The 139,589-nt window shown below is 47.3% G+C and overlaps 7 protein-coding genes and 2 pseudogenes across 22 annotated transcripts; 2 read left to right on the top strand and 7 right to left on the bottom strand.

Moving 5' to 3' along the window:
- Window positions 1-29,301: 29,301 nt before the first annotated feature.
- LOC311632946 (large ribosomal subunit protein uL11-like) lies at window positions 29,302-29,867 on the top strand (annotated as a pseudogene). The gene has a single exon. The product of its transcript is annotated as a large ribosomal subunit protein uL11-like (transcript).
- A 9,874-nt stretch (window positions 29,868-39,741) lies between these two features.
- FFAR3 (free fatty acid receptor 3) lies at window positions 39,742-44,216 on the bottom strand. 2 transcript variants are annotated; one of them, XM_084905354.1, is made up of 2 exons: window positions 43,958-44,216; window positions 39,742-41,270 (listed from the first exon to the last, which is right to left on the bottom strand). In XM_084905354.1, exons 1-2 carry the CDS (start codon window positions 44,133-44,135, stop codon window positions 40,303-40,305), a joined length of 1,146 nt encoding a protein of 381 aa, XP_084761480.1. In that variant the 5' UTR covers window positions 44,136-44,216; the 3' UTR covers window positions 39,742-40,302. The 2 variants fall into 2 exon arrangements, with proteins under 2 accessions (XP_084761480.1, XP_084761481.1); XM_084905355.1 differs by lacking the exon at window positions 43,958-44,216 and adding an exon at window positions 41,492-43,928.
- FFAR1 (free fatty acid receptor 1) lies at window positions 44,160-46,068 on the bottom strand (the record flags this gene model as incomplete). The annotated part of the gene is made up of 2 exons (XM_084905356.1): window positions 45,736-46,068; window positions 44,160-45,334 (listed from the first exon to the last, which is right to left on the bottom strand). The coding sequence occupies exon 2, from the start codon at window positions 45,060-45,062 to the stop codon at window positions 44,160-44,162; it is 903 nt and encodes a 300-aa protein (XP_084761482.1). The 5' UTR covers window positions 45,063-45,334; window positions 45,736-46,068.
- A 12,822-nt stretch (window positions 46,069-58,890) lies between these two features.
- On the bottom strand, window positions 58,891-87,937 carry CD22 (CD22 molecule). Of its 3 annotated transcripts, XM_084905133.1 has the most exons (17): window positions 87,924-87,937; window positions 87,550-87,658; window positions 70,266-70,307; window positions 69,868-69,957; window positions 68,279-68,347; window positions 67,693-68,061; window positions 66,444-66,749; window positions 64,836-65,114; window positions 64,448-64,711; window positions 63,167-63,424; window positions 62,698-62,961; window positions 62,353-62,616; window positions 60,983-61,079; window positions 60,744-60,819; window positions 60,450-60,574; window positions 59,972-60,056; window positions 58,891-59,685 (listed from the first exon to the last, which is right to left on the bottom strand). In XM_084905133.1, the coding sequence occupies exons 1-17, from the start codon at window positions 87,930-87,932 to the stop codon at window positions 59,554-59,556; spliced, it is 2,838 nt and encodes a 945-aa protein (XP_084761259.1). In that variant the 5' UTR covers window positions 87,933-87,937; the 3' UTR covers window positions 58,891-59,553. The 3 variants fall into 3 exon arrangements, with proteins under 3 accessions (XP_084761259.1, XP_084761260.1, XP_084761261.1); XM_084905134.1 differs by lacking the exons at window positions 87,550-87,658; window positions 87,924-87,937 and having other exon boundaries at window positions 69,868-69,916; window positions 70,266-70,301; XM_084905135.1 differs by lacking the exons at window positions 68,279-68,347; window positions 87,550-87,658; window positions 87,924-87,937 and adding an exon at window positions 70,015-70,133 and having other exon boundaries at window positions 67,693-67,837; window positions 69,868-69,916; window positions 70,266-70,289.
- Window positions 83,835-85,622, top strand: LOC311633777 (lysosome-associated membrane glycoprotein 1-like; annotated as a pseudogene). The gene is made up of 2 exons: window positions 83,835-83,858; window positions 84,341-85,622. The product of its transcript is annotated as a lysosome-associated membrane glycoprotein 1-like (transcript).
- Window positions 87,938-89,066: 1,129 nt separating the features above from the next.
- On the bottom strand, window positions 89,067-101,874 carry MAG (myelin associated glycoprotein). 4 transcript variants are annotated; one of them, XR_014792939.1, is made up of 13 exons: window positions 101,832-101,874; window positions 100,210-100,269; window positions 99,676-99,743; window positions 99,138-99,506; window positions 97,716-98,012; window positions 97,374-97,631; window positions 95,971-96,231; window positions 91,750-92,037; window positions 91,325-91,421; window positions 90,502-90,595; window positions 90,206-90,243; window positions 89,397-89,581; window positions 89,068-89,350 (listed from the first exon to the last, which is right to left on the bottom strand). XR_014792939.1 is itself a non-coding variant. In XM_084861330.1 (12 exons), exons 3-11 carry the CDS (start codon window positions 99,719-99,721, stop codon window positions 89,417-89,419), a joined length of 1,875 nt encoding a protein of 624 aa, XP_084717456.1. In that variant the 5' UTR covers window positions 99,722-99,743; window positions 100,210-100,269; window positions 101,832-101,871; the 3' UTR covers window positions 89,067-89,350; window positions 89,397-89,416. The 4 variants fall into 4 exon arrangements, 3 of the variants coding, with proteins under 3 accessions (XP_084717456.1, XP_084717458.1, XP_084717457.1); XM_084861330.1 differs by lacking the exon at window positions 90,206-90,243 and having other exon boundaries at window positions 89,067-89,350; window positions 101,832-101,871; XM_084861332.1 differs by having other exon boundaries at window positions 89,068-89,581.
- A 4,510-nt stretch (window positions 101,875-106,384) lies between these two features.
- On the bottom strand, window positions 106,385-109,608 carry HAMP (hepcidin antimicrobial peptide). The gene is made up of 3 exons (XM_084905172.1): window positions 107,450-109,608; window positions 106,671-106,730; window positions 106,385-106,589 (listed from the first exon to the last, which is right to left on the bottom strand). Exons 1-3 carry the CDS (start codon window positions 107,531-107,533, stop codon window positions 106,485-106,487), a joined length of 249 nt encoding a protein of 82 aa, XP_084761298.1. The 5' UTR covers window positions 107,534-109,608; the 3' UTR covers window positions 106,385-106,484.
- A 137-nt stretch (window positions 109,609-109,745) lies between these two features.
- Window positions 109,746-119,929, bottom strand: USF2 (upstream transcription factor 2, c-fos interacting). Of its 3 annotated transcripts, none has more exons than XM_084905165.1 (10): window positions 119,167-119,928; window positions 118,860-118,906; window positions 118,638-118,756; window positions 118,411-118,530; window positions 117,762-117,912; window positions 117,554-117,641; window positions 117,201-117,259; window positions 110,739-110,833; window positions 110,502-110,630; window positions 109,746-110,410 (listed from the first exon to the last, which is right to left on the bottom strand). In XM_084905165.1, exons 1-10 carry the CDS (start codon window positions 119,226-119,228, stop codon window positions 110,321-110,323), a joined length of 960 nt encoding a protein of 319 aa, XP_084761291.1. In that variant the 5' UTR covers window positions 119,229-119,928; the 3' UTR covers window positions 109,746-110,320. The 3 variants fall into 3 exon arrangements, with proteins under 3 accessions (XP_084761291.1, XP_084761290.1, XP_084761292.1); XM_084905164.1 differs by having other exon boundaries at window positions 118,330-118,530; window positions 119,167-119,923; XM_084905166.1 differs by lacking the exon at window positions 118,411-118,530 and having other exon boundaries at window positions 119,167-119,929.
- Window positions 119,930-120,328: 399 nt separating this feature from the next.
- LSR (lipolysis stimulated lipoprotein receptor) lies at window positions 120,329-134,139 on the bottom strand. Of its 6 annotated transcripts, none has more exons than XM_084905137.1 (10): window positions 133,737-134,139; window positions 132,272-132,616; window positions 126,861-126,980; window positions 124,832-124,888; window positions 124,159-124,305; window positions 121,871-122,032; window positions 121,667-121,726; window positions 121,443-121,574; window positions 120,549-121,162; window positions 120,329-120,461 (listed from the first exon to the last, which is right to left on the bottom strand). In XM_084905137.1, exons 1-10 carry the CDS (start codon window positions 133,936-133,938, stop codon window positions 120,426-120,428), a joined length of 1,875 nt encoding a protein of 624 aa, XP_084761263.1. In that variant the 5' UTR covers window positions 133,939-134,139; the 3' UTR covers window positions 120,329-120,425. The 6 variants fall into 6 exon arrangements, with proteins under 6 accessions (XP_084761263.1, XP_084761264.1, XP_084761265.1 ...); XM_084905138.1 differs by having other exon boundaries at window positions 121,667-121,723; XM_084905139.1 differs by lacking the exon at window positions 124,832-124,888 and having other exon boundaries at window positions 133,737-134,138.
- Window positions 134,140-139,589: the final 5,450 nt, after the last annotated feature.

Here is a 139,589-nt window from a genome sequence, read left to right as displayed (position 1 = left end):
GTTCCACTTGGTGCCTACTACCTCAACTTGTTTAATCCCTCTACCAGTTTCTCTCTTGAGTTCCCATTCAGTTTTCTTCATCTTTTACTAGTATGGCTTCACTCGAAATGAACACCTCACCTTGTTTCCCAACAGAGTGACCTCTCATCCCTTTCCTTTTGTGGGTCAGATTTTAGGGTGCCTTCTCCTAGCACTTAGTCACTAACGTAGGCATCTAGCCTCAGCCAATTCCCAAGCAGATAGCTCTCAGAGATCAGCCCTAAATGGACATTTACCAACGTGTGGAATAAGGTGAACTTCTGCCATCTCAGGGTCTCCCACGAGACAAGAACATTTACACTCGAACTTGCTAGTTGTCAGGAAGAGGAAGGTCAAGAATTGAGCTCTTTCCCAGACTACTCAGCCCTTTCTGTTTCCCCCAAAACTCTAATCCCACAAATCTAATTGATTCTAGATCTCAAGCCATGATTATCTTTCAGACTTTGTTCTGCTTTCATAATTCAGGCTTGCTCTTTTATATCATTACCTGGGCTGACTTTTCCAAATGAACTTCCACATTCCTTGCTTGACCCATTTTTTCCTTGTCAAGATCCAGTTGAATTGGTTATTCTTCAGCTCTGCCTCACAAAACCTCTCTAGAATCCCTAGACACATGAGCACCCAAAAAGAAAGTAGGGCCACATGTTCACAGAGGGCCAGGGGTCCTCACTAGCCCATTGCTATCTGCAGACAAGCTCTGATTCTGTCTCCCAGTATCCTGTCTCCTGCCTCAGGATCACCTCTTCCTTCTTCTCACCTCTTCTCTGATTAAACCATATAGCTACCACTTGTGTCCAGTTGCCACAGAAGACTGTGACACAGACACAGGTAAGACAGATAGATTATGCTTTCTCCACATGACCATGTCTCATCTTGGCCCATGGTTAATGGCCCAGAGTCAAACAGAGGACACATTCTCATCACTATGAACCAGGACACTTGATCCCACTGCCTCCTAGATGCCCCCTCCATCATCTTATTTTCCCTTCACTCAATTGTCAATGTGTGCTCTCCTCCAGGACCAAGAATTTCTAGCCTTCCAGTCACTGTTCTCACTAGCCTGAGTGCACTTCTACATGAACTACGGAATCGGGGAGAAACCTCTCTCTGCTGGACTTAATCATATCATTTTATGCTTTCCTTGGATGCTCATGGCAAGGTGAATTTGGTTAAGAAAGGTGAGAAATGGACAGATGCACCACTCCTTTACCCCTAGCATCCAGGAGAGATTTTTCTGTCCCGCCACAGTCCAAGTGTACACCAATCCACTGGGTTACGTTGAAGGTCTCAGGCCTCATTTGAATATTTTTCCTGCTGGCAGGTAGCCTAGCCTGTTCCTTCCCATTAGTCACCTGTGTCGGCTGCTGGGCCAGGGTTGGAAGAAGAACCACTGGAGACACAGGGGCTTCTGTGCTGTGAACCTTTTTTCAGAAAGCTGGATTTTTGCTATCACTTTGGAAAGCAGTTTGGCAGCTGCTGCCGAAAGTGCACATGCCATGTCAGCCAGTATTTCTCTCCTTCAAGGGACTTTCCCGCACATGTACAAAGAGACATGCTCAGGAATTTCAAAGCAGCATTTTTATACTAGTGAAAAATGGGAGATTATCTAAATGCTTATAAGGAGTAGAATAAAAAAGTAAAATGGCTTAGGAATGTTATTTAGCAGATAAAAGAAACGGATGAGGTCTGTAAGCTTCAGTGATAAGTATTAAAAGGATAGATATCAAAGATATGTTGGGTGGAAAATAGCTACTTACAGAATGATTTGTACCATATGATATTTATAAACATTAAAAACACACAAAAGAGTACTAAACATTGTATATGGATTTAAGCACAAAGTATATTTCATGGTCATGACATGGACCTGCCCATGAACAGGAGAGAAACATTTAAATTCCAAAATAATTCTGCCTCTGATGAAGAGGAAATCCAGTGAGGTAGAACATCATAAAAATGTCAAGAAAGATGACTGTTAATAAACACCCTTTCTCCATGATTGGTATATCGTAATTTTTATGTTTCTAAGTTTCTATACTTAAAGGTGTTTTTTTCATACTTAAACTTTTCACCCAAATTTTTTAAATAATCAAGAGCCCTAGCCAATTTGGCTCAGTGAATAGAGTGTGGGCCTGTGGACTGAAGAGTCCCGGGTTTGATTCCAGTCAAGGACATCAATTCCCAGTGGGGGTGTGCAGGAGGCAGCCAATCAATAATTCTCTCTCATCATTGATGTTTCTATCTCCCTTTCCCTTCCTCTCTGAAATCAATAAAAATATATTTTAAAAAATTATGAAGAAAAACTTGCTGCAACTGTGATTGGTCACTTGTGAAATGACATATTCTTTGATTGTAAGATACAGACAACCAAGTCAAACTGGCTTAAGCTAAAAGAGGGAGAATTTTTGGTTTTCAGATCTGAAAAGCCCAGAGCATATATGCTTTGAAGGGACATGCAGTTCCTGGACTTGGTGCCTTGCCATTCTGCCTTCCTTCAAGTCAGCTTCAGCCTCGCTCCTCAAAGTGACCCCATTCAATTCAAGTTCAGCTCAGTAGAAGAGAGGTTCTTTCTCCTAAATGGTTGAAAGAGAATGGCTGGGCTAACTTTCCTTGGCCTAGAATGAGACAAATGCACTTGGGTGAACCATTGCTGTGGTCAGAGGGAAGTAGGCTGATGGCCCAGATTCTGGGTCACACAGCTGCTCCTAGAGCATGAAGTGGGGAATGCGGTCAGCTCCACCAAACCACATCACAGAGGTGGGGTGCTTTCAAGAAGGCCAAAGCAACAAATGCCCACCTCTAATTGCTGGCTCATTTTTGAAAAGGGATTGCAGTGCACGTTATAATAAAACTATTATCTTCAAGTCCACTGATCAGTTCTGTCTTCCCCCTCCCTCTTAACCACAATGCACTCTGCCCCAGTCGTGAGGTTTCCACATGGGAGTGTGTTGTAAAAGCCTGAGTGAGGCCCTCAGTAGATTTCCTGTAAGCCATCATCTCTGCACCCAAGTGGGGATGGGGCAGAGCCTCTGCCAAGTGAGCTGGTTAGAATCTCAGAACAGGATTTTGCAGGTAGGATGGAGTTGCAAGTAGGATGGAGTGATGGATTGAAAATGCATGTTTAATATAATTTTATCTTTGCCAAGTAATACTTGTTAAATGGAACACAGCTGCAGATAATTAGCAACTTGTCAAAAAGGCATGCATTCAATGGCTGTGAAGTGCTGGTTAGGGGCATGCTATCTTAAGAAAAAAGCTCTCACATAACTTTCTGTAAACTAAATTTCTTCACATCAGAGTCCCTGTCCAATGGAAGCTCACCCTCCCCACCATTAACCTGGAAACCAGAGGGAGCTGAGAAAAACCTTCATTTATCAGCAGGTATAACAGTCATTGCACTGAACTAGATTACACGAACTCGATGTTATCGAGTACTCTAGCAACAAAATTGAGGCTTTGTGATACTCCCCTTCCAAAATAAAGCACTCAAAGTATATTTATAACTTTTGGCTTCACAAGCTTTCTTTAACCGTTGTTGATAAGAATCAAATGTACAATTTTCTTCAGGATGATATAGGGCAAATATAATTAGTATTGAGCTTTCCCCTCCTCCAGTTCACACAGTTTCTAAATTCAGAAATCCTACTTATATTTTGGATCAATACACTACCACCTAAATGTAAATGAAGTATTCCTGCCCTGTAAAACAAGAAGAAAAACTCCAGCCCAGCCCGTGTGGTTCAGTGGCTGAACATCAAACTATGAACCAGTATTCTGATTAGGGCACATGCCCAGGTTGTGGGCTCAGTCCCCAGTAGGGGATGTGCAGAAGGCAGCTGGTTGATGATTCTCATCATATATGTTTCCATCTGTCTTCCTCTTCCTTCTTCTCTGAAATCAATAATAATATTTTTTTAAAAGAAGAAAAGCGCCAGTTCAAAGAATCTTTGAACAAGAATCCTGGCTAGCATAAGGTGATGAACACACTGACTGAGCCGAGCATTATACCTTGTCCATCTGAACCAGCTTTGTTACTCTTTATCTCATGACAGAATAGTTCTAGTTTTTGGTCTCAGATTTAATAGATCAAAAACTTTGCATTTGACCAGACAGATTTTAAACCACATCTCTGGAAGTTTAGGCAGCATTAAAATTTAACTCTAGATTTTGAATCATTAAACACTTATACACCAGGAAGCACAGTGTTTTCTACAGCCTATGCAGTTGGGTTCAGCAGAACAAGCAGCCAATATCAACAGTACAACGACTGAAATTTCTTTTGAAAGCCAAAGTTTTTAAACTTAAACTATATAGGTAGGTACATTGTTATTAACTTAATTAGGGTACATGGTATTTTGTGGAAGAGCCACATTCAAGGGGCCAAAGAGCCACATGTGGCTCGTGAGCTGTGATTTGCAGACCACTGGTCTATCCCGTTACTATTATAGATTGGCTACTCACAAGCTTGTTGACCTTAGGGTCCCTTCATACTCTTACAACTTAAAGAGTACCCCAAGGAGGTTTTTTTATGTTTATGTAGGTTATAGCTATTGACATTTATCATATCAGAAATTAAAACAGAAAATTCAAAAAATATATATTATACGTTAATATAAATAACACTTCTTTTTATAAAAATAACTAAAATTTCAAAAATTATTGAGAAGAGTGGTGTTGTTTTACATTTTTGAAAGTCCCTATAATGACTGGTGTAATAGAAGGCAGATTCGTAGTCTCATATCTGCTCTATGTTCAGTCTGTCGTGATATCACATCAGGCAGTCTCTGAAAACTCCACTGTGAACTCAGTTGTAAAAGAATGAAGATGAAAAAAGCAATTAGCATCTTAGTACCATTCTGAAAATAGTTTTTACCTCACCAATCCCTTCAAGTGTCTCTGGACCCTACAGAGGTTTTCAGACCACACTTGGAAAATTGCTGTACATATTTCACATACTTGAATATCTTCTGAGTTGGTTTTCCTCAATGTGTGGTTTTTAAGGGAAGAAGGAAGAAAGGGAGGGAGGAACAAACAAAGGAATTCCTCACATATTAAATTGTCTATAATAACTACTAAAAAAATAAAAACAGAGTATATAATTTCCAGTCAGCTATGTGAAAAATGAATATGAGAATAGGAGAAATGAAAAGAAATAAAACAACTTAACCCCAAAGGAAGGCAAAAGGAGAAAAAAAAAATTAAAGTGAGGAAAGTTGAAAGCACAGAATAAGATGGTAGATGTTTCATTTTTTTTTTTTTACTTAAATGGCTGTGTTCCCTGTGATAATTCATTTGACCAATACAATTGTTATTTGGCCAAGTATAGTATGCGTGTATATTTCAATATATATGTATTGTTTAATGGAAGTGTTTAACAATAAAATGGCAGAAGTAAATTGAATGGAATAAATTGAATAAATAAATTGAAAATTATTAGTATATAAATATAAATGAATAAAATGTTATAATTAAAAGACAAATACAAATTGTCAGACCAGATTACAAAAAATCCAACCACTCTATATACTGCTTATTAAAAGATGCATTTAAAACATAAGGATATAGAAAGTTAGAAAGTAAAAGTATGAACAAAGATATACTAGGCAAATACGACAAAAAAAAGCACAACAAAAAACAAATTAATGTGGCGAGATATATATATATATATATATATATATATATATATATATATATATATATATATGAGGCCCATTGCAATAAGCCCCTGGCTTCACTCCCAGCAGCCTGGGAGTCAGCAAGTCCCTGCTCCCAGGGTCTCCCAGAGTCAGCAAGTCTTCCCTTCTGTCTGGGGCACCATTCCAGTAGCTCCCTCAGCCACCCTCCTTCTCCTCACAGCAGGCTTCACGCCACTCTGCGCCTGCATATGCAAGTTCAACATAACACTGAGTGTCAGATTCACTCTTTCTCTCCCTCTGAAGAAAGCATATGTACATGTGATTCATGTCACTCTAGAGTCACCTTTAATCTCCTCTAAATAAAACTTTGAGAATTTAGCCTGTTACTTGTAACAAATGACCGATGCCCATCTGTGCAGCTCATTCCTGAATTGGAGCTTCTTATAGAGGATCCAGTGAAAAAGGGAGGTTCCCTCCCAGCTGGGACCGAGTTTACCTTTTGTCTTCCTCCTGCTCTCACCAGTGCCCGGCCCTCACCAGCAACATCTCTGTCCTTGTCACTTTCCTTGTCACTTTCCCGTTTTTATAACCTCTTTCCTCAGGGAGAGTAAACCCCGTACTCTGCTCCCTCTTCCTAAGTTTATCTTCATGCATTCCTTCTAGCCCAACTCTTTCTAGGGTTGTAATCCCAATGGCCTCTTCCCTGAGCACAAGCAAAATTAGGTGCCTTGTTTTTTCCTGCAGGCAGATCGATGGCTTTTCAAATACAACAGGTCACAGAAGCAAGTTGAATCTTATCCAACTGGACCACCTTTTCTCTTGCATGAACAACAGGTTTTTATACTTAGAAGAGTCACATGTTTAAAAAGAGGAAGGGCAGTAGTTGAGCTCTTTACAAGGAAGCTTAGCCCTCTGGCTATCCCTCCAAATTTTGCCCCCACTAAACTCACTTTTCCCAGAATCCAGATCTTTTGAGCTTCCTCCTCTTTATGCATTCCAAGTAATCTCTTTCCTCTCCCTGGACACCTATTTCTAATATTTTGCACACACATCTACTTCCTGCTCTCTGCTCTTTCTTCTCCTGTCCCTCCCCCATCTTTTCTCTCAAGTACCCTGACTTCTCACTGGTACCCTCACATCTGCTTGTGTAGAGTCCACATTGTTCCATGCTGGTCTTTCAAGGCAGACACGTGAAGATACGGGCAGAGAGGATGCTTTGTCTCTCCTCGAGAAATGTATGTGTCTTGCTATTGACTGCCTAACTCTGCCAATGGAGACTTTTGTTCTTTTCCCTGGAAAGTGATTTTCAGCCCAATTTCTCCAGACGAAATTATCTCTTCTCACTTATCTCATCACTCTCCACCTTGGGACCCAAGTGGTCACTCTACATTCCTGCAGTGTGGCTCTCCCTAACCTACATAATGCCTGTCCTAAAACGTGCACCCAGGAAGTGGTTTTGATGTTTCATATACAAGGGATGAAAGCAACATAATACTCTTTTGCTCTCTACCAAATTACTTTGTGCCATTTTACTGCATGCATTTGATTGAGGAACATTAACTTAATGGAAAGGCAAAGATTCTAGATAAGATTGCTCTTATTATCTTAAAACGTTAGGGAAGGGGCCCCTTTTATTCATCACCATCCACAATCATTCAGAACTGATTCCCAGAACCCTCTCTTCTAGCAGGCACCAGGACCATGGGCAATTGCTAAGGCTAAGGAGTCTCTCAGTAAGTCTCCTTTCAAACTGGAAAAAGGCAGGGACCCAGCCCTTCTCAAGAGTTGTTAGTGCTGAATCTAGGTAATGTTAGTTCCTCCAGAAGTAAGTATTTTGAAGTTTGTCTTTATAAAAAACCTAGCATAGTCCCTTGATATAATAGACACTTGAATACAAGGGGTGAAAAGATGAAAGTTGAAAGTACTTGCTGATACAAGCAAAGAATATGTCAAAACCTATGCTTATTGCCTTCTCTCTTTTATCTTCATTCTGTCAGCCAAGTTAGTAATGGGGCATCCTTGGTACTGGGGTCCTGGGTCACCTGGGTAGAAAGGGGAATTCAGACTAAGATGTTTTACAGAATCTAAGGCTGCATGGATGTCACAAACAGCTGCATCATGGGAATGGGCAGTGCAACCTCCCAATTCTAACGCATTTAAATCAAAGTTCAGATTTATTTGCACTATTTATACATGTGCGCTTCCTCTCCACAATATCAGACCTTTCACCATCATTCTGCTTTCCATTCATCAAGTGTCCTAAGCCCTTACTCTGGGAACATGAGTGAACAAGACAGATAGTAAACAAGTAAACAAAACAACCAGGTAGTTTCAAGTGAAGAAAAGAAGCAAGAGGGGAAATCTAGGGCCTTTTTTTAGAGAGAGATGGCAAAAAAGGCCAGGGCTGACAAGGGACATTTGAACTGAAGAGAAGAAGCTAGCCACATGAAAACCATCCAAAGTGGAGGGGACGGCAAATCCCAAAGCCCCGTGGCGGGAACAAGCTCACTGTGTTGCTAACAGAAAGGAAACCATGTGGCTGAGTAGAAGGCAGGTCAGGCTGCTCAGCCTGTTGGACTGTGGGGAGAGGACACAGGAGTGAGCTTGAGAGAACTGATTCATCTTCTCATCTGTTGATTTCACCGTCCTCTCCTAGTTTTTGATATGTCCTGATAAGCTGCTGCAGCCAGTCAGAATCCGATAGCCCCTTTCTGGTTCAGAGCTCTCCTGATATGCTGACAACACAGAGCCACTGCTATCCTTTTTAGCATTCTGCAACAACAGATGAGGTGAAGGCCAGACATAGGGATACTCAAAATGGAGTGACTAGGAAACACTTAGGTTGATCGGGAACAGAGGAGTCCAGGAATACATATAGCAGCATGCAATGATGGGAAAGTTAAGAGAAAGGAGGGATGGGGCCCAACCAGGAAACTGCACTCGAGGTGGTCACTATTCTCATTTACCCATTAGCTGGGTCCACTGTAGTTCAGCTGTACCTCTTTGAAACCATGCAAACAATCTAAGATCTGTTAGGAAACTGAGGTTTTCCAAATGCTACCCTCCACCAGCTACTGCCTCTCCAGGCCCTCACTTCCAACATCTCAGGTGTAGAGTTCCAGGTAACATAGGCTTGGCTTTCCCATCCTTTCAGCTGCTCTTCCCCAAGACCTGAGAGATCTCTTTGACTGTTCTCTTCCTCTGTCATTTACTTCATCAGCAAATCTTTAAACTACATCCCCAATCCAACCACCCCTCACTCATCTACTGCTACCACTCATTCAGGCTATCATCACCATCTCTCATTTGCATTCCCTAATAATCTACCTTATCCACCTGCTTATGCTGTTGCCCCCTTGAATGTGTTCTCCACACAGAAACCAGAATGACCCTTTAGAACACAAGTAGGTCACATCCTCCACTACTTAAAATCCCATAGTCTCCCCATATCTATTAAAGCCACAGTCCTCAAGTGGCTTACAGATCCACTGTGTCAGCTTCTTGCCTCCTCCCATCTCCCCTCACCTCCTACTCCTGGACTCATCTCCTACTCCTCTATCTATTTCCCTGTTACTTGGGACTCTTCTCTGGGGGTGCAATTTGATGATACCTTTCAAAATTAAAAATCCAACACTATCTGACCCAGTTGATCTTTATGAGTTTATTGCATAGATAGACTTTCCTGTGTTCATGAAGAACATTTATCACAAAGTTATCTCTTTGTTTGTTTATTCTGTGATAATAAAAGACTGGGAATAACTTATATTCATCAATAAAGGGTTTGGTTAAATAAAAACTATGGGGCATCCAATAGTAGAAATGCTATGCATTTGTTACAAAGAATGATGCAGATCTACATAGGCCAGTAAAGACCAAACTCCAAGATGTATTGCTAAATGAAAAAGCAAAGTGTACAGAAAGTGAATTGTAAGAGAAGGGGACATATACCCGCACTGCACCTAGTGAGTACTTGCAGAGCAGCTGCAGGGGGCAGTGCTCATTGATGCTGGGCAACCAGCATGAGCAGGGCTTACTGCATGAAGCCGATGTTCCATTGAGGCAAAACAGGCAATAGATTGAGAAACAGATACATAACATCAAGCCAGCGGCTAGGCTGGCACGATGAAGGAAGACAGAGACTGGAAAAGCAGAGTATGGGGCAAAGAGTGAGGGCAGTCCAAGAAGGTCCCTCAGAGGAGGTGATGTTGAGCAGAGATCTGTAAGAAATAAAATTTTGAGATGTGAGACTGTTGTGGGCATTCAGTCAAGGAGGTCAGGGAGGCCAGAGTGACTGCAAGGGGACTGAGTGAGGAGACAGTTGTGGGAATGAGGTCAGGGCAGTCAGCAGGGCCCCGATTGTGGGGCCTTTGTGGCCGTGTCAGGATGTTGAGTAACATCCGGAGTGAGATGAGCAGAGGTGTACCGTAATCTGCTTCACATTTCCAAAGATCCCTCTGGCTGCACACATTGAACACTGGGCCCTAGAGCCACATTCTACTAGCACTACTACTGCCACCACCAGAATGAATTCTCTACTGTCCCATTTTGTAGCTTCAGATTTAGAATTTGGAGAGATGCACCTGAATGTGTAAACAGAAGATGGATGCATAGAAAACAAGGTCCAAGCACCGTCAGCTTCTCTAGTGGGAGGCTGGGCTCTGCTTCCCATCAAGGTTCGGAATTCATATGTGGGCAGTTCCCTGAACACGGAAAGGATTCAGATGCTAGGCAATCAAAGGATGACCAATGTCCTTAGAGCAGGGCCTCTCAGAAGTCAGGCCACTTCTATTCTTTGAGGTTCCTAGTATATGAAAAAAAGTGATGAAATGCTAAAATGGGATTATAATAGTAGAGCTGCATTCTTAACATGAAATTGTACTGTTCTCAAAATAATTTTAGGTTTATTTACTTGTTTTTGACAGAATTCATTGGAGTGTAAAGTCAGAAATGAGCCATGGGCCGGGTCCTGTCAAGATATTTCTGCAAGTCTACGTCTAATCTTATCTGATGATCATGTCCAAAGAGTGATTGTGAGGTCTGGGACAAGTGCCCTCCAGGCCTGTACTGTGCCAGACCCTGGAGTGGGCAAATAGCCCAGTGCTGCCAGGCTTTGACCCACTCTCAGGCAGCAGCCCCTCTCTACATCTGGTCATTTGAAAGCCTCGAGCTGCCCTGGATGTCATGCAGATGCTAAAAGCCAAAGAGGCAAATGACTGCATCCTGAGGCCCTCTAGAATCAAATATAATTACGCTGTTGAATGAGCTGGACTTGATAAGATTAAAATACACTCTAACTTTATTCTTCCCTCACACCCTATCAATCTGCAGCTTGGATGCTTGGGTGCCATGGCTTTTCCAGATACTCTTAGACAATAAAAAGACCAGTCCAGCTTAATAGTCACACAGCTCCAGGCCAGTGTTACATCAAAAGTCCCAATTCTATTCCAGTAGCACTTCTCCCTTCCGGCTCTGCAATGCCTTGGGCTCGCAGCCCGCGAAGGAGGGATGGCCACTGGGATTTCTCTTTTTGGCTCCATCTCATCTCATTTTCTCTCCCACTCCTTAGCTTTTATTTTGAACCCACCATGACTATGGGTAGAGAGTTGGCATGAGGGGCAGCAAATGACTGTTACAGTTATGACTTGAAGCCAAAGTCCTCTGGTTGAGGCAGATGCCTAGTTCCAGCTCATTCTCCCGTGAGAACCTTACACAGGTTCTTGGACTTCCCACTGGCGCTGTCTCTGTGCCTCCCTTGGATGTGGAGTGTCTCCTCTGCATGGCCACATCCGACATTCCCAGCCCCGGGACACCCCTCATTGGATTGCATTGCCCCTCTAGGCTGGCCCTTGGGTGGTATCATTTTTAAAATGACTCTAGGCTGGCTCCTCAGCAAAGGGCCCTTATTTGGTCCAAAGGAGCTACTTTGTTGGTGGCCCAGCAGCTCACTCTTATTTTGCTCTGCCAGGCCTAGTGAGACGCATTCTAATTTCTCCCAGCGAGAGCCTGGCACCAGCACTGTGTCCTCTAAGCTGTCAAGCCGTCACCGCTGCTACCTTGGAGTCCCTCTGTTGTGTTCTCCCTGCTTCCCACTTGGATCAGAACATGATGCGCTCCAGAACAGTCCTCACTGTCTGCCTCTTCCACTTCCCAGCTCCTGCATTTTGCCTAGCAGGGGTCTTAAGCGAGTGCTGACAGAATTCATTTTCAGAGTCTGCATGGATGGTCCAACACCTTTCCTTCGTTCGGTTGTGGCGGTGCTTGGTATCTGTCGATGGTTCTTGGCTGAAATTAAAGCAGCAAAGGTTCCTTTTTTACACTCTGTACTCATTTCACAGATGTAGTCCTTAGGGCTGTCATCTGTAAAGACAGCAGGACGATGCCAACCCCTCCAGATTGTTTTACAAGTTGGAGATCATCTGTGGGGGAAATCTTTGCTGAATTGCAAAGCAGCCGACCAGCTCGGCTGAGTGCTTGTCTCACAGGCCAGAGCAATAGTCTCCACCTGTGTTGGCCACACTGCGGGGGAATGGCGCTCCCAGGTAGGACGCCTGCCTTCACAGAAGCCGGTTTTGAGCAATCCCCAGTGCACCAGTTATAATTTCACCGCTTCTTCCTCACCGAGGAAAGCTTGTGAGCCAGACTCCGTGCTATAGGGACAGCCTTGGCTCTGTGCCATTTCCCCCCTAAGTTACCATTTTAAATTTTCTCTGTAGCTGTTATGATAGGAAACTCCTCCCCAAAGGGTTTGACACTGTACCTCAAAGGCTGTTATCATGTGTCTCAAGGGTCCACAGGAGCCCTCTAATTTGGGGGAAATCCCATGCCAGCTTTTGGAGGGTGTCTGGAGACCAGTCTGGGGAGAGACTGATAGAGCAGTGCCGGAAATCTGATCATGTTTTGGATTCACTGCTAATAATTCCATGTGACTACTCACAGGTCAGGCAGGGCTTTGTCTGGATGTGATTATTCTGATAGTCAACCTTGAAGTATATTTTTGTTGTTAATCCTCACCTGAGGATATTTTTCTATTGATTTTTAAAAGAGAGTGGAAGGGAGGGAGGAAAGAGAGAAAGCAAGAGAGAGACACATGAATTGGTTGGCCTTCCTCATGCACCCCCACTGGGACCCAGGATCAAAACTGCAACCCAGGTATGTGCCCTTGACTGGGAATTGAATCTGAGACCCTTTAGTGTTAGGGCAGGTGCTCTAATCACTGAGCCACATCAGCCAGGGGTAGGGTACGTTTTTGATCTTCTATCAGAGAGAGAAATGGCAGTGTCCAAGGGCATGTGCTGGCCCTACCCAGGGGTGGGGGGGGGGGCGATGAGACCCTCTCACATATATTCTGTGCATTTGCCCTGGTGGTCAATTCTTGATGGTGTGTTCTACTCACCTTCCCCCAACTCACAGGAACGCCACCCTCATTTTTCCTAGAGAAGACACTCCCTATGTTTTCAAAGCCTGAGATTAGAGGAATGGGCACTTGGAGGCCTGTGTTAAGTGATATATCCTCATTATCCCAGCTAATCTCACAAGATCCCTCTGATTTTTCCGGCGACTTAAATCTCTGTGCCCTCTATTCTAGCTTGGTCAGAATCAAGGTGGTGAATGTTTGACCATTATTAGTGCTTTAATTTTTTAAAATTGTGTAGTAATGCACAAAGACATCTCTATTATAAAATAATACAACAATGGAAAGTGAACTGTGAAATGCCACCTCACTTCTCCCTTCCTAAGGGAACTTCTTTTCTGTTATACCCATATATGCACATCATAAATATGCATGTTTTAAAAATGCATAAATGGAACAATACTACATATATTATTTTAAAAATCTATTTTTCATCTGGGGGTGATCTTTTCATGTTAGAATATACAGACCTAGTGTACTATTTCTAACAGTTACATGGTATTTTTGTTGCTGTTGTTAATACTCACCTGAGGGTATTTTTTCCATTGATTTTTAAAGAGAGAGTGGAAGAGAGTGAGTAGGAGGGAGAAACGGGGGGGGCAGGGGGGAAAATACTATGTGAGAGAGATACATCAATTGGTTGCCTCCCTAATCAGGCTAGGAATCAAACCTGTGATCCTTCAATGTGTGGGTTGATGCTCCTTAACCACTGAGCACCATCGGCCAGGGGGCTACATGGTATTTTATTTTAAGACCATCTTATACTTTATGTAACCATTTAGGGTTCATTTTCATAATTCTTATGCTGTAATAAACAGTGCTTCAGTTAATATCTATCTATTTATCTATCTAATCATCTATCTATGATCTATCTATCTATGTATCTATCTATGAGTATTTTGGCTAGATAGATTTTTACATATGTAATTGATATAACTGCTGGATCAAAGAGATATACTTCAAAATTTTTTATAGATATTTTAATATTATCTTCCTGAAAATGTTCAGTAATTTACATTCCCACCAATTGTGCATGAGAGTACATGCAACTTCTCCAACACTGGATATTTTGAATCTTTTATGTTTTTGCTAGTAAGATAGGTAAAATGATGATATCTTCTTATAGATTACATTTCAAGAATTCTTTCTAATTAAGTGGTCCAAATCTATTTCAGTCAGTGTGGGAAAAGATGGACTATTCAATAAATAATGTTGGGATAGTTGCCTCTTCATTTGGAAGAGTTGTAATTAAATAATAAAAGCAAAATCCAGGTGTATTAAAGATCAAATATATTAAAAGTGTAGAAGTTATATAGGTATTACATAGGATTACTTTTAAGCCTTATAAATAAGAAGGGTTTTTTTTTCTAGAATTATGTACATGTAGGAGTCATCAAAGAAATGACAATTTTGAGCAAATAAAATATGTTATGGAAAAAATATTATTAACAAAATAAAAGACCACTATGTTTCTACATATACATCTGATAAAAGTTTCATATAAAAGGTTCAAAGAATCCCAGCAAATGAAATTAAAAAAGAGGCATACTATAGGAAAAAACATAACTATATACAATATGTGAATATTTTCTACATGACTTATTGTCTGAGAAATTAAAAAAAAAAAGAAATTAAAGTTAAAATAGACGATTTTTGAAACGAAAAAAAGTCAACCAAAAATCGGGGGCAAAAGACCAAAATTGCACAAAAATTACCTGCAGATCTTGACAGCAAAGTAAGTCTTTTCTTTGAAGTGGGGGGTAGTCTTATACAGCGAATATAGGCCTAAACATGTTTTAACTGTAAAATTAAGGGGTCGTCTTATACGCCAGAAAATACGGTACTAAGTGCATGGTTAATTTTATGTGTCAACTTGGCTGGGCCACATTGCCCATATATTTGGTCAAACATTATTCTAGATGTTTCTGTGAGGATGTTTGGATAAGATTTACTTTTAAATTAGTAGTCTTTGAGTAAAGCAGATTTCTCTCCATAATGTGGGTGGGCCTCTTCAATCAGTTAAAGACCTGAATAGAACAAAAGGCTGACATCCTGAGCAAGAGGGAACTCCCCAGCTGACTGTCTTCAGAACTCCTCTGTCTCCTTTGTGTCTCCAACCTGCCAGCCTCCTCCATCAGATTTCCCACTCTCCAACCACCAGAGTACGTGAGCCAATTCCTTACAAAGTCTCTTTCTTTGTATGTATGCATCCTGTTGCTTCTGTTTCTCTGGGGTACCCTGAATAATACACTGAGATACTAAATTTTAAATATCAACTTAAAAAATTAAAATATTATACTAGTGTTTTCCCTTGTTGGCAGGGTAATGGAGTTTCTTACAGACTGTTAGGGGAGAGATGATTGATTTAGCTGGGTATGGTAATTTGTCAGTATTTATAAAAATTTCAAATGTATATGCCATTTAATGCAGCAGTACCACTTTTAGGAGATGTACATGTGCACAAGCATTTATGTAAAAGGGTGTTCCTGTAGTAGTTTTATAATAGTGAAAAATAAGAGATACTTTTTCCTTTTCATTCTCTTGTTTATCAAATGACTACTCTTTTTTATGTACTGTGTTAGGAACCTGGGTAGGTAGTAATGAATAAAACAGACGTGGTGACGGTTGTCAAGAGCTTCCCAGTTGAGAAGGAGGAATCACATATTAAGCAAAAGAACAAATACATAATTCAGACTGTGGAAGCTCAGTGAGATAATATGCAGGGGGGAGGCTGCTTCAGATTGGATGATCAGAGAAAGCCTAACTAAACAATGATGGGGGTGGAGTGATCACTTCGTAAGTTATATAAAGGTGTAATCACTATGTTGCACATTCGAAACTATAATAACGTTGCATTGAAACTGTAATTGAAAGAAAAGTAATATATATATATATATATATATATATATATATATATATATACATACATACATACACACACACACACACACACACACACACACACACACATATAAAGATTGTTTAAATATATATATTTGTAAAAGAGTGACATTGGAGACAAAAGCTGAAAGAAGGGGGTGAGCCAGCCAGGTAAAGTGTGGAGGAAGCAGTGTCTGCAGAGATTGAGAGTGTGGCCTGCTCGGGGCCAGGCCAGCAGAGTGATGTCAGTGCAGTTGGGATGGCCCCAGCGGACACGGCAGAGAAAGGCCGGGAAAGATGGCACAGAACCCAATAGGCCATGAAGAGGGATTGGAATGGGAAGCCATAAAAGGTTTTATTCAGGGCAATAACATTATCCAACTTATGTTCTTAAAAGCTTTCTCTTACTATGGGGTGAACTGATGAGGATGAAGTTAAGCGGGGGGGGGGGGGGGACGACACAGGTTAGAAGCTTTTGCAATAGTACAGGTGAGATATGATATAATGGTTGCCGTGGAGTTGGAGGGAAATAGATTTATTTTTTCTGGAGATAGAAAAAATAGGACTTGATGGTAAATTGAATGTGGATAGTAAAGACGAAGGCGTTAGTAATGGCTTTCTGACCACTATACACCTATCAAAATTGCTAAAGTAAAAACTCTAAGAACATCAAATGCAGGTGAGGATGTGGAGCAATCGAAGCTCTTGCATATTCCTGAAGGAGTGCAGAATGGTACAACCACTCTGCAAACAGACCAAAGGTATCTTAGAAAGCCAAACATACAATTATCCTATTACTCAGCCATCCCTCTTCTGGATATTTGACCTAAAGAAATGAAAACATATGTTCAGACAAAAACCTGTGCATCAGTGTTTAAAGCTGCTCTATTCATAATTGCCCTAAACTGAAACAACGCAAATGTCTTTCCGTGGCTGTATAAATGAGCAAACTGTGGTCCAGTCAAACAATGAACAAACTACTCAGCAATAAAAGGAAACAAATTATGATACAATAATGAGGATGAATCTCAAAGTCATTGTGAGTCCATTTGTGTAACATTTTGGAGAAGATAAAACTTCCCTGATAGTGGATCTGTGGTTGTGAGCGGCTTATATGACTGTAACGGCTCTTTATCTTGATTGTGGTGGTGGCTACAGAAAACTGTGTTGAAATTCACAGAACTCTATATACGAAAAAGTGTACAATTGAAAAAATTTCTTTTTATTGTGTGATAATTTAATCACCTTTTAAAAAATTGAGGCTTAATTTATATATAATAAATGCACCTACTTAAGCATACTTTGATAAGTTTTGACAAATGCAGACATCTGTGTACCCCTTACCTCAGTCAAGTTGTAGAACACTTTCATTACCGTAAACCAGAGGTCTGCAAACTGTGGCTTGAGAGCCACATACGGCTCTTTGGCTCCTTGAGTGTGGCTCCTCCACAAAATACCACGGCCTGGATGAGTCTATTTTGAAGAAGTGGCATTAGAAGAAGTTTAAGTATAAAATATTTGGCTCTCAAAGACATTTAAATCATTGTACTGTTGATATTTGGCTCTGTTGACTAATGAGTTTGCCGATCACTGGCCTAAACTGTCCCTCTGGATCTTCCCAGAACACCCCCTCCCCTTGGCAACCACTGATCAGCTTTTTGTAGGAAAAGAGGCTCTGGTATCATTCCAATCTAGGGTGGGGTGGTTTCTATCACACCACCAGCAACTCTCTGGACACTAGCTAGATGTCCTTCAATTTAATTCAATTCTGACACTATCTAGCTAGAGATGGCCCCAGTCCCACAGGTTAAGGGTTCAATCCTGTAAAACTGCCCTCCCCCCCGCCCCCCATCCCAACTCCAGCCCAAGCTAAGTTGTTATCTGTGCTTCGGACTGGACTGGCTATAAATCAGAGGTGCCGATGATCCCCTTTTCAGGTTCAATTTGCTAGAGTAGCTCACAGAACTCAGAAGATATTTTACTTTCGAGACCACTGGTTTGTTATAAAAGAATATAACCGAAGAACAGCCAAGAGGAAGAGATGCATAAGGCAAGGTATGGGGAAGGGCACCGAGCTTCATGCCCTGGCCAGGAGCCCCACTCTCCCAGATCGCCAAGTGCTCACCAACCCAGACGCTCTCTGGGGTTTCATGGAGGCTTCATCACATAGGCACAATTGATTAAATCATTGGCCACAGGTGATTGATCTCAATTTCCAACCCCTGCCCAGAGGTCTGAGAGTGCCACAGAAAATTCCAACCCTCTAATCACATGATTGGCTCCGCTGGCAACCAACCCCCAACCATAGGTGGGTCCAAAAGTCACCTCATTAGCACAACAAAAGATACCTTTGTTGCTCTCCTCGCTTAGGAAATTCCAAGGCTTTCAGAAGCTCAGAGTCAGAACCAGAGACAAAGACCAAATACATATTTCTTATTATAAATCACAATATCACAGTTAGAGGCTATACTGTTATCTCTGTCAGCTCTTTGTTATTGTTCCATTGCATGGCTATATCTCAAGTATCCATTCCCTCTTTTTTTAAAAAAATGTATTTTTATTAATTTCTTGGAGGAAGAGAGAAAGAGAGCAATAAAAACACCAATTATGAGAGAGAATTATTGGTCAGCTGTTTTCTGCATGCCCCCCACTGAGGATGGAGTCCATAACATGGGTATGTGCCCCAACTGGGAATTGAACCAGTGACATCTTGATTCATAGCTACTTACTCAACCACTGAATCATGCCAGCCTGGCTATCTATTCTCTTCTGATGGATACTTGGGCCATTTCCAGTTTTGATCTATTATGATTTCAGCTGCTATTGAGACAGGGTAATGAGCCCAGACAAGGGGAACAGGGAAACTGAGACAGACAGCTGAACAAACTGCAGAGCGATTTCCAGCAGGTACAAGTCACCTCCCTAGACATAGCATCTAGGCCTCAGTTGTATTTCAGCTCCAGACCCAGAAAAGCAGCAAAACCAGGGCGTGACATCAGGACCAGCTACAATGACTAACAAACCCCTACCCTGACACTGATGTACCAGTGAAGACCAGGACCCTAAAGAAGCACACCTAGAAAACTGATGAGTATTTTGTTTAAACCTTCCCTGAGATCTCCTCTAAGGTTTCTGCCTGCAAGAGAGAAATAAAAGCTTTAAGACAAAGGACCCAGCACATCCTCTCCTTTGGAGAGCAGCCTTCACCATTTTCTTTCCCCTCTTCTTCCCCCACTTTTTACTCACAGATGTGTGAGAAAATCAATCGGAAGCCGAAAACCAGGATTACAGGCTTTATTAGGGGAAAGAGACCTGCGGGGAGAACAGCAACATGGGCAGAGACGAACACGCCTTTTGAGGGGAGGAATGGGAAGGGATGGGGGCTTAGTGTACTTGGCACATGCTGATTGATGGCTTAATGTGCGGTCCATATAGGAACAAGGGCTTAGGGTACTTGGCAGGTGCTGATTGGTGGTTCAATGTATAGTCCATATAAGGTGCCTGGTTGGGCACTCAGGTATTTTCAGCATGCAGGTTATACCATACCCTGCCCACAAGTTGGGGGAAGGGAGGATCTATCAGTATGCATCTCCTAAACCCTAAAGGACTTCAAGAAGCTTGCAACCAGGGGAGCAATGGACATAGCCTCTCATCCCTAGTTAACACCATAACCTGACCCCAAGACTCCTTTTCTCTGACTTCCTAGAGAGCTAGGGTAGCCCAGCCTAGACTCTCCTGTTGCTTCTTCTTTGTTAAACCCTTTCTTGCTTTACTGTTCCCAGCTTTTAAAACATTTCCTCATAGTTGTCTGGAATCATACTGTGAAATGTTTCCTACACAAAGTCAAGAACCCGCACTCTACCGGCTGGCCTGAGGCAGACCTTTCTACGGGCCAGGTCCCCTTTCCAGTAACACTATGAATCTTTGCTTACAGTCTCTGTGTGTATAGGGATGCCCTCATCCTCCTGAGTAATACCTAGGAAGACATCACTGGATCTTAAGGTCAAAAGTGATGCTTTCCTGGCCCTCTTGTGTTTCTCATCTCAGAGAATTTTGTCTGATTTCTAACCATGTGGCTGGGTATGCGGTCAGCTTGCAGCAGCAGGAGCCCTGCTGATACCCCACCTAGAGCCCAAGCTTGCTGATCTGCTTGTTTAGTTCATTCTGCAGGGAACTTACCTGCTTACATCTTTTTCAATTGACTTTTTTACTCACAGTGAGTACTTTCCAATTTAATTTAATTACTTTCCAAAGGATAAACAAACAGGACATTATTTTAAAGGACACCTCTATGGTATCAGAAAGATGAGAGTCAGTGTTCTAAGCATAGGGAACTAAAGAAAACAATTATTATAAAGGGAGGCAGAAATAGAGGGAATCAATAAGCAGCAAGCTCCTGAATGCATGTGTTAACTTATAAGTAGTAAATTAACATCCAGGAACGCATGTGTTTATTTTCATGTGGGCATTGTGTGCGTTATAGTGACTCCAAGACAAGATGACTAGGTAGATCTCCTGTTTCTAAGAACAAGGGCCAAAAACCCTTCCATTGGACAACATCTCTTGATCTACCATTCAACCCTCTCTTGTTTCCATGCCTGTCAAGGTCCCATAATAAGCATGAACATTTTTAGATGGTACTTAGCTTTAAAAAAGGGTCCCATCCAGTAGGTTTGTTTTTTGTTTCGTAATGCTGTTGTCATGCGGCCATAACCAGTCCTCTGTCAAAAGTCCGCTTCTCAGTCAGAGGAGTCACAACATCTTGGTGCCAGAGCTCCTGACTGGAAGCATAAGAAATGTCTCAAGTGCAGGCATAAGAGATAAGATCAACACTAAGATTTCAAAGCTCCTACAAAGCAAATAGTAGAGTCTTAAAATTCCAGAATAATTTAAAGTAAAAGATGTCATCAGGTAGGTATTAATAGTAAGAGAATATAGAATACTTAAAAATAGACTTATTCATTATAGTTAGGATGCATTTGGTTGCAAGTTAGAGAATAGGCAACAGCAAGTCAAACATGAGGATGTTTATTAACGATGAGTTTGGAAGTGGTAGTCCCAGCTCAATAAGGTCATCGGGGCACAGAGCCACCCTTAACTTCTTAGCTTTCTTCTTCAACTTTATGGCCTTGTGGCCCCAAAATGACTTGTACAGCTCCAAGTATCACATACATAAAAGTTTCCAAACCAGGAAGGAAGAGGGAAGCTCCTCACAAAATCTTTCCCAGGGACTAGTAGACTTCATACTTTTGTTGGCCAGAATTGGGTCATGTTTCTATCCTGAGACCAGTCACCTTAATAAAGGGGAACAAGATAATCATGATTATGAACAACTAGAGGCCTGGTGCATGAAATTTGTTCACTGGGGAGGGAGGTGGGAAGAGAAGGGAATAACCCTTGCCCAGCCTGCACTCTCTCCAATCTGGGACTTCTGGCTCCTAACAGCTCACCTGACTGCCTGCCTGATTGCCCCTAACTGCTCCACTGCCAGCCCAATTGCCCCCAACTGCCCTCCTCTGCTGGCCAATTTGGTTTTGATTGGTCAGTTCCTATGCCAGTCAGCATCAAAAGGTCCACCTCCTAGGCAACCATTGTACTTACACTTCACCCAGATTTGGTTCTGATTGGTTGGTTTCTATGCCAGTCAACATCTCTGGGCCTATCAGTGAGGCCTGATCAGAAAGGTGGGGTTGATCAGCAGCCCTGGTGGAGGCCTGGAGAGAAATGGAGGCTCAGCTGCTGGAGAGAGAGAGGCAAGTGCTGATCAGCAGCTGCCACAGAGGCTATGAATCAGACCCTGCTTCTCTCTTCAGGCCTCTCTCTGGGCCTGATTTGCAGCCCCCTCAGCAATCAGTACTGGGTCACCACACCTGCAGCTGCAGCAATCCGTGCTGGGTCTCCATGGCAACTCAGCGCTGACTGCACTACTGACTTACAGTTGGTCGAGCCTCTGGTGGTGACAGACCCAGAGTTTTTATGTATTAGGATAGGCACCCCATCTTGTTAGAATTGCTGTTTAGAAGTTTTCCACTGAATACATTTGGTCCCTTGTTCTGTTAATTAATTATGCTATCTCTGGCTTCTGTAAGTAATCTTGCTCAGATCTCTGCTAACTTAAGAATCTGGCCTTGGTTCCTCACATGCTAGATGCCTCCTAGTTATCTGAATCATATTGTGCTCAAAGCCACAAGTTTCCTTTAAGATAGCTACTAAGCACACTGCCCCCATCCCAGCACATGAGGCTTAAAAATTTTTTTTAATTTAATAAATCTTTATTGTTCAGATTATTACTATTGTTCCTCTTCTTTCCCTTCATAGCTCCCCTCCACCTGGTTCCCATCTCATCCCCACTGTCCTCATTCGTTGGTGTAGGATTTTTGTCCAGTCTCTTCCCACACACCCACAACCACTTTCCTCTGAGAATTGTCAGTCCACTTCCTTTCTATGCCCCTGATTCTATTATATTCACCAGTTTATTCTGTTCATCAGATTTTTAATTCACTTAACTTTTAGATTTACTTGTTGATAGATATGTATTTGTTGTTTATAATTTTTATCTTTACTGTTTTCTTCTTCTTCCTCTTCTTAAAGAATAACTTTCAGCCAAAACCTGTTTGGCTCAGTGGTAGAGCATCGGTCTGCGGACTGAAAGGTCCCAGGTTCGATTCCGGTCAAGGGCATGTACATTGGTTGCGGGCACATCCCCGATAGGGGGTGTGCAAGAGGCAGCTAGTCGATGTTTCTCTCTCATCGACATTTCTAGCTCTCTATCTCTCTCCCTTCCTCCTCTCTGTAAAATATCAATAAAATATATTAAAAAAAAAGAATAACTTTTAGCATTTGATATCATACTGGTTTGGTGGTGATGAACTCCTTTAGCTTTTTTTTATTTGTGAAGTTCTTTATCTGGCCTTCCATTCTAAATGATAGCTTTGCTGCATAGAGTAATCTTGGTTGTAGGTTCTTGCTATTCATGCAGAATAAAATTGAATATTTCTTGCCACTCACGTCTGGCCTGCATAGTTTCTGTTAAGAAATCAGCTGACAGTCATAAGGGTGCTCCCTTGTAGGTAACTGACTGTTTTTCTCTTGCTAGTTGTAATATTCTCTTGTTGTTTTTTGCTCTTGGCATTTTAATTATGATGTGTCTTGGTGTAGTGATCTTTGTATTCCTTTTGTTTGGGGCTCTCTGTGCTTTCTGGACTTGTAAGTTTATTTCTTTCACCAGGTTGGGGAAGTTTTCAGTCATTATTTCTTCAAATAGGTTTTCAGTGTCTTGTTCTCTCTCTTCTTCTGGCACCTCATAATTCTTTTTTTTTTTTTTTTAATATATTTTATTGATTTTTTTACAGGGAGGAGGAGAGAAGGATAGAGAGCTAGAAACATCAATGAGAGAGAAACATCAACCAGCTGCCTCTTGCACACCCCCAACCAATGTACATGCCCTCAACCGGAATTGAACCTGGGACCTTTCAGTCCGCAGACCAATGCTCTACCACTGAGCCAAACCGGTTTCGGCTGGCACCTCATAATTCTAATGTTGGTCCACTTGAAGTTGTCCAAGAAGCTCCTTACACTATCTTCAGATATTTGGATTTTTTTTTTCTTTTTGTTTTTCTGGTTGAGTGTTTTTTGCTTCTTTGTATTTCAAAAATTTTACTTGATTCTTGTGATCCTCTAGTCTGCTGTTAGATTTCTGTATAATATTTTTTATTTAAGTCAATGTATGCTTAATTTACAGTTGGTCTTTTTTCATATCTTCAAGGGTCTCACTAAATTTATCAGCCTTTTCTAGAAAATTCTTGAAAAAGACCTTATAACTGTGGTTTTGAACTCTATATCCAGTCATTTTCTTTCCTCCATTTCTTTCATTTGTGACCTGTTTCTTTGTCTCCACATTTTGGCTGCTTTCTCGAGTTGATAGAGTTGCTTTGTGTATTAGTGTCCTATAGAACCCAGTGACTCAGCTTCCCCAGTTACCTGAGGTGGACACTCTTGGTGCACCCCTTTCTTGTTTTAGTTAAGCATTGATTGTTGTTAGTATCACTGGGAGAAATTGACCTCCAGGCCAATTGGCTGTGAGGATCAGTTGTGTTTATGCTGGGAGAACTTCTGTGCTAGAGATACCCCTATAAGACAAGACTTGCAAAAGCTTCTGTGCTCAGCTTGGATGGGGCAGAGTCTCAGGGCAGAGCAGAGAGCATTGGTTTCTCATCAGCTCTTCCCTAATAGGCTCCTGTGTCTCAGTGTCCCGTTGTAATCGCTGCAAGCACTTCTGAGAGAAAGCCACCCTCGAATTCCGCCCATAGCCAGACAGTCGAGTTTCTCCCCAAATGAGTCTGAGTCCCCAGAGTCTCACCTGGAACTGGAGTCCAGTGCAGTCAGGAGCTTTTTCTCCCTCCCACTTGAAAAAGGCAGCCGTGCACTCCATTGCCAGCCCTCTCCACACATGCGTCTCAGAACCTCTGCCTCCTGCAGCTCCTTTGAGTCTTAGTGTGCTTTTCTCTTTCCTTCTAGTTGTAGAATTTCCACTCAGCCAATCTTCTTGTGATTTTGGATGATGTCTGTTTTGTCTTTTAGTTGTAGTTTTGAAATTGTTGTGCAAGACAGCAGTTTATGTATTTACCTATGCCGCCATCTTGGTTTCTCTCCAACGAATCTAGGAAAGTATAAAAAGAAAACCTTCTCCATATTGTTTTGGTTTGGACTCTGGAAGCAATATTCCTCTGAGTCCATCAGCATAATAAAGATTCCACATTTGTATTACTAAGATGTTCCCTATATAGTTCCCTATATAGCTCACTGATTTACAATATAACAATTAGTGCCAATTATGATTTAACCTTACAAAGGGGTTGACTGATTTGGTCGTCTCACTGAACCTTCTAGTCTAAATCCAGTAAAATCACCCCCTTCCAAAAACATTTTTGGACCTTATTTTCTTTTCTGTAATATTTTCTCACTCCTAGTTCCATGTGGGGATGGGGGTGAACTCTGTGCACCTTCCCACTTCCACCAATATTTATTATATCTCATTCCCTTCTATCCAATTCTTTTTTTGGAATGTAACCCAGCACCCTTTTTCCAGAACATGGGCCACCAACTTGATGCCTAGATCTCCCTCCATATGGATTGTTTTTTAGAAATGGTTTAAAGTCAGCAGGCTTCTCACAGACCTTGCAAATTTTTAGGGGCCACAACTACCTGTATCACTTGTGGCTATAAAAACAAACAAACAAACAAAACAACAAAAAACAACAAAACAAAACAAAACAAAAAAATCAGAGACAGTCCTGTCAGAAAAAAGAAGGTTTGCCGAAACTGGTTTGGCTCAGTGGTAGAGCGATCTGCTGACTGAAAGGTCCCAGGTTCGATTCCGGTCAAGGGCATGTATATCCGTTGCAGGCACATCCCCGGTATGGGGTATGCAAGAGGCAGCAGGTCGATGTTTCTCTCTCATCGATGTTTCTAGCTCTCTATCTCTCTCTCTTCCTCTCTGTAAGAAATCAATAAAATATATTTTTTAAAAAAGAAAAAGGAAGGTTAAAAAGCTGAATGCTTTATCATATTATATCACTCTATTTGTTTCCCCACTCAGATTCTGTCTCTCCCCCTTTATCCTCTTCCAGATCAATGGCCTGACTTTTCTTCCATGTGCCTTTCTATCTTTATTATTGTTATGCTCCCTCCTTTTGGATGATTCTCAGAATGAACTTTGCTGACTCCTAGGCCTCTTGCTCATTCTCAACTGTTCTTCACTTCCCTTCCTTCTCCCTCAACCTTCACCTACTCTAGTTTTTGCCCCTTCCCAGGATCCAGATTAAGCAGATATACTGCTCTTGCTTTGCACACAGCTTCCTCACAATGCACATATGCAGATGGAGAGGTCACTTGCTAAAGTATCAAAAGGCCCTGTCCATAGGTGATATATTCAGTTTGGGAGAAGGCATCAAGTTGGCTGGCCTCCCATGCTGGGCTTCCTCTCCACTTCCTGCCTCCACCTCCTCCTCTGACTGACCCTGCTTTAGGAGAGGTCCTGAGCTGGTCATAGCACAAGCCTGCAGCAGTCTCGGCACTCACTGTCATCCACCAGGCCATAATGAACCATCTTTGCAAGGTTCCTTAATCACTTCCTGGGTAGCTTTCTATGTTTCCAGTCACACTTGTTGATTTGAAGCTTCTAGCTAACTCCCTCTTCTCCTATAAACTGAGACTTGACCTGTGGCCCAGGGAATCAGGGGAACTGAGACTCCCTACTCCCTGTCCTTCTGGGCTGTGCTGCTCTAGTTTTTAGTGGAGGGAGACCTTTCCTTCTAGGAGGAAAAAGTTCTTCCTACTTCATGGCCAACAAATAAAGGAATATTTTCTATAAATTTGACTTGGGATCCTTTTTCATTTTTTGCCCAAATGATTTTCCACTGGCTTGTTTTGACACCATGTGTGTTTTTCATGGGTGTCTTGCTGTTAGCATTACAAATGAAAGTTAATTTTCTAAAGTAAAAATTTTCTAGATGTAATTTACTTACAGGATATTTTTCCTAACATGATATTCTTTTACTATCCCCCTTTTTTATTTAAATATTAGGAGGCTTTTGAAAAATTTATAATGTATAAATTTATAATGTATAGTCTTGATAGCTTTAAAATTTTAATTTTTTGCACTATAATATGACTGCTTTAGGTTCCTTACTTGTTACACAATTTTACTGTGAGATGAACTATGAATAAAAATTTTTGTTAACACTTTAGAAACAGCTTTTTGTCCAGTACAATTAATTTTTCTAGAATATTCACTTATTTTAATTAGCCAATTTAAATAAGCCTGAAAACGTGACTACTATTTTACTGTCAAATTTAATACTCTAACAACAATCTTATTTTGCCCTGTAAATACTAGTGGAAAGGATTATTTGCCTTCTTGAGTAGGCCCTGAGCATTGCTGGTGGTAGGCTGGATTTAGATACCAAAAACCCACTTTGCCACACCATGGGTTCAAGACAACTCAAACAAATATTGTTGCAGTGAGAGGGCAGCTGCTGTTAGCCAAGTGTCTGTCTGCTACCTGGGTCCTGATTTGAGCTGGGCATGGAAAGTTAAGCAGCCATGGGGGCAGGAGACCACCCTCAGAAGGGGTGAGGATTTAGGCCCCTGCAAAGTTGGGGAGAGTGAGGGTCTGTGCCCCACCTCTGTTGACCGCCAAGTTCTCTCCTGATGGCCCCTCTGCAACTGTGCCTATCTTATGTTGTTCTTTCCCTAAGGAATCTTACCCATCTCTGGCTGACCAGCCATCCTCCGGGGCCAAGCAGGGTGATATGAGGTTCAGTTCTGTCTCCTTGGTAGCCTATGCCCACTTCGCCATACCATGGGTACAAGAGTGTGGCCTCCACGCTCAGCACCTGCCTTGGTGGGACCCCAGCATTGATCACATATCTTGGAGAAACCAGTTTCTTCTCCAGGGAGGGCCCAGCTCGCCCCACTAGTCCAGAAACAGATCCATGGTACCAGTCATCACGAGGCTTCAACCTTGGCATGAACATAAAGCTCAGGCAACAGCTGTGGGCAATTGGATTGTGAGAAGAGAACCTCTTGGCCAAAAGGGCAAGAGGGACCAAAATAGAATGCTCAGTTGCCTTCCCAGGGAGCCCTCTACACATAGAAGGAATTAAATCCTTTCATGTCCTTTGTAAATTGCTGCCAGACATTCAAAGAATTAGTTTGTAAGTTTGCTTAGGATAATTGTATATTCTGCTGTTGTAATTCTAAAATATCAAGAGATGTGTTACCTTAGTCTCCATGCACCAAAAAAGATGATTTTTTATTGATCCCCAAGGGTGCGAGGTACTATTATAGGTGATGGGGATAACACAAATCTGGAAAAAATAATGACCTTGTAGAATAATATCATGTAAGGATATTCTTTGCTCTAGGCCATGGCAATTCCATTTCAAACTGGCTATCAATTTCTTTTTGTATAGACAAGGTCTTAGTTACATTTTTTGCACCTCTCCCAGGGGCAAGGAATGATAGTAGTGACACCCTTTCTTTGGTGTCCACACAATCCAGAAACCTCTCTTTAATTTTATACACAAAGGGACAGAGGTTTGATTTTGTGTCATACAATAGGGAAGCTGGGTGGAGACCCCTGTGTAATTATACTTTCTTGCCCCACGCACGGTCTTCTTGGATGACCAAATTGTTTGGTATTATTGGTGACTACATTAGGTGAGGGATCAGCCCATGTAAGGGGTCTTACCCATGAAGGGTCGGGAGCATAAGTTTAAAATACTTCCCCATTTGCCCCAGGTAATATTACCATACAGCTGTGATTGCTAGCATGGCTAGAAAGACTTTCTCAGGCATTCTTGGGTTTCTGGTTGCCTCACAATTTCTTCCCTGAGGTTTGATGTTTCTCTGTCTCTGGATCTATTTTTTCCCCCATCAGTTTATGTTGTTCATTATATTCCACAAATGAGTAAGATCATGTGATATTTTTTTATCTTTTCTGCCTGGCTTATTTCACTAAGCATAATGTTCTCTATCTCCATCCATGTTGTTGCAAATAGTAAGAGCTCCTTCTTTTTTGCTGCAGTGTAGTATTCCATTGTGTAGATGTACCACAGTTTGTTAATCCACTCATCTGCTGGTGGGCACTTAGGCTGTTTCCAAATCTTAGCTATGGTGAATTGTGCTGCTATGAACATAGGGGTACATATATCCTTTCTGATTGATGTTTCTAGTTTCTTGGGATATATTCCTAGAAGTGGGATCACTGGGTCAAATGGGAGTTCCATTTTTAGTTTTTTGAGGAAATTCCATACTGTTCTCCACAGCAGCTGCACTAGTCTGCATTCCCACCAGCAGTGCATGAGGGTTCCTTTTTGTCCGCATCCTTACCAGCACTTGTCATTTGTTGACTTGTTGATAATAGCCATTCTGACAGATGTGAGATGGTACCTCATTGTTGTTTTGATTTGCATCTCTCAGATGATTAGTGACCTTGAGCAGGTTTTCATATGTTTCTTGGCCATCCTTCTCTCTTCTTTCAAAAAGTGTCTATTTAGATCAGTTTCCCATTTTTTGATTGGGTTATTTATCTCCTTTTTGTTAAGCTGCATGAGTTCCCTGTAAATGTTGGAGATTAAACCCTTATCGTTGATATCATTGGCAAATATGTTCTCCCATGCAGTGGGTTTTCTTGTTGTTTTATTGATGGTTTTCTTTGCTGTACAAAAGCTTTTTATTTTGATGTAGTCCATTTGTTTATTTTCTCTTTAGCTACCATTGCCCTAGGTAGTGAAGAAATTGCTTTGGCTTTTTGGCTTTCGGCTTGGAGGAAGCTCAGGTGCAACTTTCTTCAGTCGTCCTGAATCTGGGTTCATCTGACATCAGCTGCCTCCACCATGCCACCAAAGTTCGACCCCAGCGAGATCAAAGTCGTATACCTGAGGTGCACCCATGGGGAAGTGGGTGCCACGTCTGCCCTGGCCCCCAAGATCGGCCCTCTGGGCCTGTCTCCAAAAAAGGTTGGTGATGACATCGCCAAAGCAACTGGTGATTTGAAGGATCTGAGGATTACAGTGAAACTGACCATTCAGAACAGACAGGCCCAGATCAAAGTAGTGCCTTCTGCCTCCGCCCTGATCATCAAAGCCCTCAAAGAACTTCCAAGAGACAGAAAGAAGCAGAAAACATTAAGCACAGTGGAAATATCACTTTCGATGAGATTGTCAGCATTGCCCAACAGATGCGGCACCGATCTTTAGCTACAGAACTCTCTGGAACCATTAAAGAGATCCTGGGGACTGCCCAGTCTGTGGGGTGCAATGTTGATGGCCGCCACCCTCATGACATCATAGATGATATCAACAGTGGTGCAGTGGAATGTCTGGCTAGTTGAGAACTACAAAAGAAAAGGATTCAATTAAAGATCATTTTGGAAAAAAATCACACAGGGGAGAATCCAAGATGGCTGCTCGGGTAGGCACTTAGCCGCAGCCGCACACAACAATTTCAATAAAATACAACTAAAATATAAAATGGACATTACCCAGAACTACAGGAAAGTCGACTGACTGGAAATTCTACAACAAGAAGCAAGGAGATAACCAGAAGGAAGAGCAGAGGAGCTGTAAGAGCCTAAGGTACGGAAACACACTGCATGCGCGGAGGGGACGGAGCTGGAGAGGAGGAAGGCTGAGTGCCTGGCTGGCATTCCCTAGCAGGAAGGAGATAAAAGCTCCGATTGTGCTGGGCCCCAGTTCCGACTGCTCTGAACCCCAGTTCTAGGCCAGACCCCCGGGGACCCAAGCTCATCCATAGGGAGCTGGGCTGTAAGGCGGAACCCCAGGGGAGCGGCGAAAGGAGGTCCCGGAGGCGCGCCCATTGTGCACAGAGAAGGGACGGCCGGCTGTGCTGCGGGATTGCCCTGGCGGGAAGGAGACAGGGGCTCCAGACTGCTCTGAACGCCACCTCCAACTTCACTTCCAACGGAACTGAACCCCAATACCGGGCTCATTGGGGGAGAGCATAGACTGTTTGGCAGCAGGCGAAAATCGAGGGCACCTTTCTCTCAGAAGCGCTTGCAAGGAGTACTGAAGGACCCTGAGTCTCAGGAGTCGCATAGGGCGGAGCTGACGGAAGCCAAAGCTGTAGGCTCCACCCTGAAACCCCGCCCCATCAGGAAAGCTGCCTGTGAAAATGCCTAAACCAAATAGATCACAAATGAAAGAAATGGAGGACAAAAAGTGACTGGATATAGAGTTCAAAACCACACTTATAAGGTTTTTCAAGAGTTTCCTAGAAAAGGCTGATAAAATAAATGAGACCTATGAGGATATGAAAAGGGATCAACAAGAAATAAAGAATACATTGTCTGAAATAAAAAATATTACACAGAGTCCTAAAAACAGAATAGAAGATCGCAAGAATCAAGTCAAAGATTTGGAACATAAAGAGCCAGAAGACACTCCTCTGCAGAAGCAAGAAGGCAAGAGAATCCAGAAAATTGAAGATGATGTAAGAAACCTCTGGGACAACTTCAAACGATCCAACATCAGAATTATGGGGGTCCCAGAAGATGAGAGAGAGCAAGATATCGAAAATATACTGAAAGAAATAGTGACAGAAAACTTCCCCCACCTGGTGAAAGAATTGGACTTACAAGTCCAGGAAGCACACAGAACTCCAAATAAAAGGAATCCAAAGAGGACCACACCAAGACAAATCATAATTAAGATTCCAAGAGCAAAAGACAAAGAGAGAATATTAAAAGCAGCAAGAGCTAAGCAGGTAGTTACCTATAAAGGAGCACCTATATGATTGTCAGCTGATTTCTCAACAGAAAACATGCAGGCCAGATGGGAATGGCAAGAAATATTCAAGGTGATGAATAGTAAGAACCTACAGCCAAAGATAATCTATCCAGCAAAGCTATCACTCAGATTCGAAGGTCAGATAAAGAGCTTCACTAATAAACAAAAAAGCTAAAGGAGTTCATCACCACCAAACCAGAATTATATGAATTGTTGAAGGGGGTTCTTTCAGAAGAGAAAGTAAATAAAGATAAAAATTATGAACAACAAATACGTAACTATCAACAAGTGAATCTAAAAACTAAGGAAATTAAAAAAAATCTGAGGAACAATATTAACTGTTGAATATAATAGAATCAGAGGTATGGAAGGGGATTGAACTGATGATTCTTGGGGAAAAGGGGAGAGGGGGATGTGGGAAGAGACTGAACATAAACTGTGCACCTATGGATAAGGACAATGGGGGGTGGGGAAAGGGCAGAGGGTGGGGTGGGAAGGGGGGGGAAAGGAACATTTGTAATAATATGAACAATAAAAATTTATTTAAGAAAAAAATCAATAAAATGCATTAAAAAAATTATAATAAAATTAAAAATCACACAGGGAAGAGGGTGCACGAAAAGATTAACCAAATAACTTATAGGCATATATGCACTGCCCATGAACACAGACAATAGATAGGGTGGTGAAGGCCTGGGGCTGGGCAGGAACCAGGTGATGTGGAGCAAGGAGGAAAAGGGGGGGTTATCTATAATACCCTCAAGAATAAAGATTAAAACATAAATAAATGAGTAAATAAATAATAAAGTTGGTATTCAAGAAACATTTGTTGATGAGTGAGGAAAACAATATGTAACAAGCCCTAGCCAGCTTGGCTCAGTGGATAGAGTGTTGGTCTTCAGACTGCAGGGTCCTAGGTTCAATTCTGGTCAAGGGCACATGCCAAGGTTGCGAGCTCGATCCCAGTGGGGGTTGTGTCAGAGATAGCCAATCGATGATTCTCATCATTGATGTTTCTCTCTCTCTCTCTTTTCCTTCTTCTCTAAAAGCAATAAAAATACTTAAAATATTTTTTAAAAAATGTAATAAAATATTCTAAATACTACTAGCTATAATAATCTATAGTAATAAAAGTATAATATGCAGCCCTAACCGGTTTAGCTCAGTGGATAGAGCATTGGCCTGCGAACTGAAGAGTCCCTGATTTGATTTTGGTTAGGGGCATATACCTTGGTTGTGGGCACATAACCAGTAGGGAGTGTGCAGGAGACAGCTGGTTAATGTTTCTCCTCCATCGATGTTTCTAACTCTCTGTCCCTCTCCCTTTCTCTGTGTAAAAAATTAATAAAATATATATATTTTTAAAAAAGATCATTTTGACAAGCAAAAAAAAAAAAAAAAAAGAAAGAAAGAAAGAAAGAAAGAAAGAAAGAAAGAAAGAAAGAAAGAAAAAAGATATGCTTTGGCATATCAGAGATTTTTCTGCCTATAGATTTCTCTAGTATTTTTATGGTTTCCCTTATGTTTAAGTTCTTCATCCGTCTTAAGTTTATTTTTGTATATGGTGTAAGTTGGTGGTCTAGTTTCATTTTTTTGCATGTATCTGTCCAATTTTCCCAACACCATTTATTGAAGATTCTCTTGACTACATTGTATATTCATGCCTCCTTTGTCAAATATTAATTGAGTATAGCTATTTGGATTTATTTCTGGGTTCTCTATTCTATTTCACTGATCTATTTGTCTGTTCTTGTGCCTGCCAATACCAGGCAGTTTTGAGAACAATGGCTTTGTAATATAGCTTGATATCTGGTGTTGAGATCCCTCCTACTTTGTTCTTCTTTCTCAGGATTGCTGTAGCTATTCAGGGTCTTTATTTATTATTTTTTAAAATATATTTTATCGATTTTTTTACAGAGAGGAAGGGAGAGAGATAGAGAGCTAGAAACGTCGATGAGAGAGAAACATCGACCAGCTGCCTCCTGCACACCCCCCACCGGGGATGTGCCTGCAACCAACGTACATGCCCCTGACCGGAATCGAACCCGGGACCCTTCAGTCCACAGACTGACGCTCTACCACTGAGCCAAACTGGCTTTGGCTATTTTTTTATTCCAGATGAATTTTTAGAAAGTTCCTTCTAGGTCTGTAAAATATGTCGTTGGTATTTTAATGGGAAGTGCATTGAATTTATAAATTGCTTGGGGTAGTATGGACATTGATGATGTTGATTCTACCAATCCATGAACATGGTATGTTCTTCCATCTGTTTATCTCTTCCTCTATCTCTTTTTTTCAGTGTCGTGTAGTTTTCTGTGTGTAGGTCTTTTACCTCTTTAGTTAAGTTTATTCCTAGGTATATTAATTTTTTTGGTGTGATGGTAAATGGGATTGAGAGTTCATTAGTGGTGTATAGAAATGCCATAGATTTCTTGGCATTAATTTTGTGTCCTGCTACACTGCAGAATTAATTTATTAAGTCTAATTATTTTTTGATAGTGTCTTTAGGGTTTTCTATGTACAGTATCATATCATCTGCAAATAAGGACAGTTTTACTTCTTCTTTTCCAATTTGGATGCCTTTTATTTCTTCTTGTTGTCTGATAACAATGGCTAGTACTTCCAGCACTATGTTGAACAGGAGTGGGCATCCCTGTCTTGTTCCTGTTCTTGGGGGAAATGGTTTTAGTTTTTGCCCATTGAGTATGATGTTGGTTATGGGTTTGTCATATATGGTTTTTATTATGTTGAGGTATGATTCTTCTTTTTCTATTATGTTGAGGTATATCCTTCTATTTCCACCTTGTTGAGAGTTTTTATCAAGAAAGGGTGTTGATGCCAAAACTGGTTTGGCTCAGTGGTAGAGTGTCGGTTTGCGGACTGAAAGGTCCCAGGTTCGATTCCGGTCAAGGGCATGTATACTGGTTGCGGCACATCCCCGGTAGGGGGTGTGCAAGAGGCAGCTGGTCGATGTTTCTCTCTCATCGACGTTTCTAGCTCTCTATCTCTCTCCCTTCCTCTCTGTAAGAAAATCAATAAAAATATATTAAAAAAGAAAGAAAGAAAGGGTGTTGAATTTTGTAAAATGCTTTTTCTGCATCAATTGATATGACTGTGATTTTTATCTCTCAATTTGTTTATGTGATGTATCACATTTATTGATTTGAATATTGTACCATCCTTGCATCTCCAGGATAAATCCTACTTGGTCATGGTGTATGATCTTTCTGATGTACTGCTGGATCCAATTTGCTAGAATTTTTGTTGAGAATTTTGGTATCTATGTTTATGAGGGACATTGGCTTCTAATTCTCTTTCGTTGTGTTATCTTTATCTGTTTTTGGTATTAGGGTGATGCTGGCTTCATAGAATGAGCTTGGAAGTGTTTTTTCTTCTTGAATGTTTTTTGTAATAGTCTGAGGAGGATAGGTTTTAGCTCTTCCTTGATATCTCCCAGGAGTCTTTTTGTGTATTTGGGCTCTCCTGTATTGGATGCATATATGTTTATCAGGGTTATATCCTCTTGTTGTATTAATCTCTTTATTATTATGAAGTGGCTTCCTTATCTCTCTTTTTTAAAATATATTTTATTGATTTTTTACAGAGAGGAAGGGAGAGAGATAGAGAGCTAGAAACGTCGATGAGAGAGAAACATCGACCAGCTGCCTCTTGCACACCCCCTACTGGGGACGTGCCCGCAACCAATGTACATGCCCTTGACCGGAATCGAACCTGGGACCTTTCAGTCTACAGACCGACGCTCTACCACTGAGCCAAACCGGTTTCGGCCCTTATCTCTTTTTACAGCCTTTATTTTGAGGTCTATTTTGTCAGAAATAAGTACTGCTACACCAGCTTTTTTTTTTTTTTTTTCATTTCCACTTGCCTGAAAGATGTTTTTCCATCACTTCACTTGCAATCTGTATGAGTCCTTTTTTCTGAGGTGGGTCCCTTGTAGACAGCATATATAATGGATGGTGTTTTTTTACCCATTCAGCCACTTGATGTCTTTCGATTGGAGCATTTAGTCCATTTACATTTAAAGTTATTATTGAAAGGTACTTGTTTGTAGCCATTTTTATTTTTTGAGACTGTGTTCCTTCTTGCCTTTTTATTTCTTCTTTTTACACCAGTCCCTTTAGCATTTCTTGCATTGCTGGCTTGGTAGTGATAAACTCCCTTAGTGTTTTTTTTGTTTGTTTGTTTTTGTTTATTTTATCTGTGAAGCTCCTTATTTCCCCTTCAATTTTGAATGATAACCTTGCTGGAGAGATTATTCTTGGATTCAGTCCCTTGGTTTGCATCACTTTGTAGATTTCCTTCCATTCTTTTCTGGCCTGATGTATTTCTGTTGAGAACTCATTTGATAATCTAATGGGAGTTCCCTTGTATGTAACTTCCTGTCTCTTCTTACAGCCTTTAAAATTCTCTCTTTGTCCTGAATATTTGCCATCATAATTATGATGTATCTTGGTGTGGGTCTTTCGGGTTCATCCTGTTTGGGATTCTCTGTGCTTATGTGACTTTTTTCTTTGCCACATCAGGAAAGTTTTCTGACATTATTTCTTCAAATAGTTCTTCTAACCCTTGTTCTTGTTCCTGCTGTCTGGTACCCCTATTATTTGTATGTTGCTTTGTTTCGTGGTATCCCATAGCTTTCTTAGGCTCTCCTCCTAATTTTAATTTTTTAATTTAAAATTAGTTTTTTAATTAAACAATTTTTATTTTTTAAGTTTTTCCTTCAATTGCAATTCAATTTGGCTATGTTTTGCTTCCCTGTCTTCTAGTTCACTAATTCAGTCCTCCGCTTCTCCTAGTCTACTGTTGAAACTTTCCATGATGTTTTTTATTGCAGCTATATCACTCTTCATTTCTTCTTGATTCTTACATAAGTTGCTATTTTTTTTATCCATTTCTTCTTGACTCTTGCATAAGCTGTTAATTTTTTCTTCCATCCAATTTATGAACTCCATCATTCTTTTTTTAAATATATTTTTATTGATTTTTCACAGAAAGGAAGAGAGAGGGATAGAGAGTTAGAAACATCAATGAGAGAGAATCATCAATTAGCTGCCTCTTGCACACCCCCTACTGGGGATGTGCCCACAACCAAGGTACATGCTCTTGACCAGAATCGAACCCGGGACCTTTCAGTCCACAGGCCGACGGCTCTATCCACTGAGCCAAACCGGTTTTGGCTAACTCTATCATTCTTATTCTGAATTTTTTTTTCTGAAACATTGCATACCTCTGTTTCACTTAGATGCTTTTCTGGTATTTCCTCCTTTTCTTTCCTTTGGGGGTATCTTTGTTTACCCATTTTTTATCTCACCAGCTGATTTAGATGTTGAGCTGTGCAGGGGCTACTCCTTGGGTGGCAGTAGCTTCTCTGTCTGGAGTTACTCCTTGGGCAATTACGGTAGCAGTGGTTCCTTTGGTGGGTGCTGTTCACAGCAGTGGTGCCTCCTCTTGCTGGTTGTGGAGGCTGCTCGTATAGCTGCTGTTTCTTGGACAGGATGAGCTGATTATGAGGTTGCTATGGAACTGGCTGCTCACACAACTGCTGCTCCTTGGACAGGGGCAGGCCACTGAAGCTGCTGCTCTTAGGCCGGTGGGGGGTTGCTGTGGGGCTGCTGCTCCTTGGACAGCAGTGCCCTGGGCTAAAGCGTTGGGCCAGTCAGAAGGGCATCTGCTTCCAAACACACAGGTGCCTGTGCCCTGAGCAGCTGGAGCCTCATTGACCATGGAATTACAGCCTAGGTAGTGTGTCCCTGGCAGGGGTGGTTGTAGAGTCCCAGGTGTTATCTGAGGGCACTATGGGTGGAGTTGAGGCTGGGAACCCCATTACAGCAGCTCTTCCCTTCAAAAAGGCTTGGCTCCTAAGGACAAGCTGGCCTCCTGGTACTGTTTGCAATGGTAGCAAAAGCTGCCTAGTTAAGTGAGTCTGATTAGCCTACCCCTGAAGGTCCTGTGGGATCTAAGTGTGATACACACACACACACACACACACACACACACACACACACACACCACCTGACCACACGCTCCTCTTTTACTCCCTCCCTCACCCACACTCTTTCCCTAACTGCCACATTCTTCCTGCCTCTGTAGTTTGGTCTGGAGTGTTGTTGACCCTGTTGTGGATGGAATTTCCTCTTCAGGTGTCTGGTTATGTGGCTTGCTCTCCTGCCCCTTGGCCTAATCAGACAAAATTCACCTCAACAAGACACAACACCGAGGAAACTAAGCACAAATGTACTCATGACATCCATAACTCCAATATAAGGAGGAAAAGAGAGATAAGATAGAGAAAAGAGAGCACAAATGCTATGAAAGAGAGATAAAGAGATATGGGATAAAAGACAAAGGAATAAGAGTATTGGGGCAGAATCTGTAGAGGCCGAGCTTATATAGTGAAAATAATATTGAGAATTGGATGAATATGGGGAGGACTTTAATTTAGTATTGAGGAAATAGGAAGGGAATAAGTGGGTGAGATGAAAAAGAATGAGAGGAAAAAATAATAAATTTACAAAAAAAATAATGTTAAAAACTATATAAAAAATTAAAAATAGCAAATAAAAAATAGTGATGAAAAATAATGTGAACAGAAAAGCAACAAACAAAAACAGGAAGACAAAGAAGAAAAGAAGAAAGGAAAAAAAAGGGATAACAAAAATAAAAGTGAAAAAAAGTGGTGTGTCTTTCTTTGGGTGGCTTATGATTCCATTCGTCTATACTGTACTATTTTTCAGTTTCCAGTTCCTGGGGCTAAAGATTATTATTTAGGCCCATGCCTATGTCCTCAGGGAGTATTCAGATTCCTTTTATTACTCAAAGTGTGATCTGGGTGTGGCTATATTGGTTGCCTGGAGACTGGAGGGAGGGGCTATCTCTCAGGAGAGAATGGCGACTGGGGTCCAGATTCAACTCAGCACTAGACTTGCTACTACCCCACCCGGACTGCCACCTACTCTTCCCAGATTTCACAAGCCCACACCTCCTGCAGCTCAACCACAGGAAAGGTCTTACGAACTAGGTTCAGTGGGGAAAGGCACAGGCCCCAGCACGAGGAGGGACTGCATCCCTGCAAGCTCCTCTCTTGCTAGCGCTGTGCAGTCCGAGCAGCCTTTCAGAGCTGTCTCTGAGCTCAGATCCAAAATCCAGACTCCAAGGTCCAAAATCCCCTACCTCCTGCAGTCTTGTGGTTCCCCCCCCCCCACCTCCCCTGCCCTTTCTTGTTTTCACCAATAGATGTTTTGCCTGTCCTCAGGTACATGGCTTGGCACCCTGTAGATTTTCCCTGACCCTCTGGCCAAAGAGGCCCCGCAGATTCTCCTACCTAGATCCTTGATTGTACCTTTATCCAGGGGACCTCTGCCTTCCCGGGTGCAAACTATCTCACCAGCTGCGTCTCCTCGCCAAATTCAGGCTGAATTCCACTCTTTTCAGCTACTCACTCTACTTGCTCTGGGACAAGGCTCAGAACACATCCGTCTATTTCGCTGCCATTTTTCCTCCCCTGGTTTGAGCCCTTCTGAAGGGCCACACCCATAAACAGATATATAGCATATCTGATACATTGAAATTTCATGGGCAAGGTGCTAAGTAGGAAAAAATATATTAAAAGACTCCTTAGGAGACAATGATACAAAAATGTTTGAGAAATGGTGCTTTAACTAATATTGAGTAGCTTTTGGTGTCCACTGTGAGTCAGGTGCCCATTTGTTGGCTCTCTTTTGCAGTTGGAATTGAGTTCTTTTGTCCTCTGTCATGGTAGATCCAACCTGATTTGATTTCTTCTTGCACCCCCTAAAATTTTCACTCATGCCTACAAACACCTCACCCGTGAGAGACACACCTACTTGCTCTGCCAAATGGCAAGAGTGCATGATGCTCCATCACTTGCACATACACCCCGCACCATCTCTCTACCAGTTTCTTTTGCCTGCTTAGATGGGCACAGATCAGCATCTAGTTCTATGTCTCACTGTGGCCTGTTGGCATTTGTACTGGCCAGACTGCCCCCCTGACTCTGGAAGATGGACTGGCCAGATTACTGTGGCAACACACAGCTGGAGACAGAACAGCATAGTGGGTGAGGGGCATGGACTTCAGAGTCAGCTAATCCCACCTTGAGGTCTTATTTTAATCTCTTACTGGCTGTAGGATCTCAGGTAAGAAAGAGAGTTCACCTCCCTGGGCTTATTTCCTCATCTGTAAAATAGAAACTTCACCTGCCACATGGTTATTGAGAGGATTGAAGAAAATAACATGTCCATGTCAGCTATTATTGTTATTCCTCCAACCCAGATCCTCTGCCAGCATTCAGACATCTTATGGTTTAGTCCTTTCCCTTCTGAATCCTTCTACACATCAATTCCACCTGACACATGTACACCATGAGAAAGCAGAATAAGGAAAAACCATTGTCTTTTGCTTGCTAACAATTTATTTAGGTGATTTTTGTTCTATCATTTTTCATAAATGTTCCTGGAAATCTGAATTTATTGAACAATGGAAACTTTCTGGAAAAGTCCATGTGAGAGCAGGATGTTCCTTCATGCCTGGATCCTGTGTCCTCCACTCCTGATTTGCCAGGTCAGTGGCTCTGAAGGATAGATTCTTCTCTTGTCTCAAGTCACTGGGTAGCTCTCTCGGCCCTGGACACTGCTCTCACCTCCTCTTTTACACTTAGAAAAGCACAGGAGCTCATTTTTTTTTTTACACCGCTGCCACCGAGAGCTCATTTTTCTCCAGAACTCTCTCTCACCTTGACTACTTCCCAGGGCCTAATCCACAGCATGTGGGGAGACAGAAGGGAGGGAAGTATGGTGAAATCAAGAGTTGGGCTGGGATGAGTACATCCTCAGGAAGGCTGGGTGCCTGCTCTGCTCCGACTGCGTCAGTCCCCAGCCTGCCACTCCCAGGTTCTGCCTGACTTGAGCTCAGAACTGCCCTGTGAATGAGATGTCTTTCAATTCAGGCCACTTGGCCATCTGTTCCACAGCACTCCTAGAGTCCACTACTCTACATTGGGCAGCTCCTGAAGTTGCCCCTCTCCATTCTTCTTCAGTTTCAAGCAGCTCACCTGCCTCCAGAGGCCCCAGATTGCCGTCAGCCTTTGCAGCAGCCTTTGAAAGTCAGCTTGGAACCCAGATGATGAGAAGTAGTAAACCAAGGGATCAACACAAGAATTGAAGGTGCTGAGGAGTAGCACATAATTTCTCCACACTGGGCTTTTACCCTGGAGGTAGCCCACAACATGAGAAATATTGTAGGGCCCAAAGCAGATGAGGAAGTTAAGCATTGTGGCTGCCACTAGCCCTGCCACTCTCTTCAGCCGGTGACTGGCTCCCCTCCTGAGTATGCACACCAGGCGGCTATAGCAGTAGCTGGTGATGAGCAAGGGCATTCCAAAAAGGACCACAGCCATCTCCAGCCGGACAGGCAGGAGAAAGGCCAGCTGCTCATTCTGGAATTCCAGGTAGCAGGTGATGTGGGAAGAGTTCTTTGAGAATTCGGCGATGTAGACCACACTGCAGTGCGCAGCAGCCAGGAGCCAGCAGGCCCCACTGACCAGGCCAGCCTGCAGGAGCCTTGGCCGGGCCTTGTACCACAGCGGGTAGGCCACGCTCAGAAAGCGCTCGATGCTCACAGCTGCCAGGAAGAGGGACGTGAGATAGATGGTGGTGAAGAAGAGGAATCTGGAGAAGGGGCAGAAAATGAAGGGCAACTGCCAGCGCATGCCACTGGCCGCCTCCACCAGGCGGAAGGGCAGGAAGAGCAGCAGGAGCAGGTCCGAGATGGTCAGATTCAGCAAGAGCACGTCCACGGCCACTGGGCGGCGCTGCAGTTTGCGGGCAAAGATCAACAGAGCCACCAGGTTGAGTGGGAGCCCCACCAGGAAGGTGAAGAGGTACACGGAGAAGTAGAGCCAGTGATTGCCGGGGAAGATGGAGGGGTCCTGGCTTGCGTCCATGGTGATGGCCACTAGAGAGAGAGAGGTTGTGAGACAGAAGGAGAGAGATGGCAGTGTGGGTGGAGACCTTGCCCCAGCAGCATCTCAACAATCCAGAGAACATCGTCACCACTTCTCTTTCTCTTGCCCCCAATGCTTTCCCCCAGTTGGTCAGCCTGTCTCCTATTGCTTCCCCCAGTAAAGTAAGCACCAAGCTGCTCCTCCACATAGTCACTCAGGACCCCGCACTCACCTGCTTATTTAGGAACCCAAGTGCTCTGCTGCTGGCACCTTGCTGGTTCCTCCAGAACAAGTGCAGTTAGCTATGGTTCTGACAGAACTGATAAAGATCTGGCAGTGCCCATGACGTCGCTCACTGCTGAGCCATAGCACAAAAGAAGCCTTTAGCTCTGTATGCAAAATGAAGAGCAAATTCCACAACTGTAGGCCTGGCTCCGAGGGCAGCCTCCAATGGAATGCCCCACCAGGCCTGGGCAGACTTCATCCCTCCTTCCCCCATTCTCCATTTGCATTTTATATGCTTGCTAAATGGCACTTGTCTAGTTTGCCTTGTAAGGACAAAGAAGTAGGATGCAGTGATGGACAGTATGGCCTGGGTTCAATGCCGGCTCTGTCACTTATTAATTCTGATACGGAACTCTCTGAATCTCTGCTTTCTCATCTAAAACAGAGATGATCACAGTACCAATCTCATACGTTATTATGTAGATTAAAGCATTAATACATATCAAATGCTTAGAAGCGAGCCTGACATGTTAGGATGAACACTTAGCAGGTATTAGTTGTCATCATCCCAGTCACTGGTATGGGCCTGTCCCTGCCTGGGTTGATGGTAATAATAATGATGATGGTGATAATGATGATAATAGCTACCATTTAGGGGGCACATAAGTTATAGCAGATATTCTGCTTTTCAAGGTATCACCATTATGTCTTGCAATCTTGTGCCTCACAGTGCAGAAGTGACTTGCTCTAGGTAATCACCACCAGAATTCAAACTCAAGTTCTGTCCAGCTTCAGAGATTATTTATTTATTCATTCAAATATGTATGGAACACAATGAGATACCATTTTATTCACATGCTACTAGAATGGTTGGCTAATAGTAAAAACAGATCATGTCAAGTGTTGGTGAGGATATGAAGAATCCTCACATGTTGCTGATGAGAATACAAAATAGTGGAGTCACTTTTAAGCAGGGTGAGTTTCTTTAAAATGTAAACATAAACTTACCATGTGACCCAATTCCCTTATAGGTAGGTATCTGCACCCTCTTGCACTCTGGGAGGTCTGTGATTGATTGCCCCACAGAGAGAGGCCCCAGACCTGGCTCTCCCTCTGTGGGGTAATTATGGGGTGATGGTGGGCCACCCCAACCAGTCGCATCACACCCACCTTGGTGGTGGCAGTCAGTGCCCATGACTCAGAAGGGACTGAGAGGTCAACAGTTCAGCCTGCTTGCCAGTCCCCGCTCATCTGATCCTGCTGCATGCACAGACTGGCATTTGGTTGTCTGTTGGGTCATTTTGGACATTACAGACCCTGGCTCTTTATATATTAGAATAATAAAACTTTCTCTGGAGGGCTATTGTGAGTATTCACTTAATTAGCAAATGTTTACTGACAGCCTACTGTGTGCTAAGCTCATTCTAGGTGCTGGGAATATATCAGAAAATAAAACAAAATTCCTTGCCCTTGTAGACATTTAAGCACTAAAATAAATAACTTGTATAAATCAGTTCACACATGCTGGCCATGTAGCTACCACTTTGATGCTCCTATATGTTCACAGCACTGTCAGCATCAGAGAAACAAATGTGGATGGTGGGTTCAGGGTGCCACCATCCACCTTTGTAAAATGGACCCCAAGGATAGGTATTAACCCAATACCCTAAGTTTTCCAAATGTCCCCTGATCCTTGGGGCCCTGCCTTGAAAGATCACATCCCACATCTACCCCTTCCTTGCTGTAGGGCCTTGGGAAAGTTTTTTCTTCCTGCAAAATAGAGAAGATAATGGCTTCAGTTATTCCCTGGGGCCCTTCAGGACTGTCACTAACTTATGCAGCACCTTTTTCTTTATGCCCCCTCCAGGCACAATATGTACTGTTTAAGAAGTGGGTGGTGTTTTTGTTCCAATTATAATAAGATGCTGCTTCCCCTGGATGGAGACACCCCTGTGCCAAGCATATGTCTTGGTGAGCAAACCACTGGCTAGAATTGAGTTAATGAACAACCTGCCCAGCTGCATGGCTGAATCAAAGGACTGTGTGAGGATGAAATGAGACAACACTATACAGCACTTGGCATGGTGACTGGCGTGTATCAGAGGCTCTGTATTTGTCTGCGACCAATTCTGGTGTTGCTAATATTCCCCCCTCCCCTGTGGATGCATCCCTTCCCCCCAACTTCCTGTTCACAGTTCTAATGTCGCCCTCTTGTGAGTTTCTAGTGGTATTACAGTGTTATTATTTTGCCTCCTGTCTTAGTCAGAAATTAAGCTGTTCTTTCCTAGGAAATACATCTCCCAAAATGTATCATCAGATTAGCATTTCCTTTAGATTAGAAGCAAACTTCCTTCCTACTTTCCCTTTAGTAAGAGGCCTCTGCCCATTACACACTAGCAGGCAGGCAGGTGAGGATCAAGGAGAGGAGAGACAGATGGGGAGAGTCTGCTGCTGTGTGCAGAAATCAATTTACCTTTCTCCTGCGACCCAGCTCCTGGCCTCCATTCTTCTTTCCAAATGGGATGCAATCTTGTCAGACTCAGTTCTTCCCATAAGTGGCTCCAGGGGTGCCCCCAGGGCAAGGCCACCCTGCAGTTCCTTTGGAGCAGCCCCCACCAGGTGCCTAGAGAAGCAGCAAGGTGCTGCTGCATGTTCCTGCCCCCCAGCAGTGGCTACTACTTCTGGGATGTACCCCCTTTCATTCTTGCCCCACATGATGTCCCCCGGCCAACCCTCCTTCCCAAGTAGCCTGTCACCAATGGGTTGAGCACCACGCTCCAAGCACCTGTGAGAAGCCCCAGCTTCCTCCAGCGTCCTCCCATGTCGGGGTGCAAGAAGCCAGCCACATTGGAGGCATTGTAAGGTCCCAAGCAGAGCAGCAGTGTGAGCAGCGCCCCACCAGCCACCCACGCTGCTCTTAGTTTCCGTCTGTGACTCAGGCCTGAGCTGGCCAGTGCCCGAAGACAGCCCACGTAGCAGAAGGCTGTGATGGTCAGGGGCAGAAAGAAGAGCAGGAGAGAGAGGCTGAGGCGAGCAGGGCCTGCTGAGGCTGGGTCCCAGGCCTCCAAGCAGACTGGAGAGCCATTGACTGGTGTGTTGATGCCTAAGGAGCTGGTGGTATTGGCCATCCAGCCTCCCGGAGCCTCCAACCCAAAGACCAGCCCTAGGTGACAGAGGACAAGGGCCCATATGGTCACACACACACACCAGGAATAGCAGGGCCTCCTCACAGCTTGGTAGCCCAAGGGGAAGGCAGCTCCTAGGTAACGGCCCACACTCAGGGCAGCCAGGAAGCCACCACCCGCATAGAGCGGAGCAAAGTGGACCAAGGCAAAGGCAGGACAGAGGGAGGCCGGCAGAGGCCAGGCTCCCGCGGCCAGGGCCTCCACTGCTTTCAGGGGAAGGGAAGCCGCCAGCAATAGGTCTGAGCAGCCCAGGTGGAGCGCATAGACAAGGCTGGGAGTGAGGCGGAGCCGGGCATGGGCCACAGCACCCACAATGGCCAGGGCATTGAGTGGGAAGCCCAGTGCAAAGGCAGCCACATAGAGGGCAAAGGAGAGCTGCGGGGGCAGGTCCATGGGGCCCGGTGGCCCAGTTGGTTCCTGTGCTCACTGTTCCCTGCCCTCAAATCTCAGGCCTGAGGAGGGGAGCTCTGGAAGTCACAAACTGCTCAGAGTGTTGGAAGCCATCTGCAGCCCGTCAGCAGGGGAGCCGGATGATAAGCAGCACCGCTAGCCCTCAGACCTCTGCTTTCTTTCCAGTGTATCACCTCTTAAAATAAAGAATGTGCTCGAGGATTGACAGGAGAAGATAGAACAAAAGCATGCAGGTCCCAGGAGAACGAAGGCTGCTTAATTTAATTTCGGAGACTCTGGGGAGAGAAGGGGGAGAGAGAATTCAAAACAGATTTGGGCCCCACAGTATGTGCTTTTGTTAGACATGGAAGTTAGACTTCTGCTTTCACTCCCCTGTCCCCAACTCGCTGGGAAGAGAAGTATCTGCTCCCCCACCATGGACCACCTGTTCAGCATGGAAGGTTGGTGACAACGCCTAACCAAGGGAAGGAGAAGTTGGGGTTTGAGTAGGGTGGATGTTGTGGCAAAGGGCAGCTAAAGGATCCCCCCAGCAGAGAGCCCAAGGGAAGCCAGGTCCCACTGTGTCCATGAGAATGACCCTAGCTGATTTCGGGGGTGCCCTAAGCAGGGGGATTTGGGAGTCTGGGGAATAATTGTTGGTGTAGAGAGGAGCCACAGAAAGAAGGACTCACCTCTTAGTGCTGCCAGATGTCTCTGAGGCTCTGGAGTCCCCTGCTGGGCTGAGGGAGGGTGCTGGGATGGGCAGTGGGCCGGAAGGGAGAGATGGGTGGGGTGGCAGGGCCATTAGCCCAAGGCACCAGCAGCCTGGATGAGCAGCTAATGGGGCATCGCCTGCTGGAGCTGAGGCCAGATGGAAGGAGGTAAGGGTCCAGGATGACGTGAACACAGGAAGGGGACAGGACAGAACTGTAGGCTTTTTCTGAGTAGAGTGAGGAGTGCACAGCCAGCACTTTGGAGGAGCAGGGTTGGTGACACAACCAGAACACAGCTTTACCTCGAGCTCCCCCCACCCTGCCTCTGCCCCCACCCCAGCCTGCTCAAACCTGTTTTCCAGTCCTGGAGGAGCTGCTGGGCAGGCTACAGGCTCCAGCCACCTTAGTCCCCACACTCTCTCCATTTGGTCATTCATGTGTGGGATAATTACATAACTACTTCAAGGTGTGGCCTGTGCCCTCCCCCCACTGTGCACAGGTGTGGGCACATGCTGTGAGGAGCACTCCTCCATTCTCCCTCTCTTTTCATCTGGCAGAATCACACTGGTTTCTGACCTTCCAGTGTTGGCAGGAGGAGGAGAGACAAGGTCTCATTTGGCAGCACTGGAGTAACCGGGCTGTATGGATGTGAAAGGGGACTCCATGGGCACTTGTAAGGACATTGGCCAGCACGGTGTGGGCCCAACCAGCTGCTTAGCTTTCCTTTCTCAGCTTCTGGGAATTTGACTATTTACTGCCTGTCAGCAGGAAGAACTCCTCAATGTGATTTAAAATGACCCCAGGCTGTCTCTGTGGTTCTCTGTCTCTCTATCTCGGAGTATGTACGTGTCTCCGTCTGTCTGTCTCTATCTCTGCTGCCTCAGACTGACAACAAACTCTTGACTTCAGTTTTCTTGGGTGTGTGTGTTGCTCACCAAGCTACTGTGCCCCTCTCACACTCGAAGTCTCCCTAAATAAGTAAATACGCTTCTTTGGATTGTTTTCTGGGCTTGCTTCTCACCAGGCTTCAGGCGAGGGCTGCATATCAACAGCTTTCTCCAAAGAAATGATCTAATTTTCTTTTCTACTTCAGTCACTAAATTGATTCCAGGTTGCCTCCCTTCTAAGTCCCATGGATGATGTTCAGGCCCATCTCTTGGAATGTGGAAGAACCTGCCACCTGTTGTCTAGTATTTCCTCTTTGGAAATCACTGAGAAATTGACAGAACCAAGCGAAAAACCAGGAGTGCCATTGACCTCCGGTAACAAGCCTTTGGGTGAAGAGCAAAGCTGGGCACAAAGGGAGACAACAGGTCTTCAAGATCTCTACTCTGGCCCCGCCCACCTGGCGATTGAGGTCTCAGTGCCACCTCCTTAGAGGGCCTTCCTTGATCCCTCCATCCAAACAGCCCCCTCCCCTGCTCCAGTCTGTCTTCCTCTTGTTTTGCACTTATTCACAGCACTGGCTGCTCTAGGCATCAGATTTGCTAGCTCCTCTGCTAGAATGTTGGTCAGTGAGGGCCAAGATTTCTGTCTGCTTTGTCTATGCTCTTTGCACACATAATAGCATCTCAGGGAGTTGAACAGTCAATTGTCTGGGCTCTGGGAGGGTGGTGAGGTCTGCAGGATAGAGGGCTGCTTGTGGTCCAGAGTCTCCAGAGGGCTGTGGCCCTAGTGCTCCCCAGTCAACTGCTGTACACACCTCAGCGGTGCCTATTGGTAGTCACATCTCTTGGTCAACTGGTCATGAAAAAGATTTATGCCAGTGGCCAGGCGTAGGGACAGTAGGAAAGGAATACACTGGTTGCCAGGAAGCCTGTGCGAGGCCTCATCAGGCTCAGAGCTAACTCGGAACTTCTTCAAAGGGCCCCTGCCCAAAAACGCTTTGGGCATCTCAGAGAGTCCCCCAAATTAGGATTATGTCATAACTGGCTCTTCGCTGGGTGCATTGACATGTGGTCAGTAAATGTTGGTTGAATGGATGGTTGAATGGCTGAACGATAGTGGGCCTCATTTTCAATAAAAAACCCCTAATCCCTTCTCTTCTCATTTAAGCAGTTCTTGGAGTCTCTTCTTCCTCCAGAAAAACTGATGGTTTTTTAAATGAGACAGTTCTTGAGGAATATGGCAGCCAAATAGGCAGACCTTTCTTGCACCCCCTCCCAGGGTCAGGCTGGAAATATAACTAAATTGGGGAACATTCACACAGAATTACCAACTGAGGCCCAGCTGAGGAAGAGACAGAAAACACCTGGAGACTGATCGGAAGGATGAGGTGGTGAGAAGCGCTGACCCAGCTTCCACAGGTGGCAGGCCAAGAATGAAAAGGGATCTTGGCTACAGGAGGGTTGTTTCATTGAGAAAATCGAGGCCTGGAATTCAGGCTGGGCTCCTGAGGATGTGGCAGGCTGTGTCACCTAGGGCCCGCCACACCCTGCATCTTGACCTTTGCAGAGGAGACAGCAGCAGAGGCCAAGCCTAAAGTTTTTAATAGTCTCAGGAAACATCAGTGACTGGACTAGGAATGGGGCCATCCACCTGACTATCCCGGGAACCTGCCTGGAGCCTCCCTCTCACAGGATAGCTGATAGAAACTCCAGGTTTCCAGCTGATCCCTGGACTGCATACGAGGATCTGTGCCCAACTCAGGCAGGAAAACATTGGGTCACTCTCAGAGGAGTAAGTCTGGGGCAGGGAAACACACTCATCACTTTCCCTGACATCTGAATGGCACTTCTCCCTCAGGGGAGACCCAGAGGTCCAGACTCCTGATTCTGCCTAAGGCCTTTTCAGAAACAGACTTTTGAGTGATTAAGCTCGACAGCAGGCTGGCAGGTGAAGGCAGGCAGAGGTAGAGCCGGTAACCTCGGAAAGGTTGCTGACCCATCACTGGGCCCTGCACTGCTAATGGAACTGGCCTTAGAGTGCAGCATGGCCCCTCCTGCGAGCAGCCAAGTCCTGTGAAGAAAGACACAAACTGTGGATCCCTGGAAGTTTCCAACAGGTTGCTGACAGCCAAAGAAGGGCAGTTCCTGACAGTGGTTAGCACGTGAGTACCTCCTTGGAAGCCCAGCATTGGCAGACTGAACAGCCTTGGTCATCAGAAGAGCAGGATGCAAAGGGACCTCCTAGGAGGCACTGAAGTCTGCTGAGATTAACGCCACTTTAATTTTTTTCTCTTTATTGATTATTATTTTAGTCTCTCTTTTTTCTTTTATAGATCTAATTTTCTCTTCCCTTTTCTTACTCTATTTTTCTTCATTCTCCTTTGTATTTGTTTTTCCTTTTCTTGATTTTTTGTCTATCTGCTTTCTCCTCTATTTTTCTCCACATAATTTTTATTTCTCTTTTCTTTTAAACAATTTTCCTTCCCCTATTATTTATCCTTAATTTCTTTCTTTTTTAAAATATATTTTATTGATTTTTTACAGAGAGGAAGGGAGAGGGAGAGAGAGTTAGAAACATTGATGAGAGAGAAACATGGATCAGCTGCCCCTTGCACACCCCCTCTGGGGATGTGCCTGCAATCAAGGTACATGACCTTGGCTGGAATATCCACTGAGCCAAACCAGTTAGGGATATAATTTCTTTCTTTCATCTTTGCCTTTCATATTTATTTTTCTTCCTCTTTTTTCCCCTCCTCTTTTCTTTTCTTCTTTTATTGTACTTTTTCTACTTTCAAATTCTCTCTTGTGGTTGCTTTGGGTGTTGTTGTAGGGGCTTTGTAAGTTTTTATTTTGTTTTGATCTGCCAGCACCTAGACAATAGATTGGATGATGTGTTTGGGAGTGAGCCTCACAGTCAGCCGACTTCAGAGGATATTCCTCCCACAAATGGGACAGCAGCATTCAGGACCCAATTAAAATGGGAGACCCCAAACACACAAGTAACCCAGATCGGGATATTTAGGAAACTGCACCCGTAGGTCCCATAAAATATTTACTACATAAGACCATCCTGTGAAGACTGGGAGGATAGCAATTTATTTTAATACATAGAAAAAAATACAAAGGAACAAAAATGGGGAAACAAAATAAATAACCCCCAAATAAAAGAAAAGGAGGAAACTCCAGAAAGAGAGTTGAACAAAATGAAGGCAAGCAATTTATCAAATATAGAGTTCAAGGTAATGGTAATAAATACATAATAAACTTTGTGTGAGAATTTCAAGACACTTAGTGGGACTTACAAAAATATGAAACAAGAAGTAGAAACTATAAATAAGACCCAGAGACTTATAAGCATGAACAGACTGGGAAGGCAGGGAAGGGTGGGTGGGAAGAGCTCAATCAAGGAACTTGTATGCATATGTGCATAACCCATCGATACAGACAATGGGGTTTGAGGGCCTGGAAGGGGGAGAATGCTGGAAGAGGTTAATGGGGGAAAAAGGAAAATCTATGTAATACTTTCAACAATAAATATTTTTTAAAAAGAATCAGTTGGAAATGAGGAATAATATATCTGGTATCAAGAATACATGAGAAGAAATGCCGAAACCAGTTTGGCTCAGTGGTAGAGCATTGGTCTGAGGACTAGAAGGTCCCAGGTTTGATTCCGGTCAAGGGCATGTACATTGATTGCGGGCACATCCCCGGTACAGGGTGTGCAAGAGGCAGCTGATTGATGATTCTCTCTCATCGATGTTTCTAACTCTCTATCCCTCTCTCTAAAAAAAAAAAAAAATCAACAAAATATATTTTAAAAAATACACGAGAAGGAATAAAAAGTAGGTTAAATGAGGCAGAAGACTGAATCATTGACTTGGAGTACAAGGTAGAAAAAACACATACTCATTTAGAGCAACAAAAAGAAAAAGAAAAAAACTATGCAGGAGGACAGTTTAAGGGAACTTTGGGACATGAGGAGTAACAACATTTGCATCTTAGGGATCCCAGAAGGAGAAGAAAATGAACAAGGATAGAGAACCAGGTTAAATAAATAATAACAGAAAACTTCCATAACTTGGTGAATGAAAAAGTCACACACATTCAGGAAGCACAGAGAGTTTTAATCAAGATGAACCCAAAGAGACTCATTCCAAGGAACATCACAATCAAAATGTCAAACCTTAAAAACAAAGAATCTTAAAGGCAGCAAAAGAGAGAAAAAAGTTACCTACAAGGGAGTACCCATTAGAATGTCAGCTAATTTCTCAATAGAAGATATTGTCATGAAGTATTCAAAGTAATGAAAAACAAGGAACCCAGATAACTCTATCCAGCAATTTAAAATTGAAGGGAAAATAAAAAGCTTCCCAGACCCCCCTCCCTCCCAAAAAGGCTGAAATAGTAGATTACCACCAAACCAGCATTGCAAAAAATGTTAAAGGGAGTGCTTTAAGAAGAAGAAGAAATTGAGAGGGGAACTTAAGTAGAAAGGAAAAAATGGCATATATGATATAATTACCTATCAATAATAACCTTAAATGTAAATGACATAGGGTGACTGAATGGATAAGAAAACGTGATCCATATATATGCTGTCTACAGGAGGCCCACTTCAGAACAAAAGACTGACACAGACCAAAAGTGAAAGATTGGGGGGGGGGGGGGGGGGAAATTTTCCATGCAAATAAAAAGAAAAGAAAAAAAAAAAGCAGGGGGTAAGACTTATATCTGATAAAATAGACTTCAAAGCAAAGGCCATAAAAAGAGACAAAGATGGCCATTACATGATACAAAAGGATATAACTCAGGTAAACATATATGAGCCCAATATAGGAGTACCTACATATATAAAAACCTTAAGGGAGACAAAGACAGGATTACAGTAATAGCAAGGGACTTTCACAGCACACTGACATCACTGCATATATCTTCCAAAAAAAAAAAATTAACAACAAAAACAGAGACCTTATATGACACACTAGAACAGATACCGTATTTTCCGGCGTATAAGACGACTTTTGAAACGAAAAAAAAGTCAACCGAAAATCGGGGGCGAAAGACCAAAACTGCACAAAAATTACCTGCAGATCTTGATGGCAAAGTAAGTCTTTTCTTTGAAGTGGGGGGTAGTTTTATACAGCGAATATAGGCCTAAACCTATGTTTTAACTGTAAAATTAGGGGGTCGTCTTATACGCCGGAAAATAGATTTAATTGACATATACAGAACATTCCACCCCAAAGCTGCAGAATATACATCCTTCTCAAGTGCATATGGGACATTCTGAAAGATTGACCACATGCTAGGACAAAAATAAATCTCTACAAGTTCAAGAGTATTGAAATCATATCAAGCATCTTCTTGGATCACAATGGTATGAAACTAGAAATTAATTATAATAAATAAAAACACTCAAAAACATTCAAACACATGGAGGCCAAGTAGCATGTTATTAAACAATGAATGAGTTATCAATAAAATCAAGGAAGAAATAAAAAAAAAAAAAACTTCATTGAAACAAATGAAAATGAACACACAACAACCAAAAATCTATGAGACACAGCAAAAGCCATCCTTAGAAGGAAGTTCATAGCATTACAGGCCTACCTCAAAAAAAACAAGAAAAAGCTCTAATAAACAATTTAATACATCTACTAAACGAATTAGAAAGAGAACAACAAGAAAAGCTCAGAGTAAGTAGAAGAAAGGAAATCATAACTATCAGAGTGGAAATAAATGACATAGAAATTGAAAAAATAAAAAGATCAATGAATCAAAAAGGTGGTTCTTTGAAAAGATAAACAAAATTGATGAACCGTTAGCTAGACTCATCAAGAAACAAAGAGAGAGGACCCAAATAAATAAAATCAGAAAGAAAAGAGATGAAATAACAACTGTCACCACAGAAATACAAGACTGTAAGAAAATACTATGAACAATTCAAGATGGACAAAATGGACATATTCCTAGAAAAATACAATCTTCCAAAACTGAATCAGAAAGAATAAAAAACCTGAGTAGGCCAATAACAACTAATGACATTGAAGCAGTACTAAAAAGGTCCCAGCAAACAAAAGCCTTGGTCAAGACAGATTTACAGGGGAGTTTTATCAAGCCTTCAAAAAACAACCAACATCTATCCTCCTCAAACTATTCCAAAAAATCAAGAGGCAGGAACACCTCCAAGCTCTTTTATGAGGCCAGCACTATTCTAATTCCAAAACCAGATAAAGACACTACAAAGAAAGAGAATTACTGGCCAATATCCCTGATGAGCATAGATGCTAAAATCCTCAACAAAATATTAGCAAATCAAATATTAGCAATATAATAAAAGATCATACACCATGACCAAGTGGGATTTATTCCAGTTATACAAAGCTGGTATAATATTCACAGGGCATAAAAAAATTGAAAGACAAAAATCACATGATCATATCAATATACACAGAAAAAGCATACAACAAAATTCAGCATCCATTTTTGATAAAAACTATCAGCAAAGTAGGAAAAGGGGGATTATACCTCAACATAATAAAGGCCATATATGACAAACTTACAGCCAACATCATTCTTACTGGGCAAAAACTAAAACTATTTTCCCTAAGATCAGGGATTTCCTCTTTCACCACTCTTATTCAACATAGTACTGAAGTCTTAGCCATAGTATTGGGCAAGAAGAAGAAATAAAAGGTATCCAAATTGGAAAGAAAGAAGAAAAATTGTAATTATCTGCAGATGACATGACATACCCTAATAATGACATGATATACCCTAAAGATGACATAGAAAACCCTAAGGACTATACTAAAACAACTAGATTTAATACACGAATTTGGCAATGTAGCAGGATACAAAATTAACACCCAGAAATCTATGGCTTTTTTATACACCAATAATGATCTCTTAGAAAGAAAAACTTAAAAAAAATCCCATTTACTATTAAAACAAAAAAATTAAGGTGATTAGGAATAAAGTGAACCAAGGATGTAAAAGACCTTTACTCGGAAAACTAAAGGACATGAAAAAAGAGATAGAAAAAGATTAAAAAAAAAAAAAAAAGTGGGAGATTATGCCGTATTTATGGATTAGTAAGAATTAACATCATTAACATGGTCATACTATCCTTAGTATGACCATGAATCTATAGCAATCTATAGATTCAATGCAAATCCTATTCAAATACCAATAGCATATTTCACAGAGCTGGAACAAATACTCCAAAAATTTATATGGAATTAAAAAAGACCCTGAATAGCAGCAGCAATCTTGAGAAAGAACAAAGTTGGGGGGATCGCAATATCAAATATCAAAGCCACTGTAATAAAAACAGCCTCGCCCCTCCGAAGGCGGCCTGCCCGGTGGCCCGCGGAGGTTGCTACGTTATGGCCTGCTGGCGCCTTGGCGGGGGAATTCCTGAGTTACTCTCCCGAAGAGCCAAGGCCCGGGAGACTACCCTTCCCGTCCTTCCCCTTCCCCGCGCCCGGAGACGCAGGATCCCGCCTCCCTCCCGCCGCCGAGGCCGCGGCGCGGGCTCCCTGGTGCTTGTGGTCCCGGCCCGGGCGCAGCGAAGCGGCGCTGCCTGACCCGGTCCACGGTCTCCTTTCCAGGCATCTTTCTGCCTGTTAGCGGCTTAAAGCCCATCTGAAGAAGCCGTTGGTCCACGGGAAGTACAGGTTTCTGCTTCCAAAAAGATCCCGACTGTAGGGCGGCCCTTCCGAGCATTCCTGCCTGTGCTCCGAGACCCGGGGGCCCGCCCGCGGCTGGGGGGCTGCTGGGGGCGCCGCGCCCGCCCGCGCTTTGCTGAGTGAGACGCACTGCCCACTCGCCGCGCGCAGGATTGCAGATGGCCCCTGGCTACCAATGACAAAGGCGACAAATGCTTCCTTTCTTCTGAACCTGCTGGTTTTTTCAGAGCCCCCCCCCCCCCCCCCCACACACACACACCCCACTTCCTGCCTTTGTTTTATGAATGATTAGCTGAGATTAGAATTTCTTGCTTCCCTGAAAATAGACAGGCATTCCTGATCACCTGGCTGAAAGTTCTGATTGCAAAACAATCCCAACTGCAAACCACCCGCCTTCCTCCTGTGGCAGCCTAAGGAAAGCCCCCTGCCTGGATGCTTCTGTCTTCATGCCTGTGTTAACTGGGAAACATACAAACCTGTGAAGAATCTTTGTGTGTTTACTTAAGCCAAACTGTTGATAACGGATTGAGAAAATGCTCCGAGAATGGCAGCTTTGCACCTTGTTTTGAAGATAGTAAACTCCATCTTCTATAAAAACTCCTGTTTGAAATTATCTGCAATTCTTAGATAGTCCCTTGTTCTGTAAACTGTCATTTTTAGCCCTTCTCTTATTTCATAAAATAACTTTTAGTTTAAATAATAGAAAAATCAAAAACAACTGTCTGAACTTGCAAGATAGCCATCTAAAATAATGGACTAAGCAGAAACCGGTTTGGCTCAGCGGTAGAGCGTTGGTCTGCGGACTGAAAGGTCCCAGGTTCGATTCCGGTCAGGGGCATGTACACTGGTTGCGGGGACATCCCCGGTGGGGGGTGTACAGGAGGCGGCTGGTCGATGTTTCTCTCTCATCAACGTTTCTAGCTTTCTATCTCTCTCCCTTCCTCTCTGTAAAAAATCAATAAAATATATTTTAAAAAATAAAAAATAAAATAAAATAATGGACTAATACTGATAATAACTCCCATATTCTTAAGCCAAATGTTTGTTCTCTATGTATCCAAGATTACAAGCTGTAACAATAACTCACACAGAACTCTGTAAAATCAGCAGACAAAGAGCCCAAGAGGTATAAATACGGAAAACTTTCTCTGTGTCTTCACTCAGAGATTTGGAAGAAACACCTCCCTCTGGGCCGAATGCAATAAATGGCTCCTAATTAACAAAAACAAAAACAAGCCGAGACTGGTTTGGCTCAATGGATAGAGCGTCGGCTTGGGGACTGAGGGGTTCCGGGTTCGATTCCGGTCAAGGGCATGTACCTTGGTTGCGGGCATATCCCCGGTGGGGGTGTGCAAGAGGCAGCTGATCGATGACTCTCTCTCATCGATGTTTCTAACTCTCTATCTCTCTCCCTTCCTCTCTGTACAAAATCAATAAAATATATTTTTTTTTAAAAACAGCCTAGTACTTGCACAAGAACAGGCATATACATAAATGAAACAGAACAAAGAACCCAGAAATCAACCTAAGCCACTATGTTCAATTAATATTTGACAATGGAGGCAAGAGAATACAATGGAGTAAAGATAGTCTCTGTAATAAATGGTGTTGGGAAAATTGGATAGGTACATGCAAAAAAAAACAAAAAAACCAAACAAACAAAAAAAAACTAAACCATCAACTCACACCACACATAAGAATAAACTCAAAATAGATAAAATACTTAAGAATAAACTAAAAAATATATATAATACAAAGTCATAAAATCCTAGAAAAAAATATAGGTAACAAAATGTCAGACATCTCATGTAGCAGAATTTTCACAGATATATTGCCTAGGGGAGTGGTCGGCAAACTCATTAGTCAACAGAGCCAAATATCAACAGTACAACTATTGAAATTTCTTTTGAGAGCCGAAAACTGTACTTCTGTGCACAGGCCACGAAGTTTCAATTGGACTGTACGCGCGTGGCATTTTATGGAAGAGCCACACTCAAAGGACCAAAGAGCCGCATGTGGCTCGCGAGCTACGGTTTGCTGACCACTGGCCTAGGGTAAGAGAAACAAAGAAAAAATAAACAAATGAGACTATATCAAACTAAAAAGCTTCTGTACAGCAAAGGAAACCAGCATCAAAATGAAAAAGGAACCCACTGCATAGGAGCACATATTTGCCAATGATACGTAAGGGGTTAATTTCCAAATATATAAAGTACTCACACAACTCAACAAAAGGAAGACAAACAATCCAATCCAAGGAAGACAGAAGACCTGAATTGACACATCTCCAAAGAGAACACACAAATGGCCAAGAGACATATGAAAAAATGCTCAACATCACTAATCATCAGAGATGCAAATTAAAAGGACAATGAGATACCACTTCACACCTGCCAGAATGATTATCATCAATAAGTCAACAAACAACAAATGCTGTCAAGGAGGTGGAGAAAAAGGAACAATCATACACTGGGAATGCAGACTGGTACAACCACTATGGAAAACAGTGTGGAGTTTCCTCAAAATATTAAAAATAGACCAGCCAGTGTTGCTCAGTGTTAGAGCATCAGCCTATGAACCGGGATGTCATTGTTTGATTCCAGGTCAGGGCACATGCTGGGGTTGTGCTCTGTCCCAAGTGGGGGGCATGCAGAAGGCAGCTGATCAATGATTCGCTCTCATCATTGATATTTCTGTTTCTCTCTTCCTCTCCCTTCCTCTCTGAAATCAATAAAATATATTTTAAAAAGATTAAAAATAGAACTGCCATTTGACCCAGTGATCCCACTTCTAGGAATGTATTCTAAGAAGCCTGAAACACCAATCAGAAAGGAATATACAGAACTGAAATATCATTGCTGACATATACACATAACGAACTGTTTGACATTGAAATTGGGTCTCAAAAGAATTGTTGGCCCAGAAAAACACTCACTACATACTGATTCATTTGCCTTTCAGCATAACGATTATTGCTTATCTCATTTTCGGTTCTTATAAGTGTATTTCCAGTAGCACATGATCTCACTCATCTAGGGGAAATGGTGAACAACATAGACTGATGAACAAGAACAGAACCAGAGATAAGGAGCCATGGGTCAGACTGTTGGGCCTCAGAGGGAGGGTGGGGATAAAAGGGAGAGATCAACCAAAGGACTTGTGTTCACACATATGAGCCTAACCAGTGGTCAAGAACAATAGGGGTGTGGGGGCATGAGTGGGGAGGGGTGAGGGATGGGATTGGGGGGATGAGGACAAATATGTGATACCTCAATCAATAAAGAAATTTTAAAAAATAATAAATAAAAAGAAAGGAATATATGAACTTCTATGTTTGTAGCAGCACAGTTTACAGTAGCTAAGATTTGGGAACAGCCCAAGTGCCCATCAGCAGATGAGTGGATAAAAAGGCTGTGGTACATTTATACCATGGAATACTAGGCAGCTATATAAAAAGAAGAGTATCTTACCCTGGAGACAGCATGGAGGGACTTGGAGAGTATTATGCTAAGTGAAATAAGCCAGTCAGAGAAAGACAATTATCACATGATCTAATGAACAAAATAAGCTGACAAACAAAATAGAAATAGAGTCATTAAAGTATTTCATAGGGAAGCCTGTGGGTGGAAGTGGGGAGGGATGGGAGGAGATCAACCAAAGAACTTGTATGCATATATGCATAACCCATGGATACAGACAATGTGTGGTGAAGGCCTGGGGAGGGAATAGTAATACTTTCAACAATAAAGATAAAGTGCAAAAAAACAAAAATAAAATGAGGGCAAAGTAGACTGATAAATCAGTGCCTCATTCTGTAATTCTGAGGATGAGCAGAACCTCCTCTTCTCTTTGCGAGCCTTCGGTGTTGAGCAGAGGAAAGGGGGACAGGGAAGAGAGTGGATTAACCACACCTTCTTGCTCCTACAGAGAATGGGCTTTGCCCATTGGCATAGCAAGAGAATTGGAGGGGAGAGATCAAACCTGACAAATGGAGGGAAGTTGCAAGGACCTCCGGGGAAGTCAGAATTGGTGAATACAAGAGGGAATTGGTGGAGAGACAGAGGAAGGTAGAAAAACTCAGAGGTTTCTCAAGGCAGCTGGCCTTCAAGGAGCTCTTAGGCAGCTTGGATTGTAAAAGGAACTTGGCAGGGTCACTCTTGAGAATAGCTGTAACGGGTTGGCTTCCTCTTTTTGCATTCTTCAAGAGATGCAAATAAGATGGGAATTTGGTGTGGGGACTTTTAGCTATTGCATAAGGCTTCTCATAACGGGACTCAAGCATGTAAGATTATACAGCACTTCCTACACTGAGCCATCTGAGGCTCAAATAAGCAGATGGCCAAGGCCCAAGGTGACTTGGCTAGGAAAGCAGAAGAGGCAGAGCCAGTGGGCTCTTTGAAACAAGCTAACAGACTTTTCAATCTGCTGATTTGATCATGAAATTACCTTGACTCCTGTCCCTTTTCCTTAAGCCCCATCCATGAGGCCGGCCCACATCTCTGTCCGACTCTGATTCCACAGACCAGAATTAGCTCACTGATTCTTTGAAATAATCAAGACATTTTTATTGTGCAACTCTGTGCTTGTTACATGTTTGTTCACACTGGTGTATGTCTCAGACCACCAACCCCTGACACAGAGAGGAGAAGTCAGTGCCAGATAGTTTCTCTTTCTGCCTCATTTCTGTCCCTTCCTTTGGACTTTGCTCCAGATTTATTAGGTATAAGATTAGTGAGTGGGGCTCTCAGAGTGGGGTGGGAGGGTGGGGTGTTAAGGGGATGTGGAGGAGAAAAGGAAAAGCTAGCGACAGCTGACCTCCCCAGGGATACAGACAGCTGGGGTGGGTGTTGGAGGGGGTGGGTGGTGGCAGATGGTTAGGGAGGGGAAGAGGATTTGTACAGTGCAGGCTAGGTGTTCAGATGATTTTCTGGGAGGGAAGGAGAGTGGGAAGGATAGGGCCAGGCCTTTGGGATGGTTGAGGTTACCAATGCTGAGAGGGAAGACTGTCTCTGGGCCATGCCCAAAGTTCTCTGTATGACTGGGGTGCAGTAATTGTGCAAGCATATGTACGTGTGTGTGCGCGCGCATGTGTGTATGTATGTAAGGAGAGGTTGTGTAACTTCTCGATTGAGCAACAGGGACTGCAGGGGCCATGACTATCCCGACGGCCCTTAGGCACCTCCACCTCAGCCAATTTGATGCATTAGTGCTTTAGAGTCACGTACTCCACTCCTTCCTGTCTCAGAGGCCGCTCCCCAACCCCAAGATGAACCAGCTCCGAGTAATGTATCCCATCGTCTTCTGGAGCATCTGGAATCACGTTCTCATAGTCGCCCTGAGAAAGCCACATCATGGTCAGAAAGCCACATACCTGACCCACTGTTTTCTCTTGTTGACTCCATTGTGGGGGGGGGGGGGGGGGGGACAGCCTCTAGCCTAAGCGGGAACACTCTTGTTCAGAAATCAGCTGCTGTTGGCATCTCAGAGTGGGAGGGGCCTGCCCTATGCCTGAGCCACCTCCCCTCACCTAGCCTTGACACCGCTGAGACCAAGCCTCCCCACCTGGGGCTCACAGTGGGGCCAGGCCCTCCAATCCCTCCTTCCACACCCTGCCCTCTTACCACTTGCCGCTTCTGCACCACAGAGTAAGTGACCGTATTGTCCCTGTTTAGGGAAGGTCTGTGCACCTCTGGGGTCCCTGCATCCCTGAGAGGGAAGGCAGATAGATAACCACAAATGAAGCATTTCTCATGAATTCTGCCCTTTCTTTTAACTTCCCTAGACTCCAAGAGCACCCCAGCCTCTCAGTCCTTTCTGTGTACACCTAATGTTCACAGCAGGAGCTGATTTGTCAAATGAGTGAGTACCACAGTCTTAACCTTGGTGACAGAGACTGACTCTGGGCATATGTTCTCCTGGCTTGAAGGAGCAGGTCCAATTCCTGAGACCATTACTTACCAAAGGGGGTGGGTTGTCATGGAGCTAGAATGAGGAAATGGGAGCACAGTGGTGCCTGGCAAAGATGGCAGGTGGGGCATGGGCTTTTCCTCCCACAACCCTCCCAGGATGCAGATGTCACCCTCCCGGTCCCCTCAGTACCCAATCCTGGGTGTGTCAGTCTCGCCAGCAGGAAAGCGCAGCATCGCATAGCTGATAGAATCTTCCATCACCGGATTGTAGCAGCCCAGGGACTGGAGGCCTTCAGGGAGGGGGGCTCTTCTAATCTGCATGAGGGACAGGGTTTCAGCTCTCACCCCTCCTTTCCCCACCGCAGTTCCCTTCCCAGGAGGTTGACAGCCCATGCTTCTCCACAGTCCTCTTCAAAGCCCTCCTTCATTTTGCTTCTTTGCTTGACTTAAGGTCTGCTTGCACTTTGTCTTTCTTCCATCCTACCTTGTTATTCCTCACAAAGAAGCTCTGCCCACTGGAATTTTCCTGAGGCCCTTGCTGGCTCTGAATCCTCTTCCAGCTAATAAATAAAGACACGCTCAGTGAGGAGCAAGGTGGGGAAGGCCCTGTGGAATGGGTGAGCTGGACCTATAGGACTGAGTAAGGAGTTATTCCCTGGAATGGGCTGAGGGAAAGAGGGAAAGCTGAAGGAAGAGAAAGGGAGGGCAGTGAGAGGAGCTCACCTTCGCTGAAACTTGACTCCCAAGAATGCCAGGAAGAGGATGACCAGGCACAGCCCCAGTCCCAGGGCCACTCGCCGGCTGATGGTCTGCAGGCTATCTGATGGGGAAAGGAGGACCCTCCATTGAGGACAGTGTCTCAGTCAGATACCAACCTACTCTGCCCTGGACATCTGCTTGGAGGGCATCCTCATCTTTTCTTGGTAGAGCCCTGTCCTTTGTCCTACGTGACCTCCACCAGTGAGGACACAGTGCAAAGAGAGGGAAGCTAGGCCGCCCCCTCTAGACCTGCCATTGGGAGGACCTGCTTTGTGACAGGCAGGAGCACACACAAAGCACTAACCCTTATAAAGTACAACTTCTTCAGAGAGCACTTGGCCATACTACTAGAACTTCACAGAATTGTCCTTGGACCCAGCAATTCCATGTAGAAGTTTGTCCTGCAACTATCCTTGCAGGGGTGCCCAAGCAAGAGACTGCACACGAGTGAGAAGGGCACTGAGCAGCATTCACACACTGGAATACGGCGTAGCCTTCAGGAAAAGAGACAGGTCTCCAGGGTGCCCGCCAAGTGGAAACCAGGGAACATTATGTTTAGACGGTGTTACATTTCAAAGTAACACACTCAGGCTACTTCCCTTTAGTGTGCAGTTTTGCAGGCAATGGTCCTCTAAATTTAAAAACATAGCTCCAATTATAAATCTGAAAAAAAGCATAATAAATAAATACAACATTTTCCCTATGTTTCCACACACCCTCTGTATGCACTCTCCAGGTGGTGTTATTAGATTAGGGGGGCGGGTAGAGGGGAGATTCAGGGCAAAGTGTGAGCCCTGCTACCCTTTGTGTAAGGAAGGCTGTGTAGACACAGATGGATAGATGCACACTGTGCACATACAGAATCCTCTGAGGAGACGTAAACCGCTGCCAACAGTGAATGAAGGCTTTGAAGGAGAGAGCAGAGTTCTCAGGGAGCAAGAAAGGAGAGGTATTTCTACTCTGTACCCTTTCATGCTATTTTAGTCTTTTACCATCTACTTTATGGTCTTAAAAAAAAACACTAAGGATGAGACAGAGAGAGACAGAGAGAGACAGAGAGAGGGACCCCGTAGGAGCTCAGGATGTCTGGAAGGTGGAAGCAGCCTGCCCGGGGAATGATCCTGGAGAGAGCCAGGAGAGACCAAGCGGGAGGAGGGAAGCCATGGAGCTGTGTGCAGGGGGAGGGCCTTTGAGCACATGGGTGGGGCTGGCCTGGCAGGATAGGGAGGGAGGGAGAGGAGAGGAAAGATGGGGTAGGTAGTCTGGAATGCACAGTCTCAGGGCAAAAACTACAGGAGTGGCTAAGGCCAGAGAAGAAGAGGGAAGGGCCTTACAATAGACAGTGAGGGTACTGGGGGGCGACCGGTCCACACCCAGTTTGTTGAACCCCTGGCACCAATAGGCGCCTGAGTGCTGGACCTTCACAGGATCCAGTCTCAGCATCCGATGATTATGGTGGAGGTTCTGGTTATTCCAGTCAAACCAGGTATATTGGTAGATGGGAGGGTTGGCATCACTCTCACATGTCAGGACTGCCTTCTTCCCCTCCATCACGCTGTCTTTGGGGCTGATGGACACCCATAGCCTCCTAGGTGCATCTGTAAGAAGAAGTTACATCAGGACCCAGGTCGCCAGTTACCTGCCCTTGTCTGCTCTTAGGTCCAGGCCCAGCTACTCACACAGCACTGGGAGCACAAAGGCCTTGGATGTGCTCTGTCCTATGGAGTTACTGGCCACACAGCTGTAACTTCCAGCATCTTCTGGGGAGATGGAGCCAAAGCTCAGTTCTCTTCCCTCCCTCAGAAAGATCCCATTCTTCTCCCAGAAGAAGTGGACATCTGTGGGACGGCTGCTTGAGAAGTTACACCGGAGGAGGACTGCGTGTCCGGAGTGAATCTCAGAATGGGGGCTAATCAGCAGGACCTTGACATCTCTGGGGGCATCTGGAGAGCAAGGGCCTCAGTCTGACTTCTTGGGTCCCATTTTCCCATCCTGTCCCCAGGAGCTCCTCTCCCCTTGGTGCTGAGGTCTGACTCTTATCCCCTCAATTCTCTGTAAAGATTCTGGTTCAGGCTTCAGCCTCCTCGCCCTTAGAACCACATCTCCCACCCAAGCCACCTCCCAGAGGCCCCTGCCCGGGTCACTCACGTTGGACCTGCAGGTTGACAGGGCGAGCCCACGAACACCACTGGTTACAGGCTGCGCAGGTGAATGGCTCGGCATTCCAGGCAACTTTTTGAATCATTAGCACCCCAGGTACTAGCTCTTTCCAGGAGCCACGGGGTATCCATTCATATCTGGTAACACTGGGGTTACTGGAAGTATAGTTACAGGACAGGGTCACATTGTCTCCTTCTCGAATTGGTGTGGGGTTTTGAATCACCATGGTTACCTCCTTGGGGGAATCTGGGAGGAAATGAGAGAAATGGGTGAAGAAAAGTCAGTGGTCATAATACCTGTTCCTTCAGGCATTCACATAGTTCCTAAACTAACCACAGGAAGGCTCGAACTTCCTTCTGGCATCTGTGTGAGGACAGAAACCCTGCCCTTCTTGTCTGGCCTGGCTGCGGTTAGAGGCAGGTTGAAGCAGCGGTTAGGAGCACAGCTCTGACAGAGAACATGTGGTGCTGTTTGTGGGTCTTTGCAAGGGTCTGGCACACACAGCTGGGTGGCTGCAGCATGAGTGTTAGTAACAATGACAGCAATAATCATCATCATCATCATCATCATCATCATCATCATCACGGCTCTGAAGCTGCCGGCTCTACCATTTAGAACTGTGTGACCAGTTACTCATCTGCCCAATGAGGTTCTAAGAATATCTAACCTCATGGGATTGTTGCCAGGACAAAATAAGATGATGTCCTTAAAGCAGTGTGGTGTTTGTAAACACTTAATAAGCCACTGCTGCTATCACATATCAGGCGATATATCTAGATGTTCAAGATTTGGGCATTCCCATCAGTGTATTTGGTCCAGATGATAATGTTCCAGGGTCCAAGAAACTATTAAATTCTCTTTGTCCTGGGCTTGACTCAATGACAAGATTCACTGTGTTAAACAGGGTCTGATGATGGAGAGGTAGTGACACATTTTTCCCAGTTCTCCTCAAACTTCAGAACCCCCTCTGGGATACAGCCACTGCTTAGTGATGCCAAGTCTCTGTGTCCCTCAAGGGGCCCTGGCATCAAGAAGTTTATTCGTTCAACAAACATCTACTGAGCACCTACCACCAGCCAGGCCTTCTTCTGGTGCTGAGAATACAGCTGTGAACAACAGCAGAACACCCAAGGAGCTTACATGTCAGGAGGGCCTGGCTTCTGCTTGCTGTTCATCCTAGGACCCAGGAATGCCCTACACTCATCTGCTTCCTCCTCCACCCCCACATCCATCTTTTCCCTCTAGGACCCAGAGACTCTGACTACTCACATTGGACATCCAATTCAGCATACTGGTCAACTCCTCCAGGACCAAGACTGTTTTCTGCCAAGCAGAAATAATTCCCAGCATGGTTGTGGAGGACCTGTGAGATCTGAAAGGTCTTATCTGTTCCTCTCCATACTTCAATGTTATTGTGATACCAGGTATAATTGGTTGGAGGAGGATTGGCCTGTGATATACAAGTCAGATTTACTGTACTTTCCTCCTTAGCTGGCGAGGAGAAGATCTGAACCCTGGAAGGTTCTGGAGCATCTGGAAAAAGGGGAAGAGGCAAGTGGTGGAGTTGAGCAGAGGTCTCTGCTGCTGGCCTCTTAAGGGCCTTGGTTCCACCCCACTAACTCCCTGCCTGCCCTTCCACAGCTCCCAGGAGGCTCACAGAGCACTTGGAGGACCGCTTCTGATGCTGATGGGCCCCAATCATTGCTGGCCTCACAACGATACTTTCCACTCATCTGTTTGGTCACTTTAGGCAGAGTTAGCTTGAGAGTCTTCTGCTCCCTTTGCAGTGTTTCCTGCTCTCTCATGGGGATTCCATCCTTGAACCAGGAAAGAGTCTGGTACTCTGGGTTGCTGCTGATGACCTGGCACGTCATGGTCACAGGATCACCCTCTGTTACAATGGCTTCTTTGGGAACGACCTCCAACTTTGGTTTGTCTGGAGGAGCAGAGGGACAGTGAGGGAGGAGACAGGGAATTCTTAGAGAGTGTAAAGTAGCGAGAAGTTTCCAGGCCCTTCTTCTGATAAAACAGTGGCCTGCGTATAGCATGTGGGGGATGCAGCCCCTCACCGTTACCCTTGTCAACAATTATGGGCTGGCAACCATCACAGCCTCCTAACTCCTGTCTCTGTTCCCCCAACCCCCAGTCCCTGCAGGTCTGGTTTCCACCAGCAGCCAGCAGCATTCCTAACACTGTCAATCAGGCCTTGTCACTCCCTTGTTTGAAACCATTCTGTGGAGTCCACATGTAGAATAAAATCTAAAACCTGACTGCTGCCTACAAGCTCAAGTGCCCTGGTCCCTCTAAACCATCCTTTCCTACACTGGGCCCCTCAGACACTGTGCTGGGGCTCTGTGGCCCTTGTTTGCCACAGATACACTATGTTCCTTCTTCAAAATTTTCTCCTCATTCTTTCCTCTTCCTGAAATCTTCTAAAAAATATCTGCCTGCTTCAGTCCCTCCCTTCATTCAAGCCTCAGCACAAGTTCACCTGAGTCACAGAAGTCTTCCTCTTTCCGAGCCCTGCTTTAGTTTGTTCTTAATACACTTAGCACTACCTACTGTTTTGGTCTTTATTTCCTTGTTGATCTCTTTTTGCTTGCCTTTCCCATTCTAATGCTAGCTCCACGTGGGCAAGCACTTTGCTCACTGCTATCTCCCCAGCAGCAGTAATAAGGCCTTGCACCTAGTAGGTTTGCAACAAATATCTATTGAACGAATGAATGAATAATGTAAAAAATAAATAAATAAATAAATCCCTCCGTCCTCCCCAAAGAAGAACAATAAAACCTAACCTAATGATCATGTCATGGCTTAAGGATAGATTAAAATATTTTATTCTGACCAGGGATGGGAAACATCCATCTCACAGGCTGTATAAGGCCCATGAAATCCTTTGGTCTGGCCCTGCCAAGGCATTAGGGGTGAGTTAATCAAACGATCAAATATAGCTGCTAATTTTTAAGTTGATAATTTTGTATGGCCCACAAATGATGTTAAAAATATCCAAATGGCTCTGGGCAGATAAATGGTTCCCTACTCCTATAAGCAGATGCTGAAATGAGTCAGTTTCCAGATATACCAGGGCTGACCACAGGGATGGTGGAGGAGGGAATCCAGCTCAGTTGGACTACTCCCAGCTCTGGGGCCCACAGACTGATTATGCTTCCTTCTGTGGAGGCTCTGCTACCCTGGGTGCTCACTGAGAGGTTGGGTGGAGAGAACAAGTCCCTCATCCTCCCATAGGAGCATTGAAGAGACTCACGCTTCACATCTAGCCACACCGTTTCCTGAGAGAGCAGACTGTCTGCTGTGTCATTCAAGACCTGGCAGGTCAGATTCTTGCCATGGTGAGTCCATTGCGGCTGGAAGGTGAGCTTGCTCTGGGTGAAGATAGCCTTGGTGGTCAGGGAAGTCGAGAGGACAGAGGAAAGTTGAAGTGACCCTTGCAGGGACCACTGTAATTTGATCTGGTGTGTAAAGCAGGCAAAATTCAGCAAGCAAGTCAGAGTGACTTCCTGTGACTCCCACATTTCTGGAGGGACCTCAATGCTAGGTGGAGGAGCCGTCTCTGCAAAAGAGAAGAGAGCATGGTGGCAGCCTGGAAAACTGAGGACTGCTGCATACCAGCCCCTCACACCTGGCTTTAGACGCTCTGGCCCAAATAGCCTTTTGGGATCCCCTTACTAGTCCATCCACTTCTCTCCAGGCCTGCCTTTCTCTGCTTTGAATCACTTTTGTTCAGGGAAAGCATCCTCTGAAAGGTCTTGTGAACCTCCTTAGGAATTACATGTCATATTTTGTACTTATTTTATTCTCACTCCCAAATGCTTGCTTTCTAAATGTTTTCAATAAATAAACAAACAAATAAATAAATGTTTTCAAGATCGCTCTCCCACCACTGCTAAGTGAATTTCACCAGTTTAGTTCATGCATTTCTTAGTTTTGACAACAAACTGCACTGTCTAATGACCTCATTATTGGAGGCGCCACTAACAGCACTCCTTTAAGAGGTTCCTCGAATAGATCAGGACTGTGGACAGCCAATCCTGGCTCTCCTGGGGCTGGGGTACCCTCAAACGGCATGGTCTGAAGCTACATCTTACTTCAAACATAGAGCTGCCTAGTCCCCCCACCAAAGACAGGCTATAAAATGGAGTGAGCACATGCCTGAGGGGAAGGCCTCAGATCTGTTTCATCTGTCCCTACATGTGTCATTTAGCTACGAAGGGCCAGTTAAAATTAACCACCAACTTTGCAAGATTTTAACTTAACACATTGCAAGATTTTACTTAAAAATCGAGAGTTTTCTCTTGAAAAATCAGGTCACCTGGCATCCAAATTTTAGAATGGGCAGAAGTGCATGTTCCAGTTTGGCCATAGCCCCATTGTCTTGTGCTGCTGAGTCACTCATTGGCACCCCCTGCCTGGCCTTTGTAGGCCACCTGGTTTTTGGTTTCCCACTTCCCTCCTTCCCTTGCCCAAGGTAAAGGACACCATCCCCAGGGTCTTACTGGAGACGTTGAGGACTATATTCTCCATCCATCTTTCACTCTTCGCTGTCATCAGCAGCCCCAGCTGACCGCTGTCTTGGGCTTTTACAGGGTCGATGTGAAGGGTGCAGTTGGATTTCTCATCTCCCAGGAATTTCACTCTTTCCTGAGAGACACGCACCTGTGACTTTGTCTTCTCATAGAGGATTATCCCATTATAGTTCTTGGTCTTATTGTCATATACATAATTCTGGTACACAGTTAGGTTTTCTAGGACCATTCCTGGGATTATGCAGTGGCAGGGAATCCAGACACAGGCTCCCTCCCAGGCATAGAGGATGGCCGGGTGCTCAACATTCCATCGGTGTGAGTTAGAAGAAGCTAAGTATTCTGAAACCCCCCACAAGATCAGAAAGCATTATTGAGGGGCATGGAGAGCTTTCAAAGGAGTAAAGAATCCCCTCTGAAGAGAGAGGGAGACACACACACACACAGCAAGACACAAACCCTACCCCACAATTACTCTTTTCTGTGCCACATCTTTCCTCCTCCTCCAGCTCCACGGTCATCCCAGAACCCAAGCACCAGCCCAGACCACAGTCCTTACCGAGGAGCAGAAACAAGGGGCCTAGGAGATGCATGGTGTTGTGTCTAGGCAGGAGCCTAGAACGGGAGCCTGGGGCAGAAAGAGAGTGTCTTTGAGCCACCTTGTCACTTACTTCTTCTAAATGACTTTTCTTGCTCTTCTACTGAGTTCCGATCCCTTGTCCCTGATCCCGGAATCCCATGTCTGACTGCATAGAGGGATGTGGGGTTCTAGATGCAGATTGGGCTTCTTTGGTATGCCATGCTTCTCTCAATCTCTCTTCCCAGCACTCCTTCCTTTCTTTCATCCATCCATGCTTCCATCTACCATCCATGATTGTATAAACTTCCTGCCCAGCTCTCAGGCTTTGAGTAACACCAGATGACTGAGCACTGCAAGTGCCAGGCTATAGGGAACTTGGAGCTCACTTTGGGGCAACTAGTGAAGGGTTTACATAGGGAAGAGACATGACCTAATAATTAGTATGATGTTATTAGGAGAGCATTTAAAGGGGTCGGAGAAGACTTAGAAGTCCAGGGGTTCCTCTCCGATGCTCCAGGGGCTGTAGGAAACATAAATCAACCAGGTGATCCTGGGTCTAGCCAATTATGGCCAAGTGGGAATGTGGACTCAGCACCGCCTGATCTTCACTGTTTCAAGAGAAGCCAAATTGCCATGTGAAATATCCTGCTTTAAAAAAACACACAACATAAACAAGCAGCCTGTCTGTGCACCACAGACAGCCCAAAGACTGCCAGTGTTCAACTGCTCTCTTTCTCTCTCTCCCTCTTTCTATCTCTCTCCTTCTCTCCAGTGAGCTGGCCACCACATCACTATATTTTTACAAAGTTACATTTACATAAAGTTAAATTTAAGTCTCAATTTGCATGGTGGTGTCATCCCTGGGGAGCCAGGCAGGATGTGTCCACAGAGTGTGTCTCCTTTCTCAGGACAGATCTGTGCCCCTCCCACCCACTGAGACAACATTTCCCACACATCAGTGTCCGCCCCACCCCCCAACACCCAGCTGTGTGGCTTCTGCCAAAGGCTGTTGGGTATCCAGTACCTGGTGTGGGAAAAGCTAAGCTGCTTAAACATGAAGAGGTCTGTCCCTAGGTGTAGTGACTGTGCTGGCTTGGCCCAGGCAGGGATAGGGGAAGGCACTAATAGTGTTACACACACACACACACACACACACACACACACACACACACACAAGTCTTCAAGGTCACATCCATTTGAGAGAAGCTGGGTTTAAAAAGTTAAATAAGACTCTTTACTGCAGGATTTTCAAACTCTTCAATTTATGGGAGTGGGGGTGAGAAGGGGAGGGGAGAGTGACATACATCTCTCACATGGAGTTAGGGTACATACTTCTTTAGCCATAGGGACTACTTTACATTTTTCACGAAAAACTTGGCAGGGTCAGTATTTTTAGAAATGTACTTTGGATCCCCTTTGAGTTTCCACAAGGTCTATGGCAAGGCCAGATTCCATGCAAAGACTAGCCTTCAGCAGCTGGGCCACTGTGCCAGCAGCCAGCATCCACCCTCTCACTGAGAACTGGCTTAATAATTCCAAGATGAATGGGAGAGGGGCTGTGTGCTTACCTGAAGGAGCTCCAGAAAGTCTCCTGGACACAAGAAGTGGGCTCCAGGCCTGGAATTGAAAGGCTGCTAAAGCATGGTGGAGCGTGGAGGCTACAGACAGTAGGCAATAGGCACAAAGACTCAGGACAAGGCTACACTGTTCAGGACCTCAGAGTCAGCCTCCCTGAGTTCATTCTTCCCTCTTGGACATCCAGTGACCATCCTATTCTCAGAAGGCTCACCAAGCCCAGCAGGGGAGATGCTCAAAGATAGGCCTCTACAACCTGCTATAACACACAAGAGAGGGAGGGGGGGTACCCATTGTAACCCCAAGAACTGTGCCTGCAATACAGTAGCTGCTCCATCTTGGTTGATGAAAGCAAAAAAACACAAGCCACCAAAACAAAAATAGTTTTTACCTATTTCCTGGTGTCTTCTCTCTTCAGAGACCCTGGCAGCATCTGAGAGTGAAAGGAGAAGCACAACTGGAAGTCTTCAGTAACTAATTTTCACCCTCTTTGGCCACACCTCCTGCCTCTCCCTGGCTCTGAAGGTGACCAAGGGGAGTGGGGAGAAGAGGCAATGAGGGGGATATGGGTTTGGCGTCAGTTCGGAAGGAACACTCTGTGGTCAGTTTTTTTTTCTCAGTGTATGGAGTTTCTACATCAGATGAGTTTCAGAGTGAGCTCCTTCACAAGTGCCCCTCTATCCAGCTCTTAGGAAATGTCAATGACTCAATCCAAGCAGATTAGAACTGTCAACCTGCTGCAAAAGGCACAGGTCAGCTTGAAAGTATTTATTGTTTAGTTTCACTGTCAGTGAAAAGTACAGGATCCGACCAGAGACATTTGATGTCTCAGGAGCCTCCAAGGGTTGAGAAAGAGCTCACAGATATCAGAAAGAAGATAACTTATGTGAACTATTATTGCATGGGCAAGTCTTGGAACTAAAACCTCACCACTTTTATCAGGTGTCTAGGCCGTGAGTATTGAGACCACAACTGGACAATAAGCAAAGCCATGCAAGTTCTACAGATGATAAGGGAAGCTTCTGAGAAATCTTCACTCTGGCACCACTATACTCTAATGATTGCTGGGCATTAGGAATAGAAAGAGGGAAGAACAAGGTCTTCAAAAAGCAGTGATGTTCTGGGAGGTTCTAGGTGCCTTGATTGTATCATCTTTGCTGCAAGAATTTTTGCCACAAATGTTTTTGCCATATAACTAACCATAAGGCAATTTTTCCATAAAAAAGGTAAAATAATGAAAAATAAAATAGAGTGCTCTCCCTCCCAGGAGCATGCCTATGCTTTTCCCTCCCCCACCCCACCCCCATCAGGGCCGCCACATTACTATTAGCTTCCTCACTCCCAAGCTCCAACAGCCCTTCCTTTACCTCTAGAACTTGTTTGCTATGCCCATTTTTTCTAGGATTACTTTTTCTACCTCTGTAATTTACCCAATAAATGTCTCTTACAGTTAAAAAGAAAAGAGATACATTAAAAATAAAATCCTATATAATAAAAGTGCAGTATGCAAATTGTCCCCTCAACCAGGAGTTCAATCAGGGTGTGGGGCCATCCGGGGGAAGGCAGGGAGGCCCTGACTGGCGGTGGTGACAGGAGGCCCCAGCCGTTGGTGGTGGCAGGTAGCCGGGGGCAGGGAGGGAGTACCCAGCCAGCAGCCAGCAGCCATGAGGGAGCCTACCAGTACACGAATTTCATGCACTAGGCTTTTAGTTAAACATAAGAAGACTTTATTGAGAAATACAAAATATTTGAATATATTTAAAACGTGTGTAGATTCATAGCAATATTGTACAAATAACTGACGTTATTTTGTACCTAAGCACTTGTCTTTGTTCATAAGAAATGTGGGTTCAACTCTGTGCCCTCAAAGAGGGTCCTCTACCTCTTTTTCCCTCCTAATGTAGTGTGTTTCAAAACAAGAAACCAACTATTGTGGCAAATCATTACCTAGAATAAATGCTAACATTTTTTTAATATAGTTTATTGACTTTTTACAGAGAGGAGGAGAGAGGGACAGAGAGCAGAAACGTCGATGAGAAAGAAACATCGACCAGCCGCCTTCTGCACCGGGGATGTGCCCACAACCAATGTACATGCCCTTGACCAAAATCGAACCTGGGACCTCTCAGTCCGCAGACCGATGCTCTACCACTGAGCCAAACTAATTTTGGCAAAATGCTAACTATTTTAAGACCAACACCATGTCTTCTCATCACTGTACAGACCACTGTGAGGACTAGCTAAGACTTATTTATAATACAAAAATGTGAGTAACTGAAAACTTTGTCAATGGAGAAATGAAACCAAACAAAAATAAAGACACCAAACTGTCAATTTTTTTTTTTTTACAGTGGTTGATAAAGAAATGAAACACCACCAACTTACACTACACACAAAAATAAACTCAAAATGGATACAGGACTTGAACATAATACAGGAAACCATAAAAATACTAGAGGAACCCACAAGCAGCAAAATCTCAGACATATGCCGAAAGAACTTCTTCACTGATACTGCTCCTAGGGCAATGGAAGCTAAAGAGGAAATAAACAAATGGGACTACATCAAAATAAAAAGCTTTTTCACAGCAAAAGAAACCATCAACAAAACAACAAGAAAGTCCACTGTATGGGAGAACATATTTGCAAATGTTATCACTGATAAAGGTTTAATCTCCAACATCTACAGGGAACTTATACAGCTTAATAAAAGAAAGATAAATGGCTGGGACCGGTTTGGCTTAGTGGATAGAACGTTGGCCTGTGGACTGAAGGGTCCCAGGTTCAATTCCAGTCAAGGGCATGTACCTTGGTATAAGAGGCAACTGACCAATGTTTCTCCCTCATTGATGTTTCTAACTCTCTATCCCTCTCTGTAAAAAATCAATAAAATATATTTTTTTTAAAAAGGAAAAAAATTAAAAATAAATAAATAAATAAATAAAGGAAGATAAATGATCCAATAATAATAATAATAAAAAAAAAAAGAGCATTGAAGAACTTCATCAGGGAAGAAATCAAGATGGCAGCATAGGTAAACACCTAAACTGCTGCCTTGCACAACAATTTCAAAACTACAACTAAAAGACAGAAAGGACAGCATCCAGAACCACAGGAAAGCTGGCTGAATGGAAATTCTACAACTAGTAGGAAAGAGGAAAGCACATGGAGAGTCAGAGTAACTGCAAAGGACTGAGGTACGGAGACATGCACGCAGAGAGGAAGGGCGGCTGAGTGCCTAGATGTCGTTCTCTGGTAGGAGAGGGAAGGAAATCCCTGACTGCACTTATCCCCAGTTCCAACTGCACTGAACCCTAGTTTTGGGCGAAACACTGTGGACCCAGGCTCATACAGGAAGAGTCTGAACTGTCAGGTAGTGAGAAAGACACACAGAGACTGGGAGGCTTGGGTAAGCCATGGTGGGCAGGGGTCTGGAGATGCACGAGTGCACACAGAGGGCTAACTGCTGAGGTTGCAGCTAGCTCTCCCTAATGCTCCCTGCACTGAACCCCAGTTCTGGGTGAGCCTGGGGGAATCTGGACTGCCAGGTGGAAACTCAGGGGAGCTATGGAAGGCAGAGGTCTGGAGGCGCATGTGCAAGGGCAGGGCTGATGGGAAGCCAAGACTGTCTGCTCAGCCCTGAGACTCTGCCCCATCCAAGCTGAGCACAGATCCACTGGGGACTTAAAATCTACTTATTACCAAGAAGGTGTGTTGGAAGCCTCTGCCACACAGCTCCAGGCATTGCTCATGGTCCTGTAACAGGAGGAATTTTGGCAACTGGCCCATGGGTATGCCTTGATTTCTGGAGCCAGGACTGCATGAAAAAGGCAAGGCGGAGAGTATAACTCCTGAAAACAGTAGCTTTGGTGCCTTCACTCTTCCTTCCAAAGAGGTAGATGGGCTCCTATTTGGGTGGCTTGAGTCTCACCACTTCACCCACACCAGGGAAGCAATGGAGACAGGCAACTACCGTAGATGCCACTGAGATAGATGCCTGGGCTATCACTCCTTTCTTGCTGTGTGGCCCCTACCCAAGTCTGAAAGATGGTATTGGCACAAGAAAAGGCATATAAATCAACAAAACAGAACAGAAAATCCAGAAATCAAACCAAGACATTACACTCAATAAATATTTGAGAAAAGTGGCAAGAAAATACAATGGAGCCGAAACCGGTTTGGTTCAGTGGATAAAGCGTTGGCCTGTGGACTGAAGGGTCCCAGGTTCAATTCTGGTCAAGGGCATGTACCTGGTTGGCACATCCCCAGTAGAGGGTGTGGGGGAGGCAGCTGATGGATGATTCTCTCTAATTGATGTTTCTAACTATCTATCCCTCTCTCTTCCTCTCTGTAAAAAATCAATAAAATATATATTTAAAAGAAAAAAAAAAGAAAATACAATGGAGTTAAGACAGTCTCTTCAATAAGTAGTTTGGGAAAATTGCACAGATACCTACAAAAACAAACAAACAAACAAACAAACAAACAAAAAAACAAACTAGACCAGCAACTTATACCATACACAAGAATAAACTCAAAATGGATAAAAGATTTAAATGTAAATTGTGAAACCATAAAAATCCTAGAAGAAACCATAGGCAGCATTCCACTCATATGTGGAATCTTAAGAACAATACAAACAAAACAGAAACAGATTCATAGATACAGAGAACAAACTTATGGTTGACAGAGAGGAGGGGGGCAATGACAGAGGGGGTGAAAAATGTGAAGGGATTAAGAAATATAAATTGGTAGATACAAAATAGTCATGAGATATAAAAAACAGTACAGTATAGGGAATATAGTCTATAATTTGTAATAACTGAGTCAAGATGGAAGTGTAGGTAAATGAGGTCCTTGTCTCCTCCCACAATCACATCAAAATTACAACTAAACTACAGAACAACCATAATTTAGAGCCACCTGAAATTAAGCTGAATGCAAGTCCTACCACTATGAAATTAAAGAAGAAGCCACATCAGGGCTGGTAGGAGGGGCAGAGGCTCAGAAGGTTGGTGCCACACTCATGTGAGGTGGTTAAAAATCAGGAGGGATGTCTCAGCTGTGAAGGTACCCTCTGAGGAGTATCACACTAGGCTCACCAACTCAGGGTTCCAGTGCCAGGAAGAGAATTTACCATAAGTTCTGGTTGTAAAAACCAGCCAAATTAGAGTCTGATGGAGACAGAAGCTGTTGGAGTCCCAGGAAGTTCCTTTTAAAAGGCCCATGCACAAACTTACTCAGACTCACTCCCTCTGAGCTCCAGCATGGGGGCAGTAGCTTGGAAGCCACCAGAAACATACAGAGAGGAACTGAATTATTTGGCATCAGGGGGAGGGCTGGAGGAGCAACATTCTCCCACGCAGAAGTTCTGGCAGAAGCCATTGTTCTTTTGATGAGCCCTTCCCCCATTGAGTCTGTAGATGGGTGCCATATCTGAGACTCCCTCAACCTGGCTCACACTGTTTGCCCCACCTTGGTGATTCCCTGAGACCCTGTCCCACCAACTTCCAAGTCCATTCAAACTGTTTCCACTAGGTTTACCTCAGGAATGGCCTATTTTGGCTCATGCTTCAGATTTTCTTAAAATCTTTTAAACAAGCAGCATCTGGCCTCAGCAAGTCTCATACCTCTCACTAAGTTGTCCTAGGCCCAGCACTAGCAGCATCTAGCCTTGGTTCACAGGTTGGCCTTGCCTGGGCCCCTTAAGCCCACAATAGCAAGCTTAGGAGACATAGTGGTTCTACCTAATACATAGAAACAAATACCAGGAGGGGACCAAAATGATAAGACAAAGAAATATAGCTCAAATAAAAAAATTAAAAAAACAGAACAAAACTCCAGAAAAAGAACTAAACAAAATGGATACAAGTAATCTACTACATGCAGAGTTCAAAACACTGGTTATAAGGATGCTCAAGGAACTTAGTGAGGACCTCAATAGCATAAAAAAGAACCAGTCATATATGAAGGATACACTAACTGAAATTAAGAATAATTTATAGGGATTCAACAATAGAGTAGATGAAGCTGAGAATCAAATAATCAGTTTGGAATATAAGGAAGCAAAAAACACCAAATCAAAACAACAAGAAAAAAGATTCTCCCCCAAATGAGGATAGTATAATGAGCCTCTTGAGTAACTTAAGGCATACCAACATTTTCATCATGGGGGTACTGGAAGGAGAAGAGAGTGATAAAGACATTGAAAACCTATTTGAAGAAATAATGACATAAAACTTTCTCTACCTGGTAAAGGAAACAGACATACAAGTCCAGGAAGTACAGAGAGTCTCAAACAAGATGAACCCAAAGAGGCCCACACCAAAACACATCATAATCAAAAGGCAAAAGGATAAAAACAAAGAGAGAATCTTAACAGCAGCAAGAAAAAAGCAGTTAGTCACATACAAGGGAGCTCCCATAAGACTGTCAGCTGATTTCTCAAAAGGAACTTTGTAGGCTAGAAGGGATTTGCAAGAAATATTCAAAGTGATGAAAATTAAGGACCTACAACCAAGATTACTCTATCCAGCAAAGCTATCATTTAGACCTGATGGACATATAAAGAGCTTCACAGACAAGAAAAAGCGAAAGGACTTCATCACCACCAAACCAGTATTATATGAAATGCTGAAGAGTCTTCTTTAAGAAGATCAAAAATATGAACAATGACATGGCAGTAAATACATATCTATCAACAACTGAATCTACAAACAAAATGAACAAGCAGAACAGAAACAGACTCATAGAGAACTTTTTGTTGGTTGCCAGATTAGGGGGTTGGGGAGTTAGGTGAAAAAGGTGAAGGTATGTGTGCAGGATTTATTGTCGTGGTCACTTATTAAGTTATGTAATCTCCAGTCACTTGGGTATACAGCTGCAACTAATATAATGATGTATGTCAACTATAATTGAAAATAAAAAATTATTAAAAAATATTTTAATAACTATGTATGGTGCCAGGTGGGTTCCGGAAATATTGGCAGAAACACTTTGTAATATATATGATTGTCTAACCACTATGCTGGACACCTGAGACTAATACAGAATAATATTGAATGCAAACTGTGATTGAAAAATATAAAGTTCTCTTAAAATAAATAAATGAATAAATAAATAAGAAAAAATAAAGAAGGCCAGATCCTCTGGTATAAGTGGTATTAATAACTAACCGTTGTTAGCCCTTACTTCCTGCCAAATGATTCTACCTGATTTACATTAACTCATCTCCATGAACCTTCTATATCAACTATGACAATGGTTTGCAAAGTGGGGTCCCTGCACCAGCAGCAACAGCATCACCTGGGCACTTGTTTGGAAGGAAAATTCTCAGGCCCCATTCCAGGCTGCAAAAATGAAAAACTCTGGTATGGACCCCGCACTCTGTGTTTTGATGGGGCCACCAGGTGTTTGGAGGAGTCTATGCAAGGAGAAATTAAATCACTTCTCTGGGTAACTGTGCAGCCCTGGTTTGAACACAGAGTCCCGGCTCCTCAGTCAATGCATTTCCCACTGTGCTCCACTGCCATTTTGGTGAGAAGGCACAGGAGCCCCAAAGCCCCAAGGTGCTAAGGGAGCAGTAAAAAGAGAGCTTCAGGGCTGCCCAAAATTCAGATGGCTCTTGAGGAAGGCAGATTTCCTCTGGTTTTCCAAGAAGGCAGAGGATTCAGCAGAGGTCAAAGTCTAGAGGCAGGAATAACCAAAACCAAGTTGGGAGGGAAAGTGATGGAAGCTGCTTTGCCCCTATCCTGGAGAAAGGAAGAGATGCAGTGGTAGCTGGTTGAGACTGCCCTGCAGTATGCCCAAACCCTTTCCTCACAGGACTGGCGGTCTCCCAGGGAGAAGAACATTAGACAAATAACCTTATGCATAATGCCTGACTGCCACTTGTGGACCGGCGCGCGCGCGCGCGCGCGCGCACACACACACACACACACACACACACACACACACACACACACACACACCGTGCCCAAGGTAAATGCAAAGTGTACTTTTAGAGCAGAGAACGGAAGCATGCCTTAGGGCTCCAGTGGTCAGAGGTCCCTGTGAAAGGAAAGTTACCCAGGAGTACCCTGCATGAAGGCCTCAAGTGGGAACGAGTTTGGGGAAATTCCAGGAGTGGAAGTGAGGCCAGGTGGTGCGAGATGAGGCAGAGAATAGTAGGGGCTTCACAGCAGCCTCGGTGGAACTTTCTACCAGATCTCTTGCACACACAGAGGCCCTGCCCTGACACGCCTGTCCCCTGACAGCAGAGCCTGGCTCCAGCAGGTCTAGCCTGGTCGGAATGCCCCTAAGGACTTTGCCCTAAGGAGCAGAGCAACGTCAATAATGAGGGATTCTGGGTAACCCTGAGCTGCCTGAAGTCCCATCCCAGCCCCGTGCCAGACAGCCAGGTGATTCAAGGAAGGATTGGGAGTTACTGTTCCACTAATATTTATGCTTTATTTAGTATGTATCAGAACAAAAGAAAACCAGCATACCAAACTGATGGTTTGTGTGTGTGTGTGTGTTTTCTATAAAAGCTTAGGAAAGGCTAATTTTTTTTAATCAATCAATTGAATTGACCTGAAGAAATATAACAAATAAAAATGACCCTGTCCTGGGAACCTTGGCTGGGGCAGCAGCCCCATCATTCATTCTCAGTGAGGAAAGGGCTTCAGGTCTGCACTAGCTGCTCAATCTCCTCCCCTGGGTTGGGGTTGAGTCCTCACAGCACTGCTGCAGCAGAGCTCTGTGCCTCCTTCTCTCCCACCCACCTCTCTCTCAGCTCCAGTCTGCTCCCTGACCGGGTGACATCCGCAGCCTGCACGCTGGGCAGCAGCCAAGCAGAAGACCTCTCCTCAACCCCAGAGTTTGGTCTGCCTGGTATTTGAACCCAGGTCTGTTTGCCTTCTCAGCCCCAGCAGCAGTTCGGCCCCGTCTCTCACCCGTACCTGCCTTGGCCTGGCGCTGCTGCCCGCTGCCACACACCCCCTTCCCCAGTTCCGCGGAGCTCCGCCCCCCTCATCTATCACCCCGCAGAGGGTAGCCTGGGCCTCCCTCTTTGGACTATCGGAGCCCCCCTCACCCCCATCCATAGACCGCCAGCTGATGGCCTGGGTTTCCTCTGCAGGTCATCCATGGTGGAGCACCCCTTTTCCTCCCCCTTCTCCCCATCCATCGCCCTGCAGAGGGTGGCCTGGGCCTCCTTTGTGGCATGGCGCCTCCCCTCCCCCCACCAAATCGCAGGGCACCCGCCTTGGCTGGCCTGGCGCCAGTGTATGTCATAGCACAGTCGTCTTGATGGTCCTTCTGCTTTTCAGCCCTTTGGTTGATTTGCATATTATGCTTTTATTATTATAGATTTTCCATACAAACAACTGTAAACCTACTTTTATCCCACCCCACATAATATACATACATGCACACCCCTCCCCAACCATTTAAGAGTAAGTTGTAAACTTCATGCTCCTTTATCCCTAAAGACTTCAGTCTGCATTTCTTAATACCAAGGATATTCTCTTAAGTATCGATGATAGGATTAAAATCAAGACATCTAATGCCATTAGCTAAACCACAGTTGGTACTCAAATTTTATCAATTAACCCAACAATATCCCTTTTAGTTTTCCCCTTTCTCGCTCTCCTCCTCCTCTCCACCCAGAATCCAATTCCAGATTATGCATTGCATTAGCTTTCGTGTTCAAAAATCTCTTCAGTCCACAAGAGTTCTTCAGCTTTTCTCTGTTTTTCACAACACTGCCATGTTTAAAGAGTCCAAGCCCATAGTTTTGTCACTTGTCCCTCAGTTGGGTCTGTCTGATGTTTGTTAAAGATCGGGTACAGATTATGTGCTTTGGAAGGATGACCACAGCAGTGTCGTTATGTCTTCCTTAGTGTACCATGTAGGGAGACACATGTTGGTTTTGTTCCATTTTAAGGGGTGGTAAGAATCACTTGTGCAGAAACCGGTTTGGCTCAGTGGCTCACCTTGTCTGCGGAATGAAGGGTCCCCGGTGGGATTCCGGTTGGGAGCATGTACATTCTGGTGGGGGGTGTGCAGGAGGCAGCTGGTTGATGTTTCTCTCTCATCGATAATTCTAACTCTCTATTTATTCCCTCTCCCTTCCACTCTGTAAAAAAATCAATAAAATATATATTTTTTATTTTATTTTATTTTTTGTTTAAGTATATTTTATTGATTTTGTACAGAGAAGAAGGGAGAGAGATAGAGAGTTAGAAACTTCGATGAGAGTCATCGATCAGCTGCCTCTTGCACACCTTCTACTGGGGATCTGCCCGCAACCAAGGTACAGGCCCTTTACCGGAATCGAACCCGGGACCCTTCAGTCCCCAAGCCGACGCTCTATCCATTGAGCCAAACCGGTCCCGGTAAAATATATTTTTTTAAAAAATCACTTGTGAAAGAAGGTATTTGTCAGGTTTTTCCATTGTAAAGTTTGTCTGTGTAAGCAAATCTGTAATTTACAGGGGAATATTGTGAACTGTGCAGAAAGCCTACTCTTCAAATCTTCACACCTTAGTTTTTAGAATCTATTGAAGAGTTTGGCTTGAACCAACTGTTACCATGATGATTGCAAAATAGTGATTCTCTTATTCCATTAATCATGCACTGATGGGGTCCCTCAGCCCGGCCTGTGGGGATCTGACCTACACCAGCAGTCTGACATCTTCCAAGGCGGTGGTCTGCAAACTGTAGCTCGAGAGCCACATGCGGCTCTTTGGCCCCTTCAGGGTGGCTCTTCCACAAAATACCAGGGCCTGGGCAAGTCTATTTTGAAGAAGTGCCATTAGAAGAAGTTTAAGTTTAAAAAATTTGCTCTCAAAAGAAATTTCAATAGTTGTCCTGTTGATATTTGGCTCTGTTGACTAATGAGTTTGCCGACCACTGCCCCAAGGGATGTAGTAGTTTGTGAAGCAGCAGGCCTCTGGGGAGGATCCCAAGCCCAGGCGGCTGCCCCGCCACTCCTGCTCATCCCAGCCTGCTGTGCCTGCTGCTGCCACCTCTTGGTAGGCTCACTGCTATGGTCTCTGCACACCGTCCTAGGGTGATACTGGTGCACCAGTGACAGAGAAACGGCTGTAGGTTTGCACCCAGTCAGTCCCAATGCTGGTCCTAATCCTGGTCCCGTCTAATGGGGGAGGGGCACACAGGTGGAATGTCCATGGGAGAGGCTGTAGCTATTCCCCAAACTGATAATGCTTCTGTACTCTACCCTTTGATACCATGCCCTTTGAAGTGTATATTTCCACCTTGCCTTAGGATAAATCGTGTTGAATAAAAGCATGGGTCCTTGGTGAAGGGAGAGGCTTTAGCTCCCTTTAGCTGAAGATTCTCTGACCCCCTGTGCCTTTCAAAATTATCTTTCGTCTCCAGATTCCTTTAATCATCTACTCGCAGCCCCTTTCTCCAAAATGCTGAACTCTTTGTAAGGCTGGGAAAAGAACCCCACCACTTTCTGGGTTTATAAGTCTATTTCTTTCACCAGGTAGGGGAAGTTTTCTGTCATTATTTCTTCAAATAGATTTTCAATATCTTTCTCTCTCTTCTCTTTCTAACATCCCCATAATACAAATATTGGTACACTTGAAGTTATCCCAGAGGCTCCTTACACTACCTTCATATTTTTGGATTATTTTTTTCCTTTTGCTCTTCTGATTGCATGCTTTTTGCTTCTTAGTATTTCAAATCATTGATTTGATTCTCAGAATCCTCTACTCTACTGTTGAATCCCTGTAAATTATTGTTTATTTATGTTAGTGTATGCTTAATTTCTGACTAGTTCTTTTCCATGTCTTTGTCATTCTCACTAAGATCCTTGAAAGTTTCGCTAAGCCCCTTGAAGGTCTCATATCCTTCCACAGTTACCTTCTATGACGGTGGTGACTGCCCCACCCTGCCCGTCTCAACCGTCCCACCCATCCTGCCCGCCTCACCAGCCGCAGTGGGAGAGGGGGTGAGGGAAAGGTGACAGTGGCAGGAGGGAAGCCCGCCTGAAGTCTTGCAGGAATATTCCTGGAACAGATCACTAGTATATATTTAAAAGCTTAAGTGACCGGCTGACCCGACAACTATTTGACCATCCAACTGGTAGCTATGACGTGCACTGACCACCAGGAGGGAAACACTCAACACAGGAGTTGCTGAACTGCAGTAACTTGGCAGCTGCAGTTCTTGGTTCTGGGTGATGTACCAGGAACCAGAGAGAAGGGAGTGCATCACTGGAGAACCACCCTCTTGAAATCAGGACCCTTTGGGGGATGTTGCAGAGCTGATTTTAGCCCAATCTCCACAGACCAGGCCAAAGGATCCCCACACACACACATCCCATGCTTGAATTCGTGCACCCGGGCCTCTGGTTTTCTTATAATTTTTATTTTTGTGGTACCAGTTACTTCTCCTTTTCACATCTGATTTTATTTGTTTGAGTTCTCTCTTTTTGTTTATTGATGAGTCTGCTTAAAGATTTATTTATCTTGTTTATCTTTTTAAAGGACCAGCTCTTGGTTTTTCTGATCTTTTATAATATATTGTTTTTGTTAGACTATTTTTTATTTATTTCCACTCTGATCTTTATCATTTCCTTCCTTCTACTCACTTTGAACTTTGCTTGTTGTTCTTTTTCTAGTTCCTATAGGTATAAATTTAGATTGTTTATTTGAATTTTTCTTGCTTCTTAGGGAGACCTATAATGTTATGACTTTCCCTCTAAGGACTGCTTTCGTTGTGTTCCACAAATTTGAGGTTATTGTGCTTTCATTTGTCTCAGGTATATTTTGATTTTGTCCTTGATCTAATTGTTAGTTCATTCATTGTTTAGTAACATGTGCTTTAGCCTCTGCATGTTTTGTGTTTTTTAGGTTTTTTGCTTGTAAATTATTTCTAGTTTCATACCATTATGATTGGAGAAGTTGCTTGATATGAATTCAATCTTCTTTAATTTATTGAGACTTGTTTTGTGTTCTAACATGTGGTCTATTCCTGAAAGCGTTCCATATGCATTTGAAAAGAATGGATATTCTGTCGCTTTGGGGAGAAATATTCTGAAAATATCAATTAAATCCATGTGGTCTAGTGTGTCATTTAAGGCTGCTATTTCCTTGTTAATTTTTTGTGTGGATGATCTATCCATTGATATCAGTGAGGTGTTAAAATCCCCTACTATGATTTTAGTACTGTTGATCTCTCCCTTTTGCTTTGTATATGGAGGTGCTCCTTGGTTAGGTGCATATAAATGTTTACAAGGGTTCTATATTCTTAATGTATTGATCCTTTTATCATTATGTAATGTCTTTCTTTGTCTCTTATTATAGCCTTTGTTTTAAAGTCTACATTGTCTGTTGTAAATATTGATACCCTGGCTTCTTTTTTGCTCCCATTCGCATAAAATATATTTTTCTATCCCTTTACTTTCAGTCTGTGTGTATCTTTCATTTTGAGGTGAGTCTCTTGTAGACATCATATATATGGGTCTTGTTTTCTTATCCATGTAGCTACCCTATGTCTTTTGATTGGAGCATTTAATCCATTTACAATTAAAGTGGCTACTGATGCCAAAGCCGGATAGAGCGTTGGCTTGGGGATTGAAGGGACCCGGGTTTGATTCCGGTCAAGGGCATGTACCTTGGTTGCGGGCATATCCCCAGTGGGGGTGTGCAAGAAGCACCTGATCGATGATTCTCTCTCATCGATGTTTCTAACTCTCTATCTCCCTCCCTTCCTCTCTGTACAAAATCAATAAAATATATTTTTTAAAAATTAAAAAAAATAAAGTGGCTACTGATAGGTGTGTATTTATTGTAATTTTGTTGTTGTTTTTTTTTTTATAACTATGTTTCTCTATTTTTTCCTCTTTTCTTCTTCCTAAATAAGTCCCTTTAGGAACTTGTATCTATAATAAAAGCATAATATGCTAATTAGATTAGATACCTGGACATCCTCCAGATGAAGTCGCCATGACGGGGTCCGAGGCAGAGGTGGTTTGGGACAATCAGACAGGCAGGTGAGCAGTTAGAGGTGATGAGGCAGGAAAGCAGAGCAGCTAGGGACAATCAGGCAGGCAGGGGAGTGGTTAGGGGCTATCAGGCAGGCAGGCAGAGTGGTTAGGGGCAATCAGGCAAGCAGGCAGGCAAGCAGTTATGAGACAGCAATCCCGGATTGTGAGAGGGATGTCCAACTGCCAGCAGTCAGACGTCCCCCAAGGGGTCCCGGATTGCGAGAGGGTGCAGCCCAGGCTGAGGGATCTCTCCTTTCCCCACCCTACTCCCATGCATTAATTTTGTGCACTAGGCCTCTAGTTTCTAATAAAACTGGTTTGGTGGTGCTCTTGACCACAGGACCTGCTGCTCTCACGGTGGTCCCCAGCCCTTTCCCAGCACCTACTCTCCAGTGGCCCAACCACCTGACTCCTCCAGGTTCCCATTCTGGTGGCCCTGGTGCCCATGGCGACCCCTGGTGGCAGCCACTGTTCCTGCTCTTACTCACAGGCCTTGTGTGGTGCATCAGCAGTGTTGTTTGTGGTGAAAGATGGCAATGGGACAGCTTATATAATGGCCAACTTCTCTGCTGACTTCTTCACCAACTCTAATACCAAGAGTGGCTTTAAGAATGTGACCTTCGACCTGTCACCTAATGCAGAAGCATTAAACAGCAACTCCTGTGGTAAAGAGAATGCTTCTAACCCCAGTCTCATGATTGCTTTTGGAAGAGGACATACACTGACCCTCAACTTTGCAAGAAATGCTACATGTTACAGTGTCCAGATAATGTGTTTTGTTTTATAACTTGTAAGACACACAGATTTTCCCCAATGCAAGCTTCCAGAGAGACAAAACTGTAAAATCCATAACTGACATCATGTCAGACATAAATAAAAAATACATATGTATGAGCAGTAACCATGTCCACATAAATAGTATCACTGTCACCATCCAGGCATACCTTTCGAATGATAGCTTCAGCAAGAAATAGACATGCTGTGTGCAAGATGGACCTTCCCCAGCAATATCGCCAACATCTCATCATCCCCTCCCCCCCTTCACCACCCCCTCCCCACTCTTCTCCGTCCCCAGTGCCTGAGAGCCCCTCGGTGCACAAGTACAACGTGAGTGGCACCAACGGAACCTGTCTGCTTGCCAGCATGGGCTGCAGCTGAATGTCACCTACAAGAAGGACGACAGGACTGTGACCAGAGTATTCAACATTAACCCGGGTAACACCAGCGTCAGTGGGAGCTGCACTACCCAGCTGGTGACACTTGAGCTCCAGAGTGAGACCATCACTTTCCTAGTCTTCCAGTTTGGAATGAGTGTGAGTTCTAGCTGTTTGTTTGTTTGTTTGTTTGTGGTTTTTTGGTTTTTTTTCCCTGCAAGAAATCCAGTTGAACATGACTTTCTAATGCCAAAGACCCCACCTTCAAGGCCATGTTAGGGAATTCCTACAAATTAAATTCCTATAAAATGTAACAACACCGAGGAGCACAATTGGGTCACAAAGGCCTTTCCTGTCAACATTTTCAAAGTGTGGGTCCAGGCTTCCCAGGTAGAAGGTGGCAAGTTTGGGTCTGTGGAAGAATGTCAGCTGGATGAGAATAGCATGCCCATCCCCATCACCGAGGGCAGGGCCCTGGCAGGGCTGGTCCTCATCGTCCTCATCGCCTACCTCATTGGCAGAAGAGGAGCCAGGCCGGCTACCAGAGGATTTAGCCCGGCTGCAGACCAGCAGAAGCTGCAGGGCTCTGTTCATTTCCCATTCGCATAGGCTGACGTTGAGGGAGGCACACTTTATTGCAAACTGATTTCAGATCTGCTTTATCCAACGTGAAGTTCATCTTGCAACATTTACTAAGCACAAGAGTAACTCTTGCAGTGACAGTGTTACTTTTGCTAACGGGGTTAAATATGTTGCTAACTGGTTAAATGTTAATATTTACCAAAGTAGAACTTTAAGGGGGAGAGAGGGATAGTGCTTTTCTAAATGGGTGCTGCTCCACTGTCTGACTTTGTAAGGTTCTGGTGTTTAGTTTCTCTTCATTCTTGATCAGATATGAGTTTACAAAGGGAGGTTCTGTGGCCTTAACTCTTAACAACTGATGAAGACTGGCTAACTGTTAGACTGACACAGTTCATAAATTAGAACAGAAAAAAAAGTTTAAAACAGAAGCACTTCAAAAGAGGAAACTCTGGAGTGCTTAAATTAAGCTTTAGAAGCCAAGTCAGGTCTGGCTGAGTATTAAAGTTCTGCCACTCAGCCACCGCTCAAGAACTGGCATTTTTTTTAAATAGAAAAATGGGTGTTATTTTTATTTACTTTTTTTTTTTTTTTTTTTGTAAAGTGACTTTAAATCTTCTGTTTGAGGTTCAGGGTGATCCTGTGTCTGCACTTGTGTACAATAATTAGTTTCACTCTCTGATTTATCTGCTTGCAGTTCGAGTGGGCTGTGTACTGAGGATTTCTTCATTTAATGCATTGCCTTAACAATGCTAACAAAATGTCTCTTTCTTTAAAAACAAAACAAAACAAAAAAAAACTGGTTTGGTGGTAACGAACTCCTTTAGCTTTTTCTCGTGTAGGAAGCTCTTTAGTCCTTCAAATCTAAATGATAGCTTTGCTGGGTAAAGTAATTTTGGTTGTAGGTCCTTGCTTTCATCACTTTGTGCCAATCATTTCTGGCATGAAATGCTTCTGAGAAATGAGCTGATGTTCTTATGGGAGCTCCCTTGCAGGTAGCTGTCCCCCTCCTTCTGCTTTTAAGATTCTCTCTTTGTCTTTAATCTTTGTTATTTTAATTATGATGTGTTTTGGTGTGGACCTTTTTGGGTTCAGGTTGTTTGGGGTTTTCTGTGATTCCTGGACTTGTGTTTTCCTTTACCAGGTTAGGAAAGTTTTCAGTCATTTATTTATTCAAACTAGGTTCTCAGCCCCTTGCTCACTCTCTCTTCTCCTTCTGGTACTTTATGATATGATGTTGTTATGCTTGGTATTGTCCTAGAAGTCCCTTAAACTGCCCCCTCCTGCCAGCCTGGTTGCCCCCAACTGCCCCCCCTACCGGCCTGGTAGCCCCACGCAGCCTGCTGTTCGGTCATTACTATTACTCTGGTGGTGTCTTGGACAATTTGCATATTCCTCTATTATTAGTGAAGATGTCCTCTTTTATGGTTACTATCTCTTTGTTTAAGTTGTCACTGAGTTTATCTATTCTTACCCTAAGTTTCTTGAGCATCATTATAATTATTGTTTTGAAAGCTGTATCAGTTAAATTGCTTGCTTCCATTTCATTTAGATCTTTTTCTGGGGATTTCTCTTGTTTTTACATTTGGAGTATATTTCTTTGTCTCCCAATTTGGCTGCCTCTCAGTATTTGTTTCTGTACATTAGATAGATCTGCTATGTTCCCAGTCTTGGCATGGTGGCCTTATGGAGTAGGTGTTTTCTGGGCTTGGTGGTGGAATCTCACTGATCACCTGCACTACGTGCTCTAGGAAACTTGAGAGGATTATGTGAGCCTCTGGTTGTAGTTGAGCCCAGCTGACTATGAGGATTGACCCTGACCACAGTGTACAAGCAGCTGTGAAAGGGCTGACCACACATAACAGAATTCATCCCAGCAGCCCTGGTGCCTGTCAACATCTCTCTTTTGATGTGCTGGTTGTAGAGGTAATTGGGTCATACTCTGATGTGGTCTGAAATCTGCCACCAGGTGTGTTGCTTCTGAGGCCTCTTGGGAGGAATTTGGGTGTAGTTCAATGTCAGATCCTTTTTGTGACCGTCCCTGGGCTACCTGTTTGGAGATACAATGCAATCCACAGTTTGTGGCTGCCTCTACTTGGCCTGGGTGCACATGGGTGGGGCCAACCTACATAACAAGACCAGCTTCCATTAGCATCAAGCTGGTCAGCAAAGCACCCTAGACACCTGAAATCCTAGATTCATCTCCTCCTGCTGGCTGGCTGTTAAGCTCGGTCATGAAAAAGCCTCTGGGAAATACCCAAGTTGCATGAAGTAGGTTCTCAGTGAGTGACCAGGTAGGGGCGAGGGGTGTTTACCAGGTCCATACAGATTCAAATTTGGCACCAGTGCTGGGTCTGAGGCCACTCAGCAAAAGTCTCAGGATACACCAAGGCCACCTGCCACCTTCCAGGGACCTGTGGACGTTTGTGGTTAGGCAGGGTGAGATCAGCAGCGTTCATCAGGCCAAAACAGAGCCATGTAAAAAGAGAGGGCTCTGCACAGGGTCAGTAGTGCTATTTGGGGGAAATGGTCCCGCCCTAGAGCCACCCAATGCAGTCTCTCCATGTGTCTACCCAAACCGTCTCTAGAGTCTTCCAAGAGAGTCTGGACCACAGGCCCGGGTTGTCCACAGCCAGCTGACAAATTTGCAACCTCAACAGGGCATGGCCCCTGGGAAGTCAGAAGGTGTGGCTAGTAAATCTCCTGTAAGGATGCCACTCAGGGACTGGCCTTATTTAAATTCTTGACAGGTTTTATAGAAAAAGAATCAGGTCAAGAACCTGGCCACACCATTTACTGGCTCCAGGACCCTGGAAAAATCACCTAGCTTCTCCTAGCCCCAGTGTTTTCATCTTTACAGGGTTGTCCTGCGAGTCCCTTCCCAGGATAGCCTGAGCCTCCTGAATGGGTTCAACGCACAGCTGGGACCTAAACAATGTTTCTTGAAGCAAATGGAGTAAAGTTTGAAGTCTGAAGTGGCTGAGGGAAGCATGAATGTGAAGGATGGCAGTCAAACCAACACAGGCTCATGAAAAGTCCTGGGGTCACCCCTGACCTTCAGGGCACAAGAGGCATGTCAGTGAGTGAGGGAAGCCAGCCAGGTGTGGACCAACAGGAAAAGGTGGGAGCTGTGGCAAACAGGGAGCCCCTAACCCTTCTCTTTCAGTGAGTCACAGCTGTGGGGGTCAAGTACAAGCGTAACACTGTCAGTTGCTCTGACCGTGGAGGAGGCTGGAATGAGGGTTGTTATGTGAAATTAACCAGAAGTCAAATAAAGCATGTTGTGAGCCAGATCCAGCCCACAGCTCAGAGTGGGAGCAACTTAATGGTGGTTGGCCTGGGCTCAGGGCTAGAATCCCTGGGCCTTGCCCACACTCAGGGCCCAGCAGAGGGAAAGGAGGGGGATGGAAGTCTCCTGCAGGGACAGGTCAGAAATCATCAGGATCTAGACAGGCATTTGGCTTTGGGGCATTTATTCCATGTCCCTTCAGTATAGACCCTGGGGCCAGGTGTAGGGGAGGAGACCAGGCAGGGGATAGCAATAAATAACACAGACAGACAAAACTCCCCTCCAGACAGATGAGGATAAAGGAGGTTAGAGGAGAGCCACACTGTGAGGATGTGGTGCTGGCAGGGTAGGGGCAGCTGGGAAGGATGGGGGGCCAGACCCCTGGGGCCTTGCTGTCGCCTGTTCCCTCCCTTTCCTGCCTCAACCCCCAGTACTTTGGGGCAGAAGGGAGCCCTCAGCCAGTGTGGGCCAGGGAGGGCGCTGAGAGGGTGGTAGCCACATGGGCTGCCCCCAGCTCCCTCACTTGACGCGGATCTCAGCATACTCGGCCAGCTCCTCTGTCAGGGTGTAGCTGTCCTTGGTGGGTCGTTTCCCCAGGTCCGAGTGAGAAAAGCTCAGGTCCAGCTCTGGGTGCTGCCCCCGAAGGCCCAGAAGCCTCCTCTCAGATCCCAGGCGCCTCTCACTCTATGAAGGGAACCAACGCATTAGAAGGGTCCCGTTCCACCTTTTCCAGATGCAAAGGCTGGAGTCGCTAGCACCCCATACTTCCAGGTGAGTTACAGAGCCCCATATGAACCTCTTTTCTCAGTCCAGCCAGCCCCACAGTCCCACGTCCCACTCCAGAACCTTCCTCATCACTTAGCCTGAAAGTTGCCTACAAATTCAATGTCTTCAGGAAAACTTCAACATAGGCATTTGGGGGGACACACAATTCAATCCATAACATCTTCCCAGAGTAAAGCTACCTGGTCAGATTTCACCTTTCCAAATGTTTGTACATGTCCCCCCTCAATCTTGGTGATCCTGTAGGTGTGGCTTTGGCTTCCCCTTCATGCTTTCTACCTCCCATCCACCCCCCACCCCATACGCACACATAAGCCTTTGTACAGACACATAGAACAACAGCCAAAGACAGACAGACAGGCAGGGAGTAGCAGTGGGACAGGATAGACAAGGCTAGGAGTGCTGGGCAGGGCAGACTTAACCAGGGACCATCTTGGACTCCTGACAGGGATGCACACATATGCATGACAGCCCCAAGGCCACCGAGGGCTCAGAGCAGGCACACAGAGGCCCCCCGGAACCTACCTCCTGGGCGCTCATTCCAGGGTAGAGACCACTCTGGACTATTGGAGAAGGAAATGCGGTCATAGACCTACCTCAGGGCTTCCCTTGGGCCTGAGTCCCATAGTCCCCTTCATAGTCTCGGCCTTAGCTCCCCTCCCAGCCTAAGTCCAAGCCAGCCCTCCACACTTCCTCTTTGTCCCTCCTAAGGAGCATGACCTCCCCTCCACCCCTTGGCCTCCCAGGCCTCTCCCAGGACCCCAGTGTCCCGACATTTAGGGTCTCCAACTAGCCTGGAGCAGCAGGGTTCCGGCCCTCACCTTCTCCGGTGCCCCAGAGATGCGGAAGTCGCTGCTGAACAGGACTGGGGGATTGTCCCCTGCGGAGAAGCTGGGGCTCTCTGTCACGTTCTTTCTGTTGGGCAGGAAATGCGAGCCCCAGTGGGACTCCCAGGTCTCCCTCCCCCTCCCTTTCTAGACCCTCATCTACCTTAGGAATTTGGCCCAAGGGACCCGAGTTGATCCCACCCATCTCTCTAAGGTGGGGCAGAGGGCTCTTCAATGGCCAGCCCTTCCTGTCCACCACCGTCTCCCCCTCCCCTGCCTGTGGCCCCTGGTCTCCACCGCTGTTCAGGACCCCGCCTGGCTTCTCCGGGTTCTCTTCATTTGCTCTGGGTCTGTCTGTCTCTCTTGCTGCCAAGATATGGAGCAGGGAGATTAACTCATTTTCAGTAGAGCCATGAGGAAGAAAGCAGCAGCACAGCCGTGACAGGGGTGTGTGGTTTGGGCTGGGGAGCATTTGTGTTGCCACAGATGTGTGTGGTCACTGGTACTTCTGGAACCACCTGTGACCTAGCTGCAAGCCAGGGGAAGCTGGCTTCCCCATCACACCTCTGGGAGGGCACGAGGGCGGGAGCAGCAACAGGAGATGACTGGTGGAAAGTCTTGGCTCAGGCACTGGCACATGCTGACCTGTAGTGGCTCACGGAAGCAGGACTCCTTTCTCCTCCATCCAGCGGAGCATCCTCAGAGCAGAACACACCCTCCCACCTACACAGGGCTGCCCTCCCCTGCCTATCCCACAGACACCCTCCCCACCGGCAGTCTCTCCCCTCCCCCAGGTCGGCCCCGGTGGGGCACTCACTTTCTGCGCGTCTGGGTAATGTAGCAGACAATGGCAATCAGGATGGCAAAGGCAACCACAGCTCCCACGGGCCCAATCTTAGCCCACATCAGGCGGTCTGAGGACAGAGAAAACCCAGGGGCCCTCAGACTGCTGGTGGGAGTGAGCACGCCTGGGTTCTTGGGAGACAGACTGGGACATTAACGATAGTGAAAAATATCCTTCCCTGACTGATTAGCCTGGAGGGCCTGGCACGGCCGAGGACAGCCTAGGCAAACTCGGGGCGGCCTCTCCTTCCTGTCCAGAGGGACCGCTGTACCAGATGACCCACCTGCGTGGCCTGGCCCAGGCTGTGGCTGATGGTCAGTCAGCCTTGGGAGAGGAGCCCGGATCCAGGAGGAGCCCCTCTGTCCCTGTGGCTCCCAGCCCCAGACCCCGCCACTCACGGGCTCCCTGGAAGGGCAGCTCCAGGCTCTTGGTGCCGTAGAGGTTGCGGGAGGTGCAGATGACCCGGGGCGGGGCCTGGGCCTGTCCCCGCAGCGTGAGAATGCTGGTGAGCAGGAGGCCCCTGCGCTCCGAGTACACGAACTCCCGCTCCGTCTCGTTCACGGTCACGTTGCGCGAGGGCAGCTCGAAGGCCACCGAGGGCTCCGGGTTGGACTTCACCACGCACAGGCACTGCACCGTGTCGCGGGCCGCTGCACAGTGGGACTCCAAGAGGATCACAGGAGCAACTGCAGGGGCAAAGTCGGACTGAGAAGGCTGCAGCCAGGACTCCCTGGCTGAGGGCCCAGAGCCCGCACAGCTGTCATCGAGGCGAGCTGCGTTTTCCCCTCCACACCGTCCCTTTACACGCCTAACTTTGCCCGCCTCGCAAAGCTTAAATCACATCACGGTGCTCCCTGCTCAAGCCTATCCTCCGACTGCTCTGTGTCACTTAGAATACAATCCAACTTATTCGCCTTGGTCTGCGAGCCCCTCGGGACCGAGCCGCACTCTGACCTCTGTGTGTTACCCTGCAAGGCTCGTTCCTTCCCGTCACACCAGCCTCCTGCGTTTCTCACGCTGGGGGAGCTGTTTCCCACCCTCAGCCTGGAACACTCCCTGAGGCACCTTCCCAACTCACTTCTTCGCTCCACGAAGGTTCTACTCAGACCACTAGGATCCTCTCCTTCTTCTACCACCTCGCTTCACTGCATCACTCGGTCCCGCTCAGTCTCCTGCCCAGCACTCATTCCTACCCGGGTTACCTATTGATACGGCTTGTCTCTCTTTTCCACCAAGACGGGCTCTTATTCTGTCTCGCTCGGTGGCCCACACTTAAATCGTGTCTCTCCTGTGGCAGAGCTCCGGGAAGGCGTATGGGGTGGCCTATTGCACTCTGCCGCTCCCCTTTCAGGCCGTCCTGCAGATGGCCCTGCTGACGCTGCGGAGCCCTCTTGCATTCTGGCCATCCCTCACGAGAGTCTCAGTGCCACTCGAACCCAGCACCACCCTCCACCCAAATTTCTGTTGAGCTTTGCTGTACTGCCATTTGTATTTTTAAATGGTACAGGTATGATGATTTTCTTTCATTTTCCAAAATATGAAATTATCATTGGAATTTGAATGCTGCTTTTTAAAACTATATGCTCGTTTCCTCATGGAGAGTTGAGCGCTCCCTTCTGCTCACCATAGCTGTGTTCTGGTTCTCAGTTCTGACCAAAACCCATGTACACAGGGGCCAAGGACATGCAGGTGACAGTGACGGGCCAGGGAGTCATGTGACCAGATGTATACATAATAGAGATGATTCTAATCAAAACCTCAATGCATACACATATCGAAGTCTAGTAAATCAAAAGTTGAATACCCTCAATTCTGCTTAGGCAGCATACACCATACTTGCTGTAGTGTTAACAAATTAATGCACTACAAAACAAACCAATATTGACAAACAGAAACAATTAAATTAAGAAAACCTTTCATTCAAGACTGCACCATGACCACGTCTGCCTGAGATGCTACGGGAATGCTGGCACCCAGCCTGCATGTGCTTAGCATTTTCAAAACTTTGCAGGCAGCTGGGACACCCCAATTGACCCTAGACAAATCCCAAGTGGCCATCTACTGGCTGGTGGCCTCAATCAGGCCCTCAGCATCCTTGGGCCTCCAAGATGGAGTTCTCATTTATGCAAACAGGGGTAATGGTCCTTAACTCACAGGGCCTACAGGAACTCTGAAGATAGACACATGGCTGGGCCGTAAAGACAATTAACATCGATTAGAAAAATAGAACCGTTCCAGCAGAGGGAGCATGTGAGCAAAGCCTTGGCTTCAGATTGCAGAGAGGACATCCAGCCTGGAGTCCAAAGGGAAGATGAGTGGGAGCCGACGAGGCTGATTTATGGAACATACAGGAAGTGTCAGATGCTGTGGAAGATCACCATCATTTCTGTAGCTTCATACCCAACTTTGGAGTAAGATACTCTTATCACACTCATTTTTTCAGAGGAAATGATTTAGGCTCAGTAAAGGTGAAGTCTCTTGTCTGAGATGGTGCAGTAAGACAGAGAGCTGGCATATAGACCCAGGTGGTTCAGCTCTCGGGTACTTGGTACCAGTAACATTTCAGTTTTCTCCTCTTAAACTGGTTTGGGGTAAAGAACAACAGTCCCCTCTCCCAATCACATTGTTGTGAGAATAAAATTGCCAATACAGGCAAAAAGCTCAGACTTGTTGCTTGCATATTGCAAACAGTCTGCAAGGGTGAGAGCCTCCTGCAATCCCCAAGCCATGCTGGGCTCTGGGGTGGGCAGGTAAGGCTGGGGGCCCTGCCCAGACTGGGTGCCCACCATTGTCAGTGAGCACTAAGCCAGGTGCTGGGGGACATAGACCTTAGGACTGAAGCTGCACTCCCAGAGGGAAAGCACTGTGACACAGGCCTTGGAGATGCCCGAGGAGCTTAGCGGGGGGTGGGAGGTGGGGAGGTGTTTGTTTGTTGCTTCTCTACATGTCTTTCTTTTGATGTATTTGTTTTTAATCCAGGTTAAGTGAGTCCTTGGGTGCTAAGACCTGCACCCAAGGGAGGTGAAGCAGCCGAGGTTTAACAGCTGGGGCAGACAGGAGTCCAGGAGAATCTTGGCTCTGACCATCCTTCCTAGCTGCCTGAGCATAGGGGAATTCTGACCTTCATTGTACTTAGTTAAGGACTAATGATAACATACACCTGCTTCACAGGCCACCAGGAGGACCCAGCAAAGCCACACCTTGGATGGAATCGTGACCCAGAATATGCCCTTGATGGCCATTTGCTGCAATTACTCTTACTATGCAGGGGGGTGGAGGTTGACTGACAATGTACATGAGATGGTGTCGTGTGTATGTTGAGTAGGTTCTGACTCTTAAACTTAAGGACCACTGGCCTGAGGTGTGACAGAAAAGAGGGTACATCAGAAGAGGGAATCTGGGCCCAAAGGGCACACATGGAGAAGACAGTGCCACAAAGCCCATCCATGGTGACCACATTGGGTGCTGTGAGTCACCAGAGACTGAAGGGAATGTGGCCAGAGATGAAAGGTCAGCAAAGGAGTGGATGGCTGTGGCATTGCCCTGGAAGATGGCACTCCGGGAATGAGCTATAGCTACAACGTACTGATTATCACCATACATGCAGAATATCACATATGGACTGTGCTCAGCATCTTCTGGCAGACTTGTGTGGTGGGAACCATTGTAACTGAAGTAATTGAGGTTGAAAGTAGGGAAGGTTGGAGACTAGCACCAGAGGTCAGGTCAGAGCTGAGGAGGAGGCAGGAGAAATGGAAGTATGGAGGTGACATTCCAGAGAGAGTTGCTGAAGGAGAGGGGGTCAAAACTCTGACTTGGGAGCACCAACCCAGAATGGTGGCCATGGGTGTCAGTGTGTTAGTGGTGCTATCCATAGAGAGGCTGCTGGAGAGGCCCAGCTGGCCGTGGAACACTGAGTTTCATTTCCAAGGCAGTTAGCTTTGTCTGTGCGTCCAGCTCATCTCTCTGGCTTACGTCTGTTATAAGCTTGGTGTCTTCTTGGTGCCGATCCCCGCCTCTCACAGAGCCTCACAGCCCTTTGCACATAACCACTGCTAGACCCCTGAGTGTATTCTGATGTGATAATGCAGGATGATGTAAGCTTTGGGAGCTACAGAAGAGTGGAACCAAACTGCCTGGATTCGAATCCCAAAATTCTGCCATTTCCTAGTTGTGTGACCTTGGGCAAGTGGCATAACGTCTCTGGGCCTCGACTCCTTTCTCTAGAAGCCAGGGGCAGTGATGGAACCCCCTCATAGGGATGTCATAAGGATGAAGTGAGTGGGTCCCTACACACAGCTTCCAACAATGCTGGTACGTAGGGATGCTCCACAAGGGTTAGATGTCATGGTTACTATTTTAAAGGGGCATGGCCACGGGACCCAGGTCTCCCTGGTTAAACTCCAGGATGTGGAGACAAGTGTTCTCATGTTGGACTGGCACTTTCTTGCTGTGGGTTCCACTTTCCTGCCTTCCCCATCCTTACCTGCTGATGCAACACTAACTCTCGGTTGGGATATGTGGGTACCCCCAGTTACCCAGATGTCCCTACAGAACCGAGGAGGGGAGACACAAGTCAAGCCACCTCTCAGTGGGATGGGGGGAGGGGGCATACTCACACTCCACAGAGAGGTTGAAGGCGGTGGCCCTCTGGCCATACTGGTTCTCGGCCACACACCAGTACTCTCCATCGTCCTCAGGCGTGACAGCCGGCAGCTCCACCTGCAGCTCGCTCTCGTAGATGACTGTAGCCAGGATCTGCTTCTCTTTGAAGATGGTGAGAATAGGATCTGGGTTGCTCTCTGTGGAGCACAAGATGGAGACCGTCTCCCCCTCCACAGCCACCACTGTCACGTTCACTGTTGGCTTCCTGGGTGCATCTGGGGGGCAGAGCAGGGGGTGATGGTCAGATGCAGGAGGTAACTCTTCAGTCAGCCAACTTCACCCCCAAATGTGACCCATACACCCCAACCCAAGCACAGCAGCTCAGGATGGCTTGGGAGCCCAGGCCTGGCTGTCCTGTTTACAAAGCAGGGCTCTGCAGCCAGAATGCCTGTGTCTCAATCCGGCCTGCTCCTTCCAGCTGTGTGTGGACCTATGTCTTACTTAACCTCTGTGGCCTCATTTTTTCTTATCTGAAAAATGGGCTTAATGACAGTTCTAACTCCACAGCAGTAACTGAGAACTCAAGTCACAGGCACTGCTCCAGCCTGAAAGAGGTGGAGGAAGATCCCTGCCCCTGTGGGTAGTGGCCATGTCAGTAAATAAAATAATCACTGGCAAATTTGGGATAAGTGCTTTGGAGAAAAATAAAGGGAGGGATGGGCAGTCAGGGTGGTTACTATTTTAACTGGGATGGTGAGGGCAGGCTTCAGTGAGAGGAGGAGGAGTGGGAGGAGCCAGCCTCTGGGATGCCTGGGGGAAGAGCATTTGTGTAAAGTAGTCAGAAACTGCTGAGTAAACGTTGGCTGTAGCTGTCATTATTATTATCCACAGCCCTGGCATTTTGCCTCAATCAGTATTTGTGAATGAAAAATGAGTGAATGACCTCTCCTGGGTTCCTAGCTAAGTATCCTGTCTGATTAGCCCCCTGCTCTGGGGCTCCATAAGTACAGGTGCACACAGTGGGCTGGGTCAGGCCTGGGGTCCCCACTACCCTCCCATTAGAACTGCAATGGGACTCATCTAAAATTTAGATTCCTAGGTCCAGGCCCCGATCTATTCCCAGATCATCCAGGCTGTCCCAGAAATGGAATAGAACCAGCTTTCCTGGGTGACAGGGACCACATCTGTCTTCTGATCCTGTCCTAGGCATGAGAGTGGTGCAGAGTAGCTGTTCACTAGATGTTTGTGCAAAAAATGAAGGAGTGAATGAATGCCTAGACCCACAACCCTCCTCTCCATCTTCCCTCAACCACAGTTCTGTTCCTAATGCCCCCCCCCCCCCCCCGGGCAGGACCCCTTTGCCCCAGTCCCCACTCTGCAGGCCAGTGCCAGGCGAGTCCTCAGGGCGGCCACTCACACATGACGCTGAGCTCCACGGTGCGGTTGTCCTGGCCATAGGCGTTCTCTGCCAGGCAGGCGTAGACGCCGTCCTCCCCGGGGGTCACTTCGTCCAGCTCAAGGAACAGGCTCTCGGCCACGGCCTCCCGGAGCACCGTGCCGTCCCGCATCCAGGTCAGCAGCGGCAGCGGGTTGCTGTCTGCCCCGCAGAGCAGGCCGACGTGGGACCCTTCGATGGCCTCCAGGGAGGAGTTCATCTCCACAATCACAGGGGGGTCTGAGGCCAAGGACACAGTGGGATCAGCAGGCAGGTGCCACGGGCCCCACCCCCACCCCCACCCCCGATGGCACCCGGGCTCACACTTGACGTCCAGACTGGCGTAGCCCTCGAACTGCAGGGTGGTGTTGGGGAAAGAGGCCTGGCAGCCCAGCCGAAGGCCATTGGCCTCCCTGGTGGGCACGAAGTGCAGCAGTGACACCTGCACCCACGTGCCCTCGTCCTCGCGCAGCCGGCCCAGCACAGCCGGCTCCCCCAGGCCATCGTGGCCCAGCCAGCTCAGCTCCGGGCGCAGCTCCGGGCAGTTGTCAGGCACCAGGCAGCTGACCTCCACTTCCGTGCCTGCCACCACTTCCAGGGGGACCACAATGTTGGGGGTGTCTGCATGGGCAGGGAGAAGGAGGATGGAGGAAGCAGACATCCCCACCTTGACCAGCTCCAATCCTGGTACCTGGTTCCCTCCCCTTGGATACAGAATTCCCTGAAACATCTGTCTGCCCGATTCCCTTCACCCAGAGCCCTCACAGAGCCAACCACGTGTGATAGTAATGGAACAACAATGTGCTGGTCTGAGTCCGTCACAGCGTTGCATTTGCCTTCCAGGCACTAGCAGGCAGGTAATACTACTTCACTCCTTCTGCATTGTGGAGACTGAGGCCACAGCGGTAACACTGAGCTTCAAGCCCTGTCACCCTGGCTTGATCACCTGTGCCAGGACACTACAACATATTCCTAAAGAAGCCTGTCTCCTCCCCGTGTTTGACTTGGTTTACTTCCATGTGTGTGTGGGGGTGGGGGGTGCAGTCTCTCTCTGCATCAGGCCTGTCATCCAGCTCTTCTTACAGACTCACTGCTGGGGAGCCTGAGCCTAAGAGCTTCAGGCAGGCGGGCTTCTCAGGCACTTGGCAGTAGGAATGTCTGAGGTCCAGCAGTGGGTCCTGCTCTGATGGTCCAATCTGGCCCAGAGCTGCATTTTATGGGGCCTACATTTAGGAATTTAAACCTGTATCTATCTGAACCAGCAGCTAATGTTTAGGAATTAGGAGGTCACAGGAAATACACAATTCTGGTTTCTTTTTCAAATTCAAACTGCCAAGCAGCAAAGGCTCTGCAGTCTCCCCAGAGCGGCGAGCAGAGCTGGTGCCACGTGCCAGCACGTCTCTGAGCACTTGACAATCATCACTCACTGAGCTCACGTGCTGCCCCCGCCCCCACTGCAGAAGAGGAAGCCAAGGCTCAGAGAAGTTAAGTAACTTTCGCACAGTTGCCCAGCGAATGCAGCAATCAAGAGACCTTAGCCCTATCCTCCCCCCATCTTCCCTTTGAGGGCCATGGGACTGCTTGAGGCCCGCTTCGCCCGTTTCTGTCCTCTGCCTGGTCCGTGTGGGCACCGGCTTTGCACCTCCCAGCTTAACAAGCCCCTGGCTCTGTGCTGGGGGGACTTCCTGCTACCCCTGCCTGCCCCAGGGAGGCCGCTGCCTGCTGCTGTGCACCCCGGGGACTCACTGATGATGTCCAGGACGCTGTGCTCCGAGAAGGTGTACTGGTTGTAGCCCCCGAGGTCCCCGCGGAAGTAGTACTTGCCGCCAAGCTCGGGGCTGAGGTTGCTGAGCAGGAGGGTGCAGTTGCGCAGGCCCAGGTCCCCCAGGAGGCGGCTGCGGCCCTGGAAGCTCTCGTGGACGACTTGGGTGCGTGACTTGAAGACCACGGGGGGGTAGTTCTTCGGGTAGGGGCTGTTGAAGTACCAGACGCCATGCACAACGGCAGGCCGCAGCTCGTCAGGGAAGTCAAAGCGGCAGGGGATGGAGACGCATGTGCCCTCGAAGGCCGAGATGGACGAGGGCATCCAGGCACCCCAGTGACCCCCTCGAGAGGCTGTGGGTGAGTAGGGCTGCTGAGGCCAAGGGACATGTCCTGACCGAATCACCTGCTCCCATTCTCATCACCTGCCCCCGGCCTGAGGGATCTGGGGACCCACAGACACAAGCCCAGCCTGCTTGGGGCCAAGCCCCCAGAATCCCAGCAACCCCCTTCCCGGCATTACCTGCAATCATGATCCAAAACAGGGGCAGTGCTGTGAGGAATATCATTTTGTGCAGCGTGTGATGACAGCTGGAGAAGGCACGGCAGGGGTGAAGGTCAGGGGAAGGGGCTCTCTAATAAGGCATCAGGAGGGGGCTTGTTCAGACGTAGGCGCTGCTGCTATTAATATTTATATTACAAACATTTCTATGGCGTTGACCAGGTACCGGTCCTCAGCGCTTGATCTGCTGTACTGACTCATTCGCTCTCTTTGAGGCAGGGGCAATTGATACCCTCATTTTACAACTGAGTTCCAGAGAGTTTGAGCAACCTGTCCATGCCACACAGCTGGCAAGCACCAACTAGGACAGCCCTATCTGCCCGGCTCCAGGGGTGCAGACTTAGCCCCCAACTGTCCCGTCTCTACGTGGTGTAAGATGCTGACAGTGATCTCCAGCACCTGGGGCCCCTGGGACCCACAGGAAGTAATGACAGAGCCAAGCTGGACCAGCGGCAGGAAGAAGGGGGAGCCCGGAGAAGGAACCCTGCCCCTCACCTCAGTCTCCCTGAGTTGGGGATGTCTTCTGGACCCACTTAAAGATGTCAGCCTGCCAACCTGGAATAGGAGACAGATAGGTGCGAGGGGGCAGGAGCTGAGCACCCCTGTCCCGCTCAGCATGTGCTATGAGCTGCTGCCTGTTGTAAGGCTGCCTGCCCGTGGGTGCTCGGGCCCCTCCCACGCAGCCTCGCAGCTACTCTACACAGGGTCACCCCCCACCCCACCAAACTGCCATGGAGAACTGTGGGGAAGGAAAGAGAGCGACAGAGCCTTGTGGGGGGAAGGGGATGAGGTGAGTGGGGGGAGCCCTGGGGGTGGTAGGCAGAGACTCAGTGCCATCAATGACTGGGTTTCAAGCATCAGCATTCCCAACATGCCGTGTGAATTCCTGCCGCCTGCTCCCACCCCACAGACAGCCCCTGCTTTCCCCACCCTCAGCAGAGGCCAGTGCCCAGCACAAAAGAGCCCTGTTCCCGCACGGGGAGGGTGCTGCATCTCGGGGGACTCCTGGGGTAGGTGGGGTGAGAGAAGACAGGGACAGGGGTGCTCAGCTCTATGTGGGGCCAGGAAGGACCAGGGGTTGGGAGGTCAGGAGACCCTTCTCGCTGCTCTGTAGGTCCCCTCTGGGTTGGAGACAGGGTCTCCAAATGGCTGCCATTCCAGGCCTTCACAACCCTCTTCCCACAGACACAGAAGCATACACAGCCAGACACATGCAAATGCTGCTGTGAAATACGATAGATCTAGACCCAGCCAGAGGAGCAGGCTTGTACCACAGACACTCATGTGGACACCTGCTCAGGACCTAAATGTGAACAGGCACTGAGACCCCTGTGCCCGCAGACTGTGCTGGCACACACGGTCACAGAAGCACATCTGCACTGACATTGGCACCACGTTCAGGCATGCATGTGGACCTGCCTGCATGCCGTGCTCACAAAGACACACAGCTGACGTGTAGCTAGGACAGACCTGCCCAGACACATACTGGTGGACCCAGGCAGACGATGGCAGTGATTGTGACTCTCCAGGGCCACAGTGCATAAGCATGCCCGGCACAGCTGTAGTAGTGAAATTCACAGAGACAGTGGGCTTTAGGAAGAGCAGGTCTAAACATTTTTTGGTGGGGGTATAATGAAAAAAAGGTTGACAAACATTTATGTAAATTCAAACCCACCCAGGATGGTACACTCACACACCTTGTTGTGCCCCAGGAGCTGGAACTTGCTCACTCAAAGCCCACTGCCTCACCCCCTCCCAGAGGGCAGAATGCAGGTACCTAATCACCTGGGCATCGGGCAGCTCTTCCCTCCCACACCAGGCCATTCCCACCACATCTGCCCCAAACTTGGAAGCCCCAGGGCAGCTGATCCTGCAGAACCTCCCGGGCTGGGGGTGCTGAGGAGGGCCCTTCTTGCTCTCCCTGTAGTTTCTTCCCAAAGCCCCGTCACTGTCCTGCCATGGTCCCCGCTCATTCCAAACTCCCCAGGAACACCCTCCCGTCCTAAATTAGTGGCAGTTCGCAGCGACCATCCTCACCTTGTCCCCACTTCACCCTCTCAGTCATGGCCCTCTGCTCCCACCCTGCCCCCGGCCCCTCTTGGCTGCTGTGTACTCACCAGGATGCTCCTGTGTCTGTACCCTGTGCTCCTCACGCCTGCTTACAGTCCCCTGGCCTCCCAGGGTCTAGGCCCCCACTTGCCGGCTCCTCCTTCCTGCTCCCCCACCCCCGTGGGTGCCAGGGACTGCCTGCCTCCAGGGCCCAGCTCCTCCCTGTCCCCGGGGGAGGGGGGCACAAAGGGCCCTTGTCACCACTGCTCCACTGGGCAGCCTGATGCCTGGGTTCTACGAGCTCCTTCCTGGAGGGGATGGGGGGCTGCCTCACTTGCTCCCCTCTCCTGCATTGCTGTGCACCCTGGTTTGGAGACCTGGGGGGGTGGGGGGGGGGTTCTAATATCTCTGAACATCTCAGACAGAAACGGAAGGCATTGTCCTCAGCATCCGGGGAATCTTGGTGACAATGACAGGTACAGCCCTGGTCAGGAGAGGCAAGAAGCCCTTGTGGGCGGGAGAGGAGACAGGACCTTGCCATTCTGGGCTTGTGTCACCTCCCCCTCCCTACAGTCACTTCCCTGGTCACAGTGGTGCCTGCATCCTGGTCTATTTTCTTCTAGGCTCTTCTTGTCATCGGAAATGACCTTAGGTATTGACTGTCTCCTCTCAGAGCACATGACCTCCAGGAGGACGAGGGCTTTGCCTGCTTGTTCCCAATCTTTCCTGGTTGTAGCGAGGCTCCTGGCGCAGCTGAGCTTCGTAAATGCAGGGTGGATGCATGCGTCCGACACCCTGTGGCACCTTCTGACTGGAGGCCTCTCTACTATCCCTTCCTCCTGGAAAGCTCCTCTGCCTCGCCCCGTGCCCACTCTGCCCTGGCCAAAGCCCCGAGTGGATGCCACTGCCTCTGGAAGCCACCTGCCTTCCCACCAAGCCGAAGTCCCTCCACAGCCCTCAGCACATTACTCATCTGCACTATCATGAGCTCCTTCCCCACCAGCCAGGGACTTCCAGAGGGCAGTGTTTCTCTCTGTCTGTCTGTCTGTCTGTCTGTCTTATGCCTCTAGAATAGAGCCCCAACGGTGTTTGCTGAGGGCTGTGCTGACTCTGAGCAGGGTGGGGACCCTCTGTGGGCAGATTCCACGTGTTCCTCCTGCCCTCAAGACCCTTCCATTGGCATGATCTTTGCAAAGTGGTGGTGGGAGCTGCAGTGGTTTGATAAGTGCAGCAGTGTTTTGACTGTGAGCTGCTCAGTCACACTGGGGCATCTTCGGTGGAGAGGGAGGGAGGGAGTGTCCTTCCTCCCAAGGGAGAAACTGGGAGGATGGGGGCTGAGGGGCGGGGAATCCCTCAGACAGGGAATTGAGAAGTGAGAGAAGGCTGGATGGAGGGGGAAGGAGAGTCCTATCCCCACATCAGGCTTTATGATGTCAGACTCTGCCCGTGCCTTTCCCAGTCAGGGACAAAGGCCTATTGAGAGCGGGGTGGGGCTTGACCTCCTGGGTCCTGGAGAAGAGAGGGGCCTGGTGCCTGGGCTTTGGGGAGGACACCGTGACCTGGGATACTCATGTCACAGCCTTCGGTGTCAGCGCCAACCCCCTTGGTTCATGTGCCTGTGCTGTTTGGGGGTACATCCTTCTGGGTGTGAACTGAAGGCTGTCCCTGAGAGAAGAATGCACAGGCAAATGAGTCCCATAGACAACCAAAATCTGAAAACCCAGGTGTCCAGAACACAGGACCGGGATACCGGAGAGCATGGGCCCGTCTGAAGGGGAGCAGCGCACTCACATCCAGCCCCCAGCTCTGCCAGGTCACAGTCCTTCCCCTCAAGGCAGGTGATGGTTTGCTAGGGACCCTGTGACAAAATGCCACAAAACGAATGGCTTAGGAAGTTGACTATCTCACTGTGGGAGGCTAGAAATGGGAGGTCAGCATTTTGGCATCGTACCTTCTGAGGACTAGGAGGCAGGAGCTGCTCCTTCCGTCAGGCCTCCCCCTGGGCTTGCAGATGGCCACCTTCATGCTCGCCAAGCATTCTTCCTGGACGAGAGCTTCTGTGTCCAAATACCCCTTTTATAGGACACCAGTCCTCCTGGGTTGGAACCTACCCTAATGACCTCATTTTAACTTAACCTCTACAGACCAAATAAGGTCACATCTGAGGTACTAGGATTTAAAACTTCAACTTATACACTTGGAGAGGGACACACTTTAGCCCATAATGTCAGTTCAGATTTTTATGTGCCATAGCTTGCTTTTTAGGTATTAGCCCAATTGTATCTAAAAATACTGTGCAGTGCAAGCAAAACTCAACTCAGGGCAGATCAAGCCCTCAGGCCCACTTGTTTAAAGCTCTCTTGAGTGAAAGCTGGTGCTTGGTCCAGCCAAGGGGCACTTGCTGTCCTCAGCCAGAGTTGTCAGCATCGTACCAGCAGCCTTCCGAGTATGCCCCGCCCCCCCCACCAGTAGCATCAGTATGGCCTAGAAGCTTATTACAAAGTTCCATGGCCTCAACCCAGCCCTGTGGAGTCAGCAACTCTGGCAATCTGCCCCCTAGCAGATTCTGCTGCACGCTGACCTGAGCACCTCTGCCTCTCTCTAGGACCACCCAGAGAACTTGCTAAGATGAACAGAGTACTCAGTGTCATTAAATGTATTTAGTCATTTCAGATTTCCCACTTCCCAGGCATTTATTGAGGGGGTCCGAGAGTCCTCTTCCTTCCCCTCTGTACTGATCCTTTACTGATGAGGCATTTGAGTTTCCAAACCATTTCACTCATTCCTGCTGAGCCGCTCAACAGCCCAATCAGCTGAGCACTGTAGGGACACTTCTGACCTTTCACACATGAGGAGGTGGGTTGGGGTATGGGGAGAGGGGTGGTGGAGGAGAGATGCCTGCTCCATCCTGCAGCAAATAGGAGGCCAGGCTCTCCAGCTTGCCTTCCTCTCCCACCCCTTAGTCTTGGTTCAGGAAATCCTCTTGGAGGAGCCTCTCATGGCTTCAAAGGCAGAAAGCAGAAGTTTGTGGGTTACCAGACTGATCCAGCTCCAATTGGGTTTAGTTTAGTTTAGCTCCCAGAGTGTTGATTTAAAAGAAATCAAATTTCTTTAATCAGTTGCCAAATTTTTTAAAATCAGAAAGGACTGCCACCTTCTCTTGGAAAGAAGCTCTAGCCATGTTTGGCCTGCCTTTGAGCATTGCAGCCACCACGGGGAGCCACTTCAGATGGGATCTAGGCCTCCCCGCTTCCTGTCCATATACAACACCCAAATAGCCACCCTTTAGCATCACACCACTGCTGATGTTTTTATAGGCTAAGAAGATAGTGAAATGCATCTTTGTTTCTATCAAAAGTGGGAAAATCTGATAAATTGAGAGGGATATGGTTTTTAAAAAGAATGGGAGGGCCAAAACCAGTTTGGCTCAGTGGATAGAGCGTCGGCCTGTGGATTTAAATGTCCCAGGTTCGATTCCAGTCAAGGGCATGTACCTTGGTTGCGGGCACATCCCCAGTAGGGGGTGTGCAAGAGGCAGCTGATCGATGATTCTCTCAGTGTTTCTAACACTCTATCCCTCTCTGTTAAAAATCAATAAAATATATTTTTTAAAAATGGGAGGGAGCTTAATTCTTTGTGAATGGTGTTCTCTTCTGTGTGTCATGTACAAAGTGTGTCTTTATTGAGAGATAACCTAAATAGAGGCCCGTTGCACGATATTCGTGCAAGAATAGGTCTTCCTTCCCCTGGCTTCACTCCCAGCCACCTAGGAGCCGGCACGTACCCACTCCCTGGCCGCCCGGAGCCTGCAAGTCTTTGCTTCTGTCCCGAGCACCACTCCAGTAGCTCCCTCAGCCACCCCTCTTCCCCTCATAGCAGGCTTCACACCACTCCCTTCCTGCATATGCAAATTAACCTCCATCTTTGTTAGGTTAATTTGCATACTCACTCTGATTGGCTGTGGGTATAGCGGAGTGATAGTTAATTTGCATGTTTCTCTTTTATTAGGTAAGATTTCTCTTTTATTAGGTAAGATATGCTCCTGCAAAACAAATCCACACATCCCTCATTTACTGTATCTATCTGCAAGGCCAGTGGTTCTCATTTTGGTCTCAGGAACCCTTTCTGCAAAATTATTGAGGACTCCAAAAACTTTCATTTAAGTGGGTTATATGTATAGTTGCTTAACATATTAAAAATTGAAACTCGGAAATTTTTAAAGCACAGCTACAATCCATTAGCCATCAGAGGGATGATGTCACAGAGCTTTTGGGAAACCCCATTGCACACTCAAGTGAGAATGAGAGTGAAAGAAACTAGTAACATCTTAATAGTGTCCTCCTGTGGGTCCTTGGATGGAGCCCCAAACTTGACTTTAAGAACCCTGGCTAGGTATTTGAGTTTATCACCCATTTCAAGAAGAAACTTTGTTTAGTTTTTATTCCCTGCTGTGGCAACAAAAATTCTAGGTCTTATGGAGTGGGGCTTCAAGAAGGGGAAGAACAGAAAACAAATGTCTTTCACCAAACTTCCTTGAAACCTCAACACACAACAACCGGCACATCCCACTGAGTACCCCTGTACAAGACAGCTTTGGCGGGGAGAAAGGACAACACTCTGGTTTGGAAAATAAAGCTAGAACAGTCATTTTATTCTGAGACCATTTACCAAGTGTTAGAGGGCGACAGGAATAAATAGAGGGAGGGGAGGGCAGGGAGACTCTACGTCTTGCAGCAGATCCCACACCTTGATGGATAACAGCAGCCACAACAGAAGATGCAGATGGGGAAGTGAGTGTCTCGCCTCCTCAGCCTCTGCAGCCCAGGCTGTAGGAAGGAAGGAAGAGTGAGCAGGTGTGGGCTCAGGGAAGGCTGTGAGGCTCTGGAAAGAGGTCAAGGTGTTCTCACCTTCAAGCCAGCTGTGGCTCCAGCTGTATCCTGGGTCTGGAGGTCTGCAAGCTGTGTTGTCTGTGAAAGCAGAAGATAATGCTGAGGATGGCATCTGCCTCCAACTTGCCCCTACAATCCGTTCCTCACATATCAGTCGTGTGTGGCTGTATCCATTAGAAAAGCCTGCAGGGCTCTTCCTGCACTTGGAGGAACATCAATCTCAGCTCCAAGACCCCCACCCACGCCCTGCAGCCCCTGATTACCAAGTACACCACGCTTGCCCCACTTCGGGTCTTAGCTTGCCCGTCTCACCCTCCAAGTCATAGGTCAAATACCATTTTCTCTCAAAACACTCCTCCGTGACTGCCAGCTCTTGATCTCACCTATCCGCCCCCTCCGTGCCCCCCACCACCATGGTCACTCTATAATTTTTTTTGTTAAATGTGAGTAGCATTTACTAAACACCATGATCTTTTGTTTTTTAACTAATTCCCTGACCAGATTGTAAGCACCATAAGAGCAAAAAATCTTCTCTCATCTACCTTGTTCACTGCCTGATCCCGTTTAAAATGAGACTTTACACAGAATAGGCACTCAGTAAATGTGGAATTAGTTTGGGAACCCCCAGTCCCTGCCACTCGGACCCTATCTCTGTACTTTAGGCAGCTGCCCCTCCTCCCTTTGCCTGCCTTGCCATCTGCCCAGTCCTGTGGTGTCCATCTGCCCTCAACAGTCCCCTCCGAGGGCCTGGCTCTCCCATGTGGCTGCCTGTGGGCCCAGACCCCAGGGGCTCTCACCTGGTGCAGAGCTGAGGCACTGGCCAGGCTGGCCAGGAGGAGGAGCAGAAGACAGGCAGCCTGGATCCGCACATTCAGTGCCATTGTGCCGTCTGGCTGGTGTCCTGCTGTTAGGTCTCAGACAGCTCTGGTGTCTGGGCACAGTTACAGTCGCTTTTATGGGGCCAGAGGCGGGGGTGCTAAGCCCCCTCCCCTTTGCCCTAACTCATTTCCAAGAAGGTAGTGGCGCCGAAAAGGCGGGAGATAAGCGGGAACAGAGTGACAGGGAACAGGGTTGTGTCAACCTCAGCCAGCAGAGGTGTGTACAGGGGGTGGGGCAGATGGGGCCACAGACACAGGCCTCTAGCCAGCCACCTGGGAAACACTTTCCCTAGCATGACATCATCTTGTTGATCTCAGAAAAACTTCCCCCTTTTGCCACAGAGGTTGAACAGGTCAATGAGCAGGAGCAAGGTGTCCTCGTTCCCCACCCTTCCCTGACCTCCTCCTTCACATGGGGGGTGGCTGTCACTTACCAGGGTCCTTTGGGGTGCCACATACCATTCCCCCAGCTTCGGATTCTGTTCTGTAGAGAACACTGCAACAGCCAGATGCAGGAGGAGGAGCCTGCACGAGCATGATCTTTTACAAGTGTCAGCACCTTAAGAAGGGGCCTGGTATCTGGAAAATGTTCCTGTGACGCCAGACCATGGAAGAGCAGGAACAGTAGTGGCTGCACCTCATGCCCCAGCAGGTGTACTGTCTCACTTTGGTGCTAATAGCCAGGACCGCCTGTCCTCAAAGCAGTGCCTGCTGCCCCATTCTGGGCTCTGCACTGTATTCAGGGCCCAAGCTGCCCGCTCAGCCCATTTCCAAGGACCTGCTCCCCCTTAGGGGCCCACTAGGCTTGCTTCCCTCACTTGATTGGAGGGACTGAAGGCCAAGATGGGGCTCTGCCAAGATCAGAGGCAGAGCTGGCACTCCAGAGTAGGCAGCCTGACTCTGAGGCCTGTGCTCTTTCCTGCCTCCCCCAAACACAGGTCAGTAGACCTGGCTCATACTGGCTCAACAGAGCCACTGTGCACGTCTCATCCCACCTCCACATTCAGTGGCATCATGTTGGTATCTGGACACCAGCAATGGGGTATGTACACCACATCGGCCAACACTACAAACCAGGGTTCTTTTGGGGGGAGAGCTGGTCCCTTAGAACAGCAGTCATCAACCTTTCGGACTCACATCCCACCAGTTGTCTGGTTAGTGACCACTGCCTTAGAACACCACTGGGCAGGGAGAACCAAGGCTCCTGACTGTTCTGGCCACTACCTGAACATAGTGGGTACACACAGCCCAGAGGACCCACTAACTTAAATCCAGAGATGGGACTTTGGCCATTTGGGCTGACTCATTCATAGATCATCCAGTGTCGACTTCACTGGAGCCTGGAGATGCGGCTGCCACGGAATGAAGACTTCTCCCCTGCCCTGAACTATAGCCGAGCTCATTCAAAACAGTAAGAATGGGGGCCCCTGGGAAATCAAGGCCGCTCCTTGCCATTTGCCTCCCCATTCACATCACATTAGGCTCTTCCTGCTGCACACATCCTTTCTCAAAGAGGGCCTCAAACTGTGTAATGGCCAGGAAAAGGAGACAGGGCTCTCGGCAGGAAGAAGCCAGTTGGGGACATTTGGGGTGCATGCATGGTGAACTCAGCATGGTGGCGACTGGCAGGTCTGTATCCTGGGAGGGGATGGAGTTGCATGGGGGCTGCACGTTCGACCACAGGGAGACCCAGAAGCATCCCCCAACACTGCCTGGTGTCACTCCATCTCCGCTCAGGCCAGGTTTCATCATCAGCCAGGGGCAGGGGTCATAGCACAGGCGCCAGAGCCACAGTGCAAGGCGACAGGCTGACGGGCCAAGCCTGGCTTCCTGGCCTTCTGCCTTCCTTGGGGGTGGGGGGCTCAAGGCCAGGCCCCACCATTGGCTGGTGCAGAGGGAAGGGCTTCAGCCCAGAAGGGCAGAGCCAGGAGCCAGCCCTGTTTTTAGGAACTGATGACACAGGAGACCCCAGCCTCTCCTCCAAAGACGTAGGTCCTTGACTCAACCTCTCCCCAGCCCCCGCACACATATACACACACCTGGGGTCTCAGGGTATTCACTCCTTAATTCTTCCAGCCAGCCATGGGTGCCGTGCAGTACAGAACGGCAGGAACTGGCACAGAGCCACCAACAGCACCTGAGGCCCTGCCCTGATGGAGCTCTGCACAGACCCCATGGCCCCTGCCCATACCTGAGAAAGACAAATACGCAGACAGACAAGGCGGGGCCACATGGGGCCAGTTTATTGCAGTTAAATACCTCTCTCTCTCTCTCTATTTTTTGTCCATTTTTCCATAAAGAAAATGAAAACACACACACACACACACACACACACACACACCCAAAGGGGAGCAGGAATCCAGAAACAAGAGGTGGGGTGGGACATGGCCTCCCTTCTTAGGTCCAGGTCCCAGGGATGGCCCCCAAAAGCTCCCCTCCTGCCCGTAAGCACCATGTCAGTACCTCTAGAGGCCAAAACAGGCAGCGGGATATGGCAGGGCCTCTGTCCTCCCTTTTGCCTCCAGGCAAGACCACTAGAAGTGCTGGGGCTTAGTGGGGGCCAGGAGAGGGGCAGACAGATGGGGGAGGGAGATCATTTCCACATCCAGGAGAGCAGTGGGTGTTTATCCAAAGAAATGCATTACTTCTCCCCATTTTTTTTTTTTTTTGTTAAAAATCTACTATAAAAAAACGCAGCTGGGGGAGGGGCATCTGTCCCTCTCTGTGCTAAGGGCTGGGGAAGGGGCAGCAGAGGCCCGGAGAAGGGCCTGCCGTGCGACGGGAAGGGCGTCACTGCCGGTTGCTCTCGCCCACCATCTCCAGGTTGTGCTGCTGCAGCTGGGCGCGAAGCAGGGCATTCTCGTTCTTCAGCTCCTCAATCTGGCAGACAGGAGAGGGCACAAGGGGCCAGGGTGGTCCCCTGCACCGTGGGTCCTGGGTCCTCCACCCAGCTCCCAGCCCTGGCGCTCACCTGTTGCCTCAGGAGCTCATTGTCCATCTGCAGCCGTTCGGCCTCCTTGAAGGTCTCCTGCATGCGCTGGTTGGTCTGGCGCAGCTCCCGGATGTAGTCGCAGGCCTTTGACAGGATCCCTCCTTTACTCTGGGGGGCGGGCAAGAGCATCAGAGTGAGCACTGCTCACTGGCCTCTGCCTACTGGCTCACCCCAGTGGTCCAGGCAGACTTTCTGGGTGGCGCCAGGGGCACTCACCGCTCCTGTCTTGCTGTTGTCTGTGTTACAATCTGGAATGATTTTTGAAAGTTGGACAATCCAGTTGTTGATCTTGTCCCTCCGCCTCCGCTCCACTGTAAGCACAATAGCAGTATCAACAGCTAGGTTTACAGCACTTTCTGTGCGCCTAGGTGATCTGCCTCCCAAGGCAGGTGCCGGCAGACCCCGGGATGCTGAGGGTGGACGCGGGCACTGGGCAGGGTCACACTGCTAGCAAATCTAGAGTCAAGATCTGAAGGCAGACTGCCAGCTTCCCCGCCTGCTTCACATTGCTTCTCAAGGGAAACAAAGTAAGTCTCGCTCTCAAGTACCATATATACCTTTTAAAGCAGAACCATGGGGGACAGTGGGTTCATTTTGCTTGCCTACTTTTAAATTGAGTCAACATTTTAAAATGAGGAAATTGCACATAATAGTTAACATCTTTGGGGAAAAAAGGAGTTGTGGCTACAGTGGGCATGTACTCTTGAGAGGCAAGAATAGGCCAGAGTCCCTTTACATGGGAACCAAGAGCCCCCGCTGGTGCCCACAGCCCCTGCATTTGATTGTCCAGTCCTAAGGTGTCTGCAGAGTGCTGCGTCTCATGAGTCTTTTTCTTCATCTGTGCGTCACAGTCTGGCACATCTCATCCGTTTAAAACCCTTCTCCAGGGCCCCGACCGCATGTCCCACATCTCCAGACTGGCACTTGTGGCTCCCAGGGGCCTGGCCTATCAGGGCATGGGCAACCCAGGAACAACATGAATCCCATATGAAGACAAGGGATGGCAATTAATGGAAGGTTTCACTTGAAAAATGCCCAGATTTATGGTTTTGTTTTATAAAATGCCACTCTCACCCTGCCAGCTGAGTTGGGCAGGAGCTGCCCCCTGTGGACAGGGCATGTCTCCACTCTGGCTTCTCACCTGGCCTGCACATCCTGACGTAAGGACAGCGGCCGGGGGTCTACCTCGTTGGAGCCCGACACTCCTGGTTTGGGGCCCACAGAAGCAAACCTGTCTTAGCCCTTCTTCACCTCCCAAGCCCTAGGCATGTGGGGGCAGGGAAGCCCAGCCACCCCCCAACTCTGTCCCCGCGGACAAACGCGGGCGGTCTGTAGAGAGGGAACTGGGCTAATAAATAGGATTTGGAAAGGAGGGTGAGAAGATGTTTGCTCAGGGTTGGGTAGTGCTGATGGGAGATTGTGGAGGGGGCCAGAGGAAGGGTGAGAAAGGAGGGGTTGGCCAGTACCTCCTCTGAGGCCGGCACTGCCCCTGACCCTGGTATTCCCTCAAAGAACACACTTGGCCACTAACACACAAATCTTCTCCTGGCACTTGGTTTTATCCACTCACTGCTGACCAGTCCTTCCTACCTCTCAGTGCTCTTCCCCTTTTGCCTGAGTGACAACACCCTCCTCTGTGGAGGACTCTTCTCCTCCCTCGCTCTCCTCTTTCCTCAGAAACCTCCCTAATGTCATAACAAGAATGTGCCCAGTACAAAGCTTCATCTGACTCTGGCCCTGGGACCCATGGCTGTGGTGTGAGAACCTTCCCTTCGAGGACAGCCTTGTCTGTCTTATAGTCTCTGGAACTCAGTGGCCAAAATCTGCAGCAGAGCCAAGAGTGCAGCCCAGGCGCCCACATCCCTCAGCTGTGTGCCTGCTGCATCCCCGAGGTTTCAGCTGAGGAGCTCATAGCAGTGGCTGCTTGGTTTCTTTCCCTGCCCTCATGCAGTTCCACTCCCCAGCCTGGGCACTCGCTATGGCAGTAACTCCCATGTACTCCTCATTTCAAGCCACCAGGGGGCAGACAGTGGGTGTGGCACATCTCTAGTTTGCATTTACTTCTTAAAAACGTATTGCCACCCAGCAGGAGTGGCTGTTAGTTGAGCATTGTCTTGTGCACCAAAGATTGCTGATTTGATTCCCAGTCAGGGCACATAACTGGGTTGCAGTTTGATGCCCGGTCAGGTGTGAGGAAGGCAGCTGAATTGATGTTTTGTTTTTTTTTCTCTCTCTCCCTCTCTCTCTAAGCATGTCCTCAGGGGAGGATTAAAATTTTTAAAAAAGTACTGCCTGCAGTGGCACTCTGAGAGGCTGGAATCCACAGTAAACTCAGTCTCTGTCCTGCTAGCACCGCTGTGAAGTGCATGTGAACAGGTGATAGGGTACAAACACTCAAGGATATGTGTGATGACTGGAGACTGTGCCAAGTGCTTGGGAAACTCCAAGGTAGAGCAATGGTTTCTGCGTGAGAGTGCAGTAGGATGTAGCCTCAAAGTCTTAGAGAGAAACTATTTGGGCTAGTTTCTGAGGGGAGAAGGCATCAGGCAGACAGGTGTCAAGATCCCAGAAATGGTGACATGGTACTTGGGCGCATGGAACAGGGGACAGGAAAAGGTTGTAAAAATAGGTTTGCGAAGACCGTGAATGCCTGCTAAGGAGTCTGGACCTTATCTCTTACTAGGAGTCCAGGCCCTTGAGTCTGGGGCCTTTCATTAAGCAGGTGGTGATGTGGTCAGACCTGTGGCTTGGGAAGGCCATTTTGGTACATCTAAAATGGAGGAATACTAGGTAAGACCAAGGCCACATGTATTCCACAGAAGTGCTTCAGTTATATCCACACAAGACTTAAAACACAATTTACAAGTAAAATCTGCCAGGACAAAAGGGAGAAGTCAACAAACTCACAAATATACTCGGAGACATCAACACTCCCTTCTCAGTAATCAATAGAACAAGTAGACAAAAAAATCAAGATAGAAAACCTGAACACTGTCACCCAGCTTGACCTAGCTGACACTGAGGGAACACTCCGCAACAACAGCAAATCCACACAGAAACTGTCACCAAGATAGACCATCTTCAGGGCCACATAACTAATCTTAATAAATTTCAAAGAACTAAAGTTACAGAGTATAATAAAACTAAATTAAAAATAAATAGCAAAAAACATCTAGAAAACCGACACATCGGGAAATTAAGCAACACACTTCTAAATAAACCATGAGTTAAAGAAGAAATCACAAGAAAAACCAGAAAATATTTTCAACTGAAAGAATGAAAACACAACATATCCAAATGGGATATAGCTAAGAAGTGGTAGAAGCAAGTGGTAGAATAAAATTTGTAACTAGGAAGGTTTGTATTAGGAAAAAAGTTTAAAATGATCTTTAAAAGTAGAAGAAAAAAACCCTAGCAAATTAAACCCTCAGTAAGTAGAAGGAATGAATTAGTAGCATTAAGCGTGGAAACTAAAGAAATAAAAAAAAGCAGGTCTATCTTAAGAAATCAGATTTCACATAAAGATCTGGATTTCTGGCTACTGAAGAGGTTCCAGCAACAGTTGACGCTAACTCTGACCTGGCAGCAATGGCTGCTGCAAAGGCCGCCCTTCAGGCAAGACACACGCCCCGGTTCATGAGGCGGCTAGAGACGGGTCCCACTGTACCAAGGGACAGATGTGAAAAGGAGAAAGGGAAGCTGATCAAGTCCACTTCAGCACAGAATCTCAGGTTTGGGGGATGAGCGAAGACAGCAGAGTGGAAGGTGGCCCGGCTTTCAGTTCTGGCCTGGACACTGTGACGGGGTGCCCTTTGCTGCAGGGGGGAAAGAAATGGTACATGGGAGCCTTTAGGGAGGAGACAGCAGGTTCTGTTTGGACACACTGAGTCTGAGGCGTCTCAAGGACATCCAGAATGGCACTTAGAGCAAGCAGCTCAAAATGAGTCTGGAGTTTAAGGAGGCCCGGAGACACACAGAGGAGGGGCACGTTTCGCCTTTCTGGAGTCACATAGGAGAGAGCCAGCAGAAACCCGAGAAATACTGAACACCTACAACTAGGGATGGGGTTTTGGGATACTGACAACTCCCGAGCCTGACATTTCACTCCCGAGACTGACCTGAGATGGGATCAACCTTAAGAAGCACCACAAGCCGAAGCAGTTTCCCAGCCTTGAGCAACGTGAAGAATCACTTGGGGAACTTGTCCAAATACAGACCCTCTGTCCTACCCATTCAGAACCTGTGAGGACAGCCCTGGAGACCTTGATTGTATAAGGAGCAGGCTGTGAAAAAGAGGCAAAGAGTGTAGGAGAATCAGAGTAGGTAGAGCAGAAAGGATCATTACCAAAAGGCAGGAAAGAGGCGGGGTCAGATGTGTACAGCACAGACAGGGAAGGAAGCCATGGGTTTGGCAATGAGGCTCTCAAGGGTGGCCTTAAATGGAGCCATTTTGGTAGAGAAGAGTCAGATGCCAAGGGCACAGGATGGGTAAAAGGTGGCCCAAAAACTGCAGGTTAGGAGAGGGCAGGTTACAGCTGGAGGGTAAAAGCAAGGTTATGAAAAAGACTTTTTTGTAGGAGAAAGATTCCAGACTTTTTGTCAGTGGATTAACCCTGTGACAGGCAAAGAATGTCAGTGAGGTAGAGGATAGCTAGATGGTATCCCAAGAGTGGTTTGTTACAGTCTTACTGGGGGCACACCACATTGCCGGGGCACTCACACCTCAGCTTGGGCATCCTCACTGAGCCTCTGCAGGAGATGGGTTAACATCTTACCGAGAAAACTAAGCAGGTGCAGAGATTAAGAACCAGTCTGAGGTCATGTGACATAAGCAGTAGATACAGAACTGCTGGGTAGCCTACAGGAGGCCCCTCAAACTTGCCACACTCAAAAACCAAGCTCAGACTCACTCACTCCTTCCCTTTTCAAACCAACCTGACCCCATCATGAAACCCTGATTCATGAAATCCTGATTCTTCAGCCTGTCTCAGGCCAGACATCTACAGGCACCTCCTATTTTTCTAGCCTCTGGTGTCCCTTACTATATGGCCTCCATACATAAACCTCTCAGTTAGTTGCCCCTCAAACTACAATAAATATCTAAGATAAGGAACACTGGGAGGGCCTCTTACAAGGATCTGGCCTGAACAATCTTCCTGCAACTCTGCCAACTCCCTCTTTCCTTTCCTGAATTCTGCTCTTCTTTATACCTGCCAAGTCTGTTCTGGCTCAGGCCAAGGTGTCTGCACTTGCTCATCTCTATGCCTGGGACCCTCCCCCAGTACTTGACTGGCCATTCCTTAAGGTTTGTTCAAGCCTCTGCTCAAATGTCACCTTGGAGGCTTACACTGCCACCATTACCTAACTTTATCTTCCTTCCTGCTGTCTGACGTCATATTGTAGCTTTGTGCAATTTCTGTTTTTCCTACCAGAATAAACACTGCGAGAGCCAAGACCTCATCTGTTCAATTACCCACTATCTGAAAACCTAGAACGGGCTGGCACGTTGTATGCATGTGCTGAATGAACACCTCAATTTAGTGAGAGCTTACATCACAGCTGCAGAACCCATCCCCAATGTAAGACCTTTAGGACTGTGGGGTCTCACCCCGACTTTCAGGGCCTTCCTTGACTCTCCTGGCTCCCCTCTCAAGCACTCCACATGGAACCTCTCCAACAACCAAGCCAGTACCCTCCCAAGCAATTTGACTCCTCTCTGCGACCCCCTCCCTGTGCTCCCTGTCTGGCAGGCCCTCCTAAAAACTACCTCCCTGGCCTGAACTCCTAAGCTTCTCTGATACTCTACAGCCTGGCCCAGAATCTATCTCCAGGAAATGTTTGCTAAAGGACAGTTGTTTGAGTGTAAGAATTCCCCTGGACTTGAATACTGATACACCAATCATAGACTACGGATTGAAGGCAGGGGTTGGGTGGAAAGTAGGAAACAGCAAAAAAAGGCCAACTTGGGAACGCAGAGGACAGAAACACAAAGGACGATTGGGAACGCAGGTTGGATTTGGTGTTTGTAAGGGCAGGATGCTCCAGCCTTGGCTAGCCAGAGGCACAGGATCCTGCAGTTTCATCCTCAGATGTGCCCCTATCAGACCAGAGTTACTTCTGGAAGCCAGGCAGGCAGGGAAATGACGGACTCACACACAACAGTTGCCAATGGAAACGAAGGTCGAAGGGAGCAGGAAATCCCACATGTGAATGTGAAACCTGCCATTTTAATTATTTAATATATTCTTATTGATTTCAGAGAGGAAGGAAGAGAGAGAGAAACATCACTGATGAGAGAAAATCATTGATTGGCCTCCTCCTACATGCCCACTACTGGGGACCAAGCCAGCAACCCGGGCATGTGTCCTAATTGGGAATCGAACTGTGACCTCCTGATTAATAGGTCCACACTCAACCACTGAACCACTGCAGCCAAGTGAAACCTGCCATTTCTGATGCTGGTCCTTAATTCAAAACTAGCCAGAATGACAAAACACATTGTAGTCCATTCATCCTATCAATGAACCTCCTCCACCTGTTTCTACTTTTCCAGCATTCAGCAACACCTCTCTCTATGTGGAGCACGCCCAGTGATCTGTAACCAAACACAAGGCCTGCCTGGCAGTGCCTGTGAGGTCAAGGCCTGCGGCTGGTACAGGGGCTCCACATTGAATTTACCTTCATTGTGCTGAGCTCTCCGTCTCTCATCCCGGGGTGTTCTGGTTCCATCAATTTTCCTAGAAGAGGGATAAAATGGGCACATGTTATCTCAGGCTCCATTGGTCCAAGCATTTATTACAAAGTCAGACTTGAAAATGACCTTTGCCAGACATACATATTCATATGTAGAAAGAAAGAGGAAATGATACTTTCTTTATACTAAAGAAACGAAAACAGACCAAAAAATATACCAAGTGCCTATTGGGTGCTCAACTGCCTGACTCCTACTCCACAAAACCTTTCCTTCCTTCAGCCCCACACCAGGCCCTCCCAGTGTCCCCTGCTCCTGGGCCCAGGTCTCCTGCACATACGGGGAGTAGGGATGGGTCCGAGGTGCAATCGTCCTTTGCGTTCCTGTCTGAAGCACGTCCTGGGGCGTCATCATGACATAGAACTGGCCTGTAGGGAAAGCCAGGTTAGTGCTAAAACTGGGGGCAGAGTCAGAAATGGCTGGGGAATCCCTCCCTGCTAGGCCTGTTGCCTCCCCTGCCTTCCACCTCGGCCCCTTCCTCCCTTTACCTCCGGCCTGCAAGCTCTGGTCTGTGGTCTGTACCGACACAGCCGTGGTATCTCCCACACTGGACGCTGGGAAATAGGCAAATCGTGCCTCCCCACTGACAGCCTCAGCTGCTGGGCTGCCGCCATTGCTGAAGGGATTTTGGATTACAGCCTGGGGAATAGGACACAGAGGCCACCCTTAGCCACCTTGTTCCCCAAACCATCCCCTTTGCCCTGTTTGATGGATACTGCATCCTCTATGGAAGGTGGGACCCTTTGTATCTACTACGCTGCCTATGTCTCAGATGGCCCTGGAACTTGCAGACACTCAGCCATCATTTGGTGAACCAACTGATTTTTTCCCCTGAGAAAAGAGACTTTCCTATTACCATGATCCCAAGTCTAAAAAAAGAAAAAACGATGTTCCTAAGACCTTGCCCAAGATTTCACTGTGCAGAACAGGAATTTAACTCACACAGCCGGACAGCCTGAAGGCAGCATCTGGGTTGCACATGCTCCACCCATTGGGACTCCCCCAAAACGGTCAATGTCCCCTCTCCATCCCCCCCAGGCATTGCTGAGGACCTACCAGTGGGAAGGGTGCTGCAGGACCTGGGGGCACAGAGGCAGCAGCAGGGCCGGGGCGCTGGGCCGCCCCATCCACACCCACCTGGGTCACAGCCTGCTGCCCCCCAGCAAAGGCAGCCGTAGACACGACGCTGACGGCGCCCGCTGTGTCGCCCTGGCCATCCAGCTGACCATCAGTCACCTGGACTACGCGGTATGTCACCTGCAGGGGGCGGTAGAGCAGCGAGACCAGCGATAGGGCCCAGGCAGGGCCCAGGTCCGAGCTCCTCCCAACCCGACCCTCCGCGGGCCGGGCTCCGGCCCCCTCACCTGTCCTCCATTATTTTCTGTGCGGAACTGGTACTGGATGTTGTGGTCGCTGAACGCCGCCTGCTGGACGCTGGCGATAGCCACGGCCGTCTGCTCCTCCGCCCCGGGGCCGTCCCCGCCTACGGCCAAAGGAGGGTAGGGGCGCCGGTCAGCGGTCGGAGGGCCTGGGCACCCCCGTGCCGCCCCGGGCGCAGGCCGCGGCCCGGCGCCGCGAGCACTCACCCTCCTGCAGCTCGACGCCCTCCTCGGCCTCGGGTCCTTTGTCGTGGCTGCGGGGAGGGCGGGCAAAGGGGGTCAGGGCCGCCCGCGCCCCCGCCCCTCCGCTCAGGTGCAGGGCCCCCGTCCCGCCCGGCCCTTTCGGGGGCGGGGGCACCGCTAGGACCCGGGGCTGGGGCCCTAGCACGGCCCCCCTCCCTCGCGGCCTCCATTTTGAGCTGGGCCCGGCGGTCGCTCGGGATCATGGCGGCCCGCCCGCCAGGCCGCAGGGCCGGAGCGGGGCGCGCGGGGGCAGGCCGGCCGGCAGCCTTACCTGGCGGCGGCAGCAGCAGTAGCCGAGGCAGCGGGATCCAGACCCGGGTCCAGCATGTCCATGGGGGGGTGGGGGCGGGGGGGGGCGCGGGGCCCGGGGGAGGGGAGGGGGGGGTGGGGGGAGGGAGGGAGGGGAGGGGGCGGGCGGGCGGCCGGGGGGGCCCCGAGCCCGGCGCTCACGCCGCGCGGCAGGAGGGGACGGAGGAGACACGGGAGCCGCTCGCGCAGATCACGGGGACAAACAGTGGGGTCATGTGAGGAGGAGATGCCGCCGCCGCCGCGCTTTTCCTGCAGCTGCCGCCGCGCCGCCTCCGCCCGCCCTCCTGCCGGCTCGCGGCGGCTCTGGGCTCCGGGACGCAGCGGCCGCCCCCCGCCCGCTGCACGCGGCCCTCGGCCTCCTTCCCGGAGCCGCCGCCGCAACTTTTTTTTTTTAAATCCGGCCCGACCTGGACGGCCGCCGCCTCCTCTGAATCGCCGGCTCGAGCGTCAGCCGCCCGGCCTAGCCCAGTCCCGCGGCGGATCGCTGCGGTAGCGGCCGCCGCTTTCTATTTTTTCCTCCTTTTTTTTCCTCCTTTACTTGAGCTGCGCGCGCGCGGCGGCGGCAGCGCGATCCCGGGCCGACGCGCGGGGAGGGCAGCCCCCGGGGAACGCGCACGCTGTTTGTCTCCGATGGCGGCGGGCGCGCGCCGGCCGGGTCTCGGCGGGGCGCTGGGTCGCCACCGCCCCCGGGTTGCCAGGCACTCGCCGGCGGGCCGCGGGTGGAACGTGGGCCTGGATGGAACGCCGGGGGACGAAGCGGGCCGCGGGTTTGGAGACCGTAAAGTCGAAGGGGGTGAGGGGCGGGGGGGGGGGGAGGGCGCGTGTGAATGGAGTGGAACGGGAGTGGAGCGCGCATGCGCGCCCCTGTTTTGGCGAAAGTGCGCGGAGGCGGAGGCCCGAGGCGCATGCGCACGTCCGGACGGGGCTGGGGCGCGCACGCAGGCCGGGCGGAGCCAGCGGAGAACGTCCTCCCCCTGCGGGAGGCGGCCGGCCGAGCGAGTCCCGCCCCAGGCGCCGGGCACCAGAGCCCGGAGAGAAGGGCTTGGGACCCTGTGCCGACACCTAGGGCAGCTCTCCAGGGCCCCACCTCACGCAACAAAACAAGCGCTTCCCTCAACATTAAGCCTTGTGATCGTATATTTTATTAGACTTAGAAGAATATCAAGTTCCTCAAATTAAAAAAAAAAAAAAAAAGTACAAAACTCCATACAAAACATGAGATCAGACGACTAAACTTTCCCGACTCAGGGCCAAGTTCTGCAAAGGAGAAAAAGGAAAGGGTGTGAGCATGTGACTGGAGAGGGGGCAGGGTGGGTGTGCAAGCCAGGGAAGGCTGTTCCTCACCTTCTTGAGCCTCCGCTCCCGAGAGGCCTGGGAGTCGGTCTCGGAGTAAGGGGGAGGCGCTGGAGGGTAGTAGTCGTCCTCGTCCTCCCTGTAAGGTCTCCTCTCCGCTGGCCCCTTCCTCCTCAAGGCCTCTTCCAGAAGCCGGCCGTCGTATTGGGGGTCCTTGGACCTCTCGTTCCGAGCATCCCGAGAGCGGTAGGAGCGGTTCCTCGGGTCAGCACTAGGGCGGTCTCTAGACCTGAAGTCATCGAAGTGGGGTTCCTGGGAGTGTGGAAAGCCCCTTGGGTCTTCTTGGTCGTAGAGGTCGTCACGGCTGCGACTTCGGGGGTGTGCATAAGCTCGGCCTCTCTTCCCACTATTTGGGGGAGACCTCCTCCCTGATTCAGCAGAGCCTGGCCGCGAGAGGTCATCCAGAGCATCCACAGAGCGAGCCCGGGGACGCCCGGCCCCCCACCCACTCTTGGGCCGTTCTGTAAGGGGCTCTTGCTCCCATCTCCTTGGACTCCGAGGGGAGTGGCGACCCCATTCCTCATCCTGGATTGGTGGGAGGGCAGGGCCGCGGGAAGGCCGTGATCTCCAGTCGTCTTCATGAAGGGAGGTGACTTCACTCATGGCTGTAGGGAAGGGACATGTCACTGACTGCTGGGAGGTCAGGACTTGATGCCAGGAGCTCTAGGGTCCACCAGTGTTACCACTGGCTCATACTCTCTACAGGGCCCTAGACTTCTCTCATGTTAAGGGATGATATGCAGTGTCCCATACAATACTCACTGGCAATGATAGGGAAGGAGGTACTATGTCCAGGATTTGCAAGCAAGCATCCTTGGGCCAGATAATTAGGGAGACATGTCCCACCCCCACCTGTGCAACCCCTCAAACTCCAAGGTTCCTCACCCCTCTCTACACGGCTGCTGGGGGGGCCAGGTCGAGAAGGGTCAAAGTTGGCCAGTTCTTTCTCCATGTAGTACAGGACTCGCATAGAGTCATCCTGCTGGCTGGCCTGAATTCTGTAGCCACTACGGACTTCTAGAGACAGGAGATGGAGATGATCAGTTTGCGTGCTGACCCAATCCCCCTCCCTTACAGGCATGTTCAGCTTAGTAACACTTGGTTCTTACCCGAGGACACACTGCTGTCTGCATCACGAAGCAGGGGTACCTGGGAGCTACAGCCACCTACTGGGGGAGACTGGCTGTCAATGGCTGCTCCCTGGAGCAAAGTCCTGCATTCCCAGCCCCCTTCCCTGCCCCCAGTCCCACACTCAGTGCCCAAGGGCCCAGCCAATCCCTGCCCTAGTTGCCCCTGGCTCCCCCAGACCTCACCTGAGCTGTTCTTGTCGAAGTCTCCAGCGTATCCATTGTAGACAGTGCCCATAGGAATCATGGCTGCTGGGGGTGGGGTCTTGGCAGGAGAAAGGTAAGCATAGGTGCTAGGGGCGTAGATGCTCGGGACACCTGAGGTGGCTGCTTTGCCAGCAGCATACACTGGTAAGACACACAGAGCATGAGCTGGTGGCCAGGAGCCACACTGCCCTTCCCTATGGTAACAGGACCTTCTCCCCATCCCTAGTTGTGGAGCCTCCTTGGGGACTTGGTTTCTGTAGGTCCATCATCGAGTCCACACCTCCTGTGTGATTCCTCACTGAGCTTTGAGGACAGGGGTATACATGCAGCCTGCAGCCCCAGTCTGGCAGGACATGTTTTCTTTAGCAGGGATGGTTTACCAACATTTGTCGAGGTTTTACATAAAATCCCAACTCTCTAGCCACCTTAGCAGAAGATGTGGCCACCTGGGGCCTGCATTCTCAGAGCAAGGGGAGAAGATAAACCCATGAGCTAGACCCACAGGACAAAGCATTCCAGTTGGCAGCTGAGTCCCAGCTTTAGAAAACAAATCATCTAGGGGTAGAGGAATTCCATGCCTGCTCCCCTCTTAGGCCTGCTGGATCCTTCCCATGGAATCTTCCAGACCTCGATGTCATGGGGATTATCTCGTGTTTTCAATTTCTGGGCTGTACCCACTAACTCCACCTTCACTCCTCCTGGTTCTAGGCTTGACAGCTCAAGGGCAAATCCTCCCTGCTGCCTTCCTCCCAGGCAAGAGGCTGGGTTCTGGTGGCTGTTCTTGCAGCAGTCACTGTGCCTAGGCGAGTTGTTTCTTCCTTGGGCCTCTCAACAAGAAAATGGGGTTGGGGGTAGGGAGTAGGGCATGGAGATAGGCTCAGAAAGATCCCTTCACTGATTCAGTTGGGAAACAAAAGGCTCAGTAGTTCCCCTAAAAGCCCCCCATTAGCTCAGGTGATTGGCTGTTTATAATTTGCTGTGGGATTTGCTGCTTTCAGATGGCCCAGGAGGGCTGTGGCTGTCACTATGGCTGTGGAATAATGCAGCCTCTGGTAGGGAATTAATGGGGCCTCCATTTGGGATAACAGGGATTCAGAATGGAGAGAATTTGCAGTCCTGGCCCCAGCCTTGACCTAATTTGTGATATAATTGCAAATTTGGTTAGAGTTCTTGGGAGTCCCTTTCCACCTGTGAAATGGACTAACATCCACCAGGTAAGCCAGAAGCTCTCAACTAAAAATGACAAGAAAAGTGATAGCTTAAGTCCCCAAATAGCAATTTTTTCCAGGGAGTGATATTTTGAGGAACCAGTTTGCCCACGACTGAGCCCAGTGACCATAGAATTACTTGGCATGGAGTGAGTCACAGCCCTGTGCTAGGGACGCTCCGTCTTCCCTTAATGCTCACGACACCCCTCAATGAGGCAGGAGAAACTGCCCTGAGGTGTGAGTGGCAGGGCTCTGATTTGCTCTCTGGCCCTCGGTCACCGCCGATGCTGACAGCAGCAATGTCCAATGGCTAGAGGGTGTGGGACACTTTCTGTAGGCCAAATCCTGCACTAAATGCTGGACACACCAGTTTCCCACATTCACCCTATACAGAGGGCTCTGCCACAGCCCCACTTTACAGAAGAGACTAAACGAGGGGAATTTACTGGGATTCCAAGCAGGTAAGGAGGCAAGCCAGGCCTCAAATCTCCACCTTAAAAAATCGCTCGATTCAACTTTTAACGCAGCTTGGACTGCATTATACTGGAATCGTGTATAAGTTTTAAATGTAAGTACACAAACATACATCTGTCTGGAGTACATGTGCCTATTTTGTTTGCTTCCTTCCCCACTTCCATTCCCAACTCTCCAGGTGCCACTCATGTGCTAGACATGTCTTTAAAAATAGTACCCAAATGGTTGTGTGGATGAAGTTTTTTAATTTGCTTAAATTATGTGATGCATTAAACCTTGTTTGGTTTCTTACCTTTTTCACTTAAGATTTTGTTTTTAAAGGGAGATTTACTCTCTAGTGACTGTTTTGTACTATTTGAGTTTTTCTTACCATGCATATAGGTTATACTTTCAAAAGAAAACCTCAAATGAAGAATCAAAATACATGAAAAGTTGAAGTATGTAAATAAAAATCTAAACCTGCTGGTCTTCCTTGACCCACTTTCTCCCAAATTGCTCACCTCATAACCTCCAGACCAGTAGCACCTCCTCCCCTTGGACCCAGGCAAGTTGCTGAATAGGGGTGGTCACTCAAGGGGCACTCACAAGCCTCTGGGCAGCAGCACTTGTCTGGGCAGCAGGGGCACCTGACGTAACAGCAGCAGGTGTGCGGGCAGCACTGACACCAGCAGATGCCCAGGAGGAGGAAGACAAGGAAGACAGCTAGGCAGACAACAACCACGAACAGCCAGTCTGCAGAGAGATGGGAGAGGCCCTGAGCCAGGAGCCTGGGTGGGAACAGGGACACAGCAGGGCAATGCAGAGAGGGGTGGGCGAAGCTATCTGCAAAGCTTGTCAGGGAAGCTGTAGCTCTTGCTGGAGTCTCCATGCCAGAATCTGGGGTGCAGCAACAGAGGGCTGCCCAACTCGTCTACAACTCAGGCTAATCCCAAAGGAACTCTCCCTGGACTCAGCAGGGCAAGGCAGAAAAGGAGAGGTGACCTAGCCACAGCAAGACAGGCTGTAGCCTCAGGGACAGAGAGCCAGCTGCCCAGATCTCAAAGCCAGAAGAGCACCAAAGGCACCAGTCACAGGAGCCTCCTGCCTACACCCCAGGCCCACCCTCAGCCATCCCTGCCCACCCCAAAGCCCAGAGCCAGTCACTAGATGCCATGAGTTGGAGCCAGGCAAGGTTAGTGGGGTCCACAGCGAGCGGCATTTAGGGTGGGGAGAATTCTTAGAAGCAGTAAGTGGTGTGTAAAGGCCTCCACCCCCATACCTTCCATGGGCCCCGCCTGAAAACCAGGTAAGAGCTCAGCCACCCCCGAGGTCCTGCCTGGAGGGACAAAAGAGAGACATATTATGCTGGCAAGAGCCAGCCCAGGCTGCCCCTCTCCAGAAGCCCAGCTCCAGGCTTATCAGGTGAAGGTGTGCCTGGAAGCATCAGATAGGTTGGTGGCCTAGGAGGGTCATTGCACTTGGTTCCTGCCCTCACCCGACCCCCCACCCACATAAAAACAGGGCGCTATTTTCCAGAAGGCTTCCATCACATAATTTACCCTCTCTCATGCCTCAAGGGATTCTGTTGCCCAAAAGGGGTCCCCCACATTTCCCATGGGCTCTGCGGGTGTGAAGTGAATTTGAGCACTTCGTCTTTTCCACATACATGGGTCCTACTGCCCCAAAGAGTTGCATCCCATGTGATAAGGACAGTCCTGGTCCATCCAGCATAATAGGCAGTGTCCTAGGGCCCTTGATAATATTTTTATTTTTAAATTGGAAGAAAATATATAATACCAAATATATAATAACAAATAGTTTTATAGCAAGGTAATCCTATGTATATGTGTGTGTGTGTGTGTGTGTTTTTGGGTTTTTTTGTGTGTTTTTTTAATGTAGAGGAAAAGGCCCATGAAGGCAAAAGTGCCTATAGCCCTAAAAGTTAGTGTGGCCTTGGTTCTTTAGTCCACGAGGGTCCCATCTTGGTCCATGCATTCTGTCCCATCTGCAAGTCTTACGGCCCAGCTAGTGCCTTCCCTCAGGTGCCATCAGTGATGTGTGCCCACAAGTATATCGCAGGGGCATCTATATACCCAGCTCTCCACCAACCAACCCCCATCCAGAGCTCATACACTCTGTGCCACGTGCCCCACTGAGGGGCTTTCCCCCATCCAAACCAGCAGTTCTCAAAGTGTGGACCTGTCCCCAAAGCCAAACTAAATAATTTTCACAGCACGAAGCCATCATTTGCCTTTTTCGCTCTGTCATGACAACCATGTGGAGCTGTCCAGAGGCTGTGTGACACGTGATGACACATCATCACTTTGATGGTAATGGACTATGTCCTTGTGTATCTTGCTTTAAAAATTTTCCAGTTTTCAATCTCTATGATGTTAACCAACTATAGATATAACTCACAGAAATACAAACAAAAACTCTTTTGAGAGCCTCAGTAATTTTTCAGAGAGTAAGTAGGTCCTGAGACTGCATTTTGAGAACTGCTAATGCAGACCGTACATTTTACCAAGGACAAGCAGGGGTTCTCTGGGTCACTGGTGCATGCATTCTGTCACCCACATGTGAACTGTCACATGGTCTCAGCACCCTGCTCCCTCATCATGTGTGCTCATTCACACATGTTTCCTTGTATCATGCACATGATGCAGTGTGCAGCACAGCAGCATTTCACATATAGCACGTCACTCGAGACTATATGTGTTGGCTGAGAATAGAGCATCTGGCTAATGGCAACATCCCTTCCATACATGGTAGAGGGGCCTCATGGCCAAACAGGCTCCTGGTGGCTATCCCACCCTGCACCTGGGCATCTGGACGGGCCTGGCCTGAGGGAAGCACTCACTGTCTAAGCAACAAAATGCCATCCCAGCAGGCAGAGCGCAAGGTTCCTGTGCTTTGGCAAGGGTCTGTGGGGTCAGATGTGGCCCTGGAGATGTGACAGGTGGGTCTAGCTCCCTCTCAATTACACAAACCATCAACCCTCCTCATTAACTGCCAACCAACTCTGACCATTTCTGTATTTTTAAAAAATGGGCCAAGAAGAGATCTGGCCCCCCATTCTTTCCGCTTAGTTTGGCTGTGGCTCATCTGAAATGTTATGTGAGGGAGTCTCTGCCTAGGGTGCAAGGCACAGGTAAGCCCAAGTGACTGATGGTGCCATGTGGGGAGAGCAAAGCAGGCGACAGAGCCCAGAGAATGAGCTGGAGGACAGAGGGAGACATGCACAAGTGGGAGGAGAGGCCCCTCTCCCCACCCCGCCCCCTCCAGGCCCCCAGGGCCCGCCCACTCACCCAGGACGATGAGCTCTGCGTAGGCCTCGTTGTTCCCCTGGAGGTCCTGGGCTGAGACCACAGAGCAGTAATACACACCACTATCCCCCCAAGCCGTCTGGTCAAAGGTCAGGTCAGCATCTGTACCGGGAGGAGAGTGTGAAGCCACAGAGCCATCAGGGAATGGGGCTGCAGGTGCTTCCTCCTAGGCTTTGTATTAAACACTGACGTGGGTATTCCAAGAGATCTGTGAGGTGCGCAGTGTTACCTTTCCCATGTCATAGGTGAGATGACCTGACCCGCCCAAAGTTGTCCAGCTTATCAGTGGCCTTGACTCCAGAGCCAGCAATTCAGACTGAACAGCCATTTTCTCTACCTCTCACAGCAAAAGTTACTGCCCCCAACGTGAACTACCAGGGGGCCTGGTAAGGAAGCGGAGGTGAGTAGCTCAGATTCTAGGAATCAGAATACGTGTCGGCCTGAGAAGAAATGGGGGGTGTGTGTGTGTGAGGGAGAAAGGCCTGGACAGTCCAAGTTCCCTAATCCATCTACCGTCAGCCCCCACAATCCAGGTCGGCCCAGGCTTGGGGACGCTCAGGTATGAAGCTGCTCAGGGCAAGGAGCCTGTTAATTACACCAATAATTAAAGTCCGTCAGCATTTCCAGTTTCCTCTCTTCGCCTCAGGCCCTAATTAGTTAAATCCCTTCAGGTATGCACCAGTGTGGGGCAGGGTGGGACCCAGCTGACAACAGGAACACGCCACCGCCAGCTTCTTCCCAAAAGCTCTGGCACTCGGGCCTCCGATGACTTGCCTACCATACTGCCCATGTACCGCTGCCCTTCTCCATGACGGCCGAGGGCAGTAACTGTGTGTGCCCGTCTGCAGCACCTGGCACTCACCAGGGCATCAGCCACTTGCCAAAGAAATGAAAAGAACCGGAGCCTTCTCCTTTGGAAAGAAGAGCTCACATCCATAGACCCTCCTTTCAATGTCTACCTCCACCACTCCAAAGCCTTACCCTGGCCCACAGGCCCTTGGCATGATCTGGCTCCCGGACACACCAGCCTCACCCCCACCAATCTCCTTCACTTACTGCTCTGGACTCTGGCCTCCTCACTGGGCCCGGCATGCTGGCCCACACCTGCCTCTGCTTGCACCTGTGCTAGTACCTCTGCCTGGCACTGTGTTCTCAAACCCTGGCAGGACTGGTTCCATTCTACTGGCACAGCTCCCCTACCCACTGTATCAGCCAGTTAGAGGCCGAGCACTGCGGATCCCACCCAGGAGAATGTGAGCTCCACACAAGCAGAACCTGCCCTCAGTCCCTGCTGAGTCCCGAGGGCCTGACACGGGGACAGGGCAATCTACCCCTTCCCTCCTACCGTTGACATCCCTTAGCTTTTGTAGTCTGTTCCAGCAGTCTAGGCACCTGGTTTTAGTCTAGGCCCTCAATACATTCAACATTTCACATAATTACTGAAAGCATCCTATGTTTCAGACAGTATCAGAGGCATGTGGTATACTCGACAGCAACCATTCTCAAAGTGTGATCCGTGGGTCCTGTGGTTCCCCAAGACCTTACCAGAGGATCCCAGAGGTCAAAGTTACTTGCATAATAATACTATGATGTTATCTGCCTTTTTCACTTAATCTCTGAATGTACTGTGGAGGATTCAGAGGCTAGATGACACATGCTATCACAATTTCTACTCAGCCAGACCTCAAGGAGATGAGCAAAATTATAAGCAACAATGCAATTTCATTAAAGTATGTTATCCATATTAACTTATGAAGAGTTTATCACTGTCAGCTTAAATATTTTTTTAAACTTCTCTGTTTGCAGCTATAAAAACAAAATTCTTTGAGGATCTCAGTAATTAAGAGTGTAGAGGCCCTAGCCCTAACCAGTTTGGCTCAGTGGATAGGGTGTCAGCCCTCGGACTGAAGGGTCCCACATTCAATTCTGGTCAAGGGCACATACCTGGGTTGCAGGTTCAATCCCCGTCCCCAACCCCCAATCAGGGCTCAAGCAAGAGGCAACCAATGTGTCTATCTCGCATCAATGTTTCTCTCTCTCCCCACCCCCATCCACTCTCTCTAAAAATCAAAGAAAAAATATCCTCAGATGAGGATTAACAACAACAATAAAGTACAGAGGCCCTAAAACTAACAGTTTGAGAACCACTGCTATGGACCACATATATAAAGCCCTGCCCTTAGAGCAGACCTTAACTGGGAGAGACAAGTAAAAAAAGTTAATATATGGCATGTCAGATGGTGGTAAGCAATACAGAGAAAATCCATCAGGGAAAACAGAGAGTGCCAGTGTGGAGGAGGGGTTGTGCAAATTTAAGTAGGTGACCTTCGGAGCAGACATGAAGGAGTGGGGGCACAGCACCCCTCCATGGTCATGTATCTAGCCACCAATTACTGAGTTTCTGGTATGTGCCGAGTTCCTTTGCATATTCTTTCACTGGATCCTCATAAAACTCTTACCTACATTATCCAAACTCTCCAGAACACCATCGTTTCCCCAGCCTATCTTTTAAACCAGACTGACTACACCTCTCCAAACCAGAGCTCCAGGACAGCCCCTGCCCAGCACCGCAGGGGGACAGGAAGAGATTATGGGCAGGAGATGAAATCTGGCTCCTGTGGCCCAGACCCGGGCCTTGGTGTTTTGTTTGGCTCGCACAATGTTTCTAAAACCCACGAAAAATACAGATTTACAGCTTCTTTTGATCAATTCTAAGGCCTGGGCCCACGTCCTTCCTGCCAGGCGCGCCCTGTTCCCGGCCTGTATTGCCTGGTCCTGACACCCGGGGCCGGGCATTGCTCCCGTGTTTTAGGTACAGGGAGGACATACTGGTATCCAGTTGGGAACAGAAGCTGAGCCTCCTCCACACCTCTGAGCCTCTGGTTCCACACAGCACTCAGCAGAGAGGGCCCTTACAATCTCGGGGGCCCCATGGGCTCTCTGGTCATGCTACTGAGTGGGGAGGGTGGCACATGGGCCCCAAGCAGCCTGAGGTAGAAACAGAGCTCCTTTTCAGGCACCCACATCACTCACAGAAGGGCAAAATGGAAGGCAATGGAGCCCCACTGAGCTGAGACTCTGAGGGTGAACTAATATTGCAGTTTGCCCAGAACCACTTTCACTTAAAACCTGATGCTGATGACCCTTGGGACACCACAGGAAAGTCCACTTTTCTCTACTTTCAAGGCTGAAATGGAGGAAGCTCCTATGGCTACTGGGTTTCCTGAGAGGACGTAGATACAATGGCTGCTCACAGCCTACATCAGAGGTGGGCTGGATCAAGGCCACTTGAAAGACCCAGGCCTGTGAGGTCTCCAGAGCATGAAGAATCTGCCCCAACGGGAGCCTGAGGGCCACTGTGGAGTTTTGGACTCAGCAGAGGCATCATTCCAGCCAGCCTCTAAGGGCACTCTCAGTATGTGGGCTGTCCCATCTGGTCCTGGCGGAAGGGGGAAAGGAACGGGACAGGTAAACCCCCAAGAAGCCCTTTGTCCTCAAGAACAGCAGGATGCTTTGGGCTGAACGGCCCATGGAAATTCAGGGCAAGTAGGTCTGGTCTCTCCTAGAAACAGGACTGACAGGCTCAGTCCCTGGAACCTTGCCTTTAGTCCATGGTCTACAGAGGGCAGGTGTGTGCACAGGCCCTGGTCTTTTGAGGTCTGCAAAGGGACACTCCCTTCACTCCTCTGCCCCCATGCCCAAGGCTAAAACTTTAATCTTGTTTAAAGATAGTAAGAGGCCGAAACCAGTTTGGCTCAGTGGTAGAGCGTTGGTCTGCGGACTGAAAGGTCCCAGGTTCGATTCCGGTCAAGGGCATGTATGTTGGTTGCGGGCACATCCCCGGTAGCGGGTGTGCAAGAGGCAGCTGGTCGGTGTTTCTCTCTCATCGATGTTTCTAGATCTCTATCTCTCTCCCTTCCTCTCTGTAAAAAATCAATAAAAAAATAAAAATAAAAAAATAAATAAAGACAGTAAGAATAAATCCATTAAATGGGTGAGCCTTCACCCTCACCCACTGCTTCCCATCACCTTCCTCTCTGCCTTCTAGATTCTTTATAAAAAAATATTTTTATTGATTTCAGAGAGGAAGGAAGAGGGAGAGATAGAAACATCAATGAGAGAGAATAATTGATCAGCTGCCTCCTGCACACCCCCCACTAGGGATTGAGCCCACAACCTGGGCACGTGCCCTTGATCAGAATCAAACTGGACCTTTTAGTTCGCAGGCCGATGCTCTATCCACTGAGCCAAATCTGCTAGGGCTGCCTTCTAGATTCTTTAGGACCCAGACCCAATCCCTCCTCAAATCACATTTGTAGAGTTCTTAAGGCATGCACTCCAGATAGCACCACACACCCAGGTATGTTTTATTGTAGCACTTAGTACTCCCTAATATTCTTACTCTTCAGCTGATGTTTACTATGTACCTCACCCCACTAGCCTGTCACCTCCTTAGGCAGGGATATCCGATGTCCTGATCACCACTCCATCCCTAGTGCCCAGCACTTAGCAAATGCTCGGTAAATATCAATACTATTCGAATGATAAATGAATGAACTTCCCCGCCAGCCCTCACTTAGCCCCACAGGCACTTCCCATCATTAGCAGAATTGAGGTTATGGAAAAGGGTTCCCAGGGCTGCCTGAGTTAAACCCCAGCTCCAGCTCTGTGTGCTTAGATGAGCTACTTAACCTCTCTGTGCCTGTTTTCGAGTGGAAAATGTGGACGTAAGGACTCCGTGGGAGAATATGTAATGCCCTGGCAAGTCATAGACTTTCTCTGTTAAAATCTATCACCCCTCCCTGGTCAAGCAAAAGAGTTACCAGCTTACAGACTAGACCCAAAGAGGCTGACTTAGAATTGCAGCTCTGTTACCAGCTGTACAAGTCACTTTGCCTCTCTGGGCCTCTGTAAAATGACATTAGCAGAATCTACTCACACAATTGTGGGATCTAAGTGAGTTAATCCCCATAAACCTGGCACATAAGAGATCCTTTATAAGTTGTTACGTACAGAAATTTTACTTACTATTACTGGTAAAATAAGTCTTATAGAACCCTGCCTCTCTCTCCATTACCCACTCTTCTTTATTTCCAAGCACTGGATAGTATCTGCTGTATTTATCTTAGTCTCCCTCACTGGATTGCAAGTTCCACAAGGGAAAGAATTTGATAATTTTCTTTACTGCTGCATTTCCAAGGCACCAAACAACACCTGGTGTCTGTTAGGTGCTCATTAAATATTTGCTGTTAAAATAAAGGAATGGATGGACGGATCCTCCCTTTGTCAGTCATTTCAGACACCGGTGCTAACGAGCTTCCAAGTGGGGATTGAGCCTACGCAAGCCATCCCCAAGCCATCCCCCGGCTTCTCCCTTGCCCCACCCAACATACTTCCTGTTATGGTGATCCTCCGGCCCTGGTAGTATTCTCCCAGGGTCACAGCATTGCCCTGCTTAGTGGCTACAACCCTGACAGTGCGCACACTGTCCTGACACTCCACATAGGGGTTGTAGCCCGGGTTACCAGCTGCCAGCTGGGCATTGAGCTGGTTGTCAACACTGGCTGGAGAAAAGGCATCGGCGATGCGGTCCCGGCAGAAAGACTTGTACTTCCAGATCACGATGGGTGCTGTGGGGTTCGTGGTCAACTGGTAGGTGCAGGGCAGGGTCACGGGCTGGAAGAGGATCACCACGTGGTAGGGGTCTGACACAGTCACCTGGATGGCACTGGCAGGAGCTGAGGGCAAGAGGAGAGTCAGTAGGGACCACTAGGAACAGTTGCTTCAGCAGAAATAAGCAACAACCTTTGTCACCAACTTGACACTTACAAGGGTATTGTTCTATAGAGCCTGGAACATACTGCTGCTTAATCCTCAGGACTGTGAGGCAGCTCTGATAACCATACCCATTTTATACACCATGGGGCTGAAGTGACAGGTGCAAAGTCAGATGGCCAGATTTCTTGGAACATCCCGCCCACCTCTCTTCCCAGAGTGTGTCCTCTGAACCACACTGGCCCCTCTCCCCTTGCCCATTCTCTCGCAGAAAGGGCTCCTCTCTGTGGCCCATTCAGGCAACTGCTAAAGTGCTGGAGGCCCCACCTCAGAGCCATTGTTCCAAATTACCGCAACTTTTGTGGGCTGGAGGGTTAATTTTGGAGTTGTCTGACTGAGATGCTTTGTCACGGAGTAGCGAAAGCCCAACCATGTCTCCATCAGCCTCCCATCTCACCCTACCCAAACCCATTTCGAATAAACATGCCAAGAGTGCTTGCAGAAAGATAAGATTCCCCCAACGCCCCCACCCAAACATTCGATCCAGCCAAAACTTGCCAGCAGAAGATAGTTTCAAACCAAGTCCTTCTAGAAGTCCATCCTATCGGACCCTAGCGCATGGATAAGGGTCGAGCCTGAGGGTCATGGGTGGGGAGTCCCCAATCGCACACCCACCAGAGGCCTGGACACTGTGTCTTCATCTCGAGCGCCCGCTCCCCGCTGCTCTGGGACTTAGAAATGTCCGCGTGCGTCAAGCCCCCTCCCCGGCCTTCCCCGCAGGTCGGGTGGTCCCTTCACCCCTGCCCTTAGAGTTCCATTCTCCTGGCCGCTCCAGGGTGTTCGGTCCCAGAGTTTCACTTCCTGCTACCTCCGACAAGGGCGTGGGACCGCTTCCAGCGCGAGCGGGGTGATTCCCCCACACCGGGGCACAGGGATCTCGGGGACCCTGGGGATCGGAAGGTCCCGGTCTCCCCGATTCCCCTCCCCCCGCTCCCCTGCCTCCCGGGAGGTGTAGAACTTCATTCATCCCGTCTCTACAAGGCGCTCCCGCCCGTCCGCGGCCCAGGGCCCCGCGCTCCGTACCTGCGCACAAAGTGCCAAGAAAGAGCCACACAAAGACGACCGCGCCCCGGCCCGGAGCGCCCGGGCAGGAGCCCAGCGGCCAGCGCCGGCCACGAGCCCTTGGCGCCATCGCGGCCGTCTGGGCACGTCCGGTCCGCGCGTCCCCTGCCGGGTACCCGGAGGGTAGGGGGCGCGGCGCGCACCAAGGCGGGGAGGGGGACATTCTCCTCCCCCTCCCGGTTCCGTTCTTTGTCCCTATTCCAAGCCCACCCTGCCCAGTTCTGGGGACTTCACGAGCGGAGACGGCGTGGATGAAGAACACTTCCAGCTTTCGGGGAGAAACTTGCTTCACTCGCTGTGTTTCTCCTAGTCACTCCACCCCCGTGCGCTCTGGGAATGGACCGGCCCAGGTACACAGAGGGAGCCGAGAGGGTTGGGCGAGGGGGTGGGTGGTGAAAGGGGCCCCTCCGCCTCCCTGCCCGGAAGTGGGCTGGCCCAGGTGCGCGCCGGCCCTTGGGGTCGGAACAAAGTCCCCGCCCGCCGGGAGCGCGCCTGTGGACCCGGCATCGCGTCCGCCCCGCTTCTGCTCGCGCGGAGTGTGACTCACGGGAACTGAGGCTGAGCTGGGGTGACTCACCTGTTGAGGGGGCAGGATCCCTGTGCGCACCTGTTCCCTCTCTCCCCTCTGCCCTGGTGGCGGTGGACCCGCCTGGATACACCCTGCGAGGCGGGACCAGGGAGTCCCGGTGGACGAGTTGCTCTCGTGTCTTTCACTTAATTTTTTTAAATTGACTGATTTGAGAGAGAGGATAAGAGATGAGGGGGGAATAACATCGGTTTGTTGTTCCAGTTATGGGGATCAGAGGGTTTGGGGACGACGCTCTAACCAACTGGCCTCCCTGGCCAGTGCCAACCCTATAACTTACTGCATCTGCCTTTAAAAAGTAAGCGAGGCTCCTGAAAGGGACGCTCTACCGCTTTTGGGAAGCCCAAGGGAATCAGGCCCAGGAAAAGTTGGAATTCTACTTCCGAAGTTTTCTCCGCCTCCCTCCATTCCCATCTCGTGGGCTGGCCCCGGGGGCATCGCTTGCCCCAAGTCAGGCCTCCGGAAACTCTTGCTCTCTAAGGGGCCCGGCGGAGGCGCGGGACTAGACGGGTTTTCGGCTAAGATTCCCAAGAACTGGACCACCTGCTCGCTAGGCGGAGAGGGCGAGGCCAGCCGGCGCTCGGCGAGGCTCTGCTGCCCCCAGATGGCGGGTAGGGGAAGCGCGACCTGGGAAACGCTGCGCTTCCTGCTAGACTCTGGAGATCCTTAACTGGCTGGCGCTTGAGGTGACCAGGGATGTTTTGTTAAAACTCAAGTAGGATCGCGTACCTCTGCTCAACACCTTCCTGTGGCTCCCCCTCCCAGCAGAAACCAAAATACTTAACTGTGGCCAGCTCCCTCTCAGACCTCACCCCCTCTCACTCAGTCACCCTGGCCTCCCCTATTGTGGAATGTGTCTCTCACACTCCCACTCAGGCCATTGCCCTCTACTGGGACACCCTTATGGAAGGTGGCCACATGATCCTCCATCTCCTTTAGGGCTTCACCTAAAGGTCACCTCTCCAGTAACCTCTCCCCTGGCCATTTTATATGAAATTTCAAGGTCCTTTCCCAACTTTCACATCCACTCTATAAAAAATATATGTTTGTGGTAAAAATATACATACCAAAATATGTATGTACTGGAGGCCCGGTGCAAGAAATTTGTGCACGGGGAGTGGAAGTGTGTCCCTCAGGCCAGCCTGCACCCTCTCCAATCTGGGACCCCTCAAGAGATGTTTAAGCACAAACCCACCAGGATCAGGCCTAAATGGGCAGTTGGACATACCTCTCACAATCCAGGACTACTGGCTCCCAATCGCTGGTCTGCCTGCCAGCCTGATCACCCCTAACCACTCCCCCACCAGCCTGATCAACATCTAACTGCTCTCCTGCTGGCCCAATTGCCCCTAACTGCCCTCTCCTACAGGCCTGGTTGCTCCCAATTGCCCTCCCCTACAGGCTTGGTCCTACCGCCCCCCCCCCCCCCAAAAAAAATGCCCTCACTTCAGGCCTGGTCCCCCAACCCCCAAAAAGATGCCCTTCCCTGCAGGCCTGATTCCCTGCAACTGCTTTCCCCTGTAGAGCTGGTCCCTTCCAACTGCCCTCCCCTGCAGGCCTGGTTCCCCCAACTACCTTCTCCAGCGACCCAGGATGTCAAGCCTTCCCACCCATCTCCCTCTCTGCTCTGGGGTGATCCAGGACACCAAGCCTTCCCCGCAACTTCCCCACTCTCCCAATCGCTGGGGCAATCCAAGCCTTCCATCTCCTGCTCTGCTCTCCAGTCAGGCTTGACATCTTGGATCACTGGGGTGACTCAGGACTCCACCCCCCGCCCCCCCTGCTCCGTGGCTCCAGCCAATGCTGCCATTTTGGCCTGGCAATTTGCATATTCCCTCCTTATTGGCTGTGGACATGGCCATTTTTATTGGGAAATGATGGTTAATTTGCATGTTACACTTTTATTACATAGGATCATTTAACCACTTTTAAAATATATTTTATTGATTTTTTACAAAGAGGAAGGGAAAGAGATAGAGAGCTAGGAACATCGATGAGAGAGAGACATCGACCAGCGGCCTCTTACATACCCCCTACCGGGGATGTGCCCGCAACCAATGTACAATACATGCCCTTGACCAGAATCAAACCTGGGACCCTTCAGTCCGCAGACCGATGCTCTACCACTGAGCCAAACCGGTTTTCGCATAGGATCATTTAACCATTTGTAAGTGCACAATTCAGCATTAATTACATTCACAGTGTGTATACTACACCACTATACTGGTATGTTCATCACCCTAAACTTTTTCACCATCCCCAATATAAGCTATGTCCCCGTCCCCTCGTTATCTCTATATTCTATTTTCTTTATCAAATTGCTTATTCTAGCTACCTCATATAAGTGGAATCAGAACATTTGTCCTTCTGTGTCTGGCTTATCCACTAAGCATAAAATTTTCAAGTCCATTCATGTTGTAGTATATATCACAAGCGTCATTCCTTTTTATGGCTGAAATAGTATTTCACGGAGTGTATATGCCAACTTTTGTGTATCCATTTATTTGTTGTTAGACCCTTGGATTGGATTGTTTTCATCTTTTGGCTATTTATTATAAGTAATGCTGCTGTGAGTTTTGCTGTACAGATGTCTGCTTTTATTTTTTTGGATATATACCTAGGAGTGGAATTCCTATCTCATATCTGTAGGAGAGCTCAGAGATGCAGTATGTCTCCGGCAGTAAAGGTGTCTGGGAAATGTTGGACTCTCTGTTTAACTTTCTGTGACTGTTTAACTCTCTGTAGCCTCAGATTTGGCTGACTTCCCAGAAAGCAGTACTGCCACCCAAAGATAAATGTCAGACCCCAGGAAGGGAATTGATGAATATCTGGAGTGAGGATAATCGCCTGCTGTTATCTGCTAACTTAGAAATGCATTATTCTTTCTGGTAGTCTAGGTGACTACCCACCATGTGGTTTTACTATTCAATCTCCTATATATTAAAAAAAAAAAAATAGACCTTGTCCTGGGAAGGGATGGCTCTCTTCCAGGCCAGCAACCACTGGGAGCAAACAGCTGCTTTGCCCTGTTTAAAGCTCTTATGAATTTGAATAAGGTTACATGTCAGTTCTTTGGAATCAATCCTGAATTTAGACGTTTGGGGCTTTTCCCCAATAGTGTTGCAGTTTTATTTTTTATCCTGAGGAACTGTCAAACTGTTTTCCACATTGCTGTACCTTTTAGATTATATTACAGCAGCGCAGGAGGGTTCCAAACTTTCCACATCCTTGGACCAACACTTGTTCTTCCCCCTTTCTTGAATATAACCATCCCAGTAGATGTAAAGTACCTTCTCATCATGGTTTTCATTTTCATTTCACTGAAAACTAATTATGTTGACAATCTATTCATGTACTTATTGGCCATTTGTATATCTTCTTTGGAGAATGTCTATTCAAATATTTGCCCATTTTTTAATTAGGTTGTTTTGTTGTTGTTGATGTTGAGTTGTAGTTCTTTTATATTCTGAATATTAATCACTTGTTCAGAATATAATCTGCAAATATTTTTCCCATTATGTAGGTTATTATTTCACTTTCTTGATAGTGTTCTTTGCTGCACATAGTTCTTAATATGATGAAGTTCAATTTATTTTTTTCCTTTTGTTGCCTATACTTTTAATACTTTTTTTTAATCTTAATAAATCTTTATTGTTCAGATTATTACTATTGTTTCTCCTCCCCCCCACCCCCATAACTCCCCTCCGCCTGGTCCCCACTCTACCCTTTGCCCTTACCTCCTCCTCCCCCACCCCCACCCCCTTCCGCTGTCCTCATCCATAGGTGTATGATTTTTGTCCAATCTCTTCCCATACCCCCCACACAGACACACCTTCCCCTGAGAATTATCAATCCACTCCCATTCTATGCCCCTGATTCTATTATATTCACCAGTTTATTCCGTTCCTCAGATTTTTAATTCACTTGACTTTTAGAATCACTTGTTGATAGATATGTATTTGTTGTTCATAATTTTTGTCTTTACTTTTTTCTTCTTTTTCCTCTTTTTAAAGAACACGCTTTAGCATTTCATATAATACTGGTTTGGTGGTGACATACTCCTTTAGCTTTTTCTGATCTGTGAAGCTTTTTATCTGACCTTCAGTTCTGAATGGTAACTTTGCTGAATACAGTAATCTTGGTTGTAGGTTCTTGCTATTCATCACTTTGAATATTTTTTGCCACTCCTCCCATCTGGCCTGCATGGTTTCTGTTGAGAAATCAGCTGATAGTTGTATGGGTGCTCCATTGTAGGTAATTAACTGTTTTTCTCTTGCTGCTTGTAAGATTCTCTCTTTGTCTTTTGCTCTTGGCATTTTAATTATACTGTGTGTTGGTGTGGTCCTCTTTGGATTCCTTTTGTTTGGGGTTCTGTGCACTTCTTGGACTTATAAGTCTATTTCTTTCACCAGATGGAGGAAGTTTTCTGTCATTATTTCTTCAAATAGGTTTTCAGTGTCTTGCTCTCTCTCTTCTTCTGGCACCCCCATAATTCTGATGTTGGTTCGCTTGAAGTTGTCCCAGAGGCTTCTTACACTATCTTCAACTTTCTGTATTCTCTACTTGCTTCTGTGGAGGAGTGTCCCTTTCCTCTTTGTATTCCAGCTCTTTGACTTGTTTCTTGCATTCTTCTAGTCTGCTGTTGGATCTCTGTATAATATTTTTTATTTCAGTCAATGTATGTTTAATTTCTAGTTGGTCCTTTTTCATATCCTCAAGGGTCTTGTTAAATTTATTGGCCTTTTCTAGGGAATTCTTGAAAAACCTTATAACCATGGTTTTGAACTCTATATCCAGTCTTTTGTTCTCCACAATTTCTTTTGTTTGAGATCTGTTTCCTTTTCACTGTTTCTCTGAGTTGATAAGGTTGCTTTGTGGGTCTGGGTGTTCTAAATGGTTCAATGGGTCAGCCTCACAGTTGCCTGATGTGGACACTCTTGGTGCACCCCTTTGTGGATTGTGTGTACTGCCTTGTCCTAGTTAAGTCTTGATTGTTGTTGGTGTCACTGAGAGGAATTGACCTCCAGGCCATTTGGCTGTGGGGACCCACTGTGTCTATAATGGAAGAATTGCTGTGCTGGAGACACATTTAGGCGGGGAGGAGGGAAAGAGAAACACTTGTTCCCGTAGGGCTTTGGTGCTCACTGAGTCTGTCTCTTGAACGTGTCCCTTATGAGAGTAGTTGAAATCTGGTGTCGTCTCACACTGACCACTAGATACACTAGTTT

The sequence above is a fragment of the Pipistrellus hanaki genome, assembly GCF_964339955.1.
Source record: "Pipistrellus hanaki genome assembly, chromosome: 15".
NCBI lineage: Eukaryota > Metazoa > Chordata > Mammalia > Chiroptera > Vespertilionidae > Pipistrellus > Pipistrellus hanaki.
Note: the sequence above shows the minus strand (reverse complement) of the source record. Positions and strands in the feature narration are given on the sequence as shown.

What these genes read in the sequence shown, in the direction of transcription:
- USF2 (XM_084905164.1), bottom strand. Translation starts at nt 119,228, where the DNA reads ATGGACATGCTGGACCCGGGTCTGGATCCCGCTGCCTCGGCTACTGCT. An exon ending in ACTGCTGCTGCCGCCGCCAG is followed by an intron (nt 118,907 to 119,166) that starts GTAAGGCTGCCG and finishes CCCTCCCCGCAG; the next exon opens with CCACGACAAAGGACCCGAGG. An exon ending in CCAGAGCTTGCAGGCCGGAG is followed by an intron (nt 117,642 to 117,761) that starts GTAAAGGGAGGA and finishes CTTTCCCTACAG; the next exon opens with GCCAGTTCTATGTCATGATG.
- FFAR3 (XM_084905354.1), bottom strand. Translation starts at nt 44,135, where the DNA reads ATGCAGCAGCACCTTGCTGCTTCTCTAGGCACCTGGTGGGGGCTGCTC. An exon ending in AGCTGGGTCGCAGGAGAAAG is followed by an intron (nt 41,271 to 43,957) that starts GTAAATTGATTT and finishes CTCTCTCTCTAG; the next exon opens with TGGCCATCACCATGGACGCA.
- HAMP (XM_084905172.1), bottom strand. Translation starts at nt 107,533, where the DNA reads ATGGCACTGAATGTGCGGATCCAGGCTGCCTGTCTTCTGCTCCTCCTC. An exon ending in GTGCCTCAGCTCTGCACCAG is followed by an intron (nt 106,731 to 107,449) that starts GTGAGAGCCCCT and finishes CTGCTTTCACAG; the next exon opens with ACAACACAGCTTGCAGACCT. An exon ending in GAGCCACAGCTGGCTTGAAG is followed by an intron (nt 106,590 to 106,670) that starts GTGAGAACACCT and finishes TCCTTCCTACAG; the next exon opens with CCTGGGCTGCAGAGGCTGAG.
- CD22 (XM_084905133.1), bottom strand. An exon ending in TGTCAACCTGCAGGTCCAAC is followed by an intron (nt 62,962 to 63,166) that starts GTGAGTGACCCG and finishes CTTGCTCTCCAG; the next exon opens with ATGCCCCCAGAGATGTCAAG. An exon ending in TCTTTGTGAGGAATAACAAG is followed by an intron (nt 60,575 to 60,743) that starts GTAGGATGGAAG and finishes TCCCTCATGCAG; the next exon opens with ATTAGAAGAGCCCCCCTCCC.
- MAG (XM_084861330.1), bottom strand. Translation starts at nt 99,721, where the DNA reads ATGATATTCCTCACAGCACTGCCCCTGTTTTGGATCATGATTGCAG. An exon ending in CGCCAGTCTGGACGTCAAGT is followed by an intron (nt 97,632 to 97,715) that starts GTGAGCCCGGGT and finishes CCTTGGCCTCAG; the next exon opens with ACCCCCCTGTGATTGTGGAG. An exon ending in CGTGGAGCTCAGCGTCATGT is followed by an intron (nt 96,232 to 97,373) that starts GTGAGTGGCCGC and finishes TCTGCCCCCCAG; the next exon opens with ATGCACCCAGGAAGCCAACA.
- LSR (XM_084905137.1), bottom strand. Translation starts at nt 133,938, where the DNA reads ATGTCCCCCTCCCCGCCTTGGTGCGCGCCGCGCCCCCTACCCTCCGGG. An exon ending in GAGGATCACCATAACAGGAA is followed by an intron (nt 126,981 to 132,271) that starts GTATGTTGGGTG and finishes CTCCCGGTACAG; the next exon opens with ATGCTGACCTGACCTTTGAC. An exon ending in GTGCTGCTGCCCAGAGGCTT is followed by an intron (nt 122,033 to 124,158) that starts GTGAGTGCCCCT and finishes GTGTCTTACCAG; the next exon opens with TGTATGCTGCTGGCAAAGCA.